The sequence below is a fragment of the Zootoca vivipara genome, chromosome 13, assembly GCF_963506605.1.
Source record: "Zootoca vivipara chromosome 13, rZooViv1.1, whole genome shotgun sequence".
Classification (NCBI taxonomy): domain Eukaryota; kingdom Metazoa; phylum Chordata; class Lepidosauria; order Squamata; family Lacertidae; genus Zootoca; species Zootoca vivipara.
Genome location: NC_083288.1, coordinates 22775454 through 22919632, shown reverse-complemented (window position 1 = coordinate 22919632; position 144179 = coordinate 22775454). Strand labels below are relative to the sequence as shown.

At 44.0% G+C, this 144179-nt stretch overlaps 2 protein-coding genes across 7 annotated transcripts; both read right to left on the bottom strand.

The window, feature by feature from the left end:
• Positions 1–90194: 90194 nt before the first annotated feature.
• Positions 90195–90910, bottom strand: LOC132593100 (acid-sensing ion channel 2-like). The gene has a single exon (XM_060282098.1). It carries the CDS (start codon positions 90891–90893, stop codon positions 90195–90197), a length of 699 nt encoding a protein of 232 aa, XP_060138081.1. The 5' UTR covers positions 90894–90910.
• An 11983-nt stretch (positions 90911–102893) lies between these two features.
• Positions 102894–143888, bottom strand: ATP6V0A1 (ATPase H+ transporting V0 subunit a1). Of its 6 annotated transcripts, XM_060281464.1 has the most exons (23): positions 143784–143888; positions 141141–141302; positions 140205–140283; positions 139331–139428; positions 138554–138682; positions 131327–131430; positions 129552–129678; positions 127333–127415; positions 127095–127188; positions 125367–125579; positions 124327–124477; positions 122269–122411; positions 121458–121615; positions 121077–121167; positions 120041–120159; positions 119615–119828; positions 119008–119115; positions 118071–118145; positions 115307–115414; positions 113861–113878; positions 110600–110717; positions 109891–110062; positions 102894–104609 (listed from the first exon to the last, which is right to left on the bottom strand). In XM_060281464.1, exons 2-23 carry the CDS (start codon positions 141255–141257, stop codon positions 104516–104518), a joined length of 2613 nt encoding a protein of 870 aa, XP_060137447.1. In that variant the 5' UTR covers positions 141258–141302; positions 143784–143888; the 3' UTR covers positions 102894–104515. The 6 variants fall into 6 exon arrangements, with proteins under 6 accessions (XP_060137447.1, XP_034990335.2, XP_060137445.1 ...); XM_035134444.2 differs by lacking the exon at positions 118071–118145; XM_060281462.1 differs by lacking the exon at positions 118071–118145 and having other exon boundaries at positions 131327–131409.
• Between the last annotated feature and the right edge of the window lie 291 nt (positions 143889–144179).

The following is a 144179-nucleotide window of genomic DNA, read 5'->3' as shown; positions in this document are numbered from 1 at the left end:
ATAAATTTAATAAATAGCAACTGTCTAGATTTACAGATGTACTTCATGCATCCTCCCTCACCCTCTCCATGCAAATGCTTTCCATTAGATGTAGACTTTAAAAAATCCCCACTGCTTTGAACACAAATTGAAACAAACTGAACACAGAGAATGCAAATATTTTGTGCTTTAGTAAATAATAAACAAATCTGCATGCTCTGCTGTGTAACTAGTAATGAAATTTCCTGACAGGTTAGTGTATTAATCAATTTTCAATCAATGCACCACTCTGCTTACAAAACAGACAAAAATGTGCTGTACACGTTATGCTAGTCCCCCAGACCTAAACTTTATTTAATGCATTTATAATGCACTCTTCCATCAAGGAGTTATAGGTTATTTCACAACAACCCTGTGCAGTGCCTTAGACCGAGACCACCAATATCTCCTGGTAAACTTCACAGCTGAGTATGAACAGTGTTTACCCTAAAGGCTAGGAAGAAGGTAAAATAACTTTCATTGACCCAGCTGAGGCAGCCTTCTTCAGTTTCATACTCATCCAACAGAATGGAAGCAGCAGTCTGGTACAAACAGAACAAGCAAGTGAGAAGAAGATTGTCACTGCTGATCATGGGCTAGTTAAAAAGCTGGAACAATAATGGGCTTTGTACAAAGTGACCGAATATGTTACTGACAAAGAGCATTTTCCTAAACATTCGACACCCGCAATCTGCATTCTTGACCCAACTTCCATCCTTCAATCCGGATGGCCCACTATTTAAGCGCAGCGCGTGTCGGGAGGGTCCTTCTTCTCTAGCTCTGCGCATCGAAACACCCGCCCTCCTGCCAGACGGGTTCCCTGTTCCAGGTGTGAATCTGTATGCTGACTTGTGGGTGCCCTGAGTCAGCACTACCTAGGTAGCTTTGGGAACCAGAGCCTATGCAACCACTCACTTGATTTGTAATCAATAAAGTTGTGGCCTAAATTCTGCCAAAAACCAAAACAAAAATATGAGTCATGTCTGAATTTATTTCTAGGCCTAGGTTCTAGGGTCTCCATACGCAATCTGCATTCTTGACCCAACTTCCATCCTCTGCTACTCTGTGCTGGATATTGCACTTCCAGACCCACATTTGGGCTTCTCTCTGTATAGGGTTCCCCTTGCTGAGGCATATAGCCTACCCTCCCAAGCTCACAGCAATGCCATGGTTGGCTCTGCAAAAGGAGACACGTTGCTAAAACATGTAAAATCCTCCCCTTTGCAAACATACTTGTGGATAATGAAAATAAGCCAAGAGAAGACATGCAAAACTGCCATCCTAGGTGGGCTTTCTGTTAGCATTGCCATTTACATCACATATGACATGTCCCAGGTTCTCTCTCTCCACAATTCTGTATGTGCACACACTATACCTTTAAAGCATATTTGAAACACAAGTTACCCCTCAAAAAATTCTGAGCATTATAGTTTACCCCTAAAATACTTACAGTTCCCAGCAACCCTTAGCAAACTTTTATAAACCTCTTAAGGTTGTTCTCTGGTCCCTTTCTGCCATCTAGTGGAGGACAGAAGTAAAGCATATCTCTCCCCCTCCTCCCGCGCGCACACACACAAAAATCTGATGCACTGAGTGATGCTGTTTATTTCCTGCTGGTAAGTCCTTGGGATAACCTCTCCCCCTCCATCTGCTCAGTCCTAAGGAAGGACTAGATATGGGATGTTTGGACTGACAGCTACCTCAAACCAAATCTGGAAGCTGCCAAGAAGAGGAACAGCTGATAATGCCCACATAAACTTATGTTGGGCAGGGAGGACTGCAGCAATAAATGGGAATTGTTATAGAAAGCACATCTGTCACTGGAATCTGTTGCCTTGCTGCTGCAGACTTAAATTTGTAATAACATAAATCCTGAGGCCCAATAAGTGGAATAGGAGCGTTGTAAATTCATAGCTGAGTTCAAATTCAATGCTGGCACTGGAGTTTAGGTTTTGAACAAGATCGTCCTGATTTTGCAGGAACTGAGTTGTAACAAATTCAAATTTTGGCTCCAAACCATGAGTTCTACCAGATATTTCTATTTTTTAAAAATCAATTGCGACTTTTAGATTTGGAAAATTCGTTCTGATTTTGTTATTTTCCTTTGTCTCTACTGACAGGATAGTAAAATCTCTCTCTGTGGATTTGCATAGGATTTGGATTGCTAGGATTGCTAGTGAAAGAACAAACAGGATGCAGACTGTGTGTGTGTGTGTGTGTGTGTGTGTGTGTGTGTGTGTGTGTGTTTGTACGCGCCTTCCAAATTGCTGCTCAATCACCTTCTCCAATAGGATGTTTCAAGATCCTGATTCCTGATGGAGCCAGAGTTTTCTAAGGACCCTTTAAGAAAAGAATAAGCAGCAAGGTAGCAATGGTAGCAACAGTTTAGGACGGTGCTCTGTGTCCTTGTTTCATATTTCACAGCAATTGCCTTGAAATAACAATCCCTTAACTCAGCTGGAAGCTAAAATAAAATGGAAAGTGAGGATAAGTGCCCCTGGATATTTGGTCAACCTTAGAAGATAAGCCACTATGGAAATAACAGGAATTATTATCTTGGAGAAGCAGAGGAGGAGAAAATTTATGATTCACTGCAAGTCCACAGTGTCATGAGAATGATCCCAGCAAGGAGATATAACCAAAATACTCCAGGATTTCCAGCTCATGTAAAGAATTCCAGATGACTTGTATTGAATCAACAGTGTTGAATAGCCCTGCTTTTTTGCATATATGCCTGCATATGTAGATCATGATAAGATTCAGGCTCTCAACCTCATTCGCTTGCTGCATTTCTTATTGGCCAAACAGTGGCATACATGGAGTGAAATGGGGAGGGGGGCACACCAGATCGGCAAAAGGAGCTGGGCTGTCGCATCTCCTCAGTCTGGCTCGCTGACTGTGCCACGGGCAAACAAGCAAGGCTGTCACTGTGGATCACCATCAGCCCTGCTCCACAGATGTGCGAGATCTTCTAAGCAGCTGACCTGAAAACTGCCCGATGTTCAAGACAATCCTCACCCCACACTTCTTTAAGGTACCATGTTCTTGGTCTACATCACCCCTCACGTACCACTGCTGCCTTTGCCACATCACACAACTCTGCAACACATGTAGGCTGCGGCTTTCTGCTGCTGTCACCAAAGCTGTGCTCATGTGGCAATTCCCAACCAAAGGTGTTCAATTGGCTGGTTTTTATAGACATCCTACCTGCTACCTCTTTCTCCCTCTCCATTCTCCCTTCCCTGAACCCAAGATGACCAAGGGATGCTTTTTCCAAGACCCACTAGGGAGTAATGCATCTCCCATTTGAAAGGCTGTTGGACAAATTTTTGAGGGAACGGGGGTGGAGAGACATGATATGCCACCAACCTTGGCCATTCTGGCACAAAAAGAGTCCTTTTGCAAAGACGGCCATCCCTTCTCCTAGGATCAGAATGGCAGAAGTTCAGCAAACTACCTGGTACTATCACATGGGCGAGGGCTACTACATCCTACATCCAGTGGCAGAAGATGTATGGCTGTGTGTACCAGTTGTTGGGAATTGCAAGTGGGGAAAGTGCTTCTGTGCTCAGGTCATCTGCTGTGCCATGGGCACCTGACTGGCGACTGTGAGCAGAACAAGATGCTGGACTTGATAGGCTACTGGCGTGATCCAGCAGGGCCCTCCTTAAGGGAGCAGGAGTCATAAAGTAAATTTAACCCTTTCAATATCTGGGAAGGCAACTGCTACCGTACATGTCCCCATCCCTTAAATTAAGAACTACAGATCAGTCAACGTTGTTTGCAGATCAGAGATGATGTTAGCAGATGACGCAGTCTTGATAGTGCAAGGAAGCTCTACAGAGTCTCATCAACCATTTTGCCCAAGCCTGCATGGAGATTGATCTTATCAGCCTGACGAAAACAAACATCCTAGATCAGGATGTCAGTCAGCACTCCATGCATTAGCATTGTTGACCACATGCTTGAGGTGATGATTTTGTCTATCTGGGCTCCACCATAATCAGCAACCTCTACATCAACGCTGAGCTGGACAAGCATATTGGCAAGGCAGTTATGGCAATGGCTTGCCTTTCCAATAGGGCGTCTGGAAATGGGATGCTAACAACCAATACCAAGATGAAGGTCTTCCAGGCTTCTGTGCTGAGCATGCTGCTTTATGGTAGTGAGAAAAGAACGACTTAACATCCTCCAGGAGTGACACCTCAATGCTTTCCACATGCGCCCTAGATCAGGCTCTCCCCTAAGTTGGAGGAGACAGATGAGTAACCTTCCCAAAGCCCCTGAGAAAACATCAGCTACCCATATTGAGCTATTAGCTAGTCATCTGTTTAAAACAAAAAGTGGCCAATAAGAATGGGAAGACTGCCTTGTTGGATGAAACCAAAGGTCCACCTAGTCCACTATTTCGTGGCCAACTGTGGCAAGCCGCTGGGAAGCTCACAAACAGGCCCCCGCATTTGTCTGCAGCATCTGATACTCAGAGGTATATTGCCTCTTTACATGGAGCTTCCTTTCAGCTAGCCTGATTCAAGCAAGCAAGCCAAAATGCAGAATAAATGCAAAGAGTGTGAGGAACCACCAACCCTTCTGATGAAGTCTAGGTACTCAAACTGTATCCTGATGCATTCCTCAGCAAGATGTTCTGCATACAAAAGCTGACTGCTGCATTTCAAGGACATAAATATGAACAGCTCCAGCAAGTGAGCCAAGCTATACTCAGAAAGGTTGTTGAACAGTTTTTTCTAATTTGTTTACTCAAAGTTTATGCAATTGTTAGACTGTGCTCTATCTTTGTCTGATTTGTTTACAGAGAGGTTATTCAACAATGAGTATTCTTCCCAATTTACTTGAGGGGTGCCAATGCTTCTTCTTGTTAATCATTCCGGTCACCCCAAACATTTCAGTGCATTTCCCCATAACATTCCAAGCTGCATAAAATCTGGATTTTCTTAAGTAGGTTTGTTGTGCTTGGGTGACACAGCATTTTAATCCACTTTAATTGTGCATATATAAATTACTGGTGTGTACTTGAATCCCTTCTGCAAAATACTAAAAATACTAACAGTCTGGAGGCACCCTCCCCATTTTGACCATATGGCTTATTTACAATACGTTTTGGTACTTGCTTGCCTAAGACTGTACACATAAACAATATGTTTGAAAACACATAAATCATACAGGTTCACTCTTCATAAATTTGAGAAAGGTTGCATCACTCAGCATATACACTCCCAAGTTTGCTGCACTGCAATGTGTGAAAATCCCATTAGTGTAAAGCGAAAAACTATTCAGAGTTTTCTAATGCTATGTGGGGGAACCAGCCACCCCTCAAGCCATGTCTGGAACTGGTGGGAACCATAGTGCTCTGTAGGCCTAGTGAATTAGCTAATCCTGTTTTCAATCAAAACCCAATTGTTAAGCTGCTCCAGTTCTGTATCCCTGGTCAGCATCCCTGATCTGTCACCATGGAAACCAAGCATCCCTGTATCTGAGCCACCAAAAACTCATTCCATGCTAAGACTTAAAAGTGGAGTGGTGGTGAGGACTTTTAAATTCCCTCCATCTAAATGCCCAGCTAAAACGTTTTCCCGGGGCACTTTAGCCCTATCACACACACCTGCTCCTGGCTCCTGCAAAGGCTGCGCTTAGAATTAAAACCCATCACCTTTCTAAATCCAGCTGACATGAATTTAAATCAAGATCATGCGTTACAGCAGCCATCTCAAACACCTGCTTGGGAATGACGAATGTCTGGGGAAATGCCCTTTGTCAGCAGTGCAAATGTTTTCAGTCGCTCTGCGAAAAGCCCATTATAAACTATATAAACATTTCCAGCTTTGTAACTATCCCATTATCATCAATGAAAATGCTCTTCTCAACACAGCTTGCTCTGTGTACACTGGGGAACTGCTGCCTTTCCATCCTGTGAAATTAAGAGTTCCGCAGAAATCCAGTGCCTGAGGTTCCCCAACACCAAAGTTGGGGAACCTCAGGCCTGGGGCTCAAATGCAGCTCTCTGAAGTCTGGGGACTTCCCCCATCCCACACTCTCTCCCCACTGGCCCTGTTTCACACCTTTTTCTTTTTTCTTTTTTGTCTGGCTGGAATGTTTCCTTGAACCCTGAGAAATGCCTCCTGCTTGCCTGGTTGGAGAATAGAGAGAGGTGTGTGATCATGTGTAGGAACCAGCCTCCTGCGTGAAGATAAAACCTGCATCTGTTGCCCCGCCCTCTTTAGTCGCATGCCCACCACTGCCATGTGGCCCATGAAGGTTGCCTGGTATGGAATGTGGACCTTGGCTTGAAAAGGGTTCGCTAAACTTGTCCTACATCAGCTAATGTTGAGCCAATAATAAAAAAAATATGGTTACAGATCAATGCAGCACCTTCGGCTACCATCTTTTGAGCTATTGTCAAAGGATATGCTAGCACAGGCATCCCCAAACTTTGGCCCTCCAGATGTTTTGGACTACAATTCCCATCTTCCCCGACCACTGGTCCTGTTAGCTAGGGATCATGGGAGTTGTAGGCCAAAACATCTGGAGGGCCACAGTTTGGGGATGCCGGGGCTAGCAGGAGCAACAGCTGCAGCAAAACAAAATCAAGAGTCAGACTTTAAGGTAGGACTGGGGAAACTGTGGCCCTCCAGATGTTTCTGGACTGAGCTCCCACTAGCCCCATCCAACATGGCCAATGGTCAGGGATGATGGAAGCTGTAGTCTAGCAACATCTCAAAGGTCACGGGTTCCCCAGACCTGCTTGAAGGACTGATAGTTCTGTCAGAAAAATCCTTCCTAAAACATTCACAGAATTATGGATGGTGGAAAACACTAAATGTTCTCACAGAGAAGCATAAAATGCACTAGGAGCCAGCCAGCCAGTATGCTTTGCCTTCAAGTTCACTTTCTGCTATTGAGGCACAATATGGGCCATGGGTAAATCATTCTCTCATTCTTGGACCATCTGCTGGAAAACTGCCATGATATTGACTGACCAAACTAGGTTTATTCATTAATTTCTAGGTTTATTCATTGTTTCTAGTCCATCCTTCCCCAAAGTTATTAGCAATTAAGATAATAAAGATCCACAATATACATTGATATGTTTCTTGTAAAACGAATAAGAGAAATATTAGCTTAAAAATACAAAATAGCAGTCATAATAAATTAAGCAGCAGAAAACTAGCAGAACCACTGGACAGAAATTTGTCTTGCACATCCTCATAAGCTAGCTGAATTAAACCAAGCTTTGCCTGATGCTGAAATCACAGAATCATAGAATTGCAGAGGGACCCCCCAAGGCTCATCTAGTCTAACCCCCTGCAATGCAGGAATCACAGCTAAATAACCCCTGACAGATGGCCATCCAACCTCAGTTTAAAAACCTCCAATGAAGGACAATCCATCACCTTCTGAGGTAGTCCATTCCACTGTCAAACAGCTCTTATCATCAGAAAGTTCTTTCCAATGTTTAGCTGTAATCTCCTTTCGTGAATTTTGAATCTACAGTATTGGTTCAAGTCCTATCCTCCAGAGCAGCAGAAAATAATCTCGCTCCATCTTCCATGTGACAGCACTTTAGTTACCACTTAGTTCTCTCTTCTTCAGGCTAAACATGCCCAATCCCTCAACCATCAGCAAGAAAGAAACAGAGCAAAAGTCCCAGTGAAGAGAGTTCCAGAATCCAATCTCGGTACCACAGCATCATATGTCAGATAATGGGGGTGAGTTTAGGGGGAGAGATTGAAACATGGAGTTAGGCCTCTGAGGAAGATCTTAATATACAAGCAGGTTAATATGGGAGAAAGCAGTCCTTATAGCATCTCCTTTGTAAAGGTAAAAAGGTAAAGGACCCCTGGACGGTTAAGTTCAGTCAAAGGCAACTATAGGGTTGCGGTGCTCATCTCGCTTTCAGGCCAAGGGAGATGGTGTTTGTCCACAGACAGCTTTCTGGGTCATGTGGCCAGCATGACTAAACCGCTTCTGACGCAACAGAACACCGTGATGGAAACCAGAGCGCACGGAAATGCAGTTTACCTTCCTGCCACAGCGGTACCTATTTATCTACTTGCACTGGCGTGCTTTCAAACTGCTAGGTTGGCAGGAACTGGGACAGAGCAATGGGAGCTCACCCAGTTGAGGGAATTCAAACCACAGACCTTCTGATCAGTAAGCCCAAGAGGCTCAGTGGTTTAGACCACAGCGCTACCTGCATCCCTTTGCATCTCCTTTGTATTCACCCCTTCATCCATAAGAAATAGATTCTAGTAATTCTCAGAGAGCCTTAATTATAATCTCCAGTCACATTCTCAGTATATTCATATTGACTCTTTCTTCTTCCTCTGCCCCTCTTTCTCCTCCACTACTGGATGCTGCCAAAAACAAACATCTAAAAACCCAAACTCATAATTAACAGAATGCAATGAACTCCTAGGCCACGGGTGTCAAACACAAGGCCCGGGGGCCTAATCCGGCCCGCCAGACCTCGTCATGTGGCCCGCGTAGCCGCTGCCGACAGTAGCCGCTGACAGTAGTACTGGAGCCTGCGATTGGCCGAGGGTCAAAACCGGGGGCGGGGCTGCAGGTGGAGGCCGGGGCGCTGGAGCCGCGCTGACAGCCTTGGCCAGGGAAATTCAATTTCGAATGAGGCTGAGGGAGGCGGTGGCACAGCGGCCAGACGGGGAAGTGAGATACAGGAGGAGGAGGAGGAAGCCCGCCGAGGAGGTAGGAAAGCCCTACAGGCGCCGCCGGCAAAGTTGGTGCCAGGACGGAGCAGCGTTGCATTTTTTTTTTGGCGGGCTTTGCTGTTGTCTCCGAGAGCGAGTGAGGCGGCACTGGGGAGCCGCCACCCGCCGCTTCCCTTCCTCTCCTCGGCTGCATCCGGGAGGTGGGCGAGCGAGCGGGCGAAAGGGACGCGGAGTGAGCCTGAGGGCGAAGCGCAACAGCCGCTCTCTTGATGGAGCCGGGTTTCTCTTCCCTCTTCCCCCGTTTTCTCCTCATAGACACTCGGGAGGGTGCCTGGCTTTTGCTCTGCCCCCCACCCCGAGCCGCCCTTTGGCTTCTCAGTTCCGGTGGAGCTGCTCCCCGGGGGGCGGCCGGGAGGGAGGTGGCGACGACGACACGGGTTCCTGCTCTTCCCGCTCTGCCGCCACCTCCTCTCAGCCCCTCGTGATGTAGGGCTCCAGATGGAGTCGCCTCGCGGTTTGAGTAGGTGGGAGGGGAATTTTTTTGGGGGGGGGAGGTTTTCAAGCCTCCTCTGCCTGCAGTCCCAGTAGGGAGAGGCGGCGGCGAAGACGACAACAGCGCGGGTGGGGGGAAGAGCAGCTCTGAGGTGAAGATGCACGTCCGCTGGGGCTGCCGCCGCCTTCCTCCTCGGGAAACCCGCTGCCCTCCCTCAGCGCGAGGGGAAGGGACTCTGGCGCTGAGGAGGGAGGATGCAAAAGCAAAGCAGGGAGTTGGCGCTGCACCGCATGTTCCTGCCCCTCTCCAAAGCATGGGGTGGGTTGCAGCGTGTGGCATCCTGCCTAGCGGGGTTTGGGTGTGCGCAGGGCGGGAGAGGGAAGCCCTTTCCATCTGCAGGTTTTTAATCCCAGCAGTGGCTTTCTCCTTCCTGCCGAAGGTTTAGTTGAGCCCCCCCCCCCCGGAAGCCATCGATCCCCACCTTTTGTTCAAATTTCCCTCGTTTACATCCCCTCCCACACACGCGCCACGACGCAGGAATGTGATCTGCGTGGGGGCGGGAATGACCTTACATTATTACAAAAAACAGTAATAATTGAATGCAGTGACAATAATTTATGATAATAAAGAGTGGACACATAGTCCTACAGACACAACCGGCCCTTTGAGGGTGACCAAACTGCTGATGTGGCCCCCGATGAATTTGAGTTTGACACCCCTGTCCTAGGCCTAGCCTACTTAGAGCAATTAAGGTTGCAGCCAGAACTCTGAATCAGAAACCAATTGAAAGCCAGCAAAGGATTGTTGTGATTTCAACAAGACACAAAGCATAAACTGTTGCAAAATACACACATGTAACTCCATTGTATGTTCTGTAAGCATGGATATATTCCTGCCTGCCACTGGAGACCCCCATATGCTCTATTTGGGGTTGTCTTTGAAAACAACTGGGAAACTTCCTAAAGAGGTAGGCTCTGGGGACTCTTCCCTGCTTCTCTTGCCCACTCAACCAGTTTAACTGGGCACCTGGAGAAGACAGCATCTTTGAGCATGTCCCAACATGCATGGCCCTCTCATCCCAGGGATGTAGAACTGGGTAGGTCTCTCTCTTACAAAACCATCAAGAGCCAGGCACACTGCCTGAAGCTTTTTTTTCCCGCCTACAGCCGCTTCCAAAACAGCTTGCTGCAACTTGTCAATTTCAAAGCAGCGCTTCATGCTATTAATCTGCAACGGCATTATAGCGCACGGCACATTGTTTGTCTCGCCCAAGCTATCCTTTGGAGAGAGATGTGCCGGGTAATTGCTGCCCTCATCGATCAATGTGGAGATCTTTAAATATGCAGGAGGTTAGTTTATGCATTCAGACTTCAATTTCTGCAGAGCACAGAGATGATGATAATAATAATATTTAAAAAGCTGAAGGGATTCTTGTCATGCATTTAAGCTTTCCTCCAACTTTGCAGGTCTCAGCCAATGGCACGGGCAAAAAAAAAAGCTTTTACTTTGGACAGCTCTCTGGACCACAGAACTATGCCAAATCACACCCTGGGTCTTGAACCAGAAGCCTTGAATAGGGCCCAGAAGGCTTGGTGAGGCAGTTGCCTCAGGCTCTGGACAGCTGGGAGGGGTGGCAGATCCAGGCCTGCAAGGAGTGTGTCACTTGACACCTCCTGTGCTTGTTGCCTGTTGTCTTTTCCTCCACCCCCCTGCCACCAACTCCTCCTCTACCACTGGAGAGGACTCCTCCGCCTCCTTCTCCATCACCCCCCACAGCCTCCTTTTTCCTCCCCCACCACCTTCAACACACTGGGGCTTCCTTGGGTATCCTCAGGTGGCAGAAGTTGTAGTGGCAGCGGGGCGAAGAGGAGTTGTGTCGGTGCAAGGGGCCACAGAGGTGGAGGAGTCTATGTGGGGCATCATTTTCTGCTTTGTCCTGGGCCAGCCCTAGCCTTGAGACTCTAGTCTGGGACCTAGCCTGGACAGCTATCCTCAGATCACTCTTTAGGGATGGGAAACCTGTGCCTCTCCAGCTGTTGTTGGACTCCAACCATATCAGCCCAAGCTAGCATGGTCATTGGTGAGGGAAGATGGGAGCTGCAGTACAACAACATCTGGAGGAGAGCATAAGCCCCTGCAAATGGAAGGCAGAATGAAGCCTGAACTGGAACAAGCAGAAGGTTCAAGGTGAGGGGGGTCAGTATCCAGTGCAAAACAAACATATCTTAAACATAGGCAGCCCACAGTGTGTTAACGTTATTTTGCAAAAGAGGGGTATAACACAAACAGTATTTTTAGCACAATTAAGTTACTACTAATAACATAAATTTTATTCTATAGTGTTTAAAAACCCTGTTAGTTATCCGAGGAGTTTTGCTGTTGAGGAGGAACAATCTGCTCCTTCCTCACAAGAAAGCCAAGGCTGCTATCCTGTATCCACGTCTCTGGGAGTAAACCCCACTAAACACAGAGACTTACTGCTGAGTAGACGTGTAGACCATCCTATTGTAATTAACTACAGAGTGAATTCTTAATTACTCCCTGGACTTCAGATACTTGTTTTATAGTAGCATTTGCAGAAAATAGCTTGAAGGGAGTTACCTGATCTCAGATGAAACCACCAGAAGAAAGAGAGGGCAAAAGAGGAATCCAGTAGGTCTTTAGAACTATAGAAAAGTACACTAAAGAGTAGGGGGGAAAGCAGCTCTTTAATGCCCCAGGGATTTCTATAGCCTTGTGTCCAAATACCTCACTCATTCATCCATTCTGGCTCCACTTACTGGCTAAAAACACTGAAAGGTAAAAGAAGTCTGGGTACCTTAAAAGGGTATATACACATTTTGCTTCATAACTTTAATTCTAGTAGGGCTTGTCCAGATGGCAATCCTATGCCCACTTACTTTTCCCCCTTTTTTTAAATGAAAGCTCAGAGTCTGCCCCCCCTTTGCAGCCATGGGTCCTGACGCAATTGCACTACCTGCCCTGTTTTGAATCCAGCCATGTGCTGAAGAACCCCAGAGTTTGAGACTCATTTGCTTTACTGCTTTCTGCTCATTCCAGCTACAGCCAGCAGAGGCTTTTTGCACAGCCAGACCAAAAGCAGAACAGCAGAATTGTCTGTGCAAAGCCCCAATAATCTTTATTGTTATTTAAATCAGCATCAAATCAGCTTTGGCCACCCCCTTTGCCTGCCCTGCTGCTAGAGCACGGCTAATGGTATTACAACAGATTGGGCACCCTGGTAAAAAGCAGCAGCAGCAGCCACTGCTGGAAGCTAGCAGACGAGGAGATGTCAAATGGAATAATGCAATTTCCTGGCACAAATGCACACTGGAGTCTTGTTCTTCTGTTTATTGTGCGAGGAAAGGCAGCAGCAGTGCTGGGGGAGAACTAGCATTTGCACCTGATGGAATCCCAGCGTCCACCTTAGCATAATTGATCAAATTGTTGCTCCTTCCCTGTTGGACTTTTTGTCGTTTCCATCCCAGCATTGCCAGTTCAGTCATTCTGAGATCAGCAGGACAAAATTCTGTCTTATTACATGAAACATATGCGGCAACTGGAAAACCCAATAGGGTGGTTTTGTTGCTTCATTACTGCAAACCTGGATCTGATTCACACACACACACACACACACACACACACACACACACACGATGGCTGAAACATTTGCATGTGTGAATGGACAGTTAAAGATATAACACCACAGACAGAACTTTCGAATCAAAGGATGCTGTTTGATGGAGGCAGTTCACACATTCAGTTGTTGGTAATCAAGGCTGGCAATGAATGAACATGATTTGATTTCTCTATGCTTGGTAACTGGCGCCAAATCTGTGAACTGACTCTTGATGATTAGCAGCTCAACACATGACAAGGAACATAGGAAGCAAGCTGTCATGTATCAAGTCAGACCATTTGATATCTAACTCACTATACAATTGACAGGCAGCAGCTCTCCAGAGATTTGTGTGGGGAGTCACTCCCAGCCCCACCTAGAGATGCCAGGGATTGAACCAGGAACCTTTTGAATTTGAAGTATGTCTGCTACGCCAGGGCCCTCCCCTGATCCTGGGCTGATCCCTGGAGTGCACTCAGTTATGTCCACACCACCAATTTAAAGCTAGTTTCAAACCTGTTTCACTGTTGCAACACCCAATCATAGAAGAATGGCCAATTCCTACTAATGGTGGGGGGGGGGAGGTGAAGGAAGAGAAAGTCTGCTGGAAAACTTTGCCACCTGCCCAAGAAGGCCTTCTCCATAATAACCACATAGGCAAAGCCTGGACTTACTTAGTGGCAAGGTAAAACACCACACACGTGACCAGAGGCATTTTTCCTTATTGGTTCACATATTGCGTTATATATTTATGTACTGTATCATATACCCACATTTTTCACTCCATAGGACACACCTGATCATAGGACGCATCTGACCATAGGACGCACCTAGTTTTTAGAGTAGGAAAACAAGAAAAAAATATTTTGCTTTCTTGAATTGTCCTAGGCATAGCAGCCAACTCCTAGAGGCCAAGGAGCTTTTGCCCCCCCCCATTAAATATTTGAGGAAGCTTTTTTTGCAAAGGGGGAAAGCTCCATTTTTGAGGATCAGCTCAGAGTTGTTCAGCTTACCTTGCAAAGGGAAAAAATCCTGTTTTTATGGGGTTCAACTCACAGTTCTGCAGCTTCTCTAGGAAAGGAACGCATTTCTACAGTTTCCAGACAGATAATCTAATCAGCCAGTCACATGTCGCTGGGGAAACAAGCAGCTTCTCTCTGCAGACAACAATTGAGGCCTGGGCAAGGGGCCTGGGCAGGCAGGGAAGGGAGCTAGCTCCCTTATCTCCCTCCCCGATCTCTTGCAATCAACTGCTGAGCAGGTCCTTTCAACACTCTCTTCCCCTCTTGTTAGCCTTTAGCTCTTTCTTTCTTTTTTAAAAAAAGCACAATCTGCCTTTTGCTCCTGGGCAATTTGGCTCCAGGGACCACACATTCGCTCCATAAGACGCACAGGCATTTCCTCTTACTTTTTAGGAGGAAAAAAGTGCATCTTATGGAGCGAAAAATGCAGTATATTTCTATCAATTTTGAAACAACAAACTTATTGAAATCTCAAAAATGGAGAAAGAAACCAGACAGCTTAAGCCACAAATCCTTCCATTAGGAAACTCGATCTAAAGGCCAAACAGCACCTTCGGGGGCAAACAGCAGCCAAGTCGGGAGTTGGAGCCCTGTGGCTGCTTTCCCCCCGCAAAACAAAAGCAGCAAGACACATTCAGACCATGCATGAAAAGCACATGGCCTCTCCCAAAGAATCCTGGGAATTGTTTACCCCTAACACAGCTGCAATTCCCAGCAACCTGAACAAACTATAGTTCCCGGAATTCTTGGGGGGGAAGCCATGTGCTTCTATCATCTATATCTATCTATCTATCTATCTATCTATCTATCTATTTTGCTTTTAGATCCCACCTTTTCTTCCAAGGAACTCAAGGTGGCATACATGCTTCTCTGCCTTCTTGTTTAATCCCCACAACAACCCTGTGTGTGTAGTAGGTTAGGCTGAAAGGCAGTGACCGGCCCAAGTTCACCCAGTGAGCTTCACAGCTGAGTGGGGATTGAACTACGGTCTCCCAAATCCTAAGCACTATATACCACTGTTGGTGTAATTCAGCAGCATCCAAAAACTCATGCCTGCCGTTAGCTTCTGCTTTATTAGAGTCTAGCTCCCCCAGGGAGGTCCATCATGGCCGACTAGGGATTTAAATGGGCTTTAAATGTACGGTGTAGATGTGATGTGCAACTGACACCAGGGATCATTTGGACATACATTTGGGGGAAGGGGCAGTAATTAAACCTTATGATGGAGGTGACTATGTCCTGCGGATACGACCTCTCTTAAGGTCAGCCTTAATACCCATTGCAAATTCACTCAACTGGCTTTGACTCACCAGCTGATGTGCTGGATGTGAGGAGCTGTGTGCAAAAGAATGAAAGATTATTATAGCCAGAAATATTTTTGTAAAGGAAGATACATTTAAGATAAGTTAGGTCATTTATCTTTCTTTCCCAGCAGAGGTGCATCTCTGTGCAAAATGCTGAACAAGAAGCAAGATGAGAATGACACTAAGCTCGTGGCATGTTGTGCCTGGGAGGAAAGGGGACTGTGCTGGAGACAGGGGGGCACAAATACATCATACATAATTGATTCAACAAATGTCGCCTCTTTCTATCTCACAGCCACTCCATATAAGACGCATGAAGGGAAAGCATGAAAGGTGCGGGGGGAGAGAGAAAAGAACAGCAAAGGCATGTTTAGCTTAGGAAAAGAAGATCAAACTAGGCCAGTTTACAAAGGCACAAAAGGCTTTGAAAATTTGGGGAGGGGGGGGCAATATTTGCTAGGGCTGCTAAGGAAGGACCACAAAGCACATGAATACCTTCCTTCTTCTGTTCTCTCTCTCTTTTAGTAACCCCTCCCCCTCAATTCTCCAATAAAATAAAAAAATGCAACAAATACACAACAAATAAAAACTTTTTTTAAAAAAAAGAACATGTTGCTATTGCACATGCAAAATGTGTAGGTGCTCAGGAGAAATTAGTGTAAGAGCATAAAAGTTAGCAGAGTCATATGTCGAAGGTATCTATGCCACCATCGGGGGCCACTCCCCACTTGTGCCATAAACAATTAGAAAGCATTAGGTCAAGATAGATTGTGCCAATTTCAGCCGCTATGTTTTGTCTTTTTTCCTATGCAAAAAGCAACCTCACATTCCAGACCCCAGCCACCATACCAGCCTTCTCCAGCCTGGAGCCGTTCAGATGTCCGGGGCTACAATCCCCATCAGCATGACCCATGGGCAGAGATTATGGGAGTCACAGTCCAAAGCAACTAGAAAGCACACAGATCCACACCATACCTTCACTGCACATTTAGAGCACCTAGCTTCCCCCAAAGAACCATGGGGACTTTAGTTTTCCTCCTCAGCAAGCTACAATTCCCAGCACCCTTAACAAACTACAGTTCCCGGGATTAGGGGAAAACTAGGTGTGTTGAATGTGTTTTAATGGCAAGGTGCAGATATGCCCTATTGAGGAAGGCCACCTCAGGCAGGGATTCAGAGGCAAAGGGTTCATAGGGATTATGGGTCAATGGTTTCCTGCCTCAGAGACTCCTCAGGTCCCAAGAAGGCCCATATGAGGAAGACTACCTGCAGATCACTCAAAGGAAAATAGATTTAGTGCCTCATTCTACCCTGTGACTGGGGGTTCACTACCCTCCAAATTCCAACATCTCAGCACACACCCAAAGTTCATTGTAAGCTCCCAGCAGAGAATACAAAGGGCTAATCCAGACAGGGGTGGTGCGTCCCATTTCACTGCTTGAAGCAAGACAGGAAATGCCATTCTGCCCTGCATCAATCAGTGTGAAGTGGCAGCTGTGACAGTAGGTTCCAGCAAAATATGGCCAGACGCCATACAGTGAAGCTGGTGCCCACAGTTCTAAGCCTTTACATTTCTGTTCACTCCCAGCTAAAGGGCAGGAATTGGGCATTCAGTACACCTACTGTGCTGTTTAGCTCCTCGGGCTCTTATTGATACAATAACCTTCTTCTACGGGTGCTGCATCTGGTTCTGCATAGCCTGACTCAGCCCTGACTTTCTGGAATTCTACTCGGGACTTGATCCCAGGATCAGTCTTCTTCAGGCCTTATTCAGTGCCCCATAAACTCACTGCTTGGGCAGAATGGAACACCAGCACAAGGCAAGGCCAAAGGAACTCATCCAGGAATTGAAGTTTGAGTGCCATGAATGGATGGCAGTTGGCACAGAGAAAGGCAAGCTGACCTGACTCATGGAGGATGATGGTCGCGGATGATCTCCAGTGCAACCTGTGCAGAAAAATTGCTGTGCCTGGCACTAATTACTGACCATGGATTGTGATTTTGATTTCTCGTCTCAAGTCCTCCAAATGTTTTCTGACAATGTAACAGCCTTTTCGCTTGCTCGCTTTGTTTTTGCCATCTTCTCTCACTCAGCCAAAATATGCATGAATGAGAACATTTGAACCTTTTAATTGAAACTATCAATTGAGAACAAGCAGTGCAGTCATAACCATCCAAAATGCAAATAGGCAGATGGATTTTAAATGGAAATCATTTGCTTGAGGCCAGGAAAAGATAACTGAGAATAAAATTTTGCCTGGGATTTTGCAGACCCCAGAAAGGCCCATGCAACTACTCCATCCAGCCCCTTAACATAAGAACTCCCACCCAGCCCTCTCTGTCAACCCACACAATCCAAATAAGAACACAAGAAGAAGAGCTGGATCAAACCAAAGGCCCATTTAGTCCAGCATTCTTCCCTAGGATTGCCAGACCTCCAGGGCTGACCTGAAGTCTTCAGGCCTGCATGCCATCCTCCATGCCACAGGTGGCAGGTGCTTAATTCTGCAAGAATTCCTTTAAAAAATATAATAAGGCAGCTGTGCATGCAGTTTTCAGGCTTCAGTCTGGCAGAAGCCAACTGCAAATTTTAGCATACCGGTAGACTCTTTGGGTGGGGAGGTCTCCCTCCTCCTCAGCTCCCTCCTCCCCTCCCCATTAACCTCCACATCTAGGACACTGTGTTGGAAGGAGCACTGAAGAATAAAAAAGTTTGGTTGGGCTTGGGGAGGAGAAGGTTACAAGATGGTTATGAGTATGTATGTATGTATGTATGTATGTATGTATGTATGTATGTATGTATGTCTGGTTGTGAGATGAAGGGCTGCAGAAACAATGTGTCGTGCTTGGTGACATCACTAGGGCCCACCCCCTGTGACATCACCAGGGGGCTCTTCCAGGTCTCAGGTTTTGGCCCTGATATCTTAGGATCTGGGATGTTTCTGACCTGGCAACCTCACTGTCTCTAGACTTCCCTCACTGTCCATCCAGATGCCTATGGGAAGCCTACTAGGAGGATTTGAGCTCAATAGCTCTTTCCCACTGTTATTCCTCAGCACCTAATAGTCAGAGGTACACTGCCGATTAAGTTGTGGTAGCAAATGCTATACAGTAGTTTAGCTACATTTTGTGTAAAGAATTACTTCCATTCATCTGTCCTGAATCTCCTGCCATTCAGCTTCATTGGATGACCCCATATTCAAGCATTACCATTGAGAGAGAAACTTCTGCCTGCCCTTTCACTATGCGTAATCTTGTATGCACAATGTATCTTTTGTAAACTAAATACCCCCAAACATCCATACTTTCTTCATAAGAGCTGCTCCAGCATGTTGATTATGTTGCTTGCCCTTTTCTGCACCTTTTCCAGCTCTATGGTGTCCTTTTTGGGGTGTGCTGACCTCAATTGTACACGCCATTGCAAATGTGGCAGGACCATGGACTTTTATGATATTGATTATTATGATATTGGCATCAGTGTGTCCCTACCGTAGGAGAAAGCCATGGACAAGCCATCCACAGATCAAACATTGTTGTTGTTGTAGTTGTTGTTGTTGTCGTTACTACTACTACTACTACTACTACTACATTTATGTCCCATCTTTCCTTCAAGGAGCTCAAGGTGGTGTCCATGTTTATCCCTCTCTCCATTCACAGCCCTGTGAGGTAGGCTAGGCTAGATGCTTACTGGCCCAAAGTCACCCTGTGAGCTTCATGGCTGAGTGGGGAATTGAACCCCAGCCTCTCAGGTCCTAGTCTAACACTCTGACCACTGCATCACAGGATTCAAGCAATCAAGACTTGCCACATACGAAAGGGGACAAACACTATCATTGCTCAAGCAGTCTGTGGGCAAAATTCCTTTCAGGCCTCCACTGTGGAGACCACCAATGCTACAGTATTGTGATAGCCATCTCTTATCTTGATTGCTCGCTGATGGGCACTGATGGTCAACTGATGTCAATAGCTGCCTAAAGATGTTTCCTCAAATATTGTCAGTGGCTACAAAATGTTTCTTGAATGAGCACAGATACATGGTGGCTTGCTACAGAATAACTGGTTATGTTTTATATCATTTGAAAAATTATGTAACTTGTTTTTGATGCTTGCTTTTATTAGCATTTTTAATGAATAATTCATATTGCTTTCTGTAAACCACTTAGAGATCATTTGTTTAAATGTTTTTTTTATTAAATCACATTAAGCTGTTGTTACAGTAATATCCCACCTTTACTTCAATAAGATCCCCATTTTATCTTCACAACCCTTTGCGATAGAGTTCATGTCCACCAGGAGTCAAGTGCATTCAGTATTGCAAGCCCAATTTTGTGCAACTCCCTTCTGGTTGAAATCACAGGCCTCCTACCTGTTGAATATCTTGGCACCTACCAAAAACCTTTTAAAATTATAGTTCCAGCAGGCATTTTATAGGTTGTGTTTTTTTTACCTTTTCTATATTTTATTTCTTGTACTCTATTTTGAGATTAGTGTAGCTAAGCGGTATATAATTTTTTTAGAGAAATACACAAGTTAGGCCAAGATATGGTTAGTGGCTCAAAATTCCCCAGAGCTCTCAAAGGTCTCTCAGTCCAACACTCTAACCACTATACCCTAATGCAGGGGTCAGAAACCATGTGGTGGGCCGGACTATATTGGGGGGGGGGAGAGAACAAATTCCTATGCCCCACAAATAACCCAGAGATGCATCTTAAATAAAAGCACACATTCTTCTCATGTAAAAACACTCTGATTCCCGGACTGTCCGTGGGCCAGATTGAGAAGGCGATTGGGCCGCATCCGGCCCATGGGCCTTAGGTTGCCTACCCGTGCCCTAATGCCTTCGTAGGAGACTGAGAAATAGCAGTTTGGAAGTTAAGTTGTAGCCGGTAAAGTGGGAAAAACTCTAAGTTTTTAAGCTGGGTGGGGAAAGGCACTTTCGAGGGTTCACACTGGATACTCCTTGATTTTTGGGAAAGTGATGCAGCTTTTTACTGACTGGCACTAGACAGTGTACCAGACTGTGTGGGCGTCTGCCTGCTCAACACATGTGTTTATGAATAAATAGATTGGAAGAGCACCATAACGCTCCAGTGCTCTCTCTCTTCCCAAAGGAATACACACTGTGCAGGGTCTGCTGCTGGAATAATCACCTACTGCTGGGTGAAATGGGAAGCTACCCCCTCAACACACACACACATAAATGAAGGAACAATAAAGACCATGCCTATCTGAGATTTCGACTAGGACTAGAACCTCCAGGCACTTTTTATATGAGTTGGCATTCCTTTATGACTTATACAGCAGAACCATCATTTTCAACACAACTTTAGTCACAAGCCAGGCAAATCAGGAACTATAATTAATGATCCAATAAAGCTGATAGTCTGTACTTGGACTTTGTTATTTTAACTCTTGTGCAACTACATATTCTATAAAACTATTTTATAGTTTTGTTTTTAACCTTTTAATTTTTGTCTGTTGTTATAACTGTTCTCTCTGTTTTATATACACTATAAAATGAAATAATGATTTTAAAAATTACAAAATAATAATAATAATAATAATAATAATAATAATAATAATAATATAAAAACTGTGCCTCTGAGCATGTGCGCAGGGGAGCCAATCCAATCCCCATTGAGTTTAAGGGAAAGGCCTTCTAGGTTAGCATGTGCAGTTTCTGTGAAGATCAGATCCTCAGCCCCACAAACTAGCCTTTTGTCACTCACACTCAGATATTAAAAAAAAAATCAAGTAGAGGAAGAATAAGATGAAATTATTGTTCTTCAGGAACAGAATTTGCCTCGCATTTATATTCATAGGAGCTCCCACCTTGCATTGTCTGGCCAATATCGGAACATTATGGCTCCAGCTTCAGTGAAGCCATAAATAGAGTACTGTACAATTTTTAGCAGCTTTGGATGAAAGGGCCATTTGCTAGGAGTGTCTCCTTTTGAAACAATTCTCACTAGGAGGGTGCAGGGCAATTGTGCAAAGGGAACCCTGTTCTCTGCCCTGAAACAGGGATAGGGAACAAGATAGAGTTGGACTACAGCTCCCATCATCCCTTGCTACTGGCCATGTTGGCCAACCTGGTGCTTCCACCAGTGTGTCTTCACCGTACTAACCTTGCTACTACCCCTCTACCTCCTAGTAAGCAGCAGTGATGCAACTGACTGGAGATCAGGTGAGTACTGCTGACCAAGCACACCATCTGTTTCAGAGGGCAACACCACCAATGGGGGATGGAGAAATGTGTGGGTGTCAAAACTTCTGACAAAAGCTGGCGCTTGGGCTGAGAAAGGACCCCCACTCCGGGTCCTAGATGGAAGCCATGTTTCTTCATTCTAAGGGCTTATCCACACTTCCTCTTGCCACACTCTTTAGCGCTCGATCGGGGCAAATGGCAATTAGGTGTGTGTTCTGATTTAGAGATAAAGAGCAGGTTTTCGCTAAGAAAGGAGCAGGCCAAGAGCAAAAGCACTTAGACCTGTGATTTTCTAGGCACAGGACAAGTGAAAGTGCAGATGAGCCCTTAGTATGGGTAGAGACAGGCTGCAGTTGCTCACTGGTGATAAAAAGACACACTGCATATGTTCAGATTTAAGGCTCTGCCACTCCATGTAGTAGCACCAGCTTTCCTCAGAAATATCAGCCATCCTTCTCCATATCTCACATCTCCCCTGACAGTTAAGTCCAGTTGCAAACGACTCTGGGGTTGCAGTGTTCCCCCTCGCCAAGGGAACCGACGTTTGTCCGCAGACAGTTTTTCTGGGTCATGTGGCCAGCATGACTTAGCCGCTTCTGGCAAAACCAGAGCAGCACACGAAAACACCATTTACCTTCCTGCCAGAGTGGTACCTATTTATCTACTTGCACTATGACGTGCTTTTGAACTGCTAGGTGGGCAGGAGCTGGGACCCAGCAATAGGAGCTCACCCCATTGCGGGGATTCGAACCACCGACCTTCTGATCGGCAAGCCCTAGGCTCAGTGGTTTAGACCGCACAGTGCCACCCGCATCCCTCTCACATCTCACCATACTGCAAACAGAACTTTTAGAAGCTGTGCTGAGTAAGAAGATGAATTTGTCTGCAGCATAGTTAAGCCCTAATAATTATGTGAGTATAAACATATGCAGATTACCTCCCTCTCCTCATTATTGCTGAATGAATGCTTGGGGGCATAAGTACTATTTAAAAACAAGATAGCTAATCATATTCATTCACACACACATAAATATACACACATATATCTATACATATACACACACACACATTTTCTATACATTAGCCTGGATGATCATCATTGCCCTTAAACAAACTGATTCTCAAGAAACAGTCTGTGCAAGGGAATGGAGAAGGCAGGCAGAGTATATTAATTAAAAATGGTTATACACTGATTGCTTGAGTGATACTCTGCTAATTGCACTGAGGCAAGAAAGGTACTCAATCTTCACTAGCCAAACAGATGCAGAAAGTATTTTATTGAGTTCTGTGTTCACAGCTGTCAGAGAGTCAATTAATTTTTGCCAGGGGCATTGCTCATAGAGAGGTCTTTCTGAATGTCAGAGGAGGGACAGGGACCTGTGAACAGAGAATCCTTAAAAGTAGAAAGTATGTCAAACTGGGTTCTTCTCCTGTTAGCCTCTGCACCAGTGTGGAAGCCACTGCAGTGCCACTCTTTCCCAAGCCACTTGGTTAATATGAGAAGCCCTGTACCAGAATAAGAGCCCCATACCATGAGAGGAGCCCCACACCAACATCCACTCCTGGAAAAATGGGTTAAAATTGATTTCTCCTACTAAGTCTTCTCAAACTAACCAAGTGACATGGGAAGGAATGGTGCTGCTGTGGTTGTGGTTCCCCCCATTCCACCATGGCCAATACAAGGCCAGCCTCACAATATCAGTGGTGGCTGGTGCCCATTGGGGCTGGTAAGGCAGAAGGCAGTGATACCAATAGTAGGTGGAGTCAGAGCCAATGACAGGCAGAGCCACCCCCTGATTCAGTAAAGAGAGAATCAAGTAGGAGCAGGCTGAGTTAAATGCAGCAGTGTCCCATTCAGCCTAATGGACCAGCCTCCACTGCAGGAAAATCACACCCCAGCACCGCACAAGCATCACAGGGTGGGGGTAGCACTAACAGGGTGCTCCCTGCCAATTATAACACCCAGGCAGGCTTGTATGGAGGACATACTACTTCAGATATTTGGGGACCAAGTCATTTCAGGCTCTGTATATCAATGTTTAGGCCATAGTGGGGCACATAATATGCCATGACCCATATAAAAAGCATTACTTAAAAAAAGCCCCTGCCACTCTGCAGATATGCTTCCTGTGACACTATCTGCCTTGCTTCAGCATCACACCCTGAGGTCCCTGACACAAGCTGGGTCTAGCAGAAACTTAGGTTCCTGCACTATCTCCTCTTCTACAATGTCAATGTCAGGCCTTCGACACTTCCCACCAAATTATCCTCTATTTCCCATCTCCAAAAGGTGAATACTCTTAAAAGGAACAAAATAAAATTTAAGTACTTTGCTAGTGATCTGGAAATAATGAGTGCCATAAAAATGGCTGAGTGATACAGTCAGCAGGACCTAGATGAAGGTGAATACAGTTAGATTTTAAAATCCACAATACAACAACTATGGCATGGTTTATTGCCCAAGTTCCTCTTACAGATCAGAACACTTTAGCAGATAAGTACCCAAGGATTAGTGCAAATGGACATTTTCATGATTGAAAAGGCACGCTACACAGGGAAGGATACTAGGGTGATTCAGCACACCAATTATAGAGGAAAGCATGTTGGAATTTGCAGCTGCAGCTCAGTTATTTTGAAAAGAAGAGTTTAAGGTTCAGTCCCAAGAGCAAAAATTACAACCATGTATTTATGTATATTCCATGATAATGCATTGGCTTTACTGTGGGGTACAGAATTCAGCATCCTTATAATCTCAGCATTAATGTCGAGCACCTCCAGATTGCTGGTTTTTATTTTGCAACATGTCACTGAACAATATTAGTGCATTAGCATTGAATTTATACTGGAGCATCCACACGTCATTCCTCTTTATTAGTTGTTGTTGTTGTAATAATAATAATAATAATAATAATAATAATAATAGTAATAATAATTTTATTTATACCCCGCCCTCTCCAGTCAAAGCTGGGATCAGGGCGGCTGACACAGTAAAATTACAATAAGACATAAAAGAAAAAACAATTAATTAAAGTACAGGTTAAGATGCAACTTAAGTTTAAATTTTTTTTAAAAAAATTGCAATGTAAAATGCAATTTTGCAATGTTTCCCCAGGGCCACCACATGACTGCCATCTGCAGGGAAACACTTACCCTATCTAGGGTTGCCATATTTTGAAGAGCAAAACAGAAGACACATTTGCTGACATCTACTTTTTTGGTTCAAAATTGGGAAAGGAGTACGACAAGGTTGTATATTGTCTCCCTGCTTATTTAACTTATATGCAGAATTCATCATGCGAAAGGCTGGACTAGATGAATCCCAAGCCGGAATTAAGATTGCCGGAAGAAATATCAACAACCTCAGATATGCAGATGACACAACCTTGATGGCAGAAAGTGAGGAGGAATTAAAGAACCTTTTAATGAGGGTGAAAGAGGAGAGCGCAAAATATGGTCTGAAGCTCAACATCAAAAAAACCAAGATCATGGCCACTGGTCCCATCACCTCCTGGCAAATAGAAGGGGAAGAAATGGAGGCAGTGAGAGATTTTACTTTCTTGGGCTCCTTGATCACTGCAGATGGTGACAGCAGTCACGAAATTAAAAGACGCCTGCTTCTTGGGAGAAAAGCAATGACAAACCTAGACAGCATCTTAAAAAGCAGAGACATCACCTTGCCGACAAAGGTCCGTATAGTTAAAGCTATGGTTTTCCCAGTAGTGATATATGGAAGTGAGAGCTGGACCATAAAGAAGGCTGATCGCCGAAGAATTGATGCTTTTGAATTATGGTGCTGGAGGAGACTCTTGAGAGTCCCATGGACTGCTAGAAGATCAAACCTATCCATTCTTAAGGAAATCAGCCCTGAGTGCTCCCTGGAAGGACAGATCGTGAAGCTGAGGCTCCAATACTTTGGCCACCTCATGAGAAGAGAAGAATCCTTGGAAAAGACCTTGATGCTGGGAAAGATGGAGGGCACAAGGAGAAGGGGACGACAGAGGACAAGATGGTTGGACAGTGTTCTCGAAGCTACGAACATGAGTTTGACCAAACTGCGGGAGGCAGTGCAAGACAGGAGTGCCTGGCGTGCTATGGTCCATGGGGTCACGAAGAGTCGGACACGACTAAACGACTAAACAACAACAACTTTTGACTATGGACCGCTACAACAGCTCTCATCAGGGGCGTCTTACCCATAGAGGCTAGTGACGTGGGGCACCAGGGCGCCAAGTTCTGGAGGGCGCCAGGGAAGAGGCAGAGGCTGGATGCTGTACCTCCCGGCATCAGCTCGCTGCCCTCACCCGCCAGCTGCTGCCCGCCTCCTCCAGCCCCGCCAGCAGTGCCGTCTACCTTAAAGAAAGGTTGACAACTCTGGGAAACGGGGGGGGGGAGCAGAGGGAGCTTTGCTCCACAGCGCCGGATATGCTTAAGATGGCCCTGACTCTCATTTTACATACCCATGAAAGAGAAGATGTGTCCTGGAAAAAGAGGGCATATAGCAACCCTACAAGTGGGCCAAAAGATCGAAACAAAGCCCATAACGTTTGTGGTAAGAAAAAGTTACTGGATTTCAGCACGGAGCTACAGGACATGCACCAACAGGAAATGAAGTACTGTACATATTACATCCACCCCCAAAATTTTGTAGGCACAAACATTACTGAAAGCAGAAGGGCTAGGCGATATCAACTTTTCAACATCGCAAATTAACACACACCATACTTTATATGCTAAGTGACATACTAATAGCATATTCACCGTTTTATATGCTATTGGGTAAGGCTTGGCCAAGATACTGATTTTTCCCCTTTTCCTCTTGCTATCTACGCTCTATTCCTCCCTCCTCTTTACAGCTGGGTCTATATCCCAGGGTAATGGAAAGATCAGAAGGTTCTCAGTCTGTGCCTCTGGAATACAAAGGATATTATCAACGAAGCCTAGCTGTCTCCATGAATTTCCTCCAAAAGTGGCTCACTCGGTTCAATATATTTTCATAGCAGAGGCAGACACTCCTCAAATTTGAAAAACATAAATCCACCTGTAAAAGTCTCATAAGAATAGTCTGCAGAAGAAATGAGAGCTAAATTATATCCAAATAGCATCAGTATTGTACTAATCTAAGTTTTCAACCATATACAAAAAGAGCAATAAATACTGCAGATCACTGGGCAAACCATCTGTTTCAACGAAAATTTAAGATCCTACAAATGAATCATAAATTCTAATTCCTTGGGGGGTCTGGGGAGTTTCTAATCAGATTCCAGCTTGTAATGTTATTGTAACTCCACCGGCCCAAGGAAACTATATACTGTAATGGAGTTGTAATAGTATTTCAGGCAGCTTGTTTTGTATACTGAAGCACAGACGGAAACAAGAAATAGTTTTCCTATAAAAGAAGATTCATCAAGGTAGAAGGATTACAATACACAATGATCTTGGAAAGACTAGCACACTTCATCATTCAAGCTGGAATCTGGTAAGATGCCTCACTCACACACCTACCCCCACATACCCAAATAATTAGAAGCTATTGTTCATCTACTGGAATTTACAAAAGACTTTTGGTTGAAACAGATGTTTTACAGGCATCCCATGCTATTCATTGTTATTTCTGTATAAGGTTGAGAATTTGTATTAGTATAATACAATACATTTAGCCATAATATGAATCATAATATGTGGCAGAGAATTTTGGATTTTTGGCAGTCCAAGAAGTTGCATGATGATTTGCCCTCTATGAATGGGCCAGAAAAAAATAAGATCATCTCAGTGGACAAGGGGTGATATTTTGGTGCTTGCATGAAACCTTACCCCTTTGACCCTCTCCTTCAGTAGGGAAGGTGGAATAAAATGGGGAAAATACAAATTTGAGTAATTCTGTATATATATTTTAGCCTGCCCTTCATAAAACATGTCTCCATTACTTTACCCACACTTCCAACAGTTGTTTGCTATGTTTTTGTACATCTTTGAGAGCTTTGATGGTGTTAGATACCACCTATATTGCATCTTTACCATGTTTTCTTTAATGTTATAACATGCCGTAAACTTCAACCTGCCCTTCATGAAACAAATGATCCTAGGGCAGAGTACATTGAATATAAAATCAAACTATCAAACCAATAATTTCAATAAACACAGTAAAGTAATTCCAATAAAGGCAGTGAGTAAAACAATATAAAATCAAACAGTATAACCTATACAGTGGAACCTCGGTTTATGAATTTTCGGTTTACGAATGCCGCAAACCCATCTGGAACGGATTAATTCATTTTCCATTACTTTCAATGGGAAAGTTCGCTTCAGTTTATGAATGCTTCAGTTTATGAGCAGACTTCCGGAACCAATTACACCCATGCTTCGGGTTAAGTACACTTCAGGTTGAGTACTTCGCGGACCCGTCTGGAACAGATTAATCCACTTTCCATTACTTTCAATGGGAAAGTTAGTTTCAGTTTATGAACGCTTCAGTTTAAGTACTCCACGGACCGTCTGGAACAGATTAATCCACTTTCCATTTCTTTCAATGGGAAAGTTCGCTTCAGTTTATGAACAGACTTCCGGAACCAATTGTGTTCATAAACCCAGGTACCACTGTACTCAAATATCAGTGATTCAATGCATCAATAAAAGCCTGAATTAAGAGGGATTTTTTTAGCTGCTGCTAAAATGTTGGTGCCAACCAGATTTCAAGAGTACGAGCTTATCAAAACTGGGGAGCTACCACTAAGAAGGCCCTTTCATGAGCTGTAGAGATACAAATGTTAATCAGAAATGCTCTAATAAGTATAGCATCCTTATAACGGCTGAGTAACCTGATTATTTTTTCCCCAGGCTGATTTTAAACAAAACATGGCATGGTTTAACTGAGCAGAATGTCAAGTATATTTTTGCAGCATGAAGCTTCAAATTGTTGCTTCTTGGACTCTGGCACCTTCCTGTCCCTTGGGCACAACAGGTATTCTGTGCACAAGGGAGGAGAGCTGGACTAGGTGCCCCCCCCCTGAGGATTCTGCAGCTGCTAAAATTCTATAATAAAATTCTCTCTCTTCGCTTCAGCAAAGCCGCTCCTTGTCTATCAAGGGCAATTAAGCAGAGCTCTCTGAGGCTCTTTTGGAAGGATTTCATTGTTAACAAGCAGATAATAATTCCTTTGTTCATTCCTCCAAGTCTTTGAATATTTGTTCTCGGCTCATCCTTTGCTTAGTAGAGAAATGAGAGTTCTTTGCTCTGCTGGAGGATGAGAGCTCTGGGGGGCGGGGGGAGGAGGCAGAGGGAGGACAACGTGGAAGCTTAGCTTAAAGAAAGCAGCACTGGCTCTTGATTAGGAAAATGCTTTCAAACAGGCCTAACTCACCAAGCTCAAAAAAGCTGATCAGGTAAGCATGGAATAGGAAACTGCCATATAAGACCATTGGCCCACCTTGCTCAGTACTGTCTACACTGACTAGCAGCAGCTCTTCAGGGTTTCGGGCAGGACTCTCTCCTCAGCCCTACATGGAGATGCCAGGGATTGAACCTGCAGACTTGTACATGCAAGGCAGATGCTCTACCACTGAATTATAGCCCTTCCTTCAACACAGCAGCTTCACAGGACTCAAGACACCTCTTTTTTTTTCTTACCCCGAGCTACAAACGGATGCAGATTTGTTTGTTAAGCACTGGGCAGATCACAGCGGCCTGCTTCACAATTACTACTAAACCAGGGGTGAGGAACCTCCAGCCTGCAAGCCAGTCTTGGCCTGCCAATTTGGCCTGTGAGGTCTTTTCCTCCAAACCACACCCACTCCCCTTTCAGCTGACAGTGGTGTCAGGTGATGGGCAGGATGACAGCTTTTAATCCTGCATTGGCGAGAACAGGATATCGCAGAGCCAAAACAGCAGGATTTCCTTCCACACTCATCAGCTAATTAATGGGGCTTAAAGCACTTCTCAAGAAGCAGTCTAGACCCCCCCCCCCCGTCTAGGACCAGAGGGCAGCAACACAAGAAAAGACATTTTCTGAAGTGGCTCTCAACTTATGAAAAAAAGAGAAAATTCATCACCAAAGAAAGAGAGCAAAGTAAGTCACAAATTTGCAAAATACGTTCATTTATATGCATATGTGCAAATTTAGAAATCAGCACTATAATTTGAATAGAAACACAATACACCTGTGAAACAATGGGTCAGTGCATCTGGCTGTTAAGCAGAAGGTTGGTGGTTGAAGCCCACCCAGGGACACACTGCACAGGATTCCTGTATTGAAGGGGGTTGGACTAGGTGACCCTCAAAGTGCCTTCTAACTCTACAATTCTATCATCCTATATAATAATGTCCATGTTGTCCCTGCGTCCAGATGTCCCGTGTGTCCCTGGGGTACTGCGCATGTCCCCCAGAGACACAGGGATTGGACGGAGGGACAACCAGGGACACAGGGATTGGACCCGTGCTCTCGGGACACAGGGAACAGCCAACTGCCGCTCCGCCAACCGCCGCTCCGAAGCCCAGTCTCATGCTGGAGGTGCGCGGTGAGGCGGCGGGGGAGAGAAGCGCTCCCCCCCCGGCAGCCTTGCCGCACACCTCCGGCATGGGACGGCGCTTCCTCGGGGAACCCGAGGAAGCCGAAGCGGCAGCGGGCGCGGAGGGAGGCCCGCTTTGGCTTGGCAGCGGCGGGAAGAAGGGGAGGAATTCCTCCCCTTTTTCCCGCCGCCGCCAAGCCAGTCCCGGAGCCGAATTGCGGCGCGGCGGGGTTTTTCGCCGTTTGCCTCCCCCTCGAGGGAAGGCAAACGGCGAAAAGCCCCCGCTGCGGCCTGGCTTGGCGGTGGCGGGAAGACCCGCCACCGCCAAGCCAGTCCCGGAGCCGAATTGCGGCGCGGCGGGGTTTTTCGCTGTTTGCCTCCCCCAGGGGAAGGCAAACGGCGAAAACCCCCCGCTGCGGACTGGCTTGGCGGTGGCGGGAAGACCCGCCACCGCCAAGCCAGTCCCGGAGCCGATTTGCGGCGCGGCGGGGTTTTTCGCCGTTTGCCTCCCCCAGGGGAAGGCAAACGGCGAAAAGCCCCCGCTGCGGACTGGCTTGGCGGTGGCGGGAAGACCCGCCACCGCCAAGCCAGTCCCGGAGCCGAATTGCGGCGCGGCGGGGTTTTTCGCCGTTTGCCTCCCCCTCAGGGGAAGGCAAACGGCGAAAAGCCCCCGCTGCGAACTGGCTTGGTGGTGGCGGGAAGACCCGCCACCGCCAAGCCAGTCCCGGCAGGCCGCTTCCTCTAGCGCCCGTTTTTAAACGGGCTAAAATCCACTAGTCTCATAATAATGGTGAAGACTGTGACCAGGTGACCTGCACTGTGCCTGCTCAGTCTGCTGCCAGTACTACGCTAACTGTGGTGGGCAAAGTCAAGGCCCCAGCTTGCTCTCCCAGCTTACGGTTATCTTTAAACCAAACCTGGACTAGGCAGCCCTTCACAAGGAGGACTGCTTCATACAGAGGACAGATAAGAAGGCTGTCCATAGCCACTCTATGCTCCTTTTTCATCCCTTTCCTCCTCCTCCACTCAAGTTAAGTGAAGCTATCTGTTTCTCAAATCAGTTTCTCACTAATGTCAGAACTTGGAAAGTAAGTTTTCAGAAACTAGGAGACTAAAGATACCGTAGGTGCACAAAAGGAAGAAGGGAAAGAAGGGAGCTAACAATAAACCATGGCTCATAGGAGGTGTGTGGAACCTTTGACCCTCCAGCTCACATCATCCCTCACCACTGGTTCTGCTTGCTGGGGGTGATGGGAGCTGTGGTTCAGTAACACCTACTCCTGGTTTATTGGATCAGGATCATTACATCTAAACAAGACCTCTCTGTGTGCTTCAGGCACAGAAAGGAACAAGAATATGCAACACCAGCACTGATGCTTGGTAGAAAGAAGCCTAGGTTTTGTTACAGACACCCACATTTCCAGGCCTGTATGCAACTCATTACATGTGATCACTGAAATGATAGCTGCATGCAACGCGACCATATGAAATGTTCCAAACTGCCAAGAAGTATTTCTGTTTCTTCCCCTGTTAGAGGATTGTACAAGGAGCACAGAGAACACTGATCAGTCCAACCTAGGGTTAAATTAAAATCAGCAGAAAAACAGCAAGCATGGAAAGGATTGAACACACACCACACCACACACACACACACCCCTTCTGTTTTTCTATATTTCCCCCTCCTAAAGCTGCTTTGCCATAAACAAAAGGGTCATAAGGGCAGGTGTTGGCAGAAGGTAAATTGTGATCCCCTTGGTAGATCTCAGGGCGATTTGTAGAATCATAGAGTTGGAAGAGACCACAAGGGCCATCCAGTCCAACCCCCTGCCAAGCAGGAAACACCATCAAAGCATTCTTGACATATGCCTGTCAAGCCTCTGCTTAAAGACCTCCAAAGAAGGAGACTCCACCACACTCCTTGGTAGCAAATTCCACTGCCAAACAGCTCTTACTGTCAGGAAGTTCTTCCTAATGTTTAGGTGGAATCTTCTTTCTTGTAGTTTGAATCCATTGCTCCGTGTCCGCTTCTCTGGAGCAGCAGAAAACAATCTTTCTCCCTCCTCCATATGACATCCTTTCATATATTTGAACATGGCTATCATATTGTAGTAGATCAGTAACTTCCAGCAGTTTAACAATGGCATGAACAAATTTGGCTCCCATGCCTACCTGTTCCATGAAAATTAGGTAAAGGTAAAGGGACCCCTGACCATTAGGTCCAGTCGTGACCGACTCTGGGGTTGCGCGCTCATCTCGCATTATTGGCCGAGGGAGCCGGCGTATAGCTTCCAGGTCATGTGGCCAGCATGACAAAGCCGCTTCTGGCAAACCAGAGCAACACATGGAAACGCCGTTTACCTTCCCGCTGTAGCGGTTCCTATTTATCTACTTGCATTTTGACGTGCTTTCGAAATAAAGAAAGTTTGCAGATAAAGGACAAGCCAGGATGTCATTTATGCATGGGAGGGCTGTGAGATAGTTCTGGTCCCCAAAACAAATTCCAGCACTTAGTGTGTGTTCAGAGGCATCTTGGTCATTAATTCTAAGTATGGAGGTCCCCCTGTGCCAAGGTTCTGCATCTGGCTCTGGCTGGTGGATCTCAAGGTTCTAGTAAGAACATAACAGGAGCCTCGCTGGATCAGGCCCCTGGCCCATCTTGTCCTGCATTACTGTTCTCCAATTCAATTCAATTCAATTCTCACAGTGGCCGGCATAGAGGAAGAGCACAGCATAGCAAAAAAGAAGAATAAGAAGTTCCATTGAGTCTGAAGTCTGACTACCCTTGCTACAGGGATTTTAAAAAACACAGTTTGGCGCTGGGAGGGCCTGCTGTGAGCCATACAAACTTCAGCCTCTGGCTGTACAAACCAGCCTATTAACTGCCCATTGATCAGTAGGCCACTAAACAGGGCAGTATTTGGTTTATGAAAATATTCTATAAGATACTTTGATTTTTTTAAAAAAACAAACCACTCCTGCTTATCTCTCCCTCATCTCCCTCCTCCACATCCCTCAGTCACATGCAATCACTCTCCCCAAAAACAAAATTGCATCCTGAGCCGATTTGTTCAGGTCCTTTTCACTAATTTGCATTCCCTCCCTTGGCACAGGGAGCTGAACTCATCACAGCCTTCCCTCCTACTTTACAAACGCATCCCCCACAGTGACAAAGCAGTCAGATATGTTCAAGGGATTGCAGGCTATAAAGGCAACCCTGTTAGAAAGGCCAAGGACAGCTCCTGCAAATTATACGGCAGAGGCTTGCTACAAATCAATGGCTGATTAGGTCTGGGATTTGGATCCGGAAAGCTCCTATTTGAACACTGATGAGAAATGGCCCGTGCGACATGAGAAACAACCATCCGGAGGCATGATGGAGAATGCACTAACAGCTTGGCTAAATCAGCCTAGCATAGCGTGGAAAAATCATTTGATACACACTGGGTGGAACTGACTCATTAACGGGGAGCTCGTCAGGTTACGTCCCCATGTAGCTGCACGAGGGAGGCTTTGTATCCTAATTACAATGAAACTGCAGCCAGTGTAATTAAGTAGAGATAATCCCATGGAGATACCGGTAGAAAACCTCTGGAATAACACACAACTCTGTGCTTCTAATTCCCAGTTGAAAGCTGCCACTTCCAGAGCAGCAGTACAGTATAGAGAGAAGGGACCACTTGACCCCTGCATATTTTGTGTATTTGCCTGACACAAGATTACTTTGCACATAGGGGTCCATTCAGTGCAGTGATCAGCCAACAAAGTTGACTCCTCATTGATTGGTGACGTCTGCCTTTTTGCCTCTAAAGGAGGAATGAGGTTCCTCCAGTCCTCCAAATGTTGTTGGACCCCAGTTCCCATCAGCCACAGCCAGCATGGTTAGGGATGATGGGAATTATAGTCCATTATCATTTGGTGCACCAAGGTCTTCCCACCACTGACCTAAAGGTCACAAAATCAAGGATTTAAAACAAACAAAGTCTTGCCAATAGTCACTAGCCGGTTCACGTGAGGTGAAAAAGGACTCCAGGGTGACCACCTAAAAAAGCACCTATGATTTGGAAATTACTTATTGGTTTATTGTGTATAAAGCACTGGCAGTGTGCATGGAGCTATAATAGCTGCAGCAGACAGGACAGGACCTTGCCCAAAGGAAGTTACAATTTCACTTTCAACAATACCGTTTCCTAGAGAGAAATACATGTAAGAGGATTGGGTTGAATGTAAAGGCTCAGGAGAAAAAGAAGAGGGCTCCCCCGCCCCGTCCTTCAAGTGCTACAAACAATTAAGGTAAGAATTGGCGGGCAGATTGACTAAAAACAATTGTAAACATATTTTACTGCAGATGGTGACAGCAGTCACGAAATTAAAAGACGCCTGCTTCTTGGGAGAAAAGCAATGACAAACCTAGACAGCATCTTAAAAAGCAGAGACATCACCTTGCCGACAAAGGTCCGTATAGTTAAAGCTATGGTTTTCCCAGTAGTGATGTATGGAAGTGAGAGCTGGACCATAAAGAAGGCTGATCGCCGAAGAATTGATGCTTTTGAATTATGGTGCTGGAGGAGACTCTTGAGAGTCCCATGGACTGCAAGAAGATCAAACCTATCCATTCTTAAGGAAATCAGCCCTGAGTGCTCCCTGGAAGGACAGATCGTGAAGCTGAGGCTCCAATACTTTGGCCACCTCATGAGAAGAGAAGAATCCTTGGAAAAGACCCTGATGTTGGGAAAGATTGAGGGCACTAGGAGAAGGGGACGACAGAGGACAAGGTGGTTGGACAGTGTTCTCGAAGCTACGAACATGAGTTTGACCAAACTGCGGGAGGCAGTGCAAGACAGGAGTGCCTGGCGTGCTATGGTCCATGGGGTCACGAAGAGTCGGACACGACTAAACGACTAAACAACAACATCCATTCTTAAGGAAATCAGCCCTGAGTGCTCCCTGGAAGGACAGATCGTGAAGCTGAGGCTCCAATACTTTGGCCACCTCATGAGAAGAGAAGAATCCTTGGAAAAGACCCTGATGTTGGGAAAGATTGAGGGCACTAGGAGAAGGGGACGTCAGAGGACAAGATGGTTGGACAGTGTTCTCGAAGCTACGAACATGAGTTTGACCAAACTGCGGGAGGCAGTGCAAGACAGGAGTGGCTGGCGTGCTATGGTCCATGGGGTCACGAAGAGTCGGACACGACTAAACGACTAAACAACAACAACAACAAAACATATTTTATAAGGCTGGTTCACACCAAGAACCTAACAGGCTGCAACACACTGTCTTGTTCACAGTCTATATCTGTAGACTGTGCCCACAGTTCTAGATGCCACAATTTAAGAAGGGCAAGCTGGAACCATGTGCAGATGATGATCCAGGGTCTGGAAACCAAGCCTTATGAGAAACGGTTGAGGGAGTTGAATAGGTTTCACATAGAGGATTGAGTAAAATTGTTTTCTCTTGTTCCAGAGGCTAGGACCTGAGACAATGGCTTTATACAAGAAAGGAGATTCCAGCTACATATCAGGAAGACCTTTCTGACAGTAAAAGCTGTTTGACAGTGGAACAGACTCCCATGAGAGGTGACGGACTTTCATTCCTTGGAGGTTTTTAAGTGGCCACCTGTCATGTATGATCTAGCTAAGATTCCTGTATTGCAAGGGGCTGGACTCTCAAAGTTCCTTCCAACTCTACATTTTGTTTTGTTTTTTGTTGAAAAGATTTTCATGAATAACAATGGTAAAGGCAATGTCTCTGTTTTCAATTCATAGATTCCTTTCTACAGCTCATTTATATTCAGTGTGAGACACTGCTGTCATAGGCATTGTGAGGTTGTGGGGAGAAAGAAGGGGGGGATAATGATACATGCAGAGTTTAGTATCTGCGTCACGTGGGTAGGTTTTGCTTATTTGTTTTTGTTGGTGGCGTGAGAGTTTGGAGAACCCAGAGCATGGTTGGTTGCATTCCGTTGACTGCAGTGAGCTTTGTTTGAGTGACCAAGTCTACAGTTCTATGATTCTATGATTCTAACCCTGCAAAGGAACATCCAAGGTACATCTTGGTCACTGGACTGGTTAGGGGGTAGGCCTCCTCCCATTAGCCTTTCTGACTTAGTACTGTCTACATTGGCTGCTAGTGGCTTTCCAGACAGGGGTCTCCTCTCCCAGCCCTACCTGCAGATGCCAAACAATGAACTTTTGACCTTTCACGTGCAAAGAAGATGCTCTACCACTGAGCTATGTCTCTTTCCCAGTGGTAGTGGCATCATCAGCGGGTGCATATGATATGGACTAAGTGTACCTCTCCCCTGTGCCACCCATATCGAACCCACAACTGGTGTGTCCGGACAGTGTATGTGAAATGGTGAAAGAGTAGTGAGGCTTCCAAGATCTCCTGCTGCTCCTCAGCAGATATAATCTGAGCACAATATGGCTCAATTAAACAACTTTTCCTCTTTCTTTTAATAGAATTTTCCTTCCGTGCAACCACTTTCTTAATACATCTTATTCCAAAATTCTTTTTGTCTCAAGATCTAAATTTATTCTCATTTGCTGTGACAGGGTTCTTAAAGAGCAGCCACACAGCTTGCACAATTTTTTTTACTTAAGGTACTTTATTCATTTTTAATTTTCTTTTCAGCCAGTTTTGCTGTGTTCCTGTTTTGAAGGGAATTAAAATGAGAAATGAATCAACAGGTGTGTGTGTGTGTGTGTGTGTAAGTAAGTAAGTAAGTAAGTAAGTAAGTAAGTAAGTAAGTAAGTAAACAACTCTACACAGCAGGAGACCATGAAACAGGCAAACTCTTTTCAGAACCTCAATATTTCAGCAAAACAGCACAAAATTCAGCAAGAAATTTCTCTTACACAAGCCCTCTGAAATTCAATGATGCTTGAGCAAGAAAACTTCTCTCTGGATTTTCCCCATGGTCTGCACCTTCTTCCACACCTTATGCGATACTAACAGCAATTAATACAGTCCCCCTTCTTATTATTAGCCACAGGCATCATCCCCAATTCTCTGAAGCAAAAGAATTTAAAAATCACATATCAAAATCTACATATCATAATTGAGAGCACTGCAACAGATTGTGATCTTGGAGAATTGTTGCATAGCATAGCTGATCCTAAAGCTGCCTGGGGTATCAGAACTCCCTCTCCTTCCTGAGCAAGCACTGGAGCTCTCAAGAAGAAGGAAAACAGCATTACTTAATATTTATTTACCATATTTTATCATAATCCTTACAACAGCCCTATAAGGCAGGACAGTATTGTTGTCCCCATACTGCCTGCCTGAAAAGCCAGCTGTTTTACATTCCTTTGCCTGAGCAGCACTTGGAAACTTTTAACTCTAAATTAGCAACTTCACTTCTAAATAAGGGATGTCTCCTGAACAACCCCAGCTCTCAAAGCTCAGTCTTTGTAGCCACCATACAACAGTAGTGCTAATCAGAAGTGCTTTCCCTGTAGGAAGTCCTAAGAAACATAAAATGTGTGCTCCTTAAACCAGAGGTAGGCAACCTAAGGCTTGTGGGCTGGATGTGGCCCAATCGCCTTCTCAATCTGGCCCGCGGACGGTCCGGGAATCAGCGTGTTTTTACATGAGTAGAATGTGTCCTTTTATTTAAAATGCATCTCTGGTTATTTGTGGGTCCTGCCTGGTGTTTTTACATGAGTAGAATGTGTGCTTTACAATGCATCTCTGGGTTATTTGTGGGGCATAGGAATTTGTTCATTTCCCCCCCCAAAAAAATATAGTCCAGCCCACCACATGGTCTGAGGGACGGTGGACCGGCCCAGGGCTGAAAAAGGTTGCTGACCCCTGCCTTAAACAATGGAACTCAATACACAAGGTGAGTCATTTTGCTGGGGATTCTGACATACACTTCACTGGGGCAGAGGGAAAAGGTGGATATTTTGGTGATGCTATTAAAAATGGCATTCACGTGGGGGGCTTTTCTCAGAAACTGGATGCGCCATAAAAACTCAACAAAATTTACCATAATTTCAGTGCTAGATCTCAGCTGTGCAGCAGCTGAAGTATTGAAAGCATATATCTGAGCAGGTGAGGAGTGCAGCTATTTATCGGAGGCAGTGCACACCCCAGCAACCTCCTTTTAATGGCAGGGCTCATGCTAGGAACATATGAAGCAATAAGAAAGGAGTGCCTTTGAGCATGTGCAAACTATATTTTCCTAAGGAAATATTTTCCTGAGGAAAGCCCCTTGCTAGACTTGAGATGAGGGACAAATTCTTCTGAGTGCGAAACATCTCATCGGGCTTGACTCATAATGCCTCACAGTTTTAAAAATGCAGGTGGTGTTCTAACTCCCAGGAGCACAAAACCCAACACACAGAGCAGTAAAAAAAAAAAAAACCAGCATTCTATCCAAAGCAAAGGGAAACGGCACCAAGCTTAAATCTCTACAATGCAAAGGTTGAATTGCAAAATATATTTTAAAGTGTAAGGCTTTGATCCTGGTACATGTGGGAGTAATTATAGGGCATGTGCCCCTGAGCATGCTCAAAGTGCACTAATCACTAAGAAACCAGCAGAATGCGAAACACACTTAGAATTAGGAGGTAAGATTTGCAGGAGAAAGCAGGTGGTTTCAGATGGACTCCAGTCCCAGCACCTCCCATTTCAGAATTGATTGGCTGATTACAGAAAAAGCCAGTTTCCTGAGCCTCCTGCTAAATTCAAGAATGTTCCTGCAACACAGAAATCCAGCTTTTTCTGTACTGTGTGTTCTTTGCTATCATGTTATCCAAAGCTGCCCAATATCATGAGAGGTGAAGCATACAAAGAGACACAAGGAATACCCACAAGGAATACTGAAATGTACTCGGAATGTACTCGGAGTCGAGAGTGAATTTCATGCTCTTTATTCAGCTCATAGTCATCAAGGAGAAGAGGAGAAGAAGAATGGCTCTTTTCCCAAAACCATCTGCTTATATACATTATTTACACAATGGGCCTTGCGTGATTGGCTGCTTCAGGGCTACACCTGTGGGCCAATTATATTGTGGATTGACTTCTGCCTGCAGCCTGATTGGCTGCTCCTACAGGCCAATCAGGTAGCAGATTCACTTCTGCCAGCCGCCTGATTGGCTGCTCCAGCAGGCCAATCAGGTTGCGGATTCACTTCCACCTGGAGTTGGATTGGGTAGCTCCCGCTGTTTCTGAATCCTATTGTTCTAGGATTCAGCTCAGTACATAACAAATACCATGTGGTTCTTATTGCCACAAAGACAGAGCAACACAGCCCCTCCCCTTGGAATGTGGGGTGCAACATTCCTACTGGGGTGTAGGCACCAAGCATCACACACACACACACACACACTAAGGGAAAATGTTATATTCAGACTAGCATCCTTTTCATCCCTTGGTAGCTGCCAGGGGCATTTCATGGAGGTCAGCCGTTAAGGCAAGCTTCATTTGTGCCCAGCAACTAGTGACTCCTATTAAGAGGGATGTTCATTTCCTTCAGCCAAGTTTGATCCATTTTCCTTCCTTTCCCCCACTCAGGTCCTCCTGCAAAAGAAATGCATTGAGAAAACCGGCAACACTAACAACAAGCCTTCTAATTAAGGATTGTCTGAGAGGAAGGCTAAAAACTCTGCACACAGTAAGAAGCACTCTCTTATTTCCTGTTTCATGCAGGTTCCTGAGTTTTATAGTTACCTAGTGAGTTAAATTATAGTTGGCAACCAATTATTGATCTTACATTACAGTTTTAGCAATGGAGGCTGGTTCATTAAGGGAAATAGGGTTCTGCCTCACCAGCTCTCAGCAACTCTGTCTACCCTCAGCCAGCGCCCACCTGCCTGCCTTCTTGTTTACAACCAGGCCAGGTGGGGTAGCCCTGGCTGTCATCTTCCTCTTCCTCCTCCTTAGTCTCAGTGGTGCCCCTTCTAGAACTCAGCAGAGAGGAGGATAGAGACAAAATTAGAAGTAGTTAACCCCTGCCACTCATTGGTTCTAGCTCCTCCTACTGTTCATCTCACTGCATTCTGCCCTACCAGTCTCAATTGGCACCATCCATCATTGGTTTCTCGATTAGTTTCATGATTGGTCCACCACTGGGGATGCGGGTGGCACTGTGGGTTAAACCACAGAACCTAGGGCTTGCTGATCAGAAGGTCAGCGGTTCGAATCCCCATGACAGGGTGAGCTCCAGTTGCTTGGTCCCTGCTTCTGCCAACCTAGCAGTTCAAAAGCACATCAAAGTGCAAGTAGATAAATAGGTACCGCTCTGGCGGGAAGGTAACCGGCGTTTCCATGCGCTGCTCTGGTTCGCCAGAAGTGGCTTAGTCATGCTGGCCACATGACCTGGAAGCTGTACACTGGCTCCCTCGGCCAATAAAGCGAGATGAGCGCCGCAACCCCAGAGTCTGTCACGACTGGACCTAATGGTCAGGGGTCCCTATACCTTTACCATTGGTTTCTAGTGTTGCCAATGAAATTCACCAAAGCAAACTTCAGGCTGAGTCATGGGGGTCCTTAATATTCAGTTTGTTGTCTAGCATTCTCCCCCCACCCACCCACCCTTGAAATCTGTAACAATTTTGACAAATCCTGCTAGGGATCACAAGTGGGAAAAGTGATGCTACGTTCATGTCCTGCTTGTGGACTTCCCAGAGGGATCTGGTTGGTCACTGTGAACAGGATGCTAGACTAGTTGGGCCCCTGATCCAGCAAGGCATATTCTTAAACTGGCTGGGACTTTTTTAAAAAAGGCAGGAGGGGGAGGGCTCAGCCCAGAAATTGTTTTCAGTGTTGCATCCCTTTTGAACATATGCAGAGCACATTTCTCCCTTAAGTGTAGGAGCTGTCGCTTCACTCAGGTTTTGAAAATCTGGTACAAAAACAGGCAGGTGATTAGTTTCCTGGCAGCAGTTCCTTCTCTCCCTTTCTTTTCAGCACTTTCTGTACCTCTGTCATCCTTCCGTATCTTAAAAGCAAAGGCTTGTTTTTAAGCAACATGCTTGATATGAGGAAGTTTTGTTGCTAGGAGATCTTCACAAATTCAGGGTTTACTTTTATGTGCGCGTGTGAGTGTGTGTTTCTTTCCTGCTCAGCCTGAAACAAGCACACACAGAGGAAATGTTGCGGCTGGCTGTGAAATTGGATCTGAGGTTTGAAATTGCAGGAGAGAAACATCCATGCAAGTCTGCTACGAATTTTGGCAGGCAGTGAACCAGCATGCTCCATAAAAATAGAAGAAGACGCAAAGAGAATGGGATTGGTTTACCTCGGAGTTGACTGCCAAAGCACGTTACTTGGAGTCCCATGTGTGGTGTCTGGAACCATTTGTGAGGATTATTAGCAGCACACAGGGGTAGCTAGTCTACCAGGAGGGGTGTATTTGCCTCGTACAGTGCATATGCAAGGTGTTTACCAGCTCAGTCAATGGGGAAATGGACAATTGGTTTGCATGCATGTCCATGGGGACAGAATATCCCCTCAGTTGTTTAACCACCAAGACATAACGGATGGTCACAGGATGCCTAAGTTCATAGCATTCCTCCCTCCCCGCAATTAATTATACCTGGTTTAGAATTCAATAAAATATAATGTTACAGATGGAGCTTGATATAAACCAATGCTCCTCAGAGATGTGCTCCCAGACCATTTTCAATACAGTACTAGGCCTTAGCTGGAAAATAAGATGAGAATATCTCAGAGCATCCTCTGTCCCTGCATGCTAAGCGATTGCAGCTGCCCCTTGCACAACTGAGATCATTTATTTATTTCCAATATCTTTAAACTGCCCCAAACGGGGCAATAAACAAATACGAACATACCAAAAATACAATACACTAAACAATAAACTATCATTCATAGCATCATAGGCATGTGAAGGCCAATGAAAACAAGCCAAGCAGACTCTGAAACCAATTTTAAACTTTTAAGTGCCTGAGCAAATGAGCACGTTTGCAACTGGTACTGAAACAATTGCAGTGTCCCCATAAATCTTACGCCCAAAAGGGTGTTCCATAAATGAGGCACCACCACAAAGAAAGCACTTTCTCAAGGATCATGGAAAAGATCCCTCCCCCCAAAAAATCAGAAATTGGCATATTGATACAGGGAGAGGTGATCCTTCAGATAGTTGGGTCTCAAGCTGTTTAAAGGTTCAAATATCAGAACCAGCACCTTGAACTGAGTTCAAAAGGGAATATGCAACCAACACAAATCTTTCAAAATTGGTGTAATATGATTCAATCTGGCTGAACCAGTCAATATTCTGGCAGCTGTATTTTGTACTAATTTAATTTGCAGCCCGGCATAAACACATTACAGTAATCAAATTGGGAAAATACCAGATCATATATCACTGTGGCATGACAATCCCTGTCCAGGAACAGTTGTAGCTGGCAAACCAGCTGAAACTAATAAAAGGCACTCCACACCACCAAAACCAATTGAGCTTCCAGTGACACTATTGGATCCAGGAGTATCTCCCGAGATATACGGTATATCTGTTTTTTGAGGGGGTGAAACTCCAGCCAGAACAGACTGCACATCCAATTCCTGGGCAGGGGAACCACCTGCATGCAGTGCCTCTGCCTTGTCAAGATTCAGTCTCAACTTTCTGGCCTTCATCCAGTCCATTACTGAATCCAGGCACTGGTTCAGCCTCACCTTATTCTGATGACTCAAGAGAAATAGAGCTGAATGACCCCACTCCAAACACTATAATGACATCCCTCAGCAGGTTCAAATAGATATTAAAGAACATGAAAGACAAGATGAAATGTTCCAGGGCACCATGTCACAAGTATCATGGAAATATGCCAAACTCTTCCGTCTCCATCCCACACCTAATTCATACTATCTGGAACTGACTCTGCAGGTGGGAGAACCACCACACCACCATGCCCCCAACTCCTATCCTACAGAGTCAATCCAGCACAATATCATGTTCACCAACACCAACAGTTATACCAACAGCTATTAGCCATGATATCCATATCTATATGCAATCCTGCTTGCTACAACAAATATTAATAGAAGAGGGCTGTTGCTTTCATGTCCAGTTTGTGATCTTCCCAAAGGCAACTCTGCTGGAAACAAAATGTTGGACTACAGAGTTAAGTATCTTCAGACTGATCTTGCACAGCTTTCCCTATACTGTATTCTAAGTATAAAACAGGGGTGTAGTGGAGGAGGAAGGTAGAGGAGCACTGCTCTGGGACTTTCTTTCAGAGCTGAAATTATTATGTCATCTGCAGGAGTGTCACTGTAATTTCCAGGCAAGTGAATGAGCAAGAGGCTTTCAGGCTTGTTTACAACAAATTAATATAAGGAAAATCAAAATAATTGATGAAACGATCACACAGAGGCTTGATGCTTCTTTCTTTTTCTTGAAATGGTTCCTATTTCCAGCTATTTAAATGGTGACCTTTCTTTGTAAGATTGTTTGTGCTGCTAATTAAAAAGTTTGCATTTAAGCTGGCTGAATGTGTTTTGCGAAAGCTCAGAGTATCTTCCAAGCTAAATCTATGCAGTCAGAACTAAGTAGCGCCCAGTTCAATGGAGCTTAATCTCCTAGGGAAACTATATGCCTAGGATTGCAGTCATGCTGATCCTAATAAATTAGGCATTATGCCATGCTCTTTGGTCAATGAGCATATGTGTATATAACAATGGATTAACATAGCAGCCTCCATTTTGGGGGTCTCCTTGGGGACATGGCATTGGGATGAGCTCCTGCACTGTGAGATTAACCACTACACAACAGATGTGAAATTGATAGAGAGCAACACAGAGCAGGGATCAGATAAAGCTTCTCGGGTTTCCCCTGTCTCTCACAGAATCAGCATTACTGGAGAAGCCAGGCTTGCCCCAAGCAACTTTGGGTTTTCTTAAACGCTCACAGCAGGGACATAGAATCTCAGGGCCAGGGTCCAAATGTGGCCCTCTAAACCTCCCTAACTGGTCCTCAGGACTCTCCCTAGGCCACACCAGGCCTTTCCCAGCTACTCCTGCTACTGGCCCTGCTTCATGACCTCCTTGAGTATTTTTGCTTGTCTGGGAATGATGCTTGCTTTTCTGGAAGGGGGATAGAGAGGACTACAGGGTATGTGAGAGTGGGTAATGCCAAGAACACTCCCCAGTCACACGAATGCACAAGGCAGATAGTTAACTCTTTATTGTCAAAGCTGACAGTCATTTCTATAGCTCTGAATACCCATGCACACCAGTCTAGCATCTCTAGGCAGCTATTCCCAGGTCCTCACTCTATGGAGCAGTTGCAGCAACGGGAGGGTGGGGGTTTGCAGCCGAAGTCTTGGAAATTATTTGCCGTGGGGCTATCAGGCTTCTTGTGATCTGTACCAGATAGAGGCAGTTGCTACGACAACCGCTAGAATCTATCCTCTCTGCAGCAGCCTATGTTCCTTTCAATGGAATGGCTTTGAGGCTCCACAGGCCAAGCCCAGAGGGCAGAGGTGAGACACGTTGGCTGCCTGTATCTCTCGACTGTCTTCTCAGTCTCCAGTGTGGAGTATGACGTGAGGTGTTTCATCATGTTGTCATCAGAGTCTTAATCAGTTTAGCCAATGATTATAGCAGAGGAATGGCAGACTCCTGGCTGTCACAGAAACACAGCTGGAAATTCCCTAGCACAAACATACCCTCCAACATTTCCTAAATAAAAATAGGTAGCCAGTGTTTTCCATGAAGCACGCATCTGCACATTAGGTTAACACTGTTCTCAAACTGCTTCTTTCTTCCGTTTTTCATTTCTTTTACAAACTGTTTCGGCACCACTGGTGCAGTGCTGAACATTTATCAAGATACTGCCTTATACCATGTCAGACAACAGCTCCAGTGACTCTCCAGGGCATCAGTTAAGAGGCCATTCCCAGTTCTACTGCCCGAGATATTTTTTGGCACCTTTGGCAGGCAAAAAGATGTCTCTACCCACTGAATGATGGCATCTCTGCTTGCTTCAAAACACGCCTGCCCACATGCCCTATGGCCAAATACATCTTGCTAGCTCAATACATTTTGCAGCCATGAACAGCTGTATCTGAAAGGCAAGCCCCAGAATCTATAGCAGAGGATGTTGGGTGGAGGGGCTCACCCCTCAAATCACATGCTATTTTAGCACTCTTAAAAATACTGTAAACCCCTCCCCCCCCGAAAAAAACAAATTGTCACTACTCACACTGCAAGAGATAGATTCAAGTAACTGCTGCTTTTTGTACTACCAGAGATAGTGCCTCTGTGGCTTCTCCATCCCAACATGCCTGTCATCTTTATTTTTTGCAGAAAGTCTAATTAGCCAGCAAAGGAATTCCTCCATTATCATCTTAAGACTGAAAACAAATAGCAGCATGAGCTCTCCTAGAAACACTGTGGGTTGTTGTGTTTTTTTTAACATCCAGTCAAAGAAAGAATTCTCTGCAACTTGAACACACATTGCATTTAGCCATCAGGAAATGAAGAAGAATATGGGCCAAATTATAGACACATTTCTTATGTCTTGTTAATATTTTTAAAGAGGAATTGCGAGGGGAGGGTAATCAACCAGTGCATGAGAATGGTTAAGCTTTTCTCTACAGTACACTCTCACTGAAAATCCCCTCCCAGCTGCTATTTGCTCTGGGAGGATAGCTGTCATTGGCACCAAAGGCAGCTTCCTTATCAAGGGAAATAGAAGCTTCGGTGGTAGCAACTTTCAACAGGACCACAGTCTGAGGTGAGGCCACTTGTGCCCAAAACAAGCCAACTTAAAAAATTATGGTGCTGGAGGAGACTCTTGAGAGTCCCAAGGGCTGCAAGAAGATCAAACCTATCCATTCTTAAGGAAACCAGCCCTGAGTGCTTACAGGAAGGATAGATCCTGAAGCTGAGGCTCCAATACTTTGGCCACCTCATGAGAAGAGAAGACTCCCTGGAAAAGACCCTGGTGTTGGGAAAGACTGAGGGCACAAGGAGAAGGGGACGACAGAGGACGAGATGGCTGGACAGTGTTCTCGAAGCTACCAACATGAATTTGACCAAACTGTAGGAGGCAGTGGAAAACAGGAGTGCCTGGTGTGCTCTGCTCCATGGGGTCACGAAGAGTCGGACACGACTAAACAACTAAACACCAACAACCCATATTAAAATGCTCATGCAGTTTAGATTCTAGCCTGTAATGGGAACCGCAAGAGCCACCATTTTGTGGCAACTGTTAGTTTCGTTATTAATTTTTCAAATTTATTGCACTGTGCAAGGGGCTCTACAAATCCCAACATATTCATACAATCAAGGACTGCAGTTAGCCTCTCAGCTACTTTCACATAACTGCACTGAAATCAGCAGGGAACTGGGGAGCCCTGAGAAGTCTGAATTTAGATCTGATTCCACTTTTAATTACAGAAATTGAACTATTCAAGTGTCAGTGTGTACAAAATCAGACATCCTAGTTATGTTATATTTATTTTGGTTAAAAAAAAAAGCAAGTTTCTGGTTTTAATGGTTCTAAAGACTGGCCTGAAAAGTATGCGGGGAAAATCCTGATGAAATTAGAGTAGCTCAATAAGCTGGAGATGTTGGGAGCAGGAAGCTGAGTAGTTATGAGATTGGGCTCCTGCACCTTACATAGCTCCTTCCCTATGACTAGGAGGAGAATCAATTATGCAAAGTAAGCAAAAATGTTTGCACATTTGCTAAGATTATCATTTACACAGTTGCAGATTCCAGTTTTTCTTGGCACATCATGGTTTTTTCCTGAAGCACTGAGCACACACAACCCTGTTTATATTACAGCCAACTGGTAATATAATTTCTGTATTTACAAACTGAAGCAAGATTGAGGAGGCTTTTTGATGACTGCCAGTTCAATAAGCTTCCCCCGCAGTCTCTTTCAAGCGACTCAAAGCTCTGTTATGGAACTGAGCTGCCAAGGCTATCCCCATCCCTGCCTCTTGCCAAGCAATTCCACAGAGTTTGGCTCTGTGGCACACAACAAAACTAGTTTGGATCAATGAGGGCAGGCAGGCTAGTGAATATTCAGTTGGGCACATGCACATCCATGTTTAACATGACACTGTGGTCATGGAAACCACCCGTCATGTAAGGATTCTGCTAGAGTTGAAAGAATGTTACAGTACTGTGGAAATTTTCCAACTGGAACTTGCATGTAAAAATATGACTATGTTAAAAGAATTTTAAGGTCTTATATATATAAAATAAATGTTCATGGATGTGCCAGGCAAGCACATACATAGATGTATAAACCACATGTCTGAAACCCCACAGAAAAAGTCCTGAAACCATTTTGTCTCTCCCAAATGACAGATGGAGAACCTACAAAGGACTCTATAAGGGCTCTTGTGTACCCCATAAGGGAAAGGGAGCAGTTTTTGTAGTTGTATATATACTGTAGTTGTATATATCCTCCTGCTTTGATTCGTCCATGCCCTCCCCACTCCCAGCATTCCCACTCATGCATTGTGCAAGCTACATAGCTGCCAAGTTATCCCTTTTTTTTAAGGGATTTTCCCTTATGCTGAATAGGCTTCCTTGCGAGAAAAGGGAAAACTTGGCAGCTATGGCAAGCCAGGGCTTGTTACAAAAAGGGGGGGGGAGGGAAGCTTAAAATTAATCAGTGAGAACTTGGATGCTATTAGTATCCCTCAAAGTCAGTAAGAAAAGAAAGCAAAATTTAAAATCCTATTGGAATTCTGGAATTTTGCCCAGTTTGAAACTTTTGTGGAAACTTTATTGCAGCTGCAGTGGCTCAGCAGCATTTTGTACAAGACCTGAAATGCCAAGTCTAAGGCTTTTTTGGCTGCGAACACACAATACACCATATATTGCTTCCCACCCTGCCAAAAAAAGAAAATATCATGCACTGTAGTTTATCCCTCACAGAGCTACAATTCCCAGCAACCATTAACAAACTACAGTTCCAAGGGTTATTCAGAGTGAGGGAATGCGCTTTAAATGTATGTTGGGTACATAGCCTCTATATCTACCTTCAAGTTAATTCACATCATCATTTTGACACATTGTCTGGATCATCTGGGATTTGGCCTAGAAAACATCTGGGCTGAGGAAGAACATCTGGCCTGTGCCCCACTGCCCCTTCTGTTGAACAACATGAAGCTACAGAGTGGACGAGGAAGAACTGTGAAGGTAAAGAGACTGTGTAACAACTTTTCTCCCACCCTAGGAGCCTTCATAAAGGAGCTGTTTCCAGAGGAAGAACTGTGAGGGGAGAGAAAGGGGAGTTTGCCATCAATGGGTGGTTGGTTTTACATGTGCTGCCCCACCTCCAAGCTCAAGGAGTAGGGTTGCCAGACTCAATAGAGGACGGGACTTCTGTGCCTTTAATTGCCCTGCTCTCTTTTGAGTCTGGAAACCTTAAAGAGAAACCAGCAGACCCTTTGCTTGGAAATTAAACACCAATAATGCTTTTTAAAAACCTGCAAATATTCACATCATTCAAAATATATGAACAATTAAATTTTAAAATCTAAGAGGCCATTGAGAAAAATGCAGGGAATGCAAGCTGTTTGCTAAAAGACAAAGCTACCCATGAAACTCTATAGCTTAATAGGGAAGTATCTTCCCCACTCAATGAGTTCTGTCATCAATGGTACAGACAACCAATTCAGCAAGTCCTTACTGCGGGGAAACTGCATTGCTTGGGTAAAGCATCCCAGGGCCCCTCTAGACTGGTGTTTTATTGTGGGTGTATTCAACAACATGTTCTAGACACAATAACAGTGCATTAGTGGTGGGTTTTATTCTGCTTTTGTTCGTTCTGCAAAAGCATCCCCAGTGTTACCACATGATTGCTGTTCAGAGAGATGCCAAGCAAAAGCAGGATAAAAATAAAGCAAAGCATTTGTGGCATAAAAGTTACGGGATTCCAGCAAGAAGTTACAGAATACTTGCACTGACTGGCAATGCGAACGCCCCCAAAACTTTTGCAGGTAAAAACAGTATTGAAAACAGAATTGTATGTGACCACCCTGAGAGCGTAACGAGCACAAATCATCAGGAACCACAATAAAAAGGATGTCTGGAGGGCAGCACACTTTAGAATCCGTGGCAAGAGAAAAAAATTAACACTTTCATCAACACAGAGAATGAAACAAATTCAATGTAGAAAACCTTACCACCCAGCAAATAAATTGCCTGTTGGCCAATGACGCCTTCTCTCACACAAATCTATTTTAATCACTGCCTATCACTAAAAATGACATTTGCATTCATGGTGTCCAGATTCGTGAGAATCAACACCCAGTTGGAAAAAATGGCTCTCTTCTGCTTTCTATTCCTCACAAACAACCTTCATACATGATTGCAAATAACAAAGGAGAAACTCGAAGGCATTTGTATTTCTGACAACATCATTAATCATCCAAAAACTATGTGACAGGAAGAAGGTTTTGCTCGATGGGCCTTGAACTTGTAGCATTCTCTCTAGGCTCACATCCAAGAACCAGTCCAAGCCCTCTTCACCTTCAGCCTTTTCATGTCTGGCAAGCTGAAACACTGGCCTCCAAGTGGCAATAATACAGAAACCTAGCCAGCAGCTGATGTGCCTGAATCAGCAAAAGCAAACAGAACATAAAGCCACATGTTGAAAGACATTTATTAAACTGACTTCCCCCTTTATCTAGACCCAAGAATTTTGAGAGCATCCCTTGAAATTCCAATGATGGAGCTCTGTCTTGAAGAAAATGAAGCATTTATTATTACACAAAATAAAACTCATAGAACATATTGCCACAACACCTTGAATGGCCACTAGCACAAATAAGCAATGGATTAATACATTTTGTGATTTTCAACTACAATCATAATAACCAAAAGAATATTCTTCATGGTCATAAACAGGATATCTCTGACATCTTTGATAACCAAATGTTGGAAGAGCATCTGGTATATAGGAGTCTCTCTCTCTCTCTCTCTCTCTCTCTCTCTCTCTCTCTCTCTCTCTCTCTCTCTCTCTCTCTGCAAAATCGCAGAGGATGGAAACTATTATCATGACTAATGTCCCTTTGGAATCTGATTGCCTAAAGTTGGGACAAGGGATGTATGAGGGGATAGACTACTAGCCTGACCCAGCAAGCAATACATACTGCGGGTGGAGGATACCATTTGTTAATTCTCCACTATGTTAAAAATTCATTGAGAACAAAAAAAAATCAACATAGTGAGCAAAGGACTACACTAGACCATACCTCCCTGATGTGTTTGTTTTCTGTTCAAAGGAATATTTTTCCATGTCATTTAAAAATGGCAACACCCCACCCACCACAGTCTGAATTGGTTTGCTCTACCAGCTCAATTAGGGACCCAGGTGGCGCTGTGGGTTAAACCACAGAGCCTAGGGCTTGCTGATCAGAAGGTCGGCAGTTCGAATCCCTGCGACGGGGTGAGCTTCCGTTGCTTGGTCCCAGCTCCTGCCAACCTAGCAGTTCGAAAGCACTTCAAAGTGCAAGTATAGGTACCGCTCCAAGCGGGAAGGTAAACGGTGTTTCCGTGTGCTGCTCTGGTTCGCCAGAAGCGGCTTTGTCATGCTGGCCACATGACCTGGAAGCTGTACACCGGCTCCCTCGGCCAATAATGCGAGATGAGCGCGCAACCCCAGACTCGGTCACGACTGGACCCAATGGTCAGGGGTCCCTTTACCTTTACCAGCTCAATTATTGTCCCATCTCATTACGTACACTGCATGTGTAGACTAGGCCTCTACCGTAAAACAAAACAAGGAGTGTGTCTCTGTATCTTGGTGCTGACTCAGTTTGATGCATATAAAGACCTATAAGCTTGGCTAACAAGCCAGGCTAGGCCTCTCTAATTGCGTTTGAGGAGCAGCCTTGTCCCTATTGTTTCTATAAAGTGCTTTATCTTGTGAAACCATAAGAAAGGGATGATTTCCTGTCTCCACACTCTTAAGAGGTGCCTTTATTCTTATTGTACCATGAACAGCCTTGTTCTATCTTGCAGATACACATTCCTGGAGGCCCTCTTCCATCAAGCATACCCATACTGTATATAGAAAGGAATGTAGAGAGATCACCTGCAGCGAGGTGCTGCTTAGAGAGAGTTCTTTGTGTGCTTGCTTCATGTATATTCATATAAGGAAAGACCTTAAATGGTATGCTAATAGGGCAATGTAGCCTAGGATAGGAGGAAATTATACCTCAGTTTATGCATATGTAGAACTTTAACTGATAAGACAAATGTATATTAAAGAGGCCCCTCCCTTTTGGGGCTCACTCAGACTTTGGAGAACAGTTCCTCTGAGTCACAGCTTGCTGGCTAGCCAAGCAATAAAAGCCTTTCGGTTTTTCCTCAAATTTGTGTGGAGTCTTTAACTTTCAGCTATTGTTTTGCAACAAGTTCTCAGTAGATACTACTGAGTCCCATGGAACAAACTTAACAGACAGCACTGTGAGGCATAGCTGTCCCCGAAGTTACACCTCATCCAAAACATGACGGTCTCCCAGAGTAGGGGGAAGCTTTAGCCATCCTCTCAGTAATGTCTCTATGTACACCACCCAGGACTTTCTCCCATGGCTGTGGAGGTCTTCAACCACATCACTTTAAATATTCATGTTGCTTTTTTAAATTGTATGCTATTGCTTCTTTCATTTTTACTATTGTGTTTCATTGTATTGCAATTTGAATGGCATTAAATTGAAACTGTAATGCAAGAAAATACAGTATATAAGAAATAAAAGAAGCAATAATAATAATAATAATAATTATTATTTTTATTTCCAAGAGAAGAATCCTTGGAAAAGACCCTGATGTTGGGAAAGATTGAGGGCACTAGGAGAAGGGGACGACAGAGGACAAGATGGTTGGACAGTGTTCTCGAAGCTACGAACATGAGTTTGACCAAACTGCGGGAGGCAGTGGAAGACAGGAGTGCCTGGCGTGCTATGGTCCATGGGGTCACGAAGAGTCGGACACGACTAAACGACTAAACAACAACAACAACAATAATAATAATATATTATTTATACCCCGCACATCTGGCTGGGTTTCCCCAGCCACTCTGGGCAGCTTCCAACAGAAAAATGAAATTAAATAATCTATTAAACATTAAAAGCCTCCCTAAACAGTACTAAATAAAAATACAATACAGTGGTACCTCGGTTTGCCACCGCAATCCGTTCCACGGAGGCGGTCGCTCGCCGAATTGATCGCTCACTGAAGGCATGCTTCTGCGTGTGCGCGAAGCGCCAATAGAGTGCTTCTGCACATGCGCGAGCTGCGCAGATTGCGTCTGCGCATCCGACGCCGCGGAACCCGAATGTAAACACTTCCGGGGGCGCGGCAGTAGCTCGCCAAAGCGGTCGCTCACCAAGGTAGGTGTAAACCGAGGTTTGACTGTACTATCAAAACCTGGACAGCATGTAGCACAGCACATTACAGTTGCCACAACAGTGCAATTCACTTGCCACAATAGACAGAAAAATCATTAAGTGGTCTGCCAAGACTTTCCAAAATTTTCAAATGGATCTGGGTGTGTGGGGAGTTTGGGAAACACTGGAAGAGTAGAGTATTGCCCTTGAGGGCAATATAATGGTTGGGACAAATAATAACTACAATCCCCTAACAGCCTGTGGTGAAAAGCACTCCACACCCACAAGGTCTCTGCAATAAACATAACCATTCCCTCCACATCATTATTATGGGTATGTCTAATAACCACAAACAGCAATGAAAAAGGTGAGGTATACATGGAACAAACAAATAAATAACCACAAATTTTTAAGACTCCTTTGGTTTTTCCCCCCTGAAACATTAGTCCCTTGTACACTATATTTCATTATCAACAATAAATCCACACCCCTGAACATATTAATGATGGAGGGATTTATTCTCAAAGACCCAAACAAAATCTAAATCATGACATTTATGTGCAAAATGGGAGACTCACTCTTCAAACAACAGCAGCCTCCGTTCCAGTCGTAAAGCCCAAACACTCAACACTGGTGCTGGCAGAGTGACGTTGTGGCCATAAATCTCCCATCATTAGAGACTCTTTGCTTCTCATTTACAGCAACAAGTGCTCAAGGGCCATAAATCCCCATCCACTTATCTGAAAAGGCCCATTTGAGATGCTTCAGTGAGGCTGGGAATATTCACCAACAACTTGGCTTCCTTAGAGAAAATGTGACGGTCAATCTTGAAAAGGGAATTAGAGCAGTTAGTTACTACCAGCCATTCCCCTACACAAGATCAGTATGAGAACAGACAGCCTCATTTTTCCAACAGAATCACTGGGTTGGGTGAAAACAAGTCACTGGAGGGGGGGGTTATAGTTCAGTTGCTGAGCACGTGAGTTGCATGCAGATGATCCCAGATTTCAACCTCTGGCATTTCCAAGTAGGGCTAAGAAAAAGACCTCTCTGAAATCCTGGAGAAGTGCCGTGAGCCAGTGTAGCCAATACTAAGCTAGATGGACCAACAGTCTTGCTTAGTACAGGTATAACTCATTATAAGGGATAAGGTACCTTCCTAAGTGTGGGCTACCACGTAAAAAGTACTAGCATTATTGAAACTAAGCCAGTGTGGGCTTGATAAGTTTCTCAGTTAGAAACAAATTGGAGCCTCACATAAGTATTCTGTGCTTTCCAAGGAAGAGCAAGATATAAACCTGAAGCTGTGTTACTGGATTTATTTTTAAAACATGTAAATGGCAGGTGCTGTTTAAAACTATATTGGAAATAAATTGCCAATATCATCTTCCCTAAGCACCTCCCCTCCCATACCCTGCCACTACCAGACTATGGCATTCCTATACACAATATTGTATATATCTTGCTATATAATAAAGTTGGAAGGCTGTCATTACACTGCAATAGCCAGCCATGGCAACTCTGTGACAACAGAACAACAGACAGGCAAGCAGTACAGGTGGCAGACAGCCCAGGCAAGTTGTTTAAAGGAGTGGGGAGGTGCTCAAAACCTTTGGTGAGACAAAACTGGGAATTCTGTGTACAGTTCTGGCCACCTCACCTCTAAAAGGAAATTGTAGAGTTGGAAAAGGTTCAGAAAATGGCAACCAAAATAATCAAGAAGTTGGAAGAAGTCCCCTATGAGGAAAGGTTACAACAGTTAAGGCTTTTTAGTTTACACAAAAAGTGAGTAAAGGGAGTAAGTGATATGTTTATGCTGTGGAGAAGCAGATTTTTTTTCTCCCTCTCTCAAATAAAACTAGAACACAGAGCCACCCAATGAAGCTGAATGTTGGAAGATTCAGGACAAAATACTTCTTCACTTAGGCAGTGATGGGCACCAGCTTCTCTGTCCTCTTTTTTTTTTTTTTTGATTAAAAAAAACTTTATTTCGAATTTCAAGATATACAACAAAAGAAATAACAAACTTAAATGAGATAAAATCCATCATTTGCATAAATACAACCCCCCTTTACCCACCCTCTCCCTCCCCCTCCCCTCCCCTCTATACTTCCCTCCGCACTATTTCGACTTCCTTTTCCATTCTTGTACTCACTCGTGCATTTTCTTCCAATATAATTCCACTTTGCTATTTAAATTCCCAATTAGTTGTTTTTGTTTTTATTCCCTTCATATCCCCTAGTCTACACATATTAACATATCTTCTTTCGAACAATGTTTCCTCATATACTCATCATAGCTTTCCCACTCCTTTCTTAATTTCTGCTTTGACTGATTCCTTACAGCTGCTGTTAATCTTGCCAGTAATAAATACTCGCTCAATTTATTAATCCATTCTTCTACTGATGGTATCCTAGCAGATTTCCAATTTGCTGCTATTAGCATTCTTGCTGCTGTACTTGCATATAGGAAAACTTTTATATTTTCTTTAGGGATTTCCTCATTTAACAAACCTAGTAAATACATATCTGTTTTTTTTGGTATTGATCGTTTCATCATTCTTTTCATTTCTTCATGTATATTGTTCCAAAATTTTACTATCTCCTCACATTCCCACCATAAATGGATAAAAGTTCCCGGTTTTTTACTACATCTCCAGCACAAATTGGATTTGATTTTATAAATCTTCGCCAGTTTCACAGGTGTTAAATACCATCTGTAGTAGATTTTCAAGAAATTTTCTTTTAAATTGTTAGCAGCTGTAAATTTGATGTCCTGACCCCACAGCTTATCCCATTGTTCGATGGTAATTGTATGGCCAAGATCTTTTGACCATTTTATCATTGCCTCTTTCGTACTCTCTTCCATTAGATCCCAATTTAAGAGTAAACTATATGTTTTAGATAATACTTTCTTTTTGTTTTGGATGACCTCTAATTCAAATTTGGAACTTTCTTTTGTAAATCCTAATTTTTTATCTTTTTGGAAAACACTGATTAACTGTATATATTGCCAATTGCTAATTCCTAACTTTTTTAATTCTTCATATCCCTTCAATTTATAATTACCTTGTTCTTCTTTTATTAGATCTCTATACCTTGGCCAATTCTTTTCATCATATAATCTTTTAATGGCATATGCCTCGATTGGTGATATCCACCAAGACGTCAGCGGTTCCGCAAATCTCTTATATCTCCTCCACACTTTATATAGTGCCCCTCTTAATATGTGGTTTAAAAACTCTTTGTTTACTTTCTCTTTTTCATAATTTAAATACGCGTGCCAGCCGGATCTGCAATTATAACTTTCCAAATCTAAAATTCTATTTTCACCCAATTTAATCCAATCCTTTATCCAAATTAGACATTCTGCCTCATAATATAGTTTCAAATTTGGCAATGAGAACCCTCCCCTATCCCTTCGTTCTGTTAGTAATTTATATTTAATCCGTGGTCTCTTTCCTTGCCATATGAAATTCGTTATATCCTTTCGCCAGACTTCGAAACATCCTTCCTCTCTAATAATGGGGATTGTTTGAAATAGGTACAGCATCCTTGGCAGAATATTCATTTTAATTATTGAGACCCTCCCTAATATTGATAATTGCAATTTTTCCCACTTTTGTAAATCCCTTCTAATTTCGCCCCACACTTTCTCATAATTATTCTTATACAAATTTATATTTTTCATCGTTATATTTATACCTAAATATTTGGCTTTATTCACAATTTTTAATCCAATTTTGGTTTCTAATTCCTTTTGCTCTTTTTCTTGCATATTTTTTACTAATAACTTTGTTTTTTCTTTATTTAATTTGAACCCTGATACTGCCCCAAATTCATTAATTATCTCCAATGCCTTGCTTATACTTGTCTCAGGGTCTTCCACCGTTATTATAACATCATCTGCGAAGGCTCTCGTTTTGAAAATTTCCTTCCCCACCTTTATGCCTTTTATTTCTTCCTCTTCTCTTAATTTATTCAATAATATCTCCATCCTTGTTCCTCTCCCAGTAGTCTGAGTTAGCTTCAGTACGTCAAACAAACGGTTTGTTGCTTGGTAAAAGGGGGTTGGAAAGGGGAATGGTGGAAAGGCAGGTTTAGCCTTATATTTTATTAAGAATTTGTTATATGTATAAACTGATGAGGAAACAATAGAAGTTGGATTTAAAGGGGAGGAAGAGAGCTTCTCCTGACTGGCATCAAGCTCCCCCTCCCCACAAGTGCTGCTACTCCCAAACTGCTATTTTCCACCATTAAGAATCATTCAAGAAAGAAAACATGACTTCAGGAAGAGGACTTCACTGTCAGAAGTTTGCCCTCTTTCTGTAAAAAAAAATGCAAGTTGTGTACCCTTGAAGGTAAATAGAGTGCAGGCAACATTGTATTGAGGCAGCTCCCCCAAAACAGAATCACAGAATCGTGGAGTGGGAAGGGATCATGAGGTCAACTAGTCCAACCCCCTGCAATGCAGGGCTCTTTTGCCCAGAACCCATGACCCTGGGGCAAATAATCTTATGTTCTACCGACTGAGCTATCAAGCAGATAGTAATAACCCTGACAGTAGGCTTTAGTTAAGTCAGCATAGGGAAGGGTACAAAACTGGGCTATGGAGCATGGTAGATTTATTGTTTTATTATTTATTTTTACTTTATAATAAAAATCTTAGCATGATTTTCAGGAACTGCTTGTCATTCCTCTGGCATAAACAAACACCCACCTTGATCTAAATCAGGCTGACACCCAGGAAACTGCCTAAAGCCTTACTCACTGACAAAGCAACTTTGTGGAGAGGCGGGAGAAACACGGGAACAGAATGTGGAAGTGTCAAAACTAGGGGAAAGGGTTGTGACCTCAGCGATAGGAGCATGGAGTTGGAAATATATCTAGACACCCAGAGAGGGTCCTCCTCAAAGAAGCCTCAGGCATTTGCTCTGCCAGCTCACAACAATTGGGCTAAAAAGATCCCATTAATTCACTGTTTCCTTACATTCGCTTAACTGCCTTAGATGTTTGCCCTAAAGATATTAAATTGTTGCTGCAGGGGGAAAGAATACTGGCTTTCCCCTTTGGGAAGCAGAGAATGCCAGCTGGAATAATAAAAGCAAGACAAAGGAAGGGAACTTTGAATTAATCTTGGGACTAATTACTGAAGCATTTGAAAGGCACATTCCAAAAGTTATCTGGGCTGCAATTAAGAGCTGCTCTGAGCTGCTTCCCGCTTCAGACTATGCTGTCATGCTGCACAATAGGAATAATAATAGCATTTACCATTTGTATGACACTTTGAACTCTCTAAACTTTAGTCTAAAGTGAATCACATATATTATCTCAGTAATCCTTACAATGGAGCTATAAGGAAGGCCTGCATTACGGGTATATTATTATTCCCATACTGTGCATAAGGGTCTGAGGCAGAGAGATCTTTGTTTGCCTAAGGCAACCTAGTGAGTTCATGGCAGAGGCAGGATTTAGCTTCCCATTTTAATGGGTGCTTCCTGGTTTCTAGTTCTGCTTGTCAGTCACTAGTACAGTAAGAACACACTCCCTCCTTCCTTCTCTCGTGCATCTTAATGGAAAACTTCCAGGTTTCATAAACCACAATTTCCCATGATGTCCAAATCCAGGAAACTGTGGTTTAAACTATTGATTACAAACTAGCACAGTTTAATCCGGGTTTTCAAGCCAAAATGATAGCCAGAGTTTAAAGCATAGTTCAGTTAAAGAAATTTGTGGTTTAACAGACCCTAGATGTCTGACAGTGAGATATATGCACAATGGAGGAGAGAAGGGAAGGAGGAGGAAGTTATGTGGGCAGAATTCATCAGACTGATATTACTACATCTGAATTGGGTCTAACTCTCAGGAGTTATTCCAAGTCTCTTCTCCAAAGATAGAAGGAACCTCCATGCCTGCCCAAATACTGGAAAGGAAAGGAAAATTTAAGGGCTGCCACTATACATTTTAAAGCACACAGCTCCTGCCAGAGGATCATGAGAACTATATTTTGTTAAGTGTGCTGGGAATTGTACATTACTGTTCCCAAAACTATCCCTGTGTGCTTTAAACGTACTCTAAATGCACAGCGTAGATGTAATGAAGTATGCACATTAGAGCTAGTACCAAACATAGACCTCCACCCATGTATGATGCCTCACAATGAACTTCGCATATCACCTGTTTTTGCTGCCTACCTGGGACTGGATTGGGGGAAAGGAGTAGTGAGTAACTGACAGGCCACAATGTATGACTGCTGGGCTGTGTTCCACTTGTGGGGGGAGGGTGTCACAAATTCTGCAGGTCTGAGTAAACAGAGTTGAGCAGATTGGCCCACAAGGCTGCACAATATGTGTGGGGACAACAAGGCCCAGCTCCCTGGAAGTTGGTATCCACAAGGAGGGATTGCATTGGTCCCCCTTCCACACATCCTTGCAAGCAGTTAGCAAAGCTTCACAACCTTCTCATGACAGCAGTTCCTTTAGGAAGCCTGTATTGTCAAAGGGTAGGAAATGTTTCAACAGCAAGAGGCCAAACTGAAGGCAAATCAGGACTTCCCTTGCCTGCAAAGATGCTTCTGCAGCCTGCCTCTGAGCTTTGGGGAGCTTTAAAATCCATCTTTAGTTTTTTCCTTGACTGAACATATGCCAAGGAAAAAAACACCCAAAAAACACTTTTCAGCCTTGAGATACAGAATGAAAAATTAATCCCCAATAGAAGACAAATTTCCCTTACTGCTCTCTCTCCCTCTCTCCGTTTCTCTCTTCTAGGTTTAACAAGGGTTTTAAAGTTTTCTCCCCCCACAATTGCTGATGCTCAGCCTGAGTGAAGCATTTAAAATCCTGCATCCTGCCCTTGTTCAGCAATTCCATGAACCTGAGTTGTAATGCAATCTTGTGGACCTTAATTGTTGAGCTGTAAAACACAGATTAATAGCATCTTAAGGGAGTTCTCCTCAAGGGTAGAGGTGGGGGGAGGGCAGATGTCAAGCTCTTGTATATGGAATTCCAAGCATTTTGCCAGAGCTAAGGCAGCAAGATACGAGACACATTTTATTTTTACATGGGCCAGTTCATGGATAATACCAAGGATTGACACTGAATTGTGATAGCAATGTTACAAGCAATGGCTGCTCCATGAATTTATAGTGGGTTGCTCATAACCTCAAAAATCATTAAAAGTTTGGCTGGCAACTTCAGATCAATGTGAAATTCACCTCTACTTCATTTGAACTCGGGTAGTTCACTTTCCTGGCCTTGTGCTGCTGTTTCCCTATCCAGCCCCCTTCTTACCCATAACCTTGATCCTTCTTCACCTTACAACTCAGTGGTACTTTATTTCCTTGAAATCCAGGCTTCCACCATCACACACATCCTTCCATATCAGGGTGGAAGGGAGTAAATAAAAGGATGGATCCCTAGAAGGAAGTCACAGCAAGATTATTACAGAGAGAAACCTAGAGGAGTAGACACTGTATTCTCCAGAGAAAAGCACTAAAAGGACCTGGGGATGGAGCCAACTGTGCCACTTGTTTTCGTAAGCAATGTGCACAGCTGAAATGCACCAAGTCCAAGACCCATGTGTTCTTATCCATGATGACATCCACCATTAAAGGGAAATTATGCCACAAGAAAGGCAGTGATCAATACGCCCATATTTATGGAAAAGATTGGAAAGCAGGGCAAGGACATTGGAAAAGGACCAGGTGCTGCAGTTGTTACAGAAAATACAAATTGTCTCAAGAGTGTCTTTGAGCAATTTGGAAAGTTTTGTAGTCTGGACTAGGGAGTCAAGATGGAAGCCCCACACTCTTGATTGATGTATTTGGCCAGTAAAAGGACTGTTAGCTTTTTCTAGACAGTGGGGTTTCCAACAGTGGGGATAGCTTCGCACAAAGCTCCTCAAGACATTCCTGATCCTCAGAGGAGTCTGCAGTCCAGTCATCAGAAGCTGGTGGCAGAGGTGTTTCTCCACCATTCAGTGTTGAGATGTGGGCTCCAATGCCAGCAGATTCACATGGCAAGTGGATCTGCTGTTGGTGGTGCACTCGGCTTCTAAGGATTTCTGGTCCAGAGCCATAACACCAAGCAGCCTGATACAAAATGCGATCTTTCCAACTTATGCAATAATTCAGCACCACAGACAGCAGCATTTCATACACCCAGCCTGCCTTGGGAGGCCATGTCCCCTCTTCCAAGTTCATTTTGCAAGCTGAATCCTGAGCTGGGTAGGACAACTATGACTCAATTGCAGGAGATCCAAATATTTTCTCTCTTTCTAGCTTGACTATTACCTTTTATGGGGAAATCACCTTCGCTAAGCATTCATACCACAATATTTGGTCACTGGGAAAATGCAATCTTTCCGTTTCTCCAGCATTCAAGGCATGCTTTGTTGCTGCAAATTTAGATCTGACAGTTTGTTCCACCCTCTTTTCCAAACCAGTACAGTTGCATGTTGTGCTGTTTTCCAATATAAGCTTATCAACTAGCTAGGATTTTACTAGTTCATTACAATATATGCTTTATCAGGCAATGGGGTCCGAAAAGCTCATAAGTCTCAACTCCTGACAGATGCTGCCCTAACTTCTCCCCAAACCATCCTGGTTTTGCACCACTTGCACCTGCCTTGCTGCTCATACCCACCTAGGCGACTCAGAGAGCCAGTATCAAACCAAAGGATGCTGCCTAATACTGAGTCAGACTGATATGCCATCTTGCTTAGTAGTATTGTTGACACTTACTAGCAGCAGTTCTCCGTGATTTCAGACAGGTTGCATTCCCAGCCCTACCTGGATATCCTGGGGACCGTCTGCCTGCAAAGCAGATGCTCTACCACTAAGTTAAAGCCCTTCCCCAATAACTGAAAACCCTATTCTGAGCATCGGTTTAGAAGAGTCATGAACAAGTTACCAAACCAGTAAGACCAGCACTAGCAACTGGAACCTCTGGGAGGCTGAGGAAGAGAAGTCATCATCAGTGTCCTACCTGGGGCTTCCCTTTTTCTACTGCCACCCTCCTTTGGAGGACAGATGAGGAGCCCAACACTGATTTATCTAGTGGCCTGGTAAGAAGACTTTACTCCCTCTCTTTACTGTCGGTTAGGTCCAGAGCAAAATGAAAGCTATACATTAAGTGTAGGTTATTTATTTGTTATATACTGTATAATTTATTCTCTGTTTGTTGAATTGTTGGGTTTTTTTCCTATTTGAAAACATTGCTGTGTTTTGTCAGCAGGTGTCCCCCCCCCCCCAAAAAAAATGTATTTTGATGGTAAGTGTGAATGTTTGTGGTAAGCTGCTGTGGGCACAGCACACTGTGGGAAAGCAGCATGTGAATAGAAAAAAAATAAACCTAAGTAGTTTCAGCAGGAAAGGAGAAGAGAATTGAAGTGAACTAGAAAAATCAGCACAGCAGCCAACTCCTGCTCTTCAAACCCAGTAGGGAAGTTGGCTGGGTATTGGTCAGTGCTTGGAATGATCTTGTTTGGTTCAATGAATTTCACTAAATTAGTTCAAAAATATCTGAACTACGCCTGAAAGTACTTCCCGTGACTGCTGCATGAACTGAATGTGAATTAAGTTTGTTTGGGGGTAAAATGATGAACGATTACTTATTCATCTTCAAATTAATTCTTTTGCATGTGCTTTTTTTTTTGGTATACTTTTAGACTCTTTGGGCATCTACAGCTGAAATTGTTGGGGGGACTAAATTAAGCAACCCACATTCCTCCCTCTCTCTCTCTCTCTCTCTCTCTCTGTGTGTGTGTGTGTGTGTGTGTGTGTGTGTTCTCTTACTTTATACTCCAGGATAGCAGCTTGTAACATTCTAAATGCTGAGAAAAATATTGGCAAAGATCATTTGGGTAAATATTTGAATTGAAATGTGAGCCAAACTAGTTTGTTTTCTAAAGGGTTGAACTATTATTCTATGAGTCTACAAACTGGAATTAGTTGAGGGTTTTTTCATATTGAAATAGAACCAGTTCCTTTAAAAAAGAAGAAGAGCTTCCCAAGTTCTGGTACTGGCGTTGCTGGCCAAAGTTGCAGCCCCACTTTAGTGGCAGCACTCAGCCTCTTTTCCTTTGCTTATCCTGACATAAAACTGCCTCTGCTGGCTGGTTGAAGGGGCAGCTGCATTTCGTGACATGCCAGATGCCTCATTTAGGTCTTCCTCCTGCTTCCAGGCCATCAGCCTGATATGTACAGGCTGGGACACAACACTTGGAAGAGCCTGTCAGTGGGGTTGATGTGGTGGAGAAGGGGCGTCTCAGGCTGCATTAGAGAGAAGACTCCCTCCCAGGCATGCCATCCTTTCTGCTGCAAACCCACCTCCTTTCTGCTGCAAACCCACCTCCTTCGGCTCCCTGTCAAGGAGAAAGCAACTTAGATTTCAGAAATAGCCTTGCTGTTTTGCTTATATATATATATATATATATATATATATATATATATATATATATATATGATGTGGGTATCCTGCATAGTAGGCCCTGCCCATGCCCTGCCAGCAGCTATTACGAACCCCTCCCCTGTCCCAGTGGTCCAAGAGATCCTGCCCCCTACAGCTCCCTATAATTCTATCAGGGTGTTCAAATGTCAGGTCTGCCTTCAAGCCATTAAGACATAAAGCAGTTAATAATACTCACTTATGTACTCAAGCTTCGAAAGCCCAAGAACAACATACAAATTCAGGCAACCAGGAGGACTAATAGCTATGACACCCACCCATCAACGTGCACACTGAGAGGGAACAGAACCAATACTGTATTTCAGCCGCACAGCGCCAAGCTGCCTGGAAGCTGTACATCAGGCAGTACTCAGATGCATTTTAATTCCTAGCCTTTTGGCATAAGCCTGCTTGGGGCGGGGGGGGGGGTGTTTTGGTTTTTGTTAAGTGGTTCTGTATAACTCATGAGCAGCCAAGAGCCTAGATAGAAGTTGGCTTTATCTATGCAAAAGTATAATGAAACAATAGTACACAGAGACGGAGCATAATGTGAGGCAAATTGGCTCCCTAACAGAGTGTCTACATGGAGACTTCGTAGATGGGTTTCATTTGACACTCAGAACCTTCTTATATTAATGGAGGATAAACTATCAATGGCTATTAGTTGTGGATCAGAGGCAGCATTCCTCTTAATACCGGTTACCAGGGAGAGGATAGGATGCTGTGCTAGAAAGACCTTTCGACTCATGCAGCTGGGCTCTTATGTATTTATAGTAATAATTACAAGAGAGTATAAGAATACATGATGTTATTAAAATGCATAATATCATACATAAGCTCTCATGTACTTAAAAGGCATAATTATTGTTCTGTACTTACTGTGCTCTTATGCACTGATTATGCTGTTATGTACATATGGCCTTAGGTGCTTAAGACCACCTAAGGCTGATTGTTAAAAACACAGAATGTTTAGGGATAAGAAACTCATAGGGTGGTTAATGAGTAGGAAAACCAAATTACATTAATGTCTGTGAGTGAATTGGGGATTTTAATGTACATTAACATTTGTGGCCACAGAACCAAGAAAACGTTTGTGCGCAAATGAATGTGAGGTACCGGATATCTTATGCAGAAACAAGACGCAGGCAAGACGCAGCCCAATAATACACCAACTACAATTGTTCTGGGCAAACTGTGTGGGTCTCTTGATTCATGCTCGAGGCATGGAAACCCTGGCATTGCAGCCGTGGAAGAGAGCTCATGGTGAAAGGACACCAATTTTTATTTTATTTTTTGGGAGGGGAGAGAAGAGCTGTGAAATGTCACTGCCTTGGGCCCATGCACATTGCTGAGCCTTCTCCTCGCAAAGGTTGCCATGGAAACACACCTCACCCATATCTAGGCCTGAACTTGTGCTCCCGGCGTCCTATTAAGCCTTCCCTTGGGGTTTGGTAGCCTGGGAAATTAATTCCTGCATCTGAGGGGAAGCTCAGGGCTGCTGAAAAGGTTACAGTGACCAGCTGAGATTGGTTGGAAATGTGGTGCCCATTTGCTTGACTTCTAAAATGAAAGGCCCACAAATCTAAATTCCACAAAGGAACTGGTTTCTTTTCACATAGGAGCACAGGAAGCTGTTTTACACTGAGTCGCACCATTGGTCCATGTAGCACACTACTGCCTACACTGACTGGCAGCATCTCTACAGGGTTTCAAGCAAGGCATTATCCCAGCCCTGCATACAAACCCTATGCTCTATCACTGAGTTGCAGACCTTCATCTTCACATCTTATTCCAAATTTTCAGTGGGTTGGCCATGCTTACTTAGTAATGAAAACAAGGTACACTGAGCGTATACCAGAAAGGCACTATTTGTTGCATTATGAAGTTGCAGGCTGAGCTCTGGGATCAAAAACAAAAACAAGGAGGAAACTCAGTACAGTAGTTGTTTTCTGCAACTCTATCCAGGAAACATGCCCTGATGGACTCATACCAGGAAGAGGGGGAAATAGGTGGAAACTGAATGCCTTAAAAACAACCTGAAACAGAAACATGCCAGGGCCTTGATGGAGCAAATTATGACAGTAACAGAGGCAAGAGGAGACAATGTTCACGGTGACTGGACCAGCTGGCACCAAACGGATCAGATGTTATTAGCATATGCAAACACCAGTTAGCACAGGAATATTTGCATATGCCAACTCCCCCAACCCAACCCAAGAGAGGATTAAGCTGTATGATCATTTAGATGGAAATGACTTGTAAAGTAAACAGATCTTGGTCCGTGTTGAAGCGTCTTGATACTCCATAGTTAAGCTGTATGAAGCTGTGCCATAATTGCTAGCTCAAAGTAAATGGATTCAGCTTTGAACTGTGAGTGCTAATCCATCCACGGCAAGTGACCTCTCTGAGCTTCTCTCTTTTTAAGGATCACAGTGCTGAAAGGGACCAAAAGGATAATCAAGTCCAAACCCCTAGCATAAATATTCACCCACTATCCACCACCCCCCAAGGCAGAGGCTTCAGAATACGCCACCAGCAGAGAACAGTTGCACCACACAGAACTCGAGTGAATGAACCAATCTATGTAGTACTAGGAAAAGTAAAAGTAAGGCAAGTAAGGCATTTAATTCAAAGCAAGTAAGCTAAACCACATTGTATAAAAGAAGTTAACTCCCACACACAAAAAACTGTTCCTCTTCACATACTCTCTCTCATGATATAATGGCTAGTTCCATGGAAACCTGTTGTGATCAACACTGCATCTATGTGCTCAAAGGCACACTTCTCCCCAGCTGACCAGCATGTGCTGAGAAAACTGCCCCACAAAATTATTGCAAAAAGGTTTTATTAGATGTTGTCTTCTGTGGGGAGGCATTTTTGTGAATGGATATTCTTGAGTTCTGCTGCCTGGCTGGCAGCAAATTAAATTCAGAATACGTGGTCAAACTCCTTGTTCATATAAATAAAAGTTACACAACCTGTATTTCCACCCTCTACCCTCCCCAAATCTAGCCACTACTTTCCCCATCATTGTTCCATTGGGGGGGGGGCAGGCACCAACCTAGAGAAGTACATTCTCCCTCTGCCCTCAGCCTGGGATACAGTGTGGAAAAGAAATTAATGGTCTATAATAGTGCCCTTTGGGCAGGTGATAGGAGATGAGAATAGCAGACTGTTAATTCATGACTATTGAACCTTACTGTAATGCAACCTTCTCTTTGGCTTCTTGCAAATGTCAAGAGAAGGGTGTCACAAGAACCAAACTGTGGGCACTGTACTGAGGCAGAGCACAGAAGGGTCCTTCAGCCAAATCAAAGCCTTTCTGTGAGATGCATGGGAGGGGCCCATATTCATATCCAGCTCCTGTCAGAACAGAACATTCTTTTAAAATCTCTTCTACATCACTTGCAAAAAAAATGCTTTGCAATCCTTGTATCAATGATGCTCACTATGAACCTGTTATCACATCCATCTGGAATAGCTCAGTTGGTAGAGCATGAGACTCTTAATCTCAGGGTTGTGGCTTCAAGCCCCATGTTGGGCAAAAGATTCCTTCATTGCAGCATGTTGGATTAGATGACCCCCATGGTCCCTTCCAACTATATGAGTCTATGATCGATGGGAAATCAAGTCCAAGAAAGAATCTGACTTGCATAGGTAATGCCTGGTTGAATATCAGAAGGTGAGGATGAACTACCTGTATTCATATTTGTCAAGCTGAGAAAGAGTCCATGAGATAAGGAGAACTACTATCCACAAAGAGACCATGCTAGTTCTAGTGTATATATTTTATTTTTTGCTTAAGTCTCGACCTAGTTGACCCTGGTGACCGAGAAGAGAAATATTTTGCTGCTGATGTGATCATGGGAAGGAGTAATGTCACCTCCAGACAACTATCCTATACTGCCACATTATCCACTCTACTCTGTCCTCATTTGACTCCACCCAGTCCTTTGTTTCTGTTCTTGCCATCTGTCTTCCTCTCCATATTTCTTTTACAGTGGAACCTCGGTTTATGAACACCTCGGTTTATGAATTTTCGGTTTATGAACGCCGCGGACCCATCTGGAACGGATTAATTCATTTTCCATTACTTTCAATGGGAAAGTTTGCTTCAGTTTATGAACGCTTCAGTTTATGAACAGACTTCCGGAACCAATTACACCCATGTTTCAGTTTATGAACGCTTCAGTTTAAGTACTCCGCGGACCCGTCTGGAACGGATTAATCCACTTTCCATTACTTTCAATGGGAAAGTTCGCTTCAGTTTATGAACGGTTACTCTGCGAACCGTCTGGAACGGATTAATCCACTTTCCATTACTTTCAATGGGAAAGTTCGCTTCAGTTTATGAACGCTTCAGTTTATGAACAGACTTCTGGAACCAATTGTGTTCATAAACCGAGGTACCACTGTAATGGAAATTAGTTGCACTACGATGGACTACCACCCTGCATGCTCTTTTGTATAGGGCTGTATCACCCTGGCTGGGATTTAGCAAGATTAAGCCCCAATTTGTAAAGCTTCCAAAAGTTACGGAGAAATGCCCCCCCCCTTTCCAGAAAAAAATATGTTTGTTTTATTTGGAGTTTGTGAGATCTTTCTGCCTTGTCCCCCACCCCATGCAGTTAACTCCCCACTCTCCTCCACCTGTGCCTGAAAGGTTGGAATCCTGCATCCAAATGTTTTATCTTTTCCACCCCTGTCAATTATCAGCATGCCAGGTTGCAAGAGGCATTCACACAATTACTGCGCACTCTCCCTCTTTTTTCAAGCTAGAAGGTAGCTGCACTATGGTGCAATGGCTGCTCCCAGAGAGTTTGACCCACAGAATGGCTCCCAGAGCATGCTGAAGAGAGGAGGAAAGCAAGTGAATGATGAGGGTGAGAGTGAATTAGTCAGCATGGACACGAGAGATGAAAAAGCATCTAGCAGGAAGAACCAATGGAGCCCACAGACGGATGCACATGCACCTACTCCTGCCTCTTTTTAAAAAGTAATTTTAACTGAGTAAATTGCCAGGAAGCCCTAGCACAAACCTCTCCCTTCCCCACTCCTTCAAGTGTAGTCAGCTGTGTACCACCGTTACACTTTTAAACAGCTTTAAAGGCTATGATTGCTGTGCTAAACCTTAGCTTGTTTCCACCCCCCAAAAAAGAATGGCAGTATTCAGCATCACTGTTAAGTACACCACAAAGAAGCAAAATTAGTTCAGCACATTGCCAGGGCTATAGCACAACAAAAGCAGAACCCACACCCCCCAAAGAAATAATAAATCAGAATATCTGTGGTACAGGTTTCCTGCAAAAAGCTACAGACCATGCATGGCTTGTGACAGATGCCATGAGACCATCCAGAAAGGTATTGAAGGTGCAAATTGACTTGGAACACATATGACCATCCTGATACCCTGAAGAGTCATCTTGTGCATTAACAGTCCTATCCAGAAGGACCCTGTTACTGTTTGCAGAGTCAGCTGTGGTAATTAAAGGGCAATAACAGTTCATTATGTTAGAAAATAGTGGTTTCGATGAAGACGATGTCCTCTTTCCACCCTCTCAAGGAGCTACACAAGCATAAATAGCAGGCATCTTGGCTGTCAGGGTGTCCCAAGTGGCATGAATCTTTCAGGGGACCCCGAGCCACTGCCTGACAGCCTCCATCTTCCAGCACTACTGTGATCCAGAAACAATTTTAGCCAGCAGCCAGCAATCTGAAATCTACTCTGCATTAGCCAGATTTAATCTGATTGTGGCTCCTGTTCAGTAGCAGAGCTGGAGAATAATGCTAGTCAAATTTGACAATTGAGGAACAATTTTCAAGTTTGACCTGCTTGGAATTCCAAACGTTTTTCAAATTCTGCTTCTGAAATTTAAGTAGTTCTGGCAAGCGGATGCTTGACAACATTGCCTTTGATTATGTTTTCTAGTAGTATCCCTACAATGATTCTGCATCTTATTTCTTTCTTTTCTTTTAGATATTATTGAAAATAATTGGAAAAGTGGCACTCTATTTACTTTAATACAAAAGGTCACAGTCATTTGGCATGGTGCTCAAGACTGCTGGAGGACACCATGAAACCAAAACCTACAACCCCCATCCTGCAATACTGTATTTAACAGCTTGCCCTAATAACTGTTCACTTCCCCTACAATGGTAGGTATAAATAAAACATTTGTGTCCAAATCTGTTACGTAACAGAATCCATAGAAGGAAAGGTTGAAAAGGATTATCTAGTTAAGAAAATATAAAGTAAGACTTTTGCAATGTGATTCTCAAGCAAATTCTTTTCCCCAAAACCTGTTCAGCTCAATTTAATGACTTCAAGAGTGCTAATGCTGCAAGCATTGGTAGTGCTATGAGTTTCAAACTAGGGAGTTTCCTGGGTGCGATTCAATCACATACCCATAGCTGCCAAGTTTTCCCTTTTCTCACGAGGAAGCCTATTCAGCATAAGGGAATTTCCCTTAAAAAAGGGGATACCTTGGCAGCTATGCACATACCAGCAAATTCAAGTTGCACAATAAAAGTGGATTTGGTGCTCTTGTGCAACAAACCCACGTCCCTCCCCCAGCCAAAAAAACCTGAACTATTTGCAGCAAGGAAAGGGACAGGAAAGTGCACTGGAAAGTGTTGGATAACAATTGCTTGTTGAAATATATAACCTCCTCACAAACAAATCTCAACGAATGCTCCATAAACAGCCAATGTCATATAACCTCCCACAAACATTGTGCAAACCAATCAGAATGAATGCTCAACAGGCAGTTAGTTTGGAAGCTGGTGGTGGTTTCAGGATGGAATAGTGGAAGCACACATACTTCTCAAAATTGAATATTTCGCACTAACCAGTTTTCACACAGTTGTATTAGTTGATGTCACTGGCACCTCACAGTCTGAAGGGCTGACACACTCCTAGAGGTAAATCAGGGAACTGCCTGGGGCACCAGAAATGCCAGGGGCTCTTGCCTCAGCTATGTTAATGTCTTGGAGAGAGAACTGGATTGATCAAGTTTTCTAATGCATGCTTATATGAAGTGAATTGTCTAAAGTATGTTAGCTGATGGTGCCTATAATTTAATCCAAATGTGTGGAGTAGAGTGGTATGATCAGTGCTATTTTTCTAGAAAAAGAGGTGCCTTGAATTCCAGTGAGTTCTGGCTGAAAAAAAGCCGTGGGTATGATGGTCCAATTATTGAAGTTAAAAATAAAAATAACATCCCAGTCAACTCATGCCCATTTGATGCTTTACGGTTATCCTGCTCAGCCTACAGTAAGTCACAGGGGAGGGGAGGATTTTAATTGATCTAGGATAACAAAAACCCTTCAGTTGTCCCCATTAGTCTATACCAGGCATCCCCAAACTGCGGCCCTCCAGGTGTTTTGGTCTACAATTCCCATGATCCCTAGCTAACAGGACCAGTGGTCAGGGAAGATGGGAATTGTAGTCCAAAACATCTGGAGGGCCACAGTTTGGGGATGCCTGGTCTATACTCAATAACACAGCACAGCCTAGCATGATCTTTATGCCTAGTACTCCACATAAAAACGACCAGCTCACATCTTGCTTCTGAGTCCCTTAGCAACAGTTATTTAGACAAACAATTTGCAACACCTTCTGTCCTGTCCCATCTTGTGAGCCAGATTTCTTTCCCCCACCCCTCTAAGTCTGCACATGTTGGCACATTTGAGCAGCTTCATAAAACCCAGTATTCCTCCACATTTAAAAAACAAAAAAAAACAGCATGCAGGCTGTGGGTACAGAGTCATTGTACCATAACACACACACCCTGGTTTTTGTTCAGCAGGCACACATACAGTGAGAACTACATGCATCAAAAAACCCGAGCGTCCTCTGAAAGCCCTGCTCCTTCATACCAAATTGGCAGCTCTATATGCACCTTTGTTTGTACACTGGCGTGTACAAACACCATAAAGTGTGACTTAGAAATGTTTGCAGACATACACAGAGGGACATGCACTAGACACACACCAAGGAGCCCTGATTGCATTCAGCCCCCTTGCCTGTGTCCACTTATGTGTCCCTTATCAACATTTTTTTGAGTTTCACATCTAATGAGTTTCACACTGAACATCAGCATGCATGTGGCAAATGCACTCAGTGCATTATTTATCAAACAGCCCCAAATGCTACAGATTGTTTTGGACTGCAGGGGTGCAGAACAAGCATCTAGGCACAATGAGCCTCTGACAACCTGGAGCAAATCTACTTGATAAATAGCTGAACTAGTTCATAAGACAAGGAAAAGATCCTCTGGACCTGCTAGAAAGCGTCCCTTGAGGAGGGCTCCCGCCTGCCTGACGCCATAGCTGGCATTATCTGCAGCCTGCATTTAAATGCACTGCAGCAGATCTGCAGTCCTGCCCTCTAATACAGCAAAAGATGAAATCCCAAAGTATTTTCAAAGAAATCTAGCTGTTAGAGACCAGTTTCACTGGTTTGGATCTGTTACGTTCCAGCGCTTAATCTGATGCCATGCTCAAGGATGGGCAATAGCATATCATGATATAGACAACAGCTGTAATTTCCCCCCCATGACTATATATCATAGCTGGTGATGCCACCTTTCTCCTGTAGCATGTAGCTGGGCTCACTTGCCAGAGTCACTTACTTTGCAGACTGTACCTGCTCTCCCTATCTGAGGTACACTTTGGTCTCCATAAGCTGTTATGTGGATGGAGTTTTTGTGTGCTAGGGGTTAGCTAAATAACATCCTGATGCTTTAAAGTTTCTGCACTGCATTTCACGCAGCTCCACAGTAACACTTTAATTCACCAAAGAGCAAAAAGATCTTAAATCCATCATTCCGCCCCTTGTTTCAGTCCATGTGCTTATTCCTTAGAAGAATCTATATTCCAAGCCATGTTATTGGTTCTACACAGTGAGTGGCTATTGTTACATGTGCTTGATATACTGTATGGCAAAGGCACAAATCTCTTCACTTAAAAGGAATGGGCAACTGCTTGACCTCATTGCTATAGTTACTATGAAGTATATATATATATATATATATTAAAACACACAACAAACAGACTTAAAATACACTGCTTTTCTTTTTCTTCCACTTTTTTGCAATTTAGTCTGCAATATATCTAACAGCAGACCATTGAAGTTTGCTGAGAATCTTGTCAAAATCTCTTCCTCACCCACCACAACCTGAAGTCTGATCTGACATGTCTAAATCTCAACTGAAACGTTCGGTTTGAAATTGTGTCACAGAAAAGTACTTTTTATTTAACATATTTGATCCAATATACAGAACTACGAGAATATCCCAATACTTTCCAGGCACATAGTACTCATCTTCCAAGACGCATTGCAATTACTTTACAATCAATGTCCCATCACTGATCGCAAATAATCCTGCTTGTACCTTGTACTTTTTTCTTCACTACTAAGTATTCACTTCCCCAACACAAGACTACGTGGTCAGGTTTCACAATAAAAGGGCATGGATCATAATCATTTAGTATCTATGAACATACTGAAAACAAAGAAGGCTTTGTTTTTACCCCACTAAAAACGAGGACTGGCAGGAACTGAGGCTGCTTATGTAGGAAATATAAGTACGGCTACTCCTCCCAAAGGATGGACAAACCCATCAGTTTCAGTTTCATAATTTCTCATTTTTCCAAGCTTAAGTTCAGTTTGCCCTGTTTCCACACACTTTTTGCTCCTGGCCCCAATCATCACTGGCATGTGGCCCTCAGAAGGGAATGTGGCATTCAGGCTGGAAAAGGCTCCTCAGCCTTAGCTGATTGATTCAGGAAATGTGAACTAGGTAGGTTTGCAATAAATGTGAACTTAGATCTAGCTTCTAAGAGCTGAGTTATTGCGCGGCTCCAAACTTGATATGTATGGTGTGGATGTGACCTTTATCTGGTCCTTACTTCAGCTTGACAGGAGACGGAACTGACATAGCCCCCGCAAATCAATCCAAGCCAGATGAAAGGAAAGTGTGCTGTCCACAGAAAGAGTCTGCAAAGCAAACAGTCCCCAGTGTCACCAGCTAGGAACCCTAGCCACAGAGGACACTAGTCACTAAACAGATTCAAAGTCACTAATCTGAACAGGGGTGGTGGTAGTAGACTATTTTCTGACACCATATAAATGTATGATCCATTAGATCCTGAATGGGAAAGAAAAAACAATGTGCAAGGCTACATTATATGAGGCTGTGTACACACCATACCTTTAAAGCATATTCAAAGCTCATTCTTTCCTTCAAAGAATTCTGGGCACTGTGGTTTGCTAAAAGTTGCTGGGAGTTGTAACTCTGCTACCTATATTGGATGCAAGTCTCAAGGGTCAATGCAAATCAACCTTAGAAAAACCCAAACACCAGTGGGTATGTCCCCCATGACAGGCTTTCTGGGTCTGACGCAGGCATAGGCAACCTTGGCTCTCCAGGTGTTTTGGAACTACAACTCCCATGATCCCTAGCTAACAGGGCCAGTGGTCAGGGATCATGGGAGTTGTAGTTCCAAAACATCTGGAGAGCCAAGGTTGCCTATGCCTGGTCTGACGTATCTCCCACAAGAGGAGGGCAATCCTTACCTAGGAGCTCACACGCAAAAGGCACCTGCCTTTTTGTTCAACACCTTCAAGGACATGCTGCTGCTGCTGCCAGGAATAGAGTCCATCAAATATTCATAAAGCCCAGCTCCACTCCCTTTTTTTTTTTTTTTTTAAAATAATTTTTATTCAATTTCCAATTTATCCGATTAAAATAATAAAAAAAAAAAAAACATTCTTTTATACACAACATTATAAATTTTCATCTAACATTTTGCTCTGCCGAGCTACGACTTCCCCCCCTCCCTTCATGCGGGTTTCTTGTTTACTACATTTTTGCAGTTCCTTTTTGACTGTTTGGTCAATTCATAGGATTTATTTCAATCCTGCAAGTGTTTTTAAAGATCTACAGTTTTTCTCCATATAATCCACATATTTACTCCAGTCTTTTTGAAACCTTGTCTCCCCCTGGTCGCGGATCTTGCAAGTCATCCTTGCGAGTTCAGCATAGTCCATCATTTTAATCTGCCACTCCTCAATCGTTGGAATTTCTTGTAATTTCCATTTTTGGGCTAACAAAGTCCTAGCCGCGGTTGTCGCATACATAAACAATACTTGATCTTCTTTTCTAATCTCTCCTCCCATTATTCCTAGTAAAAATGCTTCAGGTTTTTTTGGGAAAGTATATCTAAACATCTTTTTCAACTCATTATATAACATCTCCCAAAATCTTTTTACCTTATCGCATGTCCACCACATATGATAAAATTCACCATCTCTCTCTTTACATTTCCAGCAAGTTTTGTCGCTCATTCTATACATTTTGGCTAATTTAACTGGTGTTAAATACCATCTATACATCATCTTGTACACATTTTCTTTCAAAGCAGTACATGCTGTAAATCTCAACGTTTGAGTCCATAATTTCAACCACGCGTCATAATCAATATTGTGCCCAAAATCTTTTGCCCACTTGATCATCACTTCTTTTGTCAACTCATCCTTCGTATACCATTCTAATAACAAATTGTACATTTTTGACAGAAGCTTTGTTTTGCCTTCTAGCACTTCTATTTGGAATTTGGACCTTTTGTCCTCAAAACCTATTTTCCTGTCTTCCCTAAGAACATCATTTATTTGATGGTATTGTATCCATCCTGTTAAAACTCCTTTAATTTCTTCATAGGGTTTAAGTCTCCATCCTTTATCAGTTCTTATCAAAATTTCCTCATAAGTGGCCCACCTCCCCTCCATATTTACTTTCTTCACTGTTAATACCTCTACTGGTGAAACCCACCATGGTTTTTTGGTCTCTAACAGCATTTTATTTCTTTCCCACACCTCGTACAGAGATCTTCTTATCACATGATTGGTAAACCCAGTATGAGACTTCTTTTTGTCATAACATAAATATGCATGCCACCCAAATCTATTGTTGAAACCTTCCAAATCTAGCAGATCAGTATTCTTCAACGTTATCCACTCTTTAATCCAACACATACAAGACGCTTCATAATAAAGTCTTAAGTCTGGCAGGGAGAAACCACCTCTTTCTTTTCTGTCTACCAAGATTTTATGTTTTATTCTAGGTTTTTTCCCCTGCCAGAGAAATCTTGACAAAATCTTTTGCCATTCTTGAAATTGTCTTGTACCCTTCACCACAGGTATAGTTTGAAATAAGAATAACATTTTAGGTAGGATATTCATCTTAATTGCTGCTATTCTTCCTAAGAATGACATGTTCATATTAGTCCACCTTTCCAGGTCTTTCTTTATTTCTCTCCATACTGGTTCATAATTATCACTATATAAGTTAATGTTCTTTGCTGTCATCCATATTCCAAGGTATTTTACTTTTTTTGCCACATCAAACCCATATTTTAGGTGTAACTCTTGCTTTTCCTCTTTCGTCATATTCAATGCCATCACCTTTGTTTTCTGTCTATTTAATTTAAATCCTGCTAATTGTCCAAATTTCTCAATTTCTTCTATAGCCGCTGCAACACTTTCATTAGGATTTTCTAGAGTTAAGACCAAATCATCCGCGAAGGCTTTCACTTTAAATTGCTTTGCACCTACTTTAATTCCTCTAATAGTTGAAAGATCTCTTAATCTGTTCAATAGTACTTCCAGGACCATGATGAATAATAAAGGGGATAAGGGACACCCCTGTCTAGTTCCTTTTGTAATGTCAAAATATTCCGTTAATGTGTTATTAATTATCAATCTTGCTTTTTGTTCTGAATATATTGCCTCAATCCCGTTCAAAAAAGAATCTTTGCCAACCATTGATTCCAGATTTTTCTTCATAAACTGCCAAGATATATTGTCAAATGCTTTCTCCGCATCCACAAACATTAATACTGCTGGCTTATCTATCTTGGTTTCCAGATATTCTATTACATCTATTATATGTCTAACGTTGTCCTTTAACTGTCTACCAGGAAGAAAACCAGCTTGATCCTTATATATCATTTCATTCAAAACTTCTTTCAATCTCTTGGACATAATGTCTGCAAACAGCTTATAATCGTTGTTCAATAAAGAAATTGGTCTGTAATTTCTAACTTCTAAGCCATCCGCTCCTGGTTTTGGAATCAATGTAATATACGCTTCCTTCCATGTATTTGGGATCTTTCCTCCTGCAAGAATATCATTCATCACTTCTTCTAAAATCGGTATCAGCTGTCCGTTTAAAACTTTATAATATTTTGCTGATAATCCATCTGGTCCTGGGGCTTTTCCTACTTTCATTCTCGTTATTGCCTGGTGTACTTCTTGCCTTGTTATCCTGTTATTGAGTTTCTTTCTTTCCTCTTCTGGGATTTGTTTCAATCCATGTTTGCTTAAATAATCACTGATCTTCTTCTCCTCTTCTTTCTTTTTACAGTATAACTCTTTGTAAAACTTTTGAAAGGCTTTCTTTATTTCCTTTGGCTCCTCAGTCACTTTTCCTTCCATATTTATCTTCACTATCATATTTTGATTTTGACGTTTCCTTAATTGCCATGCCAATAATTTTCCTGTTTTGTTCGCTAATTCAAAATTTTTTTGTCTCATCTGCTTTATTTTCCATTCTATCTCCTGACTGATCAACATGGAGAATTGTGTCTGTAGCATCTTTATGTTATATTTGATTTGTTGATTCTCTGGTTTATCTATCAGGTTTTTCTCATTTTCCATGAGACACTTCAGGATTTCCTCCTTCTTCTTTTCTTTCTTTCGTTTCAGGAAACTATTTTGCTGTATTAGAAAGCCTCTCATTACTGCTTTACTTGCATCCCATACCATATCAAGTCCAGTGTCTTTATGTAGATTCCAATAAAAATAATCTTTCAGGATATTCTTAGCTTTTACTACCACCTCTTTATCTTCGAAAAGCTCCTCATTCATTCTCCACCTAAAGGAATTCTGATCTTTGCTTTTCATTTCCATGAATATTGAATTGTGATCTGATAGTGTTCGTGGTATTATCTCTATTTTACTCACCCTGGGAATTAGTTCTTTGGAGATCCATATATGATCTATTCTTCCAGAACTTTGATTTGGTTCTGAGAAGAATGTAAACTGTTTAAGCGTAGGATGCTTTAACCTCCAAATATCCACTAGGCCCAGGTTTTCTACCAATTCAAAGAATGATTTTGGTAACTTGCCTTCATTCTTCCTTTTCTTTGTCCTGTCCAATTCTGGTACTGTCACTCCGTTGAAATCACCCATAAGCACTATCTTTTGGTCCATATACTCTGCTAACCTTTCTTCCAAATTCTTGTAAAATTCCGCTTTGTTCTCATTCGGTGCATAAATTCCCACCACCAACATTTTTTCTCCTTGGGTCGATATTTGGACCGCTATCACTCTTCCTTCTTCATCTTTAAACATCAGATTTGGTTCCAATTTGTCTTTAATATACAAAACCACTCCTCTCTTTTTATTTTCTACTGAATTTATAAATTCTTTACCCAACCTTTTATTTCTAAGAATATAATTATGTTTTTTCGCCACATGTGTTTCCTGAAGACAGATTATATCCAAATTTTTCTTCTTCAAAATATGATCAATTTTATTTCTTTTCACTTTATTATTCAATCCATGTACATTCCAAGAATGTATCTTCAATGATGCCATTTTACTTCCTAATAACAGGAAGATAAGATTTTATCTAGTCTTGGTCGGGTTCTTTATTTAAATCTTTATCTTCTTCCTCATCTTCACTCTCTGACTCTTTATCCTCTTCCTCTTTTTCCTGTTCTTCTTCTTCTGATTTCTCTTCCTCTCCTTCTTTTTTCTTTCTTCTCCTTCTTTGTGGTTTTGGTTCTTCTTCCTCTTCTGCGGTCGCTTCAGCTAGGATAACCAGGTCTGGGCTCAGCTCTCCCAAGAATTTTTCGTACTTTCTCAAGAATTTCCCAATGTCATGCATACTTGTCAGCACATGTCTTTTCTCTTTATAGAAAAACATTATTCCTTCGGGGTATTCCCATCTATGCTGGATTCCATTTTTCCTAAGCAGGGCCACCATTGCTTTATAATTGTCACGTTTTTTCAAAAATCTTCCAGGAATTTCTTTAAACACGATTATAGGCTTGCCTCCGATGATTAGCTTATTGGTGAAGCTCAAACTTAAAATCTCATTTTTCATCTCCATTGTATTGAGAACCACCACGCAATCACCAGGTGCTTTCCTTGCCTTGGCCTTTGCTGATTTTACCTTAATTCTGAATACATTCACAATTGTCTGGCTCACTTCTTCATCCGTCTTTCCCATCCATTTCGCCAATTCGGCAATTATCCTTGACTTAATATCTTCTCCCGATTCTTCAGGGATACCCCTTAATTTCAAATTCAATTGCCTTTGCTTCATTTCAATTAATGCCAAATTATCAAGCATTTGTTCATGTGCCCGGTCCATTTTCTTCATACTATCTTTCACTTTGTCAGTCTCTTTTTTAACCTCCTTTACCTCTTTTTGGGTCTTCTTGATTGTTTCTTCCATTGTTTTGGATCTCACCGACAGATCTTTTATTTGGGTTGATAATTCTCCCACCGCTCCTTCAATCTTCTTATCGATCTCTCCCAATTTTTTATCCATTCGTTGTTCACTGTGTTTAAATTCATCTTTAATTTTTTGCCATAGAGCTTCTAAATCCTTGACTTCTTCTTGCTTTGAACCTCTTCTATCTTTTGGTGTGCTTGCTGCCTTCCTTTCTTCTTTACCAGCCATACCTCTACACAAAAACAGAAAAGAGGGGAAATTCCCCTCTTCACCACTAGGGGGACCAGTATTAATAAATTCCTACAATTTACCTGCAATAACCCAACCACCCCCAGATGGCGCTGTAATAAGTTCCAATACCTAGAATCAACAGTTTTTCCGTCTGCCACTGGGTGGATTACTCTGAAACCTCAAGTCTTTCCAGTACTTTTCCAGCCCAGCTCCACTCCCAAGCCAACTTCGGCAATCAGGATTGACCCAGAATAGATTCACAGGCAGCAACCTTGTCTTCCTCTCAGCAAATAAACTACACACACTTTCTCAACCCAGTGCCAGGTTTGACCTCCAGGAGATTCTTTTGAAGACAGCTCCAGCCCACAAGAAAAGGTTTAGGACATCCCGACACCTGGACTGGGAACTGTGGTTAATCTGGGAACTGTGGTTTAAAGCACGCATGGTCACGCATGCGTGTGCCGTTTGCAGAGTACACTGTACACAGTTCTCCCTTCCTCTTTTTATCCTCACATTGTGAGGTGGGCTAGGCTGAAAACCAGTGACAAGACCCAGTGAGCTCCATGGTTGTGGGGATTCAAACCCTAGTCTCCTAGGCCCTAATCTGACACGCTAACCATTACATCACACTGAGTTCCTCCCTGGAGTAAATAAAAGCATGGTGGACAGTAATCAGGATCAGCACCCCCACTCACCCAAGGTTGCTATTTACCAAAAAGAAGAAACAAAGACACAACTACCTATCACATTATTAACATATCTAATTTGTCCTTTAATACCTTATTTTATAGTTGAGGCAAAATTTAACTCTGGAGTACTGTACATCCTAATGGGAGAGGCTCATTCAAAGGATATGTTTCTGTTTGGAGTGTGGAAGAAATAAGATTCATGGCCTTGAAGGCACATCAGGCAGCAGGGCTGATCAACATCAGGGACCCAATGTATGTTGCCCTGAGCCCCATCACAGAAGAAGAGTGTGATATAAATTAAATAAATAGGTTGCTCTTCCAGACAACCTGTTAATTGTGCATTCACCCTGATTCACTTGCTGAGAGGTTTGACAACCTGATATTGAATGAGCATTCATCCTGATTTGCCCTTGTGTCAAGCAAGTGTTATCTCACACTTTCCAATGCTTTCCTCCCTCACTTCCCTTATCACAAAAGCCTGGTTTTTTTAGGGAAGCAGGTTTGTTGCACAAGCATTCTAAATCAGCTTTAATTGCAAGACCTGTATTTACCAGGATATAACTGAATCCCACCCCAAAATACCAACAGCCTGGAAGCACCCCAAATTAAGCCAGTAAATTAAATAAAGCCACCAGGCTTTGAGTGTGTTGTCACTTGCTCAAGACTTATGTACTTCATAATAAGCATGTTTAGGATGTACTGGACCCATTAAGTAGATATGAGTGTTGTTTTTTATATGCATTGGAGGGCAAAACTGTCCCCAGTCCACCTATACTCACCTATATCCAATGGACACTGGGAGGCACAAGCCAGCAGGATGTTCTCCTTCACAAGCCCTACTGCAAGTGCATTCATTTTTAATCCCTAATACGGTTAGTGCAGGATAACGTCCTGAGATGCACTGTGCCCTTGGTGGCTTTCTTTGCATGGCCTCTGTGTAAAATTGCAGGAAAACCACAACGTGAATCAGCTGGGAAAAATTGTAAAGCATGCTCATGTTTATTCAATTGCAATTCATCCTCATTGTTTTGACTGGACACAAATTCATTTGTTATTCACTGGAATGGCACAAATGCTCCATCAGCATTCGTTGTTAGTTAATAGCCACTTAGGGTACCGATTTTCATGTAAGCTCTTCTAGCAGACACTATGAAAGACTTCATTTGTACATCACATGACACTTCCTTCCCCCATCAAGAACTGGACAAGCTCTTTGAGGCACTGCATCTCTACCTGCTCGCAAAGAATCATGGGTGCTTTGATTTTGTGATCACCCTTTAAAAAAAATGCATGTATCTGGAGTTTGGGTTGCCAACCTTTTTTAAGCTCCTGTGTTTTAACAGGAACTTGATATGCAGGAATTGCCAGGTGATGGGTGCTCATCTCTATACTGTGAAAAGCTTTACCAGCTGATTTTTTAGAAGATCAAGTCACCATTACATGCACAGGAGCAGGCCTATTCATTTCCCTACCCTAATCAGTTGGCAATCTTGGGAGTTCACATTTAGGATTTTATTTGGCCTTTTAATATATCCCAAGGTGTGGGGGGAGGGAAGACAGAGACTCAGTTTGATGGCCTACAAACAACACAACTGCAATGCAAAGCACCACCAGACCCCAATAGGCTGTGGCTCAGCATGGTCCATCTCATCCACTCCTCTCTTATTCCAAATTTCTCAGCTCTGAGCAATCGTCCTGCTGGGGAGAGGTTTCCTTTAACCACCACATCTCCCCATTCTAGGTCTACTCACACAGGCTGTCGGCAGAGAAATACAGGCAAGCTGTCTGACAGTGACACCAGTATGAGGAAGTCACACAGTAAGTGCCTGGCTGTGGCCTAAGCTCCCAATGCCCCATAGTTCCCTTATTGTTTATTTATTGGTATTACATTTATATTCCACCTTTTGTCCAAAGAGCTCTAGGTAGTGCACACTCTTCGCCCATTTTATTCCCACAACCACCCTGTGAAGCAGGTTAGGCTGAGTCACAGTGACTGGTCACCCAGTGGGCTTCATGGCTGAGTAGGGATTTGAACCCTGGTCTTCCAAGTCCTAGTCCAACACTTTAACCACTACATCACATGGGCTACATGTTATGGGGAAGCCATTAAAACAGAAGAACTGGGTGCAGTAGAGGCTTTTAAGAGATGTTATCATATTTGCAAAAGCACCTTATGGACAATTCAGAGCAGGGCTCCAGGAAGGGTATTGACTGGAAGCAGGGGAAGGGAAGGATCTTGAAGTCCGGATAAAGAGTGTGGAGGACTGCATTTGGTACCCAAGTTTGAGGTTTGCCCACCTCTGAAATATAGCTACATATTTGGTCCATGGGGTCACGAAGAGTCGGACACGACTAAACGACTAAACAACAACAACAACAATATCTATATCTATATATATTTATTTTTATATATGCTGCCCTGGGGTATAGAAAATGAATTAAAAAATCATGTTATTCAGACAATGCACAACTGACTTGTAGAATTGACTGCTACAGGATATGATAGCCCCACAAGCTAAAAGGTTAGATAACCCAATGAAGGGATGTGTGGCCATCAATGTTTAATAGCCACTACAACAGTGACCTGCAACACAATTTTGCAGAGGTGTGGTGTACTCCTCTTCAGGGTTCCAGCCAGCTAGCCATGTTCTTTTCCAGTATTCTCCATTCCACCCACCCTATTTCTCTCTCTGTTTTCTAATTCCCGTTCCCACAACAGTCAATGAGAATTCCTTGCCCACTGTTATTGGGTTATTTTGAAGTCCTCCCCACCTCCCATTAAAATTTCCCCTGTAAAGTTTTATGTACTTCTATCAAGGTTCCCTCAACCCAAACCTATTGACATGCATGGATTGGTACTGTTCTGGCTGCCTGGGAATTCAGGAAACAGAGAAAATGGCAGCTAAATGGAACTTCCATGTTCAGAGTCAATATATCTCCAATTACCAGGTGTTATGAGCAGAAAAACAGGATGAGCCGTCACCTTCATGTCTCTTCTTACAGGCATCCAGAAGCATTTCACAGTTGCTATTGGAAGCAGAATGCTGGACTCAGTCTGATCCAGCAAGGCCATTATTCTGAAATAACCTCTCGCTGATTAGTTGAGTCTTATTGAGATGGTTTATTAAGGCAGCTTCCCATCTGTTTTTGTTGTTGCTTCCACAGCAAATTAACACCAATTTGCACAGAAAGCTATGGTGGGCGGCAGCACATTGAACGGCAAAAGGGCCGTGCACAAAAGTGCCTCTCCTAAACCAGTTCCATTGCAGCTCTTTGTAAACACACTCAGCACCTCAACGGGAGAGTTTCCTGGCAGAGACTGAGAGATTGCAGAAGAAACCTCACCCACCCACTCAAAATCGATTGGGTATAGAGCACACTTGAGTGGAAGGACAGTCACAATTTCTGTTTGTTTCCCAGGCCATGTGCAGCCATGAAAAGTAGAGCAGAGCATTCACCACACCAACCTCAACATCCTCCTCCCCTCCAAAGCCCAGCTCCTGCCCCTATCCTGTCAGTTCAAAACAATCCCTCCCACATACAGACATATACACCCTGCAATTTAGCTTTCATAGGATAGCCTTGCAAGTGTTGATTTCCAGGCAATCACACTGCATCCTTTCCATATGTTACAGCAGCCAATTAGTATGCATGCTTGTTCTGGAAATCCATGAGATATAAAGTTTGGAGACAAAACTGAAACCTATGGTTTAAACTGGCCTTTCTCCTTGGTGATATAAAACCGAAACATAAAACCACCACCTTGTTTTACATCAATCTATTTATCTTGGGCTGATTGGGGGGGGGCAGAATCCAGGTTAAGTTGTACATACTTCAAGGGAACATGATAAAATTTCATTCTGTTTTCCACCGAGTTGGTTTTGTGTGTGCTACTTTTGGTTCACTCTCTAGAGGGGCTATTCACACTCAGGCACACCTCTCAGAAGCTCTTTGTTTTAAGATGCTTGTTGTTTAGTCGTTTAGTCGTGTCCGACTCTTCGTGACCCCATGGACCATAGCACGCCAGGCACTCCTGTCTTGCACTGCCTCCCGCAGTTTGGTCAAACTCATGTTCGTAGCTTCGAGAACACTGTCCAACCATCTTGTCCTCTGTCGTCCCCTTCTCCTAGTGCCCTCAATCTTTCCCAACATCAGGGTCTTTTCCAAGGATTCTTCTCTTCTCATGAGGTGGCCAAAGTATTGGAGCCTCAGCTTCACGATCTGTCCTTCCAGGGAGCACTCAGGGCTGATTTCCTTAAGAATGGATAGGTTTGATCTTCTAGCAGTCCATGGGACTCTCAAGAGTCTTCTCCAGCACCATAATTCAAAAGCATCAATTCTTCGACGATCAGCCTTCTTTATGGTCCAGCTCTCACTTCCATACATCACTACTGGGAAAACCATAGCTTTAACTATACGGACCTTTGTCGGCAAAGTGATGTCTCTGCTTTTTAAGATGCTGTCTAGGTTTGTCATTGCTTTTCTCCCAAGAAGCAGGCGTCTTTTAATTTCGTGACTGCTGTCACCATCTGCAGTGATCAAGGAGCCCAAGAAAGTAAAATCTCTCACTGCCTCCATTTCTTCCCCTTCTATTTGCCAGGAGGTGATGGGACCAGTGGCCATGATCTTGGTTTTTTTGATGTTGAGCTTCAGACCATATTTTGCGCTCTCCTCTTTCACCCTCATTAAAAGGTTCTTTAATTCCTCCTCGCTTTCTGCCATCAAGGTTGTGTCATCTGCATATCTGAGGTTGTTGATATTTCTTCCGGCAATCTTAATTCCGGCTTGGGATTCATCTAGTCCAGCCTTTCGCATGATGAATTCTGCATATAAGTTAAATAAGCAGGGAGACAATATACAACCTTGTCGTACTCCTTTCCCAATTTTGAACCAATCAGTTGTTCCAGATCCAGTTCTAACTGTAGCTTCTTGTCCCACATAGAGATTTCTCAGGAGACAGATGAGGTGATCAGACACTCCCATTTCTTTAAGAACTTGCCATAGTTTGCTGTGGTCGACACAGTCAAAGGCTTTTGCATAGTCAATGAAGCAGAAGTAGACGTTTTTCTGGAACTCTCTAGCTTTCTCCATAATCCAGCGCATGTTTGCTATTTGGTCTCTGGTTCCTCTGCCCTTTCGAAATCCAGCTTGCACTTCTGGGAGTTCTCGGTCCACATACTGCCTAAGCCTGCCTTGTAGAATTTTAAGCATAACCTTGCTAGCGTGTGAAATGAGCGCAATTGTGCGGTAGTTGGAGCATTCTTTGGCACTGCCCTTCTTTGGAATTGGGATGTAGACTGATCTTCTCCAATCCTCTGGCCATTGCTGAGTTTTCCAAACTTGCTGGCATATTGGGTGTAGCACCTTAACAGCATCATCTTTTAAAATTTTAAATAGTTCAGCTGGAATATCATCACTTCCACTGGCCTTGTTATTAGCAATGCTTTCTAAGGCCCATTTGACTTCACTCTCCAAGATGTCTGGCTCAAGGTCACCAACCACACTACCTGGGGTGTATGAGACCTCCATATCTTTCTGGTATAATTCCTCTGTGTATTCTTGCCACCTCTTCTTGATGTCTTCTGCTTCTGTTAGGTCCTTACCACTTTTGTCCTTGATTATGGTAATCTTTGTACGAAATGTTCCTTTCATATCTCCAATTTTCTTGAACAGATCTCTGGTTTTCCCCATTCTATTGTTTTCCTCTATTTCTTTGCATTGCTCATTTAAGAAGACCCTCTTGTCTCTCCTTGCTGTTTTTTGGAAATCTGCATTCAGTTTCCTGTATCTTTCCCTATCTCCCTTGCATTTTGCTTGCCTCCTCTCCTCCGCTATTTGTAAGGCCTCGTTGGATAGCCATTTTGCTTTCTTGCATTTCCTTTTCCTTGGGATGGTTTTCGTTGCTGCCTCCTGTATAATGTTACGAGCCTCCATCCATAGTTCTTCAGGCACTCTGTTCACCAAATCTAAATCCTTAAACCTGTTCCTCACTTCCACTGTGTATTCATAAGGGATTTGATTCAGATTGTATCTTACTGGCCCAGTGGTTTTTCCTACTTTCTTCAGTTTAAGCTGGAATTTTGCTATAAGAAGCTGATGATCTGAGTTACAGTCAGCTCCAGGTCTTGTTTTTGCTGACTGTATAGAGCTTCTCCATCTTTGGCTGCAGAGAATATAATCAATCTGATTTCGATGCTGCCCATTTGGTGATATCCATGTGTAGAGTCGTCTCTTGTGTTGTTGGAAGAGAGTGTTTGTGATGACCAGCTTGTTCTCTTGACAGAACTCTATTAGCCTTTGCCCTGCTTCATTTTGAACTCCAAGGCCAAACTTGCCAGTTGTTCCTTTTATCTCTTGATTCCCTACTTTAGCATTCCAATCCCCTGTAATGAGAAGAACATCCTTCTTTGGTGTCATTTCTAGAAGTTGTTGTAGGTCTTCATAGAATTGGTCAATTTCACTTTCTTCAGCACCGGTAGTTGGTGCATAAACTTGGATTACTGTGATGTTAAAAGGTCTGCCTTGGATTCGTATCGAGATCATTCTGTCATTTTTGAGATTGCATCCCATTACAGCTTTTGCCACTCTTTTGTTGACTATGAGGGCCACTCCATTTCTGCTACAGGATTCTTGCCCACAGTAGTAGATATGATAGTCACCCGAACTGAATTCGCCCATTCCCTTCCATTTTAGTTCACTGATGCCCAGGATGTCGATATTTATTCTTGTCATCTCATTTTTGACCACATCCAGCTTACCTCCACTCATGGTTCTTACATTCCAGGTTCCTATGCAATATTTTTCTTTACAGCATCGGACTTTCCTTTCGCTTCCAGGCATATCCGCAACTGAGCGTCCTTTCGGCTTTGGCCCAGCCGCTTCATCAGCTCTGAATCTACTTGTACTTGTCCTCCGCTCTTCCTCAGTAGCATGTTGGACGCCTTCCGACCTGAGGGGCTCATCTTCCAGCGTCATAACTTTTATATGCCTGTTGTCTTTGTCCATGGAGTTTTCTTGGCAGGGATACTGGAGTGGCTTGCCAGTTCCTTCTCCAGGTGGATCACGTTTAGTCAAAACTCTCCACTATGACCTGTCCATCTTGGGTGGCCCTGCATGGCATAGCTCATAGCTTCTCTGAGTTATTCAAGCCCCTTCGCCACGACAAGGCATTGATCCATGAAGGGGTTTTAAGATGCTACAGCTGAATAAAAAATTGTGCTTCCAACACCCTTTTAACACCCTGTCATATTCAAGATCAGCATGAATGTGGACAGCTGTTGGGGGTCATGAATAAAAATGCTGGTATTTTTCATATGCATATTTGAAGAGGTTGCTTTGTGCCTACCCTCCTTTCACTATTTGTTCACACACACCCCTACCCCTTCTCTTTCCAGGAGGCAAGATCTCATTTACCTCCACTAAGACCCAGAGAGGCACAGGCATGCACTTTCCTGTTAGGGAAAGCAGCCCTATACTATGGAAAGCAACAATGGATTAGGGGCAAGAGAAGCAGGATCAGACAGGCAAAAAGCAAGCTAAGTTTAAGGAGAAAGACTTAGATTCACTGCAAGCAGCAACCCAAGACTGGAAAAGCGGTGAGATGCAATCAAGTAGTTCTACACAGCACCTGTGGATCTGCTGGTTAGAAGCCTCTTCCTCCTAGTATATGTATAATGCTTGAGCATGTATAATGCTTTCTCCTAGTATGTATATTGTTTGAGCATATGCTGTACAATTCCTCTGTTATGCTGGCCTTTCCACCCCCACTCCACCCCCACTTATTGTATCTCCCAATATCCAAAGTTAGATTGCAAGCTCTTTGGGAGCAGGGGCCCATTTTCATCACTAGCAGGGCTATTCAAGTAGTCTTGGTCTCTGAACCTGCCCTCACCCCCAGAACCTACTTAATGCAGTCTCACATATAAGCCAACAAAAGTCACTAGCCTACAGAAATTTGAGAGCTACACTGCCTACACACGTAATCATTGATAGCAGGGAAAAAGAAAACTTCTACAAAGCTACCTTATTATTAAGTCAGATCACTGGTGCATCTAACAGCATTGTCTACACCAAATGGCAGTTGTTTTCTCAGACCTCAGCCCTGCTGCATAAGATCCTTTTAATTGGTGACACTGAGGATTGAACCTGGGATTTTCTGCATGCAAAACATGTGCTCAACCACTGAACCACAGGCTCTCTCTCTCTCTAAACCAGCCTTCCCCAACCTGATGCCCTCTAGATGTTTTGGACTACAACTCCCATTGGCCCCAGCCAGCTTCCCTGCCTACTGGTGTTTTGCACTCACCAGAGGCAAGCAGGCATCTCACTATTTGCAAGGTAACCCTAACACAGAAACAAAAACACACACTGATCCAGAAAGCTTCTTGGAAATTTGCCACAATAGTTTATTAAAGGGAAAATGCTGTGTATGCTAATTCTCCCAAATACACACACACCCCTACACAACTACGACACTCCACAAATTTAAAAGTTCCTGCAACCACCCCCTCCAAACAAGCTTTGGGGGTGGGGGGTAGGAATGCTATAGAATGTGTGAATTCTATAGGAGCATCATTAATGATGAACCCTTCCCCAGTTCTGGATGACAATCAAGGTTCTCACAAATTCTTTCATCAGGTTTAGAGTGGTTTCCTTCAGTGAGTTCCTGTCAATCAGACCAAACTTCCAATCCTGGGAGTTTGCTCCTAGCACACATCCAATATCTGTGGTTTAGCATTCCCAGGCATCAGGAAAGTTTAACATTCTTCTTCTATAGAAAAAGAATCTCTCTCTCTCTCTCTCTCTCTCTCTCTCTGTGTGTACACATACATACCCCCCCACACACACACACAAACATCAATAACAGTTGAGAGTTGATGTGGTGCAGAAGCTACAAGCCTGAGTTAGAGATCAAGAAGTTTCCAGTTTGAATCTCCCTTCTGTCATTATCGTACTACGTGACCTTCCAGTGTTTCTCAAACATAGGTCCCTAGCTGTTGTTGTACTACAACTCCCATCATCCAGCTAGCTAGGTATGATGGCAGTTGTTGTCCAACAAAAGCTGAGGACCCAAGTTTGAGAAACAAGCAAAGGGATGGCCTTGCCACACAGAAGTGTGAAGAGACTTGCTTCAAGTGGCTTGGTGGGGTAGGTGGGTAAAGAAAAATGAAGGCAAGAACTGTGTCTGAACAGTGCAACAAGACTTTGTAAAACATTGCGCATGCGGGAAATGGACATTTGGAGTCAACCTCCAACAGCAAAATGCTTTTGCCTGGTACTGCATGCTTACCCATGGGGATCATAAAACTGACCTACCATACAGGATTGTTGCAAGGATTATAAACAATATAATGTATACAAAGTGCTTATGGCTGTGTTTACTATACATGTAAAATCCCATGGCTCCCCCCCCAAAAAAAAAAAATCCTGAGAAGTGTAACTCACACCTCTCAGCAACCTACAATTCCCAGCACCCTTAACAAATTACAGATCCCAGGATTCTTTGGGGTAAGTAATGTGCAGGTGTGTACACATTTTTAAAGTGACATGAATTGTAATTAATTGATGCCCTAATCTCTAGCTTCGTTGCAACCCACCAGCACCCACTTGAGTGCAACACTCTAACCTGCAACTTCCCTCAGAGGAAACTAGTTCCTTTCCATGTGAGCCCTCATCCAGGTCCCAAGCAAGAGGAGAAAGGTTTGGTAGGTAAATAAACCGCTGCTGCTGCTGCTGAAGACAAAAAAGCAGGTTGGGGTGAAGCAGTCACCCTAGAGGACAAGAAGTTTGCTAAACAGTAGCATACAGGAGGATATTATGCTACACACGTTCAAACTCTCACCCACTTCTGTGCCCTGATGTTGTCATCTTATCTTTCTGGCCTGGCTCCAGATTAATGGCAACTAGTAACAAAGACACAATAAAGTAAGTCAATTCACACCACTCTCCTTTCCAATCTGGGAAATGCTTCACTGAGATTATGCCTATGTTTCTAGTTGCTGTTCAAAGCATACAAGCAGGGTCAAAAAACTGGTTCACACATGCATGTTGCTCCCTTGATGACACTGCACCCGATGGCCTAGCATGGGAACGTGTGAACCAACTCCACTGAAAAGCACTGTGTTGGATGAGATACATGGGAACATGAATCTTCTATCTGCTGTGACTCATGCATGCACATGCACACAAGCCACAGTCATCAAATGAGAAACATGCATGTGTGAATGGTTCCGAAAAAAATCAGGCAATCCTACTGTCCACCACACAACAGCCACAGAAGAAAAGCTGGAACAGGCCAGAACCACCAGAAAGTGACAGTCTTCCTTATCTCATTGCACCCTTTGCCACCCACCAGCCATAGATCTCTCTGTTTCTCCTAGGGCCAGGAGCAGCTCAGTGATAGGATGCACGCTTGGTTCAATCCTCAGTTACTCCAGTAGAAGCATCCCATGCAGGTGGGCTGAGAAAGACCAGTGATGTGGAACTCGTGCCCCTCTGGCCATTGCTGTCTCCCAGCTCCCATAAATCTCAACCACTAAGGCCAGTGATTATAGGATCTGGAATCCAACAACATCTGGAGGACCACATGTTCCCATTCCTACTGGAACATGAAATCTTGAATGACCGCTACCAGCATAGAGAGCATTTAGATTAGATGGACCAACAGGCTGACACTGTCCAATACAGATTTGTACCATTATCAGATCTGAACCATTATCAGCAAGAATGCACAATAACATTTCAACACTCGTTTGCTGCCATGCACCATCCATTGGCCACTGATCTCTACATATTCCATTAAGCCATGAATACAATCCTTCTCCCCACCCCTCCTGTCCTGTACTTCCAGGAACTGCAACAACCAACCACTAGAGCAGGGATGTGCCCCTCCAAAGGTTTGATGGATTCCCATTCCCATCAGCCCCAGCAAGCATGGTCAGAGGTCAGGGATAATGGAGGCTGCAGTCCATAAACATTTGGAGGGCCACAGGTCCCCCAACCCTGCACTAGAGAAAGTAGAAACCTTAACAGGCCTTACATCCTTAAGCCTTACACTCTTCACAACCCGAAAAGCCCATTGGCCACAAGAATAGCAGACAAACCTGCTTCAGTTCAAGACAGCTGGGTCACCAAGATATATCAGCCAGGGTCTCCCACAGAGATACCCAATTTTCACTTCTTGGGTTGTCCCCATTGTTACCACCAACGCAAAAAAGGAAGGCAAAACTCTTGCTTGTACTCACAGTTGTGAAGTTCTTCTCGCCACACTCCTGTCCCCGGAACTTGCAGTATAACAACATCTCCTTCATGTCATGGCCCACACGCCCCATGAACTCACTCATGCTGAAGACTTTGGCTCGGTGATGCTGGAAGTTTGCCTTCTCCCGCAGGATGGCCAGGACTGCTGGGTCAGCAAGATGAGGGTGAAGGACCTGGAGGTTGACGTCCAACAAGGCCAATAGGTCACCAGCGTGGTACAGGTCATTGGTAGTGAGGCGGGAGAAGCGGAACCCATTGAGGTTGCAGATGGTGACAGCTGGGAAGACCAGGCTGTGGGCAACGACTTCATCCACCCTGGTGACATGCTGGTAGGAGAAGTAGTAGACCAGCCGCTCGGAGCTCTCCACCAGGAGGAGGCCCAGGGAAGCCACAAATACCAGAGCCCACAGGGCCCGCCGCACAGTCATAGGTCCATAGACAAAGATGTGGCGGATTCCATGGAGGGTTGAGGTGTTGGCAAAGATCTGGAGGCTGGAGGGCTGGAGGCTCCCCAGGCTTCCCTCGCTGGTGCTTTCCTTTAAATCCATGGAGAAAGGATTGGTCATGAAGGTGCCACTTCCCTCCTCTGACTGCAGCCAGTTTCTCGTGTGCTCCAGCTTTCCCTCATGGGGTGAAAGAGGCAACAGAAGCAGCCAGCAAGCAGGGCAGCTGCATGTGAGTGTTTGGGTGGCAGTGGGGAAGGTGCTTGCTGCGTGCTCTCCCCAGCAGCCTGGCAGGGACAGTGTGTGTGGGGAGGGGGGGGGGTAAATGTTTATTTAAAATCCATTGCAACTCTACCGCTTGATTTCCTCGCTGCGATAAGGAGGGCTGGTTTTATTTAGGGAGACACCAAGGTGATGTGGAAGAGATGTGGGTGGGAAGGCAAGGAGCAGCCAATGGAAACAAAGCCCTCCCCCTTCCCTCCCTCCCTCCCTCCCTCCCTCTCACTCACACACACACACACAAAGCTAGTGATGAGATTACCAGTGTGTGAGAGTAAGTGTGTGTGTGTGTGTGTGTGTGTGTGTGTGTGTGTGTGGTGTGTGCGCATTTAAAGGAGAGCAGTCCAAGCTGCTTGCAACCCATCCGCTAAATAAGTCCGAGCTGCTTGCAACCTATCAGCTAATGTTTTATGTGGAAAGATGCTGCTGCCTGCCTCTGGAGCCAACACACTGCAGAACAGAGCAAGGTTCTTGAAGGAGCGGGAGGAATAATACCACCCCCACTCCCTGCTGCTGATTTTCCGGGCCGCTGGATTCCAGCATCCATCTCCTCTCTTCCCTTCTCAGGCTGCGTCCCCTACCCATGTCTTTTAGTCTGGGAGCTCCTCAGAGATGAAGCCAAGAGGACAACAGACAAAACTCCCAGGACAAAGGACTGAACATGACCAGGCCTTCGTGTCACAGCAGAGCATCTGGGAAAGATTTGACAGCTGTATCCCCAGTAGTTGCTGGTGCAATGAAGGAAAAACAGCCAGGGCTGAGCTCCAATGATGCCTGCCAAGAAGGATTCGCCGGAGAACGCACTGGCAGCAGCAAATAAGTTTGCCTCTTTTTTTGCCCTTTAATGTTTGCCATCTGTCTTGACAGGGTACCATCGGCTCCATGAACCACCACACTTCCCTCCTTCCTCATCTGATCCCAGGCTGACAAACTGCAGGAAAGAAGAGTTTATCATCAGGGTATGTTACAGCCAAATTGATTCTAATTTCTTATAAAGCTAATTCTATGTTTCAGGGAAAAGGAGTAAGTGTCCAGAATTCAATGAAAGCTTAGCCACATTTTTGTCAATGTCCTAAAACTCAGAGATAGACAAGTAAATGGCAACAGCATCTTAAATGTGTTTATCAGTATACACTTGTATGTGTTTGTGCATGCATGTGCGGGGGGGGGGTGAGGAGAGAGATTTGCCACATTAATTAGAGACTGAGAGCATCCGTATGTGAATGCCAATATTTGGCAACCTTCAATGTAATATGTGTACATACACTGTTTTAGCCAAAGTTAAGCACTTTAGAGCTGCAGTCTTTGGTGCACTTACCTTCAAGTAAGTCCCATTGAATTAATTGGTACTTCTGAGCAGAAATCGTTAGAATTTCTCTGTAAGCAGGTGAACTAGGGAGCAAGTCCCACTGAATACAGTGAGGGTTAATGTCTGAGAAAACATGCATAGGATTGTGCTGTTATTCCCATTCATTTCAATGAGAGGATTAGGCACATAATTAAGCCTTGCCTGCAGGAATGAATGAGATGGCAAAATGCTTAGCTTTAACTGGATCATGCTCATGAAATATTGCAAAAAAGAGAGGAATGTGCAAACATTTACTTTTCTGTCATATTTGTACCCCAGACTTGATTCAAGGACCTCATAGCAGCCATATGTGGGCTTCTTCTACAACTACAACAATCACGTGAGGTAGGTTTTAGGATGACAGAAGGTGACTAGCCCTGGGTCAATCTTGTGAGTTTTGTGGCTGAACAGGGATTTGAACCTAGGACTTTTCTGTTCAAAGCCTAACACCTAATTCACTACACCATGACTGCAATCCTAGCCATGCTACTTGGAAGTAAGTCTCATTGAGGTCAAAGGGACTTGTTTCTAGGTAAGTGGGGTTAGGATTGCAGCCTTGCTCCTCTATGAAAATGCAGAATAAGCACATGTGGGTGAGTATGTTTTAAATGAGTGTCCAGTTATGTGGACAAAAGAACTACTTCCAACCTCCACAGTCAGTGGCGGTTTAACTCATTATTACTTATCTGCTGCAGATACTGATACCTATTTTCAACTTTCCCTCCACTCTCTCAGTTTTGCAAAACGTTTACCCATTTTTACAATTCCTTGCAGAAGTATTTTATCAAGCACTTTTCTTTTCTCTGATTTTATATCAGGCACTTGTACACCCACATACAACTTTCATAGCAGCGTATAAAGCAGCGTATAAAGCAGCGTGAGCAGATTTTATATGTCTTGTAGTCCACTTTTATGCATGTCAACTTTAAAATAAATTTCACTTAGATAATGTGGCTTATTTATTTATTTATTTATTTATTGAATTTATATACCACCCTATAGCCTGATGTCTCAGGGTGGTTCACAGAACGAAAGCTTAGTCTTGGCTTAGTCCCAAGTGTGCACAAGATACCAACTTTAAAATAAATTTTGAAAAAGCACCAGCAGGACACACCATGGGGTAGGAGGTGAAAAACTAGATTGATTATTTGAGGAGGAGGTGGTAGGCCTTCCACAGGCTATAATGCTTACATGCATGCATACCAAAACAAAACATATTCAGGGTTGCGTCAGACGTGGAAGAGATTCAGAGCAAGAAGCCCAAGTATTCCTGCAATTTTTATTTTTATTTTATTGTGAGCACAGGAGGAACAAGATTTACCACCACAGCAGGTAAGTCTGTGTGTTCCAATAGTGGCTGGCACCTATTAGGACTGGGTGAAAGGGAGGGAGCCAAGGAGCAGGTGGCACCAGAGCAAATGACAGGCAGAGCCAACTAATTCTAGCCTTGCCTCCATCCTCCTCCCTGCTGAGTTTTACAAATGAGAGGAAGCTGGCATAACCAAGGCCACCCCCTGCACTGGATATTAGTAAGAAGGCAGGCAGGTGGGTGCTGGCTGATGTTGGCTGAGCACTGCCCCATTCACCCTGATACACCAACTTCCATTGCCAGTGTGTACTTCAGGCACCCCCAAACTCGGCCCTCCAGATGTTTTGGGACTACAACTCCCATCATCCCTAGCTAACATGACCAGTGGCTCATAGGAACTGTAGTCATGGTGCATAGGTGCTGCTGCTGACCCTTTTCAGTAGCAGCTGCTTTCCAGGGCTCAGTTTATGCAAGAAAAGCCAAATGAAACAAAAAAGCAAGGAGGACCTAGAAAATCCTGCCCCCTCCATTGGCTAATGCAATGGGGAAGCATGGTCTTCACTTCTTCTTACACCGAACAGTCATGCCAATATTGTTGCTTTAATTGGCAGAAATTGTTCCTAGAAAAGTGTTGTTGTTGTTTAGTTGTTCAGTCGTGTCCGACTCTTCGTGACCCCATGGACCAGAGCACGCCAGGCACTCCTGTCTTCCACTGCCTCCCGCAGTTTGGTCAAACTCATGTTGGTAGCTTCGAGAACACTGTCCAACCATCTTGTCCTCTGTCATCCCCTTCTCCTTGTGCCCTCAATCTTTCCCAGCATCAGGGTCTTTTCCTAGAAAAGTAGAGGGCTTGAATTCTTGCTCGATAATATTTGGTCTTATAGTTTTATTTCTTTATTCATTACTACTTGTATATATGATGTGATTATCATAATTATTATATATTCTCTTTAATAAAATATTTTGTGTTAAAAACGCTTTTTCAAAAAGAACAGAGCTCACATAATGTTAAGGAAAAGAGAAGGTTACGGAGAGGCTTACTAGAAATGGAATTCACAAGCCTCAGTCTCTCCAATCTTAGCCAAATCACGAAGCCTCCTCCAACCTCCACTTCCCTTAATTCAAACTTTAAGACTAGGAGCTGCAAGTCTCTAGTTCAAATCTCATCCCAACTAGGCTGCTGCTACCCCCCAGACCTGACATCTATAACACAGAGGAAATAACCACTCTAGCCTCCTTAAAGAGATACTGCAAGGCTGGGACGCTCTATACCTTTAAAGCACATTTGAGTACAGCACACACACCCCTCAAATAATTCTGGGCACAGTAGTTTGCTAAGGGTTGCTGGGAATTGTAACTGTAAGAGGTAAACTACAAGGACCAGATTTTTTTTGGAGGGAAATAAATGTGTATCTTTCTCGAAATGATGAACCTAAGCCCAAATCCGGATCTCAGGAGCAGTGGAGTCACACAGAGAGACAAAAAGTCAAGCAGATTATAACAGGTTTATTGTCAAGCATATGCATGGCAAGGTGCAGCGCAATAAGCTCGCAATCTGCACGATCCTTTTATACACAGTTACAAACAAGCATCACCTGATTTCCCCAAAAACACATGATTTCCAGGAAAACGAAACTTATAGCTTACATAGGAATTCAAAACTTAACTACAAAAAGCACATACATTCCAGAAATCCAAACTGCCATACTCCCTTCTCCCTTTTTATCTCGTCCTGTGAGCCTAGCTTGTACTCCCCTCCTTCCTTTTTACCTGGGGTCTGAATGTCTGTCTTCCCTCTTTGTTCTCAAGTAGAAATTACAGCAACAGTTAAAATACATACATAGGTGAAATAACTGTAGGAACTTAAAATACTCATGTCAAATGACACAGACTGTTTGATACATTATAAAAGAATACTGTAGTTGAATTGTACTTTGTAAGACAGATGTATGATATTAACAAAGCTTCAGTGTGGCATCCTGGAGGTGTCTGTTTTAACAAACAATAAACAATGAGATTATTGAGCTTCTAATACATGACTATATAGTAGCAAGGCTTTTATATGAACAAAGATGGAAAGACTTAACTTATTGGACAGGAAATCATTATTTTGTACAGAGCTCTTGAATAATAACTACTCTCTGTCATGGTCCTTCAATATCAGACCTTATGAGGATAAGCAGCTTTTGAAATTTGGTAATTTGGGCCCAGTGTAGGGCAGCCAGATGTAAATGAACAATGAAAAGATAAAGTCACAGGAACCAATTAATAAATATATCAGCAAACAGTAGAAGCAAAAACAGTCAAACAGGCTAACCAATAAGATTCACCATTGACAAGAAACTGAAATAATCCAAACAATACAATACAAGTAAACAACAAATCAATCCTCCGATAATTATAGGACAAGTTCTCCAGGACTAAAACGCATTTCATACTTTTTTCAATCAACTGAAAATGTATATGAATAGCAACTGAAGACCCCTTGGTGTCTGTTTTCTTGCAGATTTTCTCTTCATTCAGGGAAGCGCCCATACACTATAAACTTTGAAAACAGCTTTTTAAAGTCACTCAAAGATCACCCACTATATGAAGTAGAACATATAATGCGGGACCACCATGCATAGTATACTGTAGTTAAAAATGCCTGTTGATTTCCATTAGGTACTACCATGCACCTGAATACAAACCCCAAGGTTATAATTTTGAATTAATGCAATACAGTATACAAAATTAGAACATACAGTCATGGGAAAAAGAAAGTGTGCCCTATTTGAGTTCTGTGGTTATATATATCAGAACATAATAGGTATCATTTGTTCCTTAAAAGGGATAACTAAATGATATTTAATTTTTCACACATGGCTTTTCCATTTTGGCTTTATTTCGGTTAAATAAATCATGACACAGTGTAATATGCCATGCGTCGTTTTTCCACCTGAGGTTGTATTTACCGAATTTTAAGACCTGCTACAGAACAGAGGGTGGTTATTATGTCTTCAAATGTAAAACCACAGAATTCTAAGAGGGTGCACTTTCTTTTTCCTCATGACTGTATGAAATTACATTACGGCAAAAAACCCAGAAAACCTCACATGCTTACCTTCAAAGATGAAATCTAAAGCTGTGGCACACTTTCTTTCCTCAGCGTAAGTAAATGCATAAATGGTACTCACTCCAAAAACCCCAAACTGAGGCCTTCTATGGGAGTGAAATTACCTACTCGTGAGTTAACACAGCTTAACAGGTGACTCCTCAGCTTTAATGAGGAACTAGCCTTAAAATACAATTAAAGAAACACCTGCCTAACAAGGTCCTGGTAGCAGCTACTCCGAACCCACCTACACTTCAGCTACAATTCCCAGAGTAGCTGAATAATCAACCCCTCTTGCCAGGAAACTTTAGGAATTGACACTGTTGAGGGGAACAGGGGTCTCCAAAAAACTCTGAGCACCCTTAGCAAACTACAGTTCCCAGGATTATTTGGGGAAAGTCATGCCTGTTTAAAACGGCATGTTTCTGCTTTAAATATATTGTAAAGATGGGGCCTGAGGCCTTCCTGCAATCTGAGGCACAAGGGGCAGGGCCTTTTTACCTCAGAGGCACTAGAGAAATTTACCTGTTGCTTGCATTCCAAAAGGCAGTTAAAACCTCTTTCTTTCAGAAGGTTTTTTTAAAATGGGATTTGCTGCCACTGCTCTGAAATGTTTTATATTTCTTTCAGAGCCTAAGTTTTAGTTTAACTTGGACCACTCGGGATAAATTGTTTTAATTTCTGCCTGTCACGGTGACGCAAAATCCCGCCCTCGGCATTTTTTGCAAGAAGTCAGGATACAAATGCTGTGAATAAACAGACAAACAAACAGAGGGTAATGAAGAGATTATACTTCAGAAGCTACGTGTTCTGGAAGCCTGGAGCCGGTGACCACAATCTGACACCCACACAATAAATGCCCTCTCTTCACAGGCCTGGTTTACATCGCTAGGAATTATGCTTGGGGAAATAAATGGGAAATTCAAATGGGAGGAGAGTGGAGGGTTGCTACTGCAGAACGTGATCACAAGATGGCGGCAAAGAATTAAAATTGGGAAATTCATATGCCTTTGCGAAATGTCTGGGGCCTGTGTTTATTAGTTTAAACTGAGTTGTGACCATTTGCTATGCTGGAGGAGGAGGAATGGTGGACAAAGTGTCCAGTTGCCTAAAAGCTCTGACTGGTTGAGAGAGGAAGAAGTTCAATGTATTAATTTACTAGGTATTAATACTAACAGAGGGCTCCTCTACATGGCCCTCACAAATGCTTGTTTGCTGTGCCCACAACCAGGGAATGATTCAGGCCATTGCATTCGTAATATTCCAACACACAGTTGACATCCAGCCAAATTTTTACGTAGGCCTCTGAATGTTATTCTCTTGATAGGTGCTTCGTTTTTTTAGCTGGAATTCACCAAAACTCAGTTCCGGCACCTCTCAGGTGGGCGCCATTGCCATTATAAGAGAACAAGGGAGGTGTTTGTGGCGGGTTCCAGCACCATTTTTTCTAGAAAAATAGGACTGCTTTCGATAAATAAATATACAGCTCAAGTGTCAAAAGCCAGGGTAAAGAGTTACGTCTTCAGCATTCTCCATAGGCTGTTATAGTGAAGGCGACAGTCACACCTCTAATATGAGCACCATAAGTGCCAACTCCCTGGGGCCCTGGGTGCCCGAGCACCCACAAAATTCCCCATGAAGGGGCTGGGCACCCACCAATTTCAGTGCCAGGGCCATGCACACTGCATGGCACCCACGGCTTCAGGAAACCATGGTCATGGGGCCAAGTTGGCGCTCCTGATAAGCACCTTGAGTTGGACCCAGAAACAAAATGGCAACCATCCCAGCTGCTATGTGCATAGCTGCCAAGTCTCCCACTGAAAAATGTGGGATCAGCAGCGGCGCGGCACCAGAAATTGCTTCTACGCATGTCCGGACATGCATAGAAGCAATTTCCGGTGCCCAGACATGGCCGGAGCGGCACCGGAGGTCGCTTCTATGCATGTCCGGACAAGTGTAGAAGCGGCTTCCGGTGCCACGCTACCCATGTCTGGGCACTGGAAATTGGGCAGCACCAGCACCCAAAATGGAGCCTCCCTGGCAGGTAAGAAATCTGGGGGAATTATGGGATTTTTTCTAATCTGGGCTGCCAGCGGGAAATGGTTTAAAATATGGGGGTTTTCTCACGAAAAACGGGAGACTTGGCAGCTATGGCTATGTGAGATATAAACAGGACCCTAGCCAGTAATCTGACTGCTGCAATTTGGACCAGTCGAAGTTCCTGAGTCGTCTTCAAGGGCAGCCCCGCGTAAAGCCCATTGCAACAATCTATTCTGGATGTTCCCAAAACATAGAGTACAGTGGCCAAATCATCTCTGTCCAAAAGCATAGCTGCGGAATTAGCCACAGCTGGAAAGAATAACTCCTAGCCACCTAGGCCACCTGAGAATCCAGGGCCAGTGTTGAATCCAGGAACAGCTCCAAGCTGCAAACCTGCTCCTTGCAGGAGAGTGCAGACCATCCAGGACAGGCCATCTCCCCACGTCCCAAGACATGAGAACTCAGGATGTGGAACACCTCTATCTTCATATTTCATTTCATTCCACAGAACTGAAATTGTAATTCAATAAAAATATAATATAGGAAATAAAAATACAATTAAAAACCAAAATGAATGTTTAATTTGGTGTATCTCCTGTCTTCAATCACAAATCCACCACAGATCACCTGCATGAAGTTCATTACCACTGGGGGTCCATGGACCACAGTTTGGGAACTCCTGCTTTAGCAGGTTCGGACACTGTTTGCTTTTATGGTGTGCTAGAAACATTGTTTGATTTGCGATTCTTACATTGCAAATGCTACCCAATATTTGAGGTGGCAGTCTTACATTCCATCGGTATTATTTATGAGTGTACTGTTTTCATCCAGCTTTTCAGATGACTGGAGGGAAAAGGCAGAGGAGCCATCAAGGCCCCCTCCAGATATCCTTTTTATCACCAGCAAATTTATTACCCACCCTTCACCAGCAGGTTCCAGGACAGGTTACAACAATATAAAATAGCAAACAGTACAAACAGATTACAATCAAAGGAATAGGGCAGGCCCTAAAAACAGACATCTCAGGTGCCAAAGGCCAGTTTTCATGGTGCATTATTATTCATGTTCATGATGGTATCAGGGCAAGTTATTAATGGTCCCACTTTCAGTACTGTTTGTACAGACAAACCTTTTTGGAGCTGACACACTGGTTTATTTCCTGGTTTATTTTTTGACCCACTTTTGGTGCTCTACTCGCCCTTCTACTCGGCAATAACTGGGAAAGCATCCCAGACCAACTAACAAAGCAGAAGGATGTGCGGAATGTCCAGTCTAAATCTACCATTAATGCACTATTACAGCACCAATGCCATGTTGCAGAATACATGCCTCATTTAAATAATAATAATAATAATAATAATAATAATAATAATAATAATAATAATCCAACCAGCTTGGAGGGACTGCAACTCTTTAAGGTCAAGACAAATTGGTGGGATAGGCTGATTGTCTCATGCTGGTGGCTCTTTTTCTTGTTGCTAATGGATGGAAGCAGAGTGCTCTTTCCCCCTTACTTCTTCAGTAGGCACTTGTGTTCTTTCTGGGTGAGTTTTCTACAGCTGCTGCTTCTTTGGCCAATGGATGAGCTACCATACAATTCTTTCTTCTCAGAATTTGCTCCAAGTTTACAGCATGTATGTAACTGGCCCGTAAGGGAGTGCTCTCTACTCTGACCGCAAACGGTGCCAGGGGAGAAAGAAAATAAAGTGTTGTTACTTTGACTTACCAGCAGAGACAGTGAAGCACCAGGATCGTGAGTAGTGGAGGGCAGGGTGAAGAGACAATAGTACAGACTAGAGCATGGCAATTCAATGTTAAAGCAGAAATGCGGAACCTGTGGCCCTCCAGGTGTTGTCAGACTCCTACTCCCATCAGCCCCAGCCAGCACAGCTAATAGTCAGGGATTATGGGAACTGAAGTCCAGGAACATTTGAAGGGCTGTAGGCTCCACCATCCTGGCTTTAAAGCAGGCACCCCCAAACTTCGGCCCTCCAGCTGTTTTGGGCTACAATTCCCATCTTCCATGACCACTGGTCCTGTTAGCTAGGGATCATGGGAGTTGTAGGCCAAAACATCTGGAGGGCTGCAGTTTGGGGATGCCTGGTGTGTGGAATGGGAAACTGAGCAAAGCCTGGCTCAAAGGAGTCTTTTCCAGCTCTCACCAAAAATGCCAGAGTATTCAACCATCATGTCTCCTATCCCTTCCCACCACACTCTCTGATTGTGCTAGCTGCCACACAAATATTTATACCCACTGTCCCCAGCTGCGACTTTCTTCTCTAAAAAGTTATAAGAGTTCAAACTTTCATGGAAACCTTGCTTCCTCTTTCTGTTGCAAAAAGCGGAAGTGCACATCACTGTGGTTAGGCAGAGATGTTCTGATCTGATGCATTTTCAAGCATCAATATCTCACTTTCCTTATAGTGACAAAGCTGATTCATCACCAGCCTTAGAAGGGATTTGCATTCTATGACTTCCAACCACTGCCCTTTCTCCACCCCACCCCACCCCAAGGGAGAGTCTCTCCATCACTCTTAAAATCCCAGCATGCACATGTGAAACTTGAGATCTTATCCGCAAAGCATATTGCTCATCTTTTATTTATTTAGGACCATCAGTGTGCATGGTTTTTCACAGAGAGGCCAAAGAGTCCCCTGGTACCTTAAAAGAACATGCAAATTTAATGGTGGCAGAAGTCACATAAGGGAAGGAGGAGCATGCAAACCTGAGGTTTGCTGCAGCTCATTTGCAGCTATTACAAACAGTATGAACCATTGTGATTGAACTGCAACATCATTTGCACTGAAAAATGAAGAATCGTGTGCATGTTTGGCATGCCTGGAAGAGGCTAGGCGAAAATGTATCCCAGATGCGCTAGTTTTCAATGCACAAGGGAGTTTTGTTTGCCTGGAAGGAACATACATCTGTGCCAACACCATCGGCCTGCTCCTCTCATATCCCACGTGGCTCTTCTCCCCAGGCACAGTGTAACAGATCCAGAAGGCATCTGGGAAGCACTGCAGAATCTTTGAAGAGGGAAAAGGATAGCACACGCTGCTCCACCCCTCTCCCAGCCCACTTAGTGTTTCTTCTCATAATAAGGATGGATCCATTGACAACAGGAAGCTCCCTGCCCTGAATTCTGAGTGAGCATGGTTAGGATTGTGCTGTAAAGACACTAAACATACGACCCTTTGCAGGCTGTGTGCAATTTTAGGGAAGAAGTGAGCCGTTCTGGACCAACTGTAGCCCTGCACTGCAAAACACAGAAGGGAAAACTTCCCCACAAGAAGCTGACATGATACAGATGTCAAGGGTGGTTTATAGCGCTGGCTGCAATGTAAAAGGTAATGGACATTTCAAGTATCAGCACAGGTTTTGCAGCAGCTGTGAGACAAAGAATAACTTGCTTCCTTCACCTCTCCGAGGAAGCTTGTGCTGTTGAGGAATTACTCTAAACCCAGTTATGCCGATGGGAGGGCCAGGGCATATTTTCCACCTGCATCACGAAGAAGGAAGCAAGCTCTGGAGTTTCTCTGGTATAAAACAGGATGTAGAGCCTTTTCTGTGGTCTTAGGCCTAGTTGAAAGACCACCCACAGGAGACAGCAAGCCCAGCTGTGTGGATTCTGGGATTCCTCGGAAACCATGTGGTATTGAGCAAACATCAACTTTTTGCAAATCAGAGGGTGTTCCCCTCCACTTTTTTTTTAAAAAAAGGAAGTTTTCAGCTCTTGTGGCTGCAAATATTTGTTGGAGTTGCACAAGCCAAAGGGGAGGCTGAAAAGGTTTGCCCACTCAATCGCTGGCTGGAGGCAGGACTTTGCCTCTCCCATCAGCAACACAACCGGAAGCATGCAAAGTGGCAGAAATGTGGATTACACCCGGCAAATTATGAAAGGCAATCCCACCTGCATCATTCATACCAATCCCAGAATTCAGTTTTTAGACTGCATGGGTGCAATATTTATTAGTTCACACAGCCCAGCCAACCCCCTTCCATTAACCCTCCCCACTCCAGGCACAGTCAAAAAAGACCAGGACACACAGCAGATGAGATGAACTAGTTTAATAGACACAGTGATTGACTGATGAGGACCAGCAGGGGGGAAAAACTTCACTTGTCCAAAACAGCAACAGTAAACACAATGTATTTCACACATACACATGGCAGCACCTGATACTTCAGAGTCTCTACTCAAGAGCAAATAAGGGATTAGCACCTGCCCATAAATTTGCCACACCAGTTCCAGTGCTCTTGCCTTTAGTGCTCAACACAGGTGGCCTCATACCGAGATACTTCTAGAACAGTGCATGCTTAAGTCACACAAATACACACAAATCATATAAATACTCAGCAGAGGCACAGAAAGCCCAGCCTCTTTCCTATGCCAAACGGAAGGCAGATGCTGCCCGCCCTTGGGAGATTCCTATTTTCCTAGGGAAGCCCATCCTAAAATACACAAGGGCTGCTGTGGATGGCTTTTACAAATGCTCGGTAGTAATCGGGGTGTGCAGGTTTCCCCACCCTGCTTCTTCTTTCCATCTAGTAATGTCAGGGTTACATAGGAGCTTCCTGGAGGTGAAAGACCCTCAGTTTCCTTGGAACAAAACAAGCCATTCAGAGTTGCAGGCAGGGTGAGTCAAAGTTTCCTTATAAACTAATCCTGCAGAACCAAGCACAGGTCGGCTCTGCAATGGGGCAGGCAAGCAAACTCCCTCCCCCCCTCGCCGGCCTGCTCTTGTCCAGGGAATGACAGTTCCAAAAACATCCAGTTGTAATGCCATGTGGGGGGTCACCTTTCCCAAAGAATCCTTTGCTTTCAGTCAGAGTTTCCTAGAGGATTACGCCAACACACAGAGGGGCGAGGCAGAGAAGAGGGGACAAAATGTAGCTGTACAAGTAGTAGAGCAAGAGCAATGAGAGGGGGAGGGAATAGCAGCGAATGCTCTGCTCAGAGGTCAAGCTAGGACATGTGGCAGGCACAGGTGGGGTGGGAGCTCTCTTGCTTGTCATGTGTGCTGCCTTTTAAGCAATTTTATGATGGCAATTTAACTGAGGGCATGGCAGAGCAAAAGTGCCAGTAAGAGAGGAGAATCTGCCCCCAGCAAATCGCTGGATAGGCATAAAGTTGGAATACAACTTTTGCACAGGGCAAATCTGGGACTTGTTGCAAGTAGTCCAGTGTGCTGCTCTAGAGGTCAGGAGAGATAAGTATGTGTGGTTGGACTGAGGAATAATGGCCCCTCTGGCAAGACAATTTGCCAGAAGAAGTTTATACAAGTTTCTAGTCCTGTGTGTTTTTGAACTGCACTTCACTTTCTGGTACCAAACTGTGCAGCTAACATGCTTGTTATTAACAGGCTGCAGATGGGTAGGATGTGCTCCTCCACGGTAGTCTCTGTGCAACTTGAAGGACACTGCCCCACCCCAGGACCTGCCAAGGTGATTGCGGGAGCAATATTTTCTTATGATTCTTATGTTTTTCCTATTATTCCCTTTCTCTTTTGAGTGAGGTTCTCATGAGAAAAGCAAGATACTGTCACACTAGCAGCTCGACTACACAACAGGAGAGCTATACAACTTCAGATTTAACACACACAGGCAAACACAAACACATGCAGGAGGGAGCCAAGGTTTACTGCCACACACCCGTCCAACTGGCCTCAAGAGGATCATTCATCAGATCTCCCATCACGGATGTTGTCAAATGAGAAAGGAAGGAACTTGAACCCGGCGCCCATGTAGAACTTGTTCTGAAATTCCACCCTAGTGAGAAACACAAAAAGGAACACAAGAAGCAAGCAACCATCAGCTCAATAGGCATGTTGAAGAATTGCAAGATTCAAAAGCGGCAGTGACCTTTTCCTTTCTATGGCATTCATGTTTTACTACTGCAATGTACCGTTTCATCACATATCCTAATTCCCTGTCCAAGTTTAAACCCTCAGCCCCTCCCCCCCCCGTTGCCGTTGCAGAAGGTTCAAATTGCAGCATTTCTGAATGGGTATCGGTGCAAGGACTCAGGCATGCAAGCGATAACAGCGCTCTATGCCCAAACGTAGGAATGGGGAACCTCAGGTCTGGTGGCTGAATACAGGCCCTTCTCTCCATCCCTCTGGACTCTCACTGGCTCCACACCTCTCTCAAGCACTTCTGGATACTGTGATGTGTCCTTAAAGTGTGACAATGCATACACATGGCAAGCGAGACATATTTCTTTTGAACCAGAGATGTCTGGAGCCCGTCTTCTTCCATCACCAACTTCAGGGTGCCATAGGGGAACACCGGAGAAAGGAACAGAGAGAGGCCTGCATTCTAGGATCGGTTTGTTTCTTTTGCTGTTTTGCCGTTTCCACTAATGAACTCAAAATGTAAAGGGAATGGTACTGGAAGGCTGCCCAATCATAAACAGGCACCAAACATGGAAAGAAAAACCCCATGATTCATTAAGAAAACAAACCCCGTGCTCTTCTCTTGGCGCTGTGGTGAGAAACATTTTCCATCCCCTTCATCTGCCAGATACAGAGAAAAACTGGAGTACGAGTTGATTTGCTGCTGCTGCTCCTTTAGGGTGGAATGTTTCAAGTGGAGGATTCTTTTTAAAGACTAACATCCATCTTACAAACCCAAATACACCAGAAAACACAAAGAAACTGCATTTAACTCAGGGGCAGAGCTAAGTGAGAAGGCATAATGGAACAAGCAAACTCTCGTACACCTTTGCAAGCAAATTCAACGCCTTCCCCCAAAAGGAAAAAGGCGCAGATGGAATTTGTCAGCTACCAATATGAACTGGCCTTCTCTCCCTTTGCAAAATCTCCAATTTCACGATTCGCCTGCCAAACCCACACGAGCAAAATCCCTGCACACAGAAGATTGGGCATTAGGGCAAAGGTTATGCTAGAGCTCTTCTTCCCGATACACCACCTTTCTACGTGCAGAGATTTGTGCATGTTACGGAGGAGCACTCGGTCACATGAGCTGCCCACCCATAGCCTGAAGCGATATATCCCAGACGCAAGCAAAATGCAGCCTCTGATCAGCTAAGAGGAAAAACCATTGCAGAGCGAAAGGGCAGAGGATTGCAACAGCCCACCACCACCACCTCTGCTCTCTTTGCCCCTGCCAGCATGCCCACGTCCCTCGGACGGCGACCAGCTCCCCCCTCACTGAGAATACCAGTTGCGCTGCCAGACCGCCAAGCATTCCCAGCATATCCAGGGTGTGCCAGCTGCACTTACAGACTGGAAACAGCTGCGCGCTCTGCTCCTCTTCACTTGTTTCACTAATTGGCAGGGACATGGGGCCAGTGGGAGGGAGGGGCGGCCATATTTCAAGCCCTTTTTAAAAGAAGTTAGCAAGTTTCAAGACTCATGTCTCTGGCAACAGGCATTGCGTGATCAAGAGGCAGGCAAGAAATTTGTGGTTCACATCCAAAGGGGTGGGGTGGGGGAGCTCCTTGGTCTCAGTTTCACTGTTCTCCAATGGACACGCAGCAATTCGGCCAAGGAACTTTATGAATTGCCAGCCGTCGGGTCCAGGGAACACAGTGTCTGGAAACATTACCTTCCACATGCCCCAAGTAGCGGCGTGGAAAGCAGTTGGCAGGGGCTCCCATTTGCAGGATTAGATGGTGGATGGAGAAATTGCAGGTGGTCAGCAACAAAAATGTCCCACTCCCCCCACCCCGGGCAAGAGGAGGAGATGGGTAGCACCAAGTCAAAAGATTGCAACCGAGTCAAAAGCCTTGCATGATTTCAAGAGAGGAGCTTGTGATAGTATCCTACTGCTAGACAAGAGCACACATACTTGGAGGTTCCCTTCCTTCTTTGAAGACTGCAGGAGCAGAGGAACAATTCCTCTCCCCTTCCGAGTTCAGCTCAGATTCTACTAAGGCCTGTATCAAATTAAGTGTATACACACAAAGACACACACAGTTCCACAGAACATCCTCCCTCAATGGAATGTTCCGCTCCTTCCAGCCATGGAATGTGTAGCTCCCCATTGGCACCTAATAACCTGAGTCCCCCCCCCCAAACCTCCTGGCCCAGCCATCTGGAGCTAAGGTGGTTCCTTGCTTTTAGCCAAAGATCTTGCCCTCTCCAACTGGAACAGGTCTCGCCTCCTGTGCATCGTGCAGCACCGGCCAACTGGATGGATAACTTTCGTTCTGTTTTCCTGGCCCCAGATATCTTTTTTGGAACTCAGTTCTCTAAGGCTGAAGGGTTCTACTGCATGCCAGTTATTAAGACGCAGAAAGGCAGAGAGAAGAGGACTGCATTGCCATCACTCTCTTTTCCATTCCATTAATTTTACGCCCAAGGTGTAGGGAAACTCCCATTCCAGCAGTGAATCCCTCCCCGGAGCACATCTCCAGCCTGCCCTCCATCTCAGCCCTCCTAAGGTCTCAAGTGGCAAGACAATGAACCCCAACATTCCTTTGGCTGCAAGCTAAATGTCAAAGGGGCCCTTTGTGCAGCTAAGGAGGTAGAGCGTGATCAGCCAATGGCATTGGCAGCGAGATACACACTTGCTTCCCACACAGCCACGGAGATAAGGAAGCCCCCCGCTTTGCAAAACTATTTGTTTTTCAGCCAAGGCAACCATCTGCTTGGAATGTACTGCTGCCTGAAAAGTTACGAGATAAACCCATCCCAGCAGGGAGTGGCTGGGCTGAGGAAGGAGAGATGGAAAGCATTTTTCCAGCAGGAAAGAAGATTCACTGTTCCTCCTCCCCAGCGAAGGCTAGCACACCCTCAGCTTTTGAATTCTAAGAGGAAGCAACAAGGCTCTGCGGTAAAGCAAATCGTTTGCATGCAGATGGTCCAAGGTGCAATCCCTGGCATCACCAAATCAGCCGGGTTCCAGGTTAACAGAGCTCGACAAGGGAACTTGGGAGGGTTGGTGCCAGTGAAAGAACTGGGTTGGATGAACCAATGGTCTGACTTGGTATAAAGACCATTTGCTGAGGCCAACAAAATCTGCCAAGTCTCCACTCTACCTTCCATATGTGTGCGTCATCACCTTGCAGATTCCACTGCTAAAGGGAAGAGATGCAGGAGCTGCAAGTTCCACATATTAGCACTGAATTTAGTCACCTCAGCAGTCAAACTCCCTAATTTATTCCCCCTTAAAGAACTTTGCCATCTGCCTTTTTTAAAAAAATGCACATGCACAACAAATCGAAAATAGCTCATAATAATTTTCTAATTGAGTCGTTACCCCCAATGGAAGTGAATTTTGCAATCTGGAAAGGTATTTATATTTGAGGAGCAGAAGGTTCATTGTTTTGCACCTCTAAATAACCTATGTGCAATTTTTCACCCTTTGCAAAAACCTTGCTGAGAATTGTTTGGCTGCAGCTCATCACCAGCTATCTAAATTATAATCAACTGATTCAATAGGAAACCTTTCCTCCTCCTCCCCCCCTCTCTCTCCAGCCACTTGCCCTGTATTGACAGAAAACAACACCTTGAAAGAACTCCAAACCCCAGTCTCTCTGGCTTTCTCCTCAAAGTTTTCAGTTAAGAGTCACTCAAATCAGCAGTGGGGATTCCTGTACACTCCCAGATATTGACAGCAACTCCTGCCCTACAGCAGAATGACTCAACCGCTCCTATCTCCAGACACAGCTGGCCCCTGCTGGAAGCTTATTTGTTTTGAACTTGGCACAGAGAAGAAAAGGCTGGGCCAGGACAGCAATCCCTGGCCCCTAGCACAAGATCAAGATAACGGCTGATGTCATGATTGCTTGGGGTGCAGTTGCTATTGTTCTGCTAAGATGGGCTTTCCTGACAAGGAACGGAGCCCAGTCAAACCAGCCACTGAAACTTAAGTAGGGTCATGAAAACAAACATCACAAGCTGGGCCTACCGAGGGCAGGAGTTAAAGCTGGGTTAGGAAAAACCAAGCTGGATTCTGGAGGAAGCCTACAGCTCTAAAATGTAAGAAAACTGCCACTGTGCATGGAAGTGTTGACACAACATTGTCATCATCATCATTCATCAACGGCATACAAACTTACTATATCTGTCCATTCATTTAAGGCTACACTATTCTGCTTCTACAGCAAAATGATCCTAGAGGCTGAAGCACCTTCTGCAAGAATTGGGATTTTTTAGTTTAGAAAAAGGGACAGGGTGGTACAAGTTTATGAAATCATGGTGTGTAGATAGTGAATATTCTTTTTATAATGTTGAGATATACCAGGCACCCATTAGTTGTACCTTCCAGAAACAAACTGAAGACATTTTTGTTCTGACAGGCTGAATGGCCATCTTCAGTTTTGTCTATTGTACTGTCCTTAAAACTATTCTAGCTGTTTGCATGTGTCTGCAAATGGATCTTAGTTCTGATCCAGCATGGAAGACTTTGCATGTCATCCTTTTTGCAAACTACAGAGGTTTTCTATGAGCAGCTCCTGGGATCCAAAGTGGTTTATGCAAGGGCCTTGCTTGTTAGCTGACCAAAAAGGGACTCCTTCAGATTTTGTTTGAGACCAGCCAGTTTCAACCCCAATTGAACCTACCTGCAGGTAAAGAACTCTCTCCCTCATTCATGCTTCGCACACTGGCCACTCTTTAAGATGATGATGTCAGCAGCTAACCCCAGCCTCAATCTATTCCATATGGACAAGATATTGAGCATTTGAGGACTTGCAGGTCTATCCTGCAAGTAGTTAAAATGCAGGAGGAGCACCCTCTTTGAACTTAATGCCTAGAAAAGCCCCAGAAAGTAAACTGATGATTGCCAAGGAAAGAGCACAATCAGAACAATAACCATGCATCTCAGAAAAATGGATGTTAGTTTCTCTAGACCTGAACAAATAAAGGTGTCCTCTCTCCAGCCTAAACCTGAGTTCATCTGGCCCAGCAATGTCTACTCTGACTGCCAGCCGCTCTCCCCGGGTTCAGACAGGAGCACTTCCCAGCCATGCTTCTTGAGATACTTTAAGTAGAGATGACAGAGATCAAACGTGATGTAAACTTTGTACCCACTGTGCTGTTTGTTTGTTTTGCAGTGCAGAGCTGTACCAGATGACACTTACCAGTGCAAGCGGAGGGCATGCAGGAAAGCAGAGAGGCCCTCCATGATCAGCAAGATGGCCACTGTCAGGGTGGAAAAGGCAGCAAACATGAAGAACAAGCCGAACCCACCAGCTAAGCTCCTTGCGCTGAGCCCCACGCGCATCACCATGGACCAGAGGACCTCAGAAAGCTCTGTAAGGAGAAAGACAGGAAGAATGATCACCGCTCAGCAAGGGCCACAGCTCAGGAGGAGAGGGGATTGCATGCCTTCTTTCACTCTAGCTGCTCATCTTTGGAGGGCAGTGCCCACTGCTCTGATAAGAGTGAGTTTTCGGAAGCTGGATGAGTTCCCAAAGTGAGCTGTGCCCCTAAATCACACCCCAGACCAATTTTCCATTTAAGAAAAAGCAAAGCCTCCTACTGCTTAGGGTCCAAATTCTGCACTCTGTGGGCATTTTGAACTCATTATCACAAGCTACCCAATGCTCCCCTTCAGAGATTTCAGAAGATTTCAATAAGAATTTGGGTGGGCAAAGAAAGATACTGGGCTCAGAGGAGACTGCTACACAGTCCTCTCTACATGACATGACCTGGAATGAAAGTACACAAAAGTCACTGGCTACTACCACAGGAAAAAGGGCTTGTGACACCTTCCCCCTATTCTCACAGCTCAGATTTCCCCTTCCTCATCCCTGGACTCGAAAAGCCAGCCATGGTGAAGCTACTCACGTGCATGTGCCAGGCTAAGTGCCCAGAGGCGAAGGTAGGACGCCGTGTTGGAGATGCACCCCAGGCAGTATTCGATGGTATGGATGGCCTGGTGAACAGCCGTGTCCCCAAAGTCAAACTGCAAAAGGAAGTAATAAAGCCAGTTCTGAGCAGTGGGCAGAGCGTGCAGCAATGACTAGACAGCTAGAAAGCAGGAACAGCAGCAGTAGCAGCAATAGCAACTAACTCTATTGCAAGGGCACTCAAAGCTCACAGCTAGAACGCTGGCCAGACTATTTCCCTCTCTGGTCACCAGGACTTGGGATGATCACTTGCCCAACACAACTCAAAACTGCAGGACACTCAGCGCCATTAAAATGTACAAGGGTTCAATGGCTTGTTCAGATCTAAGACTCAACTTGAATGTTTCTCAGCCCTGCCCTTCTTGGTGGCAAACTGAAAGGTAAGATTCAGTAGCTGGATCAAGCACAGGCAGCAGGAGTCACTCTATCCATGCGTCTATGGCAGAATCATTATTTGCCTGGCATTAATAGGCACTCAAGTGGCCTTGGAACCCAGAAGTGACGGACTGCAAGGGAACTGGACTAACGTTGGCATACAATCAGGCGAGGCTCACATTTCCATTACAAAACTGGGTGCAAGACAAGACCTTGCTTGCCTCTGCTGAGATTTGGTTAAGCCTGCTGTCCTCTCTTGCTTGCCACCCTGTCGTCATCCCCCACCCCACATCCCCAAATCTTCTTAGGAAATGCTGCTTAAGTCACTGTGGCGAAGGTTTTAATGACAACTAGGAGGAGGAGAAGTGACCAGAGAGAGATTAAGTGTTGCAAAATCAAAGTTGTGAAAAATCCCATCTTAGTATTTTGTCTGCCACATCTCAGAATCTCTGGAGTCTTCTAGCAATCAAACTGACTACACCCAGCTAAAGCTGCCAAGTTCCAAAACTGTTCCAAGATAAAGGTGAACTGAGCGCTCTCTCTCATTCCCCTACAGTATCCAGCACAGCAAACGTTTCAGGCTGAGGAAGGCAAGCTACTTGTTAACATTTAGGCCTCAAGCTTTGGAACCAAGAAACAAAAATTCTTAGCAAAAGCTGCCCTGATGAGAGTGCGCCAAGCAAGCTATGAAATTACTAGACTCCAGGGACACACATGCTCTGCATCAAAATGATCCAAATTTGCTTGGCCTCCTTTTGGCATAATCGAGTCTGTTGGGTTCCCATCCCCGTCTCCACTATATTATATAACTGATCCTGGTTTTGCTAGTCGTGCTGGGGGGAGGGGCAGGGCAGAATGAAAGAAATGGTAGCAAGCAAGGAATCCCCACCTGCAATAAGCAGGGCAGTTTATTCTGCCACATTCCATCACCCCCCCCCCCCCGGCTTCTGACATTTCTGTAGGCATTTGCCTATAAACCTTCAGACATACCATCACAGTGAAGAGGGCTAGGAATGTGTTAGGGGGCAGGGGGAGAAGAGTGAAAGCTGACTTTTTCAGGCGGCTGAATTCTGTGCCTAAAGCCTCATTCTGCACTCCCTCAGAACTGCAGGGTGCTGTGCCCTGACAAACTCCAATATGTATCTGAAGGGCAAGCAACAAAGCACAATGCTGTAAGAGCTGGCAGGTGATTGAAAGGATGGCTGCAGCAGCAGACGGATAAACCAACATTAAAATTATAAGCAGTATTCCAGTTCTTTCGATGCACTGCTTACTCTGTTAATTGTCGTACTTTTGCAGCCTGGCAACAGACCCCTCAGGACCGCGCCGCTCAGCATTTCCATGGTTATTGTACAAAGGCAATGGGGGCAATTCAAGCGTTGCTCTTTTCCTATGCAGAACCTTCTGGGCCCATCCTGCATTTCCCATCACTGCATTGATATCCATTATCAGAGCCTCTTATCAACTGACTGTGATGTGGAGGTTGCTGCATGTTCTCTTGGCAGAGGCACAAAGATAAAATGTCTATTTTTAACTTCTGCTATCGTTTGCTGCCAGGGAGGTGGCTCTCCACAAAAGCTAGATGAAGTGACAGGTCATTCATAAAGAAGTCAAAGCAAGGAACAAATATGCTGGAATCCCAATCCACCAACTCCCCCTTTTACTGGTGGATTGTGTCCAGACCTGTTGACTTTGAGTAGGTGGCTAGCGAACATTAACACCCCGCCTGAAGACTGGCGTCTGTCACTCCTAATCTGAATGTTTATCAACTGATTGGCTCAATTTGCACAGAACAATAAACCAATTTGGGGAGAACGCAGCTGGAGAGGCGATCGCCGCCATTTTGCACCTTCTCTGCACTGCTGTGAACGAAGCCACAGTTTGGCTCAGTGTGTCATCTGAACCCAGGCTCATGGTTTGTCTTCTCTAGAAAAACCACATGCTGTAAAACCAACAAACCTTGATTATAGCTTGTGGCTTGTCTAGAATGGCACGAACCACAAGTCCAGGCTCTGATGACACTCAGGCCAAACCGTGGCTTAGCCCACAGCATTGCAATAACAAGAGGATGGAAGCAGAAGCAATGTGACTGTGATCTCCTCTTCTGGAACCTGCACGCTCAAGTGTTTGTGCTAAGCCATGGTTCAGCTCAGCAGTGCATAGGTCAATGCCAGGTGGGGTGGGTTCCCCCCACCCCCAGCAACTGTAACAAAACTGACCTCAGTGTGTCTGCAGTCAGCTCTCTCAATAAGTTGTTGCATGAACAGCCCCAATGAGTGATCCTGTTGTAAAGTCTTGCCAGAATTTTCAGGAAACGGCCATGGGAGTAAACAAAAGACCCAGGAGAGCAGAGAAAGGCCCCAGGGATATTGGAAATTTGGCAATTAAGGGGCACGCTGGAGTTCAGGGGATGGAGGAAGTTAGCTTTTTTTAAAAAAGGTACAAACATGTCCACGCCCCGCCCCGTTCCAAAGGCCTCTACTACTTTGGGATTCTATTCTACAAATTATTGAGGGGCACAGGTTGTGCATGTAACAGTGACGTATATGCAACCCACACCACAAAGGTAAGACAGCAGGCCCCCATTAAGCACATGCAGCTGTTCAAACAAACATGTATTTTGTTTTTAAATGAATATGAAGCTGTTTTCTATGGAAATGGGTATTAATGACCCCTGATTACAAGAAGAAGGAGCCATCACAAAATGAGATGCTATGAAAAGATGAAGAAAGAATTTCAAGTCACATAATTCTACAAAATGGTTTATATTGATGGGAGCAATGATCTGGATAAAGACAGACAGAGAAACTGGCTACAGGCTTACCACCTCCTCCACGGCAGGCTTGAAAACACAAGGGAATATTTGGTTTGGTCATGATGCATCATTTGATAACACAAGAGCATATCCTCTTTCAGTGCAAAATCCTAAAATGCAACTGTGCTCAATCATTGCTGTTGCTGCATTCCACTTCATGTTTCATTGGTAACAACTGTGACTTCTCCCCAAGGGAGAAAAGGCCAAGACTGATTTGCAAAACCATCAGTTCTCAGTTTCAGCCCTGTCATCACAATTTGAGGGATATTAGTCTAGTTTACAGTGCTTGTTGTGTACCAGTTGGGAAAAACTCTGAAAGCTTGTAGTGTACCAAGCATTGTAGGGGTGTGTGTGTGTGTGTGTGTGTGTGTGTCAAAGCTCAAAGTTAAGAGCACATACTCCACATGCATTAAGGAACTGCATTTAATCCCTGGCATCTCCAAGGGATTCTCCAAAGGATCTCAGGAAGTAGAGATAGGAAAGACTTCCTAACACTCTGGAGAGACACTGTCAGTCAAAAGTAGACAGCACTAAGGCTAAGTGGAACAACAGTCTGATTCAAGATATGGCAGGCTCATACATTTGCACCAATGGCAATGCCTAATCTCTGAACTTAAAACTGCTTTCCAGCAAGAAACCCTGAGAATGCTCATTTTATATGAAGGCCAAAACCTCTGTTAGGACAGCAGCCCTCAGGACAGGCCAAGACCCATTACACTGCTCAACTGGCTTACATTTTGAACTGCCACATCACCAATTATAACCAGAGATCTTGTATGCTTGAGTTTATATTAATGTTTCAGGGGTCTAAGTGATCTCAGTAAGACTGCCTTGTACACAAAGGTAGTGTACAAGGATGCCCTCTTCAAACAGCGGATAACCACCCTGAGACATAGTGGTCTGCCTGGAAAAATCAGAAGACCTTCTCCCATGCAGACAAACAAACTGAATGGAAGATCCCTTGTTCAGTTCTCTTTGAAACAAGGGCAGCAGTGATGCGGCCTATTCAGAGATTTCCCATGGGGAAGTGAGGAGATTGTAACAGACCTTCAAATATGACCTGGAGTCTTTACTACCTGCCTTGAAAGGGAACCCCATCCACCACAAACTATTGAGAAGTTAAGACACAGCCTCAGCTTATTACAACCACCTTTTGAACGGGGCTGCCCACAGATTTTTCCAAGTGCCAGAACAAAGACACTACGGGAATTGTTTCCAAATGTCAAAATGAGCTTCCCTAGTTTTAAGAAAAACAGTTACTGGGGCAATATAGTTTCCAAGCTTTGGCTAGTTTGAGCAAATGTCTGTTGGGGTGCAGCAACAAGAGAGGGTAAAGGGATACAGGCCTGGTTTGATGTGGTAATATACGTAAGGAGAGTCATAAAAGGTCCACCCCTTCTTGTAACATCTCCCACATGAAGGTTTGTAGTACAAAGGAAGAACAGGAGGTCTTACCTCCTCCCCCTCCTCCGAATGGGTTGAGAGCTGGTCGTGCTGGATTATTTCTGCATCTTCTTCAGTTGGGCCATTGCCCACACGGATCCCACCAAAATTGAGTGTCCCCTAAAGCAGACAACAGAGGAGAAAAGAAGAGGAGACACACCATTGGTTCGTGTTTTAGTATGGAATTGGCATGCAGGGCCATTAGCAGAACTGGCCCTACCATATGAGAGAGAGAGAGAAAGAGAGAGAGACTTGCCTCAGGCAACAAATTATGGGTACCGATAACAGTAGTGGCACAGGAGACAGATCTGATCCGACCCACGGGGCACAACCCACTGAGAAGTTCTCATGTGCATGCCCCATTGAGTTAAACAAGAGTTGCATGAGAGCACTTCAGGCAACACAGTTTTTTGGGATTGAGAGACTGCTATTTAGATTTTCCACCTTGAGGCTAGCACAAAACACTGCATTGCCTGATCATAAGCACATGCCTCATTTTCTGCCGCTTTTGAGCACCAAGAACTGAGCAATTTGTTAAAAGTGTTTTGGCTACTAAAGCATGCTTTGGTCTGTTTTCCAGGGCTCCTCCTCCTTCGGAACAGCCTAAGCTTCTTCTGCTATGAATCCAAAGGCAGCAAAAGCTGGCGCAACAACATTGGTCTAAAGTAGAAAGACTGGGCCTCTCAAAATGGGAAACTAGGGGTTAGGGGCTGGAGGGGTAGGGAAAGAGCAGAGAGGAGAAGTGAGGGAAGGAGAGCCAGGAATCAAGAATCTCAAATGCTTTTTTTAAAAAAGGCTATACGTTTGCAACATCAGCAAGAAATCTCACAATATTCCCTAGAGAAAGATGCAATCAGTGGCCTATGAAATAAATAATCTGTTAGCAAGTGAAGAAATGGATGCAAAGCCTCCTGAACTCTGCTGCTGGGTATGGTTGACACTGTCTGGCTCTTCGACAACACAAGCAGGGAAGACCAGACCTGTCCTTACATGGTGAGGCCTGGCCTGGCCAAGCCACTCCATTTTGGGGCATACATTCAGCCATTTGAGACTCTCCAATATCTGCAGCCTTTATCAGATGCTAGGAAGGAATACATTAACTAGATCGTTCTTAAAGGCAACTTACTTTGATTAAGTCCATAAGGGATTCTTTGTAATGTAGATTAATCAGTATTTTTTTTTAAAAAAAAGAACAGATCTGCCTGTGTGTACACCCTTTGCTTTAAGAAATAGATTTGATATGTTCTATAAAAAAATTCGGCAAAAAGGAAACCCATACTGGTTCTAAGTCTAACAGGGCATAGTGTGGAATCTGCAGGCTACAGAGCACCTGATCACTAGAATCCCACGCCCTAGCGATATTCCCATCCCACTGGTTTCCGATTTCACAGATAGTTACTTGAAAGTGAAATGGGACACCCATACTCAGAGGCAGTATACCTCTGAATACTAGATGTTGAGAAGGTTATCAGCTTCAGGTTCAAGCATGCCAGCTCCAAGAGGCATCTGGAAAGAATGCTGGGCTGGATGGGCTTTCTGGTCCTAAGTTCTTCAACCCGCCTTCGTAGCCTTGAGGGTTAAAACCATTTCCCACATGAAAGCAAAAAATTATCAAGTTACCAGATTTTGCATGAGCAGCAAATTCCATGTTCTCGCAGCAAGTTCTCGTAGAACACACAACTTTTTTTGCCGGGTTAACTGCTAAATACCACGCCCAATTTCACAGCACTAATCACGTGCTTTGTTCCAAAAAACCTGGCATGCCATTCAACTGACTGCAGAAGACTTTGTGGAGTGCAACAGCATGCCGAAATGCAAATAGCTGTTTTGCTCCCCAGCAATTGTCGGTAGGCTACAACTGTCACAACGGCACAGAGAGTTGTGGGCGCAATTAAGAACAGCACTGAAGTGGGCAGCCAGCAACTCAGTGCACTGCCACAAGGATTCCCAAAGCAACCATTAGCTAGCAGGCAGCAAGAAACTGGTGAAGGCCAGAGAAGTGAACTCATAAGGGATGGCATTGCTGAGGAAACACCACCAATTATGGCACTCTGAAAACATGGGATGCAAATTAAAAACATACTCGAGAGACAAAAATCCTGGGGAGGACTGTGAAGGGAGGGGAGGAAAGCCACAGAAGTGGCAGCTATGCAAAAGCCAAGGGCCTTGGCATCTGGATAGAGGGGGCTTTCCCCCGCATACATACACTAGGGCGAATAATCTCTTTGTGCTGCAACCATGGTTTTCAAACTGTGTGCCCCAGGAACTCTGAGGTTCCTTAGACACTTAGCAGGAGTTCCACAATAACATTTATAATGACAAGGAAGCTGCCCATAAGGCAGCTTTGTCCATCTCTGCCAATTTCCCCTGCAGTGTGCATCCACAGAGGAGAGTTGGGCGCATCCCAAGACAAGCGCACAAACAACTCAAGTTTGTGAAGAACGGCGGCTGGTCCCAACAAACCTGGACAGCACTCCAAGGAAATGAGGGCAGCGCACCCTTGAGCACTGCCTAGAGTCCTCTGCCAAGCACAACTGCAGGAGACCTTTGGCACACACACACCAAAGTTTGAAACCCAACCACATTATATGGTTGTGTTGTGTCCCCTGAGTATGTGAGTGTAGGGTTTGGAAAGAATGAGATTTCTTGGAACGTATCTTCCCGAGGAAAGGGCTGCTGTGCCGTTCCTCCTCCTCGGGGCAGATACTTTCCAAGGCCCCTGGGCACCTCCCGTTCTCGCCATGTGCATCCTTTTGGCATCTTTTAATCCACTCACTGTTGCAGCCGCCGCTGCCTCTACTGCCTGCGGACTCTGGGCTGGGCTGACAGGGGGTTCCACGGGCTGCCCTTCCTGATAGCGAATGGAAGGAAAGAAAAGGGGAAAAGGAGGAGAAAAACAAAGAGAAAAGAAGGGAGACGAATGGAGGGGTCATGGGGAGATGAGATGGTCAGAGAAGGAAGAGGGAGCGTCTTTAACCGAGCTGCAATTTGAAGGGCTGTTGCATCTTTAACAGCTTGCCACAAGAACACCACAGCCGCCATGTCTCTGGGGAACCACAGCAGCAGGTTAGTGTCCTTAAAAGCTTAACGTCACCAGCTGCACGATGGGTTTTAGGACTAAACCATTCTGAATGTCTCTGCTGACGTGTTTAGGTTGCTCAAAGCACCAATTCGGCAACATCCAAGGAAGGCTATTTTCCTCCAGCAGAACCACACCAGTTCCGCACTCCCAAGTGGCTGCTTGAGCTCATGCTCCCTTGAGCAGCAACGTCTCACTCTTAACAGTGAACATTGAAACCAAATGGGAGATTCCATAGCCTCTTTTGCTAAATAGGGGCCGGCGGGTCAAAAGAAAGGGTTGGGGCACACATAAAGCAGCTCTGTGGATCCCAGCCATGGGTGGCAAATGCATGCATATGAACCAGGATTTCAGATGGATCCAGAAAGCGACCAGTGGTCATGAGAGATGCTGCCTGTTTGCTAAATTACAGCTGTGCCTCTGCCTGCAAGCGGGATTTAAACTGCAATCCTAAACCTGAAAGTAAGTCGCAATGATTCCAGTACGTTTGCATTCTAAGAAAGTATGCTTAGGACTGAAGTGCTAACAGAGCTTCATCTGGATGCAGATCTCCTTCGCAGAAATCCAGACTAAGCCTCTAGTATTTGAAAAAATAAGACCTACAAAGGAAAGAGGGAAAAACAGATTCACCCACCAAGTGCTTTCTTCGCAAGTACTGCTGGCGAAGGACCAGAGGTTTGGCAACCAGCATCCACGGCACACACAGCAATGCTACCACAACCAGGAAGCACTGGAGCCCTTTCTGTGGGGAAAAGCGATGAGGGAGTGACGTTATCACCAACAGGCAAGCACATCCAGTTCCCTAAGCCCTCCTGCCTGCGTGAAGAACCCTTTCAGATTCTTTCAGGAGAACGTGCCCACATTTCCCTGTTGCCACAGGGTCTATAAACTTGCTCTTAAATCAAAACTCATATTCTAAATAATTGCGTAAATGCTAGCAGATACAGATGTTTGTGCTCCTGCACAAACTTCACAACAAATGGAAGCTTCTGCATGTTTTGATGTGGTTTGCACAGGAATAGTTCTTGCTGAAATGCCAAGGTTGCAGGTTCGATCCCCATACGGGACAGCTGCATAGTTCTGCACAGAAGGGGGTTGGACTATATGATCCTCAGGATCCTTTCCAATTCTATGATTCTTGCCCCTCCCAGCTCAGCCGTAGATTCCCCCCACACTTAAAGCCAGAACAAGGCAGGCGCTGCTCTCTGCAAAACAGCTCTTGCCCTCACCAAACCACCTACCTGTCCCTTATAAAGCATCTTTTCTTTGGGATCATAGGAGAAGAGAAACATGTTGATGAAGTGGATGAGAAGACTTGGTGCATCCATGGAGTTCTTAGCATCGTAGGCTGTCCACTTATAGAAAATGAGGATGACCAGATAGCCAAACAGCGATGTCATGAAGATTATTTCAGGGATAAACCCAAGGTAGATGTTCAGAGGTTTCTTAAAGTAGCTAGAGGATATGAAAAGAAGGAATTTAAGATCCTGCCTTCAATCGATGGATACAAGAGATATGTCTCCAACCCTGGAGAGCTGCTGCCAGTTAGTGCAGACAGTACTGTGCTAGGCACACCAAAGGTCTGAGCTCAGTATAAGGCAGCTTTCTATGGTCCTGCCTCTTCTCAGCCTGTCTACTGACTACTAAACTAAAAGGAGCACACTCACATGTGATTGAGCAGACTGAGAGAGACGCCAAAGAGCATGTGGATGATGCCCAGAATGACAGACATCTTCATCTTGAAGGAGTTGAGGAAGGTCAGCTTGTTGGTGGCGATATTCCAGATCTAGTGCAAAGTTAAGACCCAAGGGTGTTTAGAACCAAGGAAGAGGACAAAAAATGAAAAAGCTAACTAAGTACACCCAGACTCATAATATCCTCAGTAACACCCAAAATAATCTGCTCTCCGTAGGAACATTCCTTTTACTTTGTAAAGCATCCTTGAGACCAAGCATGACGTGGTGTGTCTTTTATTTTTAAAAACGTTAACCGTGTGTTCATGGCTACAGGAACAACTTTAAGACAGTTTCTGTGAAAGGCTTTGAGTGTAAAGGATACTCCAAGGATCTAGGTAAATCTCCCTCCCCTGTGTGAACTTTGGTATCAACCTTACTGCCCACTAATACACCCTGATGTCAGACTACACAATTTGCACTTTAGGGGTGAGTAACTTGAAGGGCATTTCCATTCCACAGCAGTAGCATGCCACATTTGACTCTAGCGAATCTGCCTTTCATGCAGAAGGCCCCAGGTTCTCTCTAGGTAGGGCTAGGAGAAATTCCTGCCTGAAACCCAAGGGAGCTGCTGCCAGTTAGTGTAGGCAGTACTAAGATAGGCCGACCAATGGTCTGACTCTGCATGAGGCAGCTTCCTATGTACTTAATTTGTGAGGCAGAGCTGTTCTATAGAAAGAGGTACTAGAGTAATTCAGGACTGTAGCGCTTCAGTCTTTTTAAAAAATACTCTCCTACGTAAAGAGTTCCCTTCATAAACCAACATCAGAAGGGGAACGGTTCAGCACAGCCTCCTCCCTGGTTTACTAAGCTTACTGTATATGCAGGGAGTACTTTACACAGTGGCTTCCCAAAAAGAGACTTAAGAGGAAGTGGCACAGTTCAGAACTCTACCACCTTGATCAACTCTCGCTGTTCAAGAAACAAATAGCTCTACTCATGAACAGTAGCTGCAAGCAGGTGCTCTTACGGGATCGATGCCAAAGGGGTATGCCCCGCCGAAGACACCCTCGATGGCAGGATTTAGCTGAAGGCTAGGATATTCCTTGAGAAGATCTTCTCTGTGGGCAAGAGAGCAGAAAGCTATAAACAAAGAATGACTGGAGGAGTACAACACAAGACACAATAGTGGAGTGCATCTTTGGCACAGCTGGGGGGAAGGGGAGGCGGGGCGGGAAACAGCTTCTGGTTCTTTAGTTCCACACAGAGAATGTGCTAGTCACACAGGAGGTGCTACTGCATCCCTGCCATGTCCGCCTCTTCCCACCCACCCCTCCCGCATTAGCACACTGCTCAGAGCGAGCATTTCACAGGCCTTCCTTGTGCCTTTGTGACCATCTCATCAACTTACGTCCAGTTGGATTTCAGGAACATTGGCCGGACGCTCCAGGATGAACCAAACATATTGAGAGACTTTGAGAAGCAGTCGTTATAGATCAGGCCGGTATAAATGGAGAAAGAGCCCATCAGGAGAATGATGTACCGGCCGCAGAAAATGGTGCTGAACATCTGGCCAGTAAACAAGTTAAGAGAAGGAGAATTTGGGGGCGGTGGGGGGAGAGGGGGAGAGAGAGATAAAAAGTATGAGTTGCATAATGAAGACATTGTCATCTCCCCACCGCTGTCACCCCTCAGAGAAGGACACTGCAACCAACGACAAGGGAAATATCTGTCCACCTTATTCCAGGGCTTAAAAGCCCCCCACCTGATCCAGAAGGACAGAGAATGTACTGAAAACACCTACCTGCCTGCTCTGCCCAGGGAAAGGAGGCAGAAAAACACCAGAAAGTGCAAAGCTTCCTTCTTCGAATTTGAATGCCAAACAAGATCCCAGTAGATGTGACTAAATTAATTGAAGCATATTTGCACCCCTGCCATTCTCCAGACCAAATTCTAGTACCTCTCAAAGCTTACTAGCCTTATGGCAGCATGCAAAGCTGTTCTCTGGACGCTTATTAAAGGCTGCAAAAGTCGCAACTCTGCCGGTAAAGGACCTTGCTAATTCTTGCTATTTTCTAGATTACAATGAGTTCTCCATATTGAAGATGGAATCGAATACTTCGCAAGGAGCTGGAGACTTATCTTCCACTTTCGCTTTCATTCCCAACCACACGCCCTGCCCAATTTTTTTGGGGGGGGGAGGGGGCGTTTGCCGTCAATACCTCGTTGTTGTCGCTCTTCTGTGACAGGATACGGCTCTCCCGGATCACCATCCACAAGCCAAACAGCATCATGAGCATTCCGTGGCCGACATCGCCAAACATCACAGCAAACAGGAACGGGAAGGTGATGATAGTGTATGGAGCTGGGAGGGATGCAAGTGAAGGTAAGTGCATGATGGACAACGCAGTCCATCTCTTGGGAGAGGCAGCCGTCCCAGGACAAGTTCTGGACCGCTAGCCCTATGGACTCCTTATATGAGCTGGCTTAGCGCATTCTGAAAATCTGCTGCCTCACTGGCAATTTGTTTAGGGGGTAAACGCAATGAATACTTGAAATCTGGACAAATATCAACCATATCCTTAGATATATCAAAGTGTATTATACTGTGTAGTAGACTGCTACGTGCACCTAACTAAATAGCCTTAGTGCAGTTGTTCTGCTCAGGCTACTACTATGACTTTTTTTCATACCACTCAGGGCTGTAGGATGTTACTTGGCCATTCTACTGAACTCTGCGCAACTGACTCGGAAGACTAGACATTCTCTCTTTCACAAGCCTATGCTGCCCTGAAGAAAAAAGCCATCACTCATCCAGCTTTACAATATTTCACAGAAGTCCTTGTGTAAGGAAATGAGCTTCATGCTCATTTAAATTGAATTAAAAAGTAAGTCGACATATCAGCTCACTCGATTCCCCTTCTCGGTGCTCAGATCCCTCTCTAACAGAGCCTTCTTTCTCTCTGACCAAAAAAACCCCCAACCCTTGTCCTTCTGCTCTGAGAAGTTGCTTAGTTTTCATGAAGGAGATGCTGCGTTAAGCTAGCAAAGGAGCAATTCTGCTTCTGAGGTAAGGGAAATTAACTAGTTTGGGATAAGACAATGTATTTCAAACCTAATTATTTTTCAAATGCTAACGTATCCTCTATGAACTAGCACAACTGCCTATTTCCCCAAGAAAGAATTTAATAACTTCATGGAGATGTCGTTTAACAATGAATGTTAGACATGGCAAGTGAGAGCTACAACAAAATATTGCAGTGTGGAGTGTTCCTATTCAGCGTTCCAGCCATCCACATCCTTTTCCAATTCTCAGTTTTACCCTGCCAGCCAGCATTATGTACCTATTGTGCAGGCTCAACCCTTAATTGTGGGATTTTTTTGTAGGGTAGGGGGATCCCCTAAATATTTTTCCTACTTTTACAAATCTCGACTTTCCTATGAGCCTGCTGATACCTCCCTATTTTATTTATTAATTTATGAAGCACCTTCTACACATGCCTCAAGAATATGGACAAGCATACCTTAAAAGCCATATAGTTTTGTGTCTTTTTTATTATTCATTATACTTCCTATTCTCCCTCTGAAGGAAGCTGAGAAGCAGCTTACATTGAGTTCCCGGCGGCCTCCCATCCAGAAAGAGAATACAAGTGAAACATGGGAAATTAGAATATCGTCGAAAAGTGCATTTATTTCAGTAATGCAACTTAAATGGTGAAACCAATATATAAGATAGATGCATGACATGCAAAGCAAGATATGTCAAGCCTTTATTTGTTGTAATTGTCATTATTTGTCGTTAGGCGGGTCAATTATAAATGGAATGTCATTAATGAAATGTAATAGTGATGTTTACTTTTCGTATTATTGTAACTATTTGTTTTATTGCTGTGGGATTTCCAAAGGAAAGAATTTGTAAAAATTAAAAAAATAATAAGTTGCATTACTGAAATAAATGCACTTTTCGACGATATTCTAATTTTCCGAATTTCACCTGTAAGTCCCATGCTTCCTTGGCTTCCTTAGTTCTATATGGATTTGGTTCACTATGTTCATAAATTTGTTTAGTTTCTGAGGGTGGTGGTGGTGGTGAAGAAGAGATCTATGCTGCAGTCGTATTTGCTAAGATTCAACCCTCCCCCACCCCAAGCAACATCAGTTCCTCTCCACATAGGGTTATGCAGGTGCACAAGCCAGAGAGAACAAACAGATCAAGCTTCTTCAACAATTTATCAGGTGCTAGAAGGAAAGGCTGCTTTTAGTAGGCCAAAGACCATTACCTGGATTGATCTCACGATAGGTTCCAATGCCATAGGCATCTACGATGTTCTGAAACCCAGCGGTGAACTTGTTTGTCTTGTTGTATGTGGGTGGCGTCTGGTTGGTCTGCATCCTATTCAGGATGGAGGGGACAGTGGATCCGCTGTGCTCCTGTTACACAGAAACACACTGGAGGTTAGAGAGATTGACTTGTTGTGGAGCAGAAACCAAGATCAACTTATCACCACACACTTTTCCTAATTGTTTAGAAAGCTCTTGTAGGTTGCCACTCTGCAGGCTCCCTGCACAGCTGCGTTTTGTTTCCGAGGGATGCAAATTACATGATTAGGCATGTTTCCAAAGGTAAGAGAGATCGCCTCTAACAGCAAATCAATTAATGTATTCTAGTCCTTCTCCCAGTCAAGTGCCTTAAGGCAGGAAGGTGTGGGTGTATTAAAATGTCATGTTCATTATGTGAAAACATACAGCATGTCAAACGAGCTTTTAAAACCCAGTGGAAAAAATATGCTCGTCACCACCCAAAGGAGTTCAGAACTAGAAGAATTCAGTTGTCCTAACACTACAGAGTCAGAAAGGGGATCCAAGCTGTGGGTGTATCTTTGTTATAGGCTAAAAATTCTAGGAGAGTCTCTTCCCTTCAGAAAGAAGTGAGGAATGTGGGCCAAAGGCTGTGTTTGTTTTCAAAGTCAGACAGATTTCAAATGAGTGCACTGTGCTCTTCTCCCATTTAGAAGGTGGAGACAAAAAGGGAAAGAAATAGATTGCCACTGAAATATCCACACAAATATCAGGGTTGGAGAAGAAGCACGTTTGTCAAGGCCAGAGCAGTACTTTGTGTCCACACACGAAACTCGCCACGGCTATTCTGCAGTCCTGTTTAGACTCAGGACACCTGTATCCAAAAACCAAGAGTCTTTTGGGAAAAGCAGCAGATTTTGCTTCCAAGACCAATGGCATTCCCCCCTATAAAGATGCTTTCACTGGAAGTGTGCACCAGCAGTGTTTTCAGTAGAGCCAGAGTGGTATGAATTGTACTTACCGTGCCCCGCCTGAGGGCGAACTGGATGGAGTCAAGGTCAGCAACGGGACACCAGACTTCGGCAATGAGACATTTCTGGGTCACATCAATGTTGCAGAGGTTCAGGGTGTGGTAGATGGCCTTCATCTTGCGCACCTTTATGAACCAGACACGGACGTTCTTGGCAGCAGCCTGCAGGACCCTCTGTCGGTGATCCTCGGTTTGGTTCAGCACCTGAAGGAGAAGAGGGACCATGTCACATAAGGCCAGGCTCAGAGATGCTGAACTGCATTCCAACACTGTCCAATTCTGAGAGTTCTGCTGTAACAGAAGATACAGGAAGCCTGGAACAAAGACCATGGTTGTGTATACTACAGATTTTGCATCCGGAAAACAGGGAATTACTTGCTCCAGTTAAAATAAATGCAATTACCCATAGTCTTAACGTGCAATGTTTATTCTGCTTTGCATTAACCAAGGAAAGATGAGACTCAAATGGGGCATTCATCATTCATTCTCTACCCTATCATCTATGGAAATTTTACTTAGCCCACTCTAGCTTGAGATTTCACATATTTTCAGATCCTATTTTTGCAGCTATACAGGCTACAAACTTTATATCTACCCTCCCCCCCGCCTCCCCTGGATGTTTTTCGTTGTGCAGAAGACAACCATGCCCATGCCTCCATGATACAATCTCACAAATCCCTTCCAGCCCAAGAACAACAAGATGTTTAGCTGAAGGCAGAGGGAGGGAATGATAACTATGCAGTGGTGAGGAAGACTGAAAAATGGGGGGTGGTCAGGCCCACCCCTGCTCACAAGCTCTGCAGTTCCAACCGTGTTGTTGCTGTTACATATGCTACATATCCCACAGCATCCCTGCCAAGTACAGCAAAAGAACAAATTGCTTGCATTCCCAGTAAGAGAATGTTCACCTCTGCCCCACCTCTGCTGGCATTTGGTAGAAAAAATGCAGCATAGGGGGGTGAGGAAAGACTGCGTGGGGAGTTTCTCAACTTTGGCAGATTTCTTGTGAAAAATACCAGATTACTTCAAAACTTTACGTCTGAAAAATGGCCATATACACAGAATAAGTCTATGAAAAAGAAGCTATAGCTTTTTTCCTGTTGGTGGTATTACACTGCTGAATTTTTTTCCTGTTGGTGGTATTACACTGCTGAAATTGAAATTATTTTGAATCATGTATACTATTACCCGGAGCTCCTTAAATAGTTGTTTTTATTTTATCTATTTTTATTATTGTTTACCATTGTAAGCAGCCTTTTGAGGGTATCTACCCTGAAATACGGCCTAAAAATACTTCATTAAGAAAATAGTTAGAGCCTTGGGGGGGGGGGTTGGACCAGAGCCAACATGTCAGAGGCAGGGAATGGTTGCTTAACTGGACCATTACTAGGAAGAAGGAATGGTGTGTGTTCTGTGGTTTGCTTGATGCCCAACACTCACATATAATTCCTGCGATGTTACTTGAGCATGTGAACTTAACAAGTGCAGCACAGAAGCTTGCCAACAGAAGGAGGGACAGTTTGCCCCCCTCTTGTCCAGTAAAGAAATGTGCATTGACAGCAGCCACAGCCTAAAAAGACACTGGAAAACAGGCACAACAGGAGGGTGCTTAAAGCCACACCTGATTCTAGGGACACCTGGCAGTTAGCTTTCACAGCCAAATTATCTGTCCACTTAGATCAATGAACACCACACCCCCTACCCTGACATCCTTCATACCATCTGAAGGTCATCAATCCTGGTGTTGACTCCAGCAGCCATTTCCTTCCTTTCCTGTGGAGTTTCTGGACAGGGGTAGAGAGAAGCCCGGAATCTGAAAGGCACACAGTCTGCTCAGTGACAAAGTGACAACACAGCTAATAGGATGGAGTGCTCACCACTTGAAAGCCAGCTCTACATGAATTTGGTATGAGCGGCTTGAACTCGCAAGAACCTCCCGTATTTCCAACTTGCTTACCCTTCACAGATCTTCTTGACTCGGTTTTTCAGCTGGTCACCTTGGAAGAATATAATGAACACCGACTTGTTCACATAATCCCCCTAGAAGAGAGGGGAGGAAACCAATGCAGGGAGAAGCCTTCAAAAAACAGTGGAATAAGCTTCTGGGGTTAGGCCTTCAAAACCTTTAACACAAATATGGAGCCATTTCCTGGGTCTCAACTACACACACACACACACACACACACACACACACACACACACAGCAGCCTGCCAACATCTGTAGCATTAGGAAGCCTTTCAAAATGTATCCAGTTCCATCTCAGACCCTGCAAGGCTCTCATACATGTTCCAGGGAGAGGCTACTGAGTAAACTCATTGTGCTTTTGCAGAATAATTGAGGGGGGCAGGGGAGGAGGAGAAGAGATTAATAACCCTATCTAATTAAGTTTGGCTGGTATAAAGAGGAATTGCAATGTAACCACAGAACCCAGGCAGATAAGCCTAGCAGCTGACCAAGGACGCGATCTGCAGTAAACAAGAAGAAGGAAAAGGAGTGAATGGAAAGGAACTGATGTATGCGGGAGACTTTAGAGTCCAAACCCTTGAACTCTCCGGGGAGGCCAGCAGTGCATTCTTTAGGCAGCTGGCTGGGCTCAGATAGCGACTCCCCCCCCCCTTCCTGCATTTGTTCAAGAACAAGACACCGGGCTACCTCCATTAGGAAACTTTTGTCCAGCCTTGATGAGAATAGGGGCATTGAGTGGGTGCAACCTTGTTGTCCGTTACACTTTCCTCTGCTAAGGATGAAGGCAGCTGATTGCTGATTCCGACTGCCTTCTCTAAGACAAAGACATTCTGGATCCTAAGCTGGGACTGTGCTTTAAAAAAATATATCCCATCCTACAAACATCTGGTTTCTGCAGCATATACAGACATGCAAATGAAGGAAAAATGAAAAGATTTGCTTATCTTGGACATTAGTAGACAGGTGACGTAGGAACAAAAAAAACCTTGACTAGGGGCTTCAAACTGTTTTGTGGGGGGAAGAGAGACCTCTTTTCTGCCTTTCACGCACCCATCTGAACTTTTCACAAATCCTAATTTCACCTTCATTGTAACTGGTGTTTGGTTTCTCAAACAAGACACCCAATAGCCAAGCCTGCCTACCCTGTTTCTCATATTTTAAGACATACCCATAAAATAAGCCATAGCAGGATTTTTAAGCATTCAAGGAATATAAGCCATACCCTGAAAATAAGACATAGTGATAGGCACAGCAGCAATGCCGGCTGTGGCAGGAGGAGGAGGAAAAAAATAAGACATCCCTTGAAAATAAGCCATAGTGTGTGTTTTTTTGAGGAAAAAATAAATATAAGACGTGTCTTATAATATGAGAAACACGGTAGAAGCATTTCCCAAGACTTATGGTAACCCCTGAGCCCAAATTCTAGAGTAGCTAGCATTGTTCAAGCTCCATGCTACTTACTACCTTATATTATAATTATAATAATAATAATAATAATAATAATAATTTCTACCCTGCCCATCTGGCTGGGTTTCCCCAGCCACTCTGGGCGGCTTCCGACACTCAAATTAAGGTTAATACCATTATTTGTCCTCATTACTAACCCTGTTAATACCGTTAGTTGTTTAAGTTAACAAAAGCAGGTCCATGTGTGTCATTTAACTGTGCGTTTCAGGATCTGTTTTGATGACATTTTAAAACGTGTGACAAATTTAATTATTATAGCACACCTACATTAGAATATGCAAACATGTACTTAAATCAAGTCTATCCAATATTTAGAGAGCATTTGCTTTTGGGGCTCATTCATCTAGCTTAATGTTCTTCTTTAGTGGACTAAAACCATACATAGCCAAAACTTCAACTGAGAATATCTTTTTAAGGATACAGTATTGACATAAAACTCTTTTGAGGATGTATTTGAGGGTACTGAGATAAAAGGTAACTCTATAAGTGAACTATAAAGCCGTCAAAAGAAAAGACCACTTTTAAAATTTCATGATCCTACACTTCCACATAGTGAGGGCATTATCAAATGGCTTCAAAGCAAGCAGGCAGTTATATTTCAGATCCAATTAAAATATGACTTCTCCCTGATCCACAATAGAAGTCAAGCTTTTGTTAAGAAGAACACACTGTAAGAAGTTAGGCTGCAAGCTTTCATCTCGACAGCCCACAGCAGCCTGCGGCTGCAAAAGCAGTCCTTATACCGTCATGGGGTCCTCCAGCGGATTTTCAATTTCAGCCTGACGCAAGAAGACATTTCCACGACACACTCTCCACAGCATCCGCTCAAAGGTAGGGATCCGCTCACGACTGATCACACCAGCCACAAATCTGAACACAATGGAAATCACACAAAAATAATTGAAATTAGCACTCATTCAGCAATGTTCTGCTCCGTGCAGGGCCTGGAAGACACACAGACAGATACTGTAAAGGCAACAGAAAGCAAGAGAGGGACCCAACATGAACAATTTGGTGAATGTGAAAGGGAAACAAGCCACTGTCTATGCAATTTTAGTAAAAAAAGAAGAAGGTAGGCGTCAAACTCTGTTTCTTCCAGCGTTAAGAACTACCTGACTTTCAGAAAACATCTGAAGGCAGCCCTTGCTTAGGGAAGTTTTAAATGTTTGATTATGTTTTTAATATTCTGTTGGGAGACACCCAGAGTGGCAGGGGAAACCCAGCCAGATGGGTGGGGTATAAATACTACTACTACTACTACTATTATTATTATTATTATTATTATTATTATTATTATTATGCCACTTGTGCTCTTTTGTGCTGTGCCTATAGAAAGGCTTGACACACTATGGCTAAGGAAGCAGAACTATGGTTTGGTATGAGATATAAACTGGCAATCCTTGTTTTGCAACTGACCAGCAAACCAGGATGGGAAACCGTGCTTTGAGATGGATTTGCGAATTATGATTTGCAATGTGGTGTCTGAATTGACCAGCTATAGGTTACAGTCTACTCCCAGAGTAGGTATAATCTTATGACGCTGAGTGTTGAGACAAAGGAAAAACAAAAGCAGCCAAGCACTTTACACACCACGTAGTATACCTGCTATACGTTCGGAACCTCAAACCATTATGGGTTCAAAGCATGGTTGGCATTAACATCTGAGCTGAGGTAAAAATTAGCAAATGTTATAGAACTAAGACCTAAAGAATCTACATTCTCAAAGGGCTGGAAATTTGCTGCAGGACACTATTTGTTAAAATGGTCCATATAACATGATTCGTTCTTCAGCAATTATATATAAAAAAACCACCACTGAGATGCACCACAGAAAATAAAACAAGTGACTATTAAGTACAATACTATGTGAAAACAAACATGGGAATGGAAGCTGAACAAAATTCACGCAAAGAGAAAAAAACACAGGATTGTCATTTTGCCTGAATTTTGCATGCTAATATAAGGACAAATTTGGTAGCTCTTTAACTGAAAATCATTATTTCCATGTCAGTTTTTCAGAATCTGAACAAAATCCAATACAGTATTGCGTAAATCTAGAACTCTGTTTATCAATTGTTGGTGCACATAAAAGGCATCCATAGCAGCTGTCAAGACTATCCAAATATCAAAGCAGCACTACAAGGAGACAGAGTGAAGAATGAAAACTGATAAGCTACAGAAATTCTACATTATCTGCACAGCCTGGGGCCAATATTTATTCGGTTCTTTACATTTCCAAAAAACACAAAAGTGGAACTGCTGTCAGTTAACTGCTTTTCTGTCAACAATTTGGCACGAGATGCATCCTGTTCAATCAGATCTAGTACTGAGCAACATAATTCAGATTCAGCTAAATAATATTAACACACCAAGAAATGGCTTGCTTTCCTCCAAGGAATCAAGAATAGAACGGAAGAATGCAAACCCAAGTCCTACGGCCTTAACCAATCATGCCTGATGCACAGAAGAGATCTTACAGAACACAACCAATGCTGCTGAAAGTGAATGTTGCACGTACCCTAATCGTAGCGGAGTTCCTCTTCCTAGTTCACTCGGCTCCAGCAGAGATGAAGACTCCTCCAACAGGTCAGGATCCGCCATCTGCTGATGATGCAATTCAGCCTGAATTCACAAATCAATTAACATCTAATGAAACTAGTTAGTGGCATGCAGGGGGATGAGGAACCAGGAGATGGATGGAGAGAAGCAAAGAAATACCAAAGGAGGAAAGAAATTAAAGAAGAGAAGGCTCTAGGAGGATGTGAAGAAAAGGTGAGCAAGGCATCTCCACAAAGCCAACAGAGGGAGAGAGATATGATGCTTGCGAAACACAGACCTTCCAAGCTGGACATAAAAACTGCAAGTTAAGCTCCCAAGAAATGGTGGGAAACAGGCAATCCCTCATTCAAGCCTCTGCAGACTTTTGAAAAATGAGTCTTCCCACCCCTTTAAATGTCACCGTGCAACTATGCAGCTGCTCTGTGCATGCTATCAGCCTCAGCAAAGATGCTCCAGGCTCAATAGAGAGAAGCAAACATGTACATAGAAGTTGGAAGGAAGGCAAGAGGTTGTCTGGCCAAGAACTGGATGATATATACCAGCTTCCTGAAACTTGGGTCTCCAGCTCTTGTTGGTTGGACTACAATTCCCATCACCCTAGCGAGCAGGACCACTGGTTGGAGATGATGGGAGTTGTAGTCCAACTGGAGACTCAAGATTGGGGAACACTGCTATATACACAGGGCTATGCATACTGTGAACCTTAGGGAGAAGATAACAAAATATCAAAATTCTGCCATAAAGTAAACCATGTTCTACACAAAACAAAGTTTGGTGTCAGTGGGTTATGATTAAGCAAACTAAAGTGCCTACCTACTTGTAATTTCTCTGCTTCTGTTACTAACGGGGAATAGCAAGAGTTACATAGGGGACTGAAGCTCAGTCCTGGAAAGCCTCCCAGACCCTATTCCATTTTCTGTGATTTCAGCAGGCATTTCCTATGTATTTTTCCTGCGTAGTTTCACGGCCAGAGGGGTCTTAACCTTTGCTTTACTTACTTACTTACTCACTCACTTATTTATTTAATAAAATGTATATACTGCTTGATTGGAAAAAGAAACCTCAAAGTGGTTTACAAAAGATGAAACAGTAAAGTCAAGAAAAATTTACATACCTACTTTAAAACATACAAAAGTTTAAAGTATTAAAACAGATTTAAGATTGATTTAAGAAATATGTGGATTTTAGGTGCTTATACCCAACACCAGGGCCTAAAAATTTGAACCAGAATTCTGCAAGCTGAATCAGAACTTAGGCAAATCATCGTAATATCCTATTATGAATGATTTATTATGAAATGTTATTGCTGTGTCCAATTTATTCTGCTCTTGCTAGCTGTACGTGGCAAAGAACATGGAGGACTCAGCTACAAATAATAGAAATCTCATTAGCAATCCTGACTGGCTTCCGAGATTTCAGCAGGGTTCGCCCACACACTTCCAAGAATACTCTGCCATAATGGCTAGAAAAGGGCTTTTATTCTTTCTTTTTATTTCAATATGATCAAGAAGCCAGGTTCTAAAGTTACAGCATAATCTTGTCTTATACCAAGTTCTGTGCTTGTACAGAATATACTCAGCCCCGATTTATTTGACCAGATTGACCTTGCCGAAAGATCTGAAGAGGAACAAGATAATTTTATATCCCCCCAAATGCAAATCACTTGCTACTTCTGCACCTTGGGTGAAGCCCACAAAAGGGACTTTTGACACCCTTTTCCCCCAGCATGCTTTATTTCAAACAAAGCATGCATGACTTAGAACACTTGCACACATTTGTTTATTATTTAATTTCTTTTATGAACTGTTTCCCCTAAAACAGGCATGTCAAACCTGCGGCCCTCCAGATGTTTTGGCCTACAACTCCCATGATCCCTAGCTAGCAGGACCAGTGGACGGGGAAGATGGGAATTGTAGTCCAAAACATCTGGAGGGCCGCAGGTTTGACATGCCTGCCCTAAAACATCTTTTTAGCTCTTCATCTTTTTAGCTGGAATTCACGACTTAATCATTTCCCCCTGTAACTTGCTGGCTGACTTAATGGAAACTTAACTTGCGCAAGCGCTCATGATATAGCTCAGGAAGGATGTTGATGCTACACTCTCAGAGGCAGCATTAACATGACAAAACAGTTAAAATCATTCCCACCTTGACACAGCCCATACAGTAAAGAAAACACGCAGAGAAAAGAAGCAGGTGCAGCTTTAAAATAAAACATCACCTTCCAACACGCATGCAAGGGGCTCCTGCAAATGAGGGGCATGAGAATCTGAAGTCACACATATCAGACCAAGCAACTGGCCATGAGAACAGACCACAGTCTAGCAGCACAGGCAGACTGATTTGCTATTCAGAACACAAAGGGGCTCCTAAGATATCCCTGAAATTGTAAAATGCACAAGCTTCCGGCAACAGGGTAATAAGGTGGGAGCGTGCAAAGATATGTTCCCCTGGTCTTCCAATTCCTTCTCTGATCTATAGCAGGAATGTTGAACTTGTGACCTCTCCTGATGATATTGGATGACAACTCTCATCATCCATGCTCATTGACCATGCTGACTTGGGCTGATGAGAGCCCAACAGCATCTGAAGGGCCACAGGTTCCCCATCCAATCCAGTTACAATACTTCAAGGAGGAGGGGGCAGAGAGTGAAGAAAGAGCAGTGAGTGGAGGGCCCCCCTGTTCCCCATCCTTTGGACCTCCTGGGAAACTCAAATAACTTGCTGCACCTGGAACTGGGTGTGGAGAGGACAGCTGAATGTCCCCACCTTGGCTCTGCCCATTAAGAGTCTAGAGTGAAAGACTAGGGTGATATCTTCACCTATCTATTTCATTCTACATGTAGCAAAACAGATGTGTGGGGTAAGTGAAGTCCCATGTAAGAAATGCATAGGCAGGATTCAAATGATATCCTGGCAGAAAGCAGCATCATGTGAACTAGCCCTAAATCTTCCATTTCCAACTCTCCTATTCATGAGAAAAGATAATCTGCTTTCAAGGCCTCTTTGCTGCCTCCGAAATCTCCCCTCGCTGTGCCTACCACCATGCTGAAGTCCCCTGCCCGACTGTTCAAGGAATGCAACAAAGAAAGCAGGAAATAAAATGCCAGCATACTCTATAAAACACAGCTCCTCCAACATACGTACGTGGAGAACACAAATGGCTGGGGGTTTTTAAAAGCGAAAGATCTTGAACTGCATTTGCAAGTACAAAAATGTTCATTTCTATTGTACAAGTCCTCAAATTATGTTACAGGGAGCCTCCCCATGCGAAGGAGGGAAAATGGAAGTCAGCAAGGGGCAGGGAGGTAGAGACTTGCTTCAAACCTTGTGCCACTTCTGCCATCAACTCGATGACAATGTCTTAGCTTTCGTTTGCTGTTTGGGGGGGCCAAGCTCAGACCCAGTGATAGTTCCTGCTAAAGAGGATTGAATTGTATCAGCAAGCAGCAACCATCCCACAACTTGAAGAAGAAAGGCACAATCAGAAAGCTTTCCTACAAGAGCATCCTTTTATGGCATTTTATGTTTTATTGTACTTGCATATTACTTTTACACCACCTTAGTATTTTTTTTTTTAATATGAGAGGCACTCTATAAATACTTTAGCTGTTGTCCGGGGTGTGCAGCTCAAGGTCTTTCTGCAATGGATATACAAAACATCACACACACACACACACACACACACACACACACAGAGCCCTTGAGCGAATGACAAGAGTAAACACAGACACAGTTTTCACAGTCCGCAACAACTGCAGCAGGGACCACCAAAAGGAGGAACAGATGACAGATGGAGAATGAGAACTAAGGACTGAAGATGATGACAGAAAAGAAAGAAACCAGAGGAAAGAGATGGAAACTGCATGCCATTAACCATTACTTTTCCAGTCTTCTTCCAGTCTATTCTGGGGCACTTATGGTTAATAGATCCAGAGATATTTCTCCAGCTCTTACTGTTCTTCACAAAGCAAAAATATGAAGACCGAGAAAAGAATCACCATTTTAGCAGAATCAAAACCATTGCGTCCCTTTTCATAGGCAAGAAATGGCTACGCTGGCATTGTGGTCCCATTCGTTAATTGTCAGGCCCCATGTTCCCTCCTGCAGCTCCCACAACTGAACCCAGGGTCCACAGATCAAAGACTTGCCTCGCAAACCATTTCTTGCTGTCAAATTATGAATATTTCACAAACTCCCCCAAAGTTTTACAAAGTCTTCAAATGTTGAACTGCAGCAGCAAGTTCCTCAGTGGTTTAAGAAAAAAGAAGAAGATGATTGAGCAACAGCTCTGTTGTGCCTCCTTAAAAACCGCTCCCTAAATTTGAATCACTGAAAGGACCATCATCTATTTATGTGAAGCTCTTTCAAAGAACAAACATGAAGCAACTCATGACTCTGAGGAAACTACATTTCAGTGGAAACTTACACAGTACATACTATTCACCATGGCCTGCTTAGTCTAAACAGTTGCTCAGATGGGTCCCCAATCCTAAAAACACTAAAAAGAGACTTTGTAGAGGCAACTGCACCATTCAGCAAGCACTACTATTCATTATACCCTGTTTGGATTTTGAAGCTGAAAAGCAGTGAAGGCCTAGCTCTCTTAAGCAGCAGAAGACGTGGCCAAACCTGTGTCTGGAATGTACTACTTCAAACCACAGGTGGAGTTCCAGTGATGGGATGTTCCACCACACAAAATATCCTGTATGCAGAAAACAGATGTGCTGCTTAGAAGGGATTGTTCTTTTATATGAAGAAGCACACCATCAAGTGATCCTGCTGTAAATGCTCAAAAAGCTTACACTACGTATTTAGTACAAGTAAGCGCTTGGAAGAACTGCAACTCCAGCAATGCCCAAGTGGTAAAACTTGGAAAAAAACATTTGCTGGGCAATGCACTGAAAACAAAAGTTCAGCTGTGGTTAAGGGCACAAATCAAAATCATCACATAACTGACCTAAACTCAATGTTAGGTAGCTGGTGTTGTGCTGTCCAACATAAGGTTGCTCTTCAGCTGGTATGACACTTAAGTTGGCCATCAAACAACACACAAAGCTCAACATTTACACACATAGGTTGCCGAGCCAAAGTAAAAATAACCAGCACTTGTTGCACCAAGATTGGATGCTTCCCCAAACACTGCATGTTCAAGTGTTTTTCCACAACTGTGAAGGGTCAGGAACTTCATTTTTATTTCAAAGGCGGAAGTTGAGCATATATCCACTTAATCCTAGCTGTCACATTTCTAAGTGCTCCAGCTGCTTCAAGTATTTCTTGAGGACCATTTGAGCACTGCACCTCAGACGGAACATGCTGTCCATGCAGCCCCCTGCCTTAGTGCTAGGTGGATGGTTAACAGCAAAAAAACATTAGGAAGGCCCTATCACCATGGTCAGCAATTACGGTAATTTTTACCAGAGGCCACATTTGTAATTAAGCTAGGTTATGGCCATTGATGCTCCTGAGGAAAAAAAGCAAACTTTTTGCTTATGTATTTGCTTATCCTGTACAATTTACTCTCAAGATTCTGAGATTTCACCAGACACTGCCTTCAATCCTACCTTGGCACCCTTAACAGGCAGACACTCAGTTTAAAATATACACAAGCCAAGATTCTCAGGATGCTGAATGTCACATCCAATACCAAATTCCACACTTAGATGGCAGCTGCAAAACCCAAAGCACAACTCATGTGTGTGTATGTGTGTCCAGGAGGCACCACCCCAACCGACCACAGCTTACAAACTGCTTTTCAACACTTGAAGACAAGGAGCTTAGACAGATTATTGATCATATTCCCCAAGCACCCACATTATCATCCACAAAGCAAGAGCAGAGGCAGCAAAAAACATGTTGTTGTTTTTCAAAGAAGAAAGCAAGATCCCATTTTGTTTACCTAACAAATCCATTTTTCTCTGAGTGCTGAATTAGAGGGAGAGTAGCACTACTGGAATAAGCGGGTGGCGCTGTGGTCTAAAGCACTGAGCCTCAGCTCCTGCCCACCTAGCAGTTCGAAATCACATCAAGTGCAAGTAGATAAATAGGTACCACTCCGGTGGGAAGGTAAACGGTGTTTCCATGTGCTGCTTTCCATGTGCTGCTCTGGTTCGCCAGAAGCGGCCTAGTCATGCTGGCCACAAGACCCGGAAGCTGTCTGCGGACAAACGCCGGCTCCCTCAGTCTATAGAGCGAGATGAGCGCCACAACCCCAGAGTCGTCCGTGACTGGACCTAATGGTCAGGGGTACCTTTACCTTTACTAGCACTACTGGACCACAGGTTTCAGGCCTCTACCAGGGCTCCAACTATCCAAGTTGAACATGAAATATTATGATATGTTGCAAAAAGCCTCTTAATTGCGTCAATATCTCTACAGTCTTGGGAACATAAATCTAAACGTGTTCAGTGCCGTCATATCACCACCTGGAAGCACAGACTTTTCTAAAGCATGTGTTTGGATTTGCTAGTGACATTCTTTTAATGGTGTGTCAAAAATAGTTGCTGATCCAGATTTTTTAACTTCTGCCACTTTCTCTACCCTTCCTAAATGACTAACAGGACTAAAAAAATCCTAGCCAACTGGCTGCCCAGGTGCCGAGAAATCTGAAGGGCATGAGCAGCAAGTCCGAAACACATCAGGGCCTCCCAGCCTGACACCTAGGTAAGGCTTAGATTGTGGAAAGCTCTTGTTGACCTGCTCTAGCATTGTGCTATTCAAAAGAGGGAGACAGATCACTATGCATCCATTCTTTTCTTTCTTGCCTAGCTAGCAGAAACGAGGCTGGAAATATCCTAGCATCCAATTTTCCTTATTACTGAAACTTTGATCCTAGCAACTGGGAATCTGGATAGGTGCTCTGCTTTCCAAGCCCTTTTCCATCATGCCCCCAGGAATCTTTCAGGAGTTCTACATGATCAAAGGTTTATACACCCTTCTGACAAGTGACAGAGGAATATTTTACCTCGACACGAACACTTAGCAATTGCACATAAAGTAAGCCATGGGGTGGCTGGCTCGTATGTTTGCATGAATGATGGAAAACAACTTGTAGAAGTTTCTCGAAATCAAGGGGAGGCACTGCTGCCCAAAACTGCAACTTAAACAAGCGTTCTCAAGAAGAAAAGTGGAAGGTTGTGATGAGCTGGCCCAGCTGCATAAGAAGCAAAAACATCCGATATTCTGACCTCATCAAAAAACTGCTGAGTTTTGCGCAGTATAAATTTTAACTCCGTCAGCTCCAGGAAGTTCCTTTTCAGGGCTTCCTGGTTGGTATTAATCTCTTTCAGCTCATTTTCAATCTTCTCAAAGTTTGCCTGCGGAAAAAAAGAGAAGTAAGAAGAGAGTGAGTTGATTATTAGCTGTCAATATCTTGTAGTAGACTCATCTTTTCCTTGATGTATGAACTGTCAGTTCCTTTAATCTCTCTATAGCCAAATTCAAATCCTATGCTATAATAGAGATAATCTTCTACATTAAAGAACTATCATTTTTACAGCCAGAGATACCCTTGAACAAATTATATAAATCAGTAACTAGACTGCCATTGGCTGATGCATTTATGATTCCCTTTATTGGTAAACTAGAGACCTATAAAAGCTGGTCTTCCATCAAGGCTGTTTGGATGATAGCTTATGAAGTCATGAACAAGTGCTGGAGCAAAACCCTCACCCCTATTGTGCACCACCTTCAGAACAAAGACCATGGCTAGTATTAAACCAGAGTTCTTTGCTAATGTCTGGACTAAGGAACTCTGGCTGAACCATGGTTAACAAACCAGAAAAATATGTCAGGGTCTTCCCCCAGACTTTTATGTAAAACTCTATTCAGCACCCAGTTCTAGCTATTTCCTCTGCAATCTGATTTTCCCACTCAATATTCACTTTTCACAGCCCTGTATCAAGAGAAATAAGCCTTGCAAAACCCCAAGGTGCTATGATTTTACAAGCCACAGTGTTATTTACCTCCAAATCAATCATGTCTCGGGGGAACGGCACCTCTGGGTTCTCGCCGGTGTCTGTGATGGGAATATTTGCCTTCTTAATCTCCTTTTCCACAAACCCTAAAAAGGGGGAGAACTGTAATGAGGGGATGATTTAAGAAGAGCATGTAATATCATAAGGTACATGAGAGAAGGCCTCATGAATCTGCGTACCTCCCTTGTACAACTGATCATCTGATGCCCCATTCAATCAGACCACACAAACACCTCCACTATGAACATCTCTTCTCATTTAAATAATCTATAAAACGATAGTTTAAAAATCACAGGTCAAAGAAAGTAGATTACTACCATATAATTTTTTGTTCTGATTTCATGATAGTAGAATGGATGCAGCATGCTTTAATAAATAACAATTGCATGAGGACTAGATAATCACATGTCACTCTCCCCAGACCTATACTAAGGAATTTTAACCTTATGGGTTCATTTCCACACAATAAGGACATCTTAGACTTTTGCTAGCTGCTATTGGAATCTATTTTCCTTCTATTTTATCTGTTATGCTGCTAACTATCATGTCATGCTCTATATCATATTCTCATGGTTTGGATCCTGTTCTAATTTCTGCATCAAAATACAACATGCAGATTATTTAGCCTAGCCACAAAAATCTGGGGAGAGGTTTAAAGGATCCCAGACTGATTTAGCCCCATCAGCCTATGCCAGGCATAGGCAAACTTGGCCCTCCAGATGTTTTGGGACTACAACTCCCATCATCCCTAGCTAACAGGAACAGTGGTCAGGGATGATGGGAATTGTAGTCCCAAAACATCTGGAGGGCCGAGTTTGCCTATGCCTGGCCTACGCACATGCAAGAGAAAGCAATGACATACTAAGTTTCCTGTCCATCTCTTCACACCTCCGGACTTCATTGACAAATTTACGCTGGAACACATTCACATCAGGGTTTAGCTGTCAAAAAGAACAAAACATAATTTCTATCACATGTGTGCAGTGACTGAAAACCAGTTGTTGCCCATCTCCAAACCCTTCTGTACCCATTAACTATATTGGTGTGATGTCACAGAAAGCTCATGAACATTTTAACTGTTCAAAGAGCAGTGGCAGCCCAGGAGAGGGCATTCTCTGCAGCAGCCCCTTTGTTATAGAACTACCTATCTACAGTGGTGCACCTGGCACTTTCACTGTATGATATCTGTTGTATGCTGAAGACGTACCTCTTTCGCCTGGCCTTTGACATTTGAGATATCTTTTCAGGACCCATCCTATTCTTGCGATTGTAATTTGTTTCATACTGTTTTTAATGTTTTATTTTTAAACTGATGTAACCTGTACTGGGACCTTATGAAGGCAAGTATGAAATTGAATAAAGTGGTATCTCTACTTACGAATTTAATGCGTTCCGAACACACATTCGTAAGTCCAAAAAAATTGTAAGTCAAATCCCATAGGAATGCATTGAGAAAAAAAATTGTAAGTAGAAGCAACCCTATCTAAACATTTGTAAGCAGAAAAAATCCTATCTAAACCGCATCCAAGATGGCGGATGGAGCTCCATTCGTAAGTAGAAACATTCGTAAGTAGAGTTATTCGTAAGTAGAGGTACCACTGTACTTGATCATTGTAGGGCACCGAACAATCACCCACAACAAAAGGCAGCAACATTGATAGTAAATACCTTCACAGAATCTAAAGAAGCTTCAGTTATATCCTAGTATTGGGGGGGGGGGAACCCTTTGAGCATAGGTAATAGTTGTCACAAACAACAACGCAATAAATTGTGTGGACCAACAGGGGCAGATACATACATCTCGAAACTGGACCTTCCCAAGTTCTCCCAGTTCACTGACACAGCAATACGCTGCTTCAGACTGAAGGAAAAGTTGCGCAAGGGTCATTTCTTCACTCCGGAAGAGCTCCCCCATAGTGAGAGAGAAGAGCCAGACAAACTAGGGTGAGAATCCTTTTGCCTTTAAGAGAAAAAAAAAGGAGGATAAATGTAAGACTCATCAGAAAGGTATCAATTCTGTTCTCTACCTTTTGGGGCGCATGGAAGGCATATATTGTAGATTAACTTATATATCTCTCATGGAGATTGAAAACTAGGACTGGAACACCTCAAATTGAATAAATAAGAGCATAAAAATTCTGGAAATATTATTTAAAGATTGTAAAAAAAAGGAAAGCCTATTCCATGGTGTCTCATTTTTATGTGCCACACACAACTAACCACTACTATGTAGCACTCAAAGAATGCTGTTGCCTTTTAATTTCACCTCTCAGCTCAAGCTAATGCTTCATGACCAGCTGCCCATCATGTGGCACCTCTGCAAGCTGCTGCCCCAGAAACACAAGCAGCAGCCTATCAGCTGACAGCCATCTCCAGGGAAAAACTGTTACATAGCACTGCAGCAGATTTCGATGGTTGCATAGGGATTCAGAGCTTATTTTCACTAAGGGAAGGGAGAACATCCGGATGTCATAGTCTGCAGGGATTATCCAGTGAAAGTAAAGTCTGGCTGGTTTTGTGGTATCCTCAGTCATGCTGATAAAACAGAAAGTGAGCCACTAATGTCAGGCTTGAGACATAAGAAATGTCACATCAGAATGATATGGGCCTAATCAGAGTCCAGAAATATTTCAACTTATTAACAGATATATGCAGATTGGTTTGTTTGTTTGTTTTTAAAGTGAATCATTTTTTGTTGTTTGGAAAGTCTCTTTCAAACAGTTTAGGCAAAACACTATGTAGAGATTTATCCAGTCCATACTTTTGTCTTGCTTTGTACTGATGCTGTAAGCATTTAATACATCAATGATTGGAATGGTGTTGCTACTGCCCACTTGGTTTTTCATCAGTGGGCAAAAGAGAGAGGTACTTGGGAAACACATGTGAAAATATAGCTTACTATAATATAGTATAGATCAGAGCTTTCCAAACTATGTGTCGCGACACATTAGTGTGTCGGTTGCGAGGTGTAGGTGTGTTGCGCAAACGGTCGCCATGCTCCACCCAGGGCTGGAAAGGGGTTAGTTTAACCTCAAGTTTGCTAGTAAAATTCAATTACTGTGTTGTGAAATGATGCATGTCTAAAAAATGTGTCACCAACATTAAAAGTTTTGAAAGTTCTGACATAATTAATTCAATGAAAATAACGCACGGACATTACTGCTCACTAATGGCTGAGCAGCAAGAGTTAAAAAGCAACACACATTATCCATGCTGAATGCTAACAATTACTGAGACTAGGAGCCTTTCCAAAAAATAAACTACAAATTAACTCTGGCATCTTACTCCAATAAGCCACTCAACAAGAGATGGGGGCATTGCAAGGGCACCACAGCAGCAGTATGACTGAACTTTGAGCTTATCTGCCCAAATGCCTGACAAATTTGTAAGGCCCAACTCCAAGAATAGTTGCAATTATTATTTTATACAAGCTAAGGTGCAGCAACCGAATCAAATGTCATGCTCAATCACATGCTTTCACACCAGGATAGCATTAATGCATTAATAAAGTTAATAAGCAGTGGAAGACAGACGTCTAAAGAATTCTTAAGACTAGAATCTCCATTTCATTTCATTTTATTGTCTCTTGAGCTCCCCCAACTCATTTTTTTTTTAAAGTGAAGTGCATTCTTTCCCCTTTAGAGAACTCTCTATGGAGGGGAAGAGACCTCTCCATTCTTGTAACTGACTTTAATGCATCTCCTCGCTGTGTGCCAGAGCCCATGTTCATTCAACCCCATCAAAACTGGGGCAATTTCTCTTTATTTCACCCCCTTGGCAAGCAGGAAAGTGCCTTCCATCTTCTTATATCTAACACAAAGGCAGGAAGCTGCTGTCACTCCACATTAAACATGAACAGCAGTCCCCACCCCACCCCAAAGAGGGAACAGATAACAAACAGCAGGAGACATCTACTTCTCAGAAACAGATGGGTTAGCAAGTGGCTCCTCCATCACCATCCCATCATCTTATCCATCCAGCGCCGACTGCCCACAAGAAGGCAACGCCCCAGGTATCACTCCCAACATGAAACCGGCCTCCTCCCCACACTCTTAAACGTCTTTCCAAAGGCACCCATGGGAGAAACCAGCTCGCCCCCTGGGGCGCCCCTGAAACCCAATGACACCCCACACATTCAAATGTAATACCTTCTGCTTCCCCCTCCCACCAAGGGACCTTGGATTAGGCGACCCACCCGCATTAATTGACCCACCAACGCAGCCAGACTGCCCCTTCTCTCTCCTCACTGGCCCTAAGCGGAGAATCACGTGCCCCACTCCCACAACCGCAGAGGACAGGGCAGACCCTACCCCTCCTCGACTAGGCCCCGCGCTCTCCCATGACGCACTGCGTTGCTTCCCCGTCTTAACCGTCTTTCAACGCCCCCTGCCCCACCGCGCCGCCTCCCCCGCACCTTGAAAAGGGCTTCGCCGCCGCAGACCTTTAAACGCCGCACCGAAAACAAGCCGCAGCACCTGCTCCGACAAAGCGGCAACCAATTCCCCCCCCCAGCTTCCGCTGATGACGCCCCTGCGTAGATGCGCAGCGCCCGCCTTCCCTTCTTCCGCCCGGCCGGGTGGCGTTGCTTAGCAACAGGGACCGCGCCGGCGTGGTGCATTCGGGCAAGGTTCGCTGGATTGCCTGCCTTAAGTGGCCGCCATTTTGGCGACCGCTTTCGTAAGTCGCGGCGGCGACGTGCCATGGCCGGTGACGTCATGCCTTGTTTTTTGTGATCGTGGCAATTGGGAGGGTTCGCCTCAGAAAATGGTTTCTTTACCCCTACCCCCTGCTTCATTGACTGATGTATCTCGAAGGGAAGAACACAAATGGATTTAAG

Coding starts and splice junctions, on each gene's coding strand:
- LOC132593100 (XM_060282098.1), bottom strand. CDS start 90,893: ATGACCAATCCTTTCTCCATGGATTTAAAGGAAAGCACCAGCGAGGGA.
- ATP6V0A1 (XM_060281464.1), bottom strand. CDS start 141,257: ATGGGGGAGCTCTTCCGGAGTGAAGAAATGACCCTTGCGCAACTTTTC. Junction 124,478..125,366: donor TCGCCCTCAGGCGGGGCACG/GTAAGTACAATT, acceptor TCTGTGTAACAG/GAGCACAGCGGATCCACTGT. Junction 110,063..110,599: donor ACTTAGCCTGGCACATGCAC/GTGAGTAGCTTC, acceptor TTCTCCTTACAG/AGCTTTCTGAGGTCCTCTGG.